Here is a 130,064-nt window from a genome sequence, read left to right as displayed (position 1 = left end):
ATGTACAGACTGACCGGGAGGACATGGAGGGTGGGAACACAGACGACGCGACACAGGCTACATGAAACACAGAGACTAAATACACAAGAGGGATGATCAGGGGAAGTGGCCACACATGGGAGCACAGCTGACACACATGAACCTAACGACAGGACAGGAGAGGTGAAACTAAATACACTGACATTGAATACAGACTTTCAAAGTAAAACAGGAAACATGGAGATTAGACATGACATGAACTAAACATAACCACGCAGACATGACGCATGAACCAGGGAGACTTAGTACAGGGGGAGACAACAAGACTAAACAGCAATCTAGAAATTAACTAGGTGAACTAAGCTAAGGCACAAATCAATACAAAAGATACATAAACTCAAACACTGGGTCGCTCGACCCAGGACCATGACACAAAACAGTGAAGAAGGCGCAGCAGCGCCTCTTCTTTCTCAGGAGACTAAAAAGATTCGGCATGAGCCCCCGCATCCTCAGGACCTTCTATTGCTGTGCCATTGAGAGCAGAGATGGGCAGTAACGCGTTACTTGTAACGCGTTACTGTAATCTGATTACTTTTTTCGAGTAACGCGTAAAGTAAGGGATTACTATTGCAAAATCGGTAATTAGATTACCGTTACTTTCCCGTAGGAACGCTGCGTTACTGCGTTACTAAAACCGTGATTTTTTGCGAGAATGTCTCACACAGTGACGTAAGCGAGTGCGCCGTTAGTGACAACAGCTGTGTGCAGATCAACAATGGATCATATATCCAGTGCAGAGAGAGTATGAGCGTGCAGCGTTTAAAGCGTGGAAGTACTGACCTTACTTTGAGTTTGATTCCATAAAAAGTGACAAAAACATTAGTGTCCGCTGTGCGTGGGAAGAAAACTTCTTTTTACAGCGAAAAAAACCCCCTAAACTTCCAAGGAAGCACCAAGAGCGCAACGAAACTCACAGAGACACTGCCGTATCCTTCCACTGACCGCTGCACACCTGCACCAGGGTAAACCTCCGCCTACTGCAGTCCTGCTTTACAGGTGAAAATAGAGCAACAGGACCGCTGAGTCTTTGACTTTATTTATGTTCTGCTGTGTTTTACTTGCATCTATTTGAAAGAGTGAGTGTAAACACAAAAAATTATTTTATTTTATGTGCTGGAATGTGCAGAAAATAGGTTTAAATGTTAAACTCATTTATTCAACTCAGAGAATGTTGCATATAATTAAATTTTTGCTTGATGCATAAAGTTAAAAGATTAAAAATGATAAAACAAGTTAAAAAAAGAGACTTTTCCATTTGATTACATTTTGTATGATGGATTATGTAGAAAAAGTAGAATTGGGCTGAAAGATCTATCGCTTTATCACCTCTTCAGGTTGTAAATCGTGTTTTTAAAAAGTAACTAAGTAACTAAGTAATTAATTACTTTTGAAAATAAGTAATCAGTAAAGTAACGGGATTACTTTTTTGGGGAAGTAATCAGTAATTAGTTACTGATTACTTTTTTCAAGTAACTTGACCAACACTGATTGAGAGCATCCTCACTGGATGCATCACCACCTGGTACGGCAACAGCAGCACTAACAACCGCAAAGCTCTCCAGAGAGTAGCGCGGTGTGGGGAAAGGATAACTGGAGGTGAGCTTCCCTCCCTCCAGGACATCTACAGGAAGCGGTGCCTGAGGAAAGCGGGGAGGATCATCAAGGACTCCAGTCACCCCAGCCATAAACTGTTCAGACTACTTCCATCGGGAAGGAGGTTCTGCAGCATCGGGTCCCAAACCAGCAGACTGAGAGACAGCTTCTTCCATCAGGCCATCAGACTGCTGAACACTTCATAGACATCTCAGCTTCACTTACCAGAACTTCAACATTATGCACTCCACACTGTATATAAATGCCACTCGTTTTGCACATTTCCAACTGCCGACCTCTGTAGATTTAATTTAATTTAATTTTATATATATGTATATATACACACACACACTTAGATATACATATTTACTATACATATTCAGTAATGCGCATACATACTATCCCATAGCCCCCATCCTTAAAACCTCCTCCCTCACAGAGAGAATTATGACCTTGTTTTCTGCTTGTCCATCATCTAAAACAGGAGTCTCTGTTTAACGTCTCCCATGAACTTACAATGGCCTCACTGTGGCAAGTGTGTGTGGTAGAGCATAAGGCCCATTTGTAGTTCACATGCATACAACTAAGTGAGAAAGTGATATTACTGTTACTAATGTGATATGATTAAAATATGTGAACAATACACAGGATAAAGAAATCTGCCACCACACGGGAAACATGGAATTGTCTTCCATTATTATGCCGATGACTCGAGGATTCATTAAAAAGATAAATGATAAACAGTAGACTCCCTGCTCAGGTGTCTTGATAAATTAAAGGCCTGGATGGCTTTGGGCTTTTTGCATTTTAATGAACAGAAAACAGAAGTGACGGTTTTTGGTGGCTTTTCTGAGACCACGACTATGGATCTTGGTTCTTTGACACAGTTTGTTAAACCAATCATCACTAATCTGGGAGTTAAAATGGAAAACATACATCAGTGTAAGTGGAGATATTAATTCAATGTTTACTTTGATGAAACATCAAGAAAGACATGAAGTTACTGTAAAAAGGTTTTGGACTTCACCATTTAACAACAGTCCACACTGAACCACAGACAAGAACTGTAGTAAAATCAAATAATCCATATGAAACAAGCAAACGACATATCATTAAAATCAGTCTCAGTTATGTCATTAATTATGAAACAAAAACATAATGGAGAATCAATAATCAAAGAAAAAAATCAAAACATTAAAGGCATTTTATTACAATATGCTATTGATTTAATCGATATTAATATATATAAAAAATTAAGTTAATGCTGTAATATTTGTAATTTAATGGTCACAGAGAAAATAGAATGACTTATATGTAAACATTCAATTTCATTCAAGTCATAAAAATCTTTTTTTTTTTTACTGAAAGAAAACCAAACTGTCTCTAATGACCAAAACTAAAGACGTTTTCCTGTCGCCTGTTTATTCATACATTTATGATAAATTGCCTTCTTTACTAATCAAACATATATTTATGAAAATAGTAATGGTTATAAATGAACATATTGTTACTTAACAACTCAGGGACATAAAACTCAGGGAATCCACACGTTCGGCTTTAATAATACAGTATATAATATTAGCCACAAAACAGCAGTTTGTGGGGATAGGTTAATTGGATAATCCAAATTGCCACTAGGTGTGAATGTGCGAGTGAATGTGAGTGTGAATGGTTGTCTGTCCCTGTGTGTTGGCCCTGCGACAGACTGGCGACCTGTCCAGGGTGTACCCCGCCTTTCGCCCTATGACAGCTGGGATAGGCTCCAGCACCCCCCGCGACCCTGAAAAGGAGAAGCGGTAGCGAATGGATGGATGGATGGATAATATTAGCCAGTCTGAGTACAGTCTTACTTGATACACATATACTGTGTTGTGATAACAGCTGTATTATACCACTGTCTTTTCATATTTAGACACAACTATAGTTACATGTCTCATTATTAAGTCTCTATTAACTAGCAGTCGAAGAATATTATGATCACACAAAACTGTATTACAGCTTTCTGCCATATTGTTTACTGTAATAATCAAATAACATGTCGATCCACTGTAATTTTTTTATTGACTGTTTTTACTATTATAATTCATTTTTCCCCTTTTCGGATCATTTTGTGGCCTGGCTGCATCTGACGTCAGAGATTTGTGTTGAACTAATAAATTCTGCTGTGATTGTTCATTGTAATTGGTGACAGAAATAAATTACATAATTATGTGAAGAAGTGCTTGTATAATAACTTGTCTTTAGTGTTTTTGTAAGCTAACAAATGGAGTTCTGTAACATACCCTTATATTGTTAGATTGTTTTTTGTGTATTCATTGGAAATGAATACATGTATTTAGCTTTAGAAAATAATAAATCTCCAGGCAGAAGTGTTTTCTATGTGCTGCAAAATATGGGGAAGTATACAGAACTTTAAAGAAGTACTGATTCATTTTTGTTTGTTTTTACTGACATAAAATGAAGCATCTGAAACTGTTCGTTTCTTATCACATAACGCTGCAGGCTGATGCGTCATTGATCTTTTCTGATAAGATTTCTTGCATAAGCGTCACTAATTCTTTTTCATGTGTTTCCTGGAGTTCCTCTTTTTTATCCTCATCCTTCACTTTCTTCATTTCATTTTCCTGTTTTTCCAGTAATCTCTTGATCCTGTAATAACTAGAATTCCTTTTGATGACATGTTTCAGTAACTCATTCATTTCCTTCTGATATTCTTTCTTCTGATAAGCTAATTCCTCCACAAGTTTCTTTTGGGATTCATTGGCATTTTCAGCTTGCTTTCTGGCTTCTTCTTCATGTTTTTTCTTCATCTCCTCCAGGGTTTTCTTATGTTTCTCCTCCAGCTCTTTTTTCTCTTTTTCCTCCTGTTCTCTTCTGAGGTGATCCTCCTTAAGTTTGTTTTCATATATTTGCTTTTCTTGTTTGTACTTTTCTTCAAGCTCTTTGATTTTTTGCTCTTCCTCTCGTCTCGTCTCTTCTTCTTGTCGTTGTTTCTCCCACCATTCTTTCTGTTCTTTCTCCCACTCTTCTTGTTGTTTTCTCAGCTGTTCTCGGCTTTCTTCCAGCTTTCTGTCGACATTTGTCTTTTCCTCTTTTTCTGACTGAATTTGTTTATCCACAATTTCAATCTGTTTGTTAAAATTCTCTCGATATCTTTCTACTTCCTTTTTCTTATTGATTTCTTCTTCATTTCTAATTTGTTCTTCTTTTCTTCTCCTCTCTTGTTCGAACCTAATTTTCTCCTCCATTTCCTGGAGTTCTTTGGCTTTTTCTTGTCTCTCCTGTTCCATTTGTTTTCTCTCTTTTTCCATTGTTTCCTTAATGGTTTCCATTTCTTGGTTGTATTTTCTCTGAATCTCTTCTTCCTTCTTCTTTAGAATGCTCTCCATTTTCATCTGTATCGCTACTTCAGCCTCTTGCAGCATCTGATTGGTGTAGAAGCTTCCTCCATTGTCCTTCACCATGGTGTCAATCTTTGTTATCAGCTCACTGACTTGTGTGCGGTTTTGTTTCTCAGAGTTATTGAACACATGGTATCTTCCTCCACAGTCAGAGATCAGCTTCTTAAAGGAATCATGACATTTGTTCTTGATGTAATCATCAACAGACTCTCCCTGACGCTCCAGTTCATCACCTCTGGTTAAAAGAACAATGATGAACTTTTCTGAATCCTTCCTAAAGAATTTCTTGATGAGCTTCAGTGTCTCCTTCTCCTCTGCTGTGAACCTGCCGACCTGTATCACCAACAAGAAGACATGCGGTCCTGGAGCCAGAAGACTGACACATTTCACCATCTCCTCTTGAATTTCTTCATTGGACAAACTTGTGTCAAACAGACCAGGAGTGTCGACCACAACAACAGGACGACCGTCCACCTCACTGTGTACTTTCTGACATCGTTGTGTAACTGATATTTGACTTGATGCAGCTGTAAACTCATCTCTTCCTAAAATGGTGTTTCCTGTAGAGCTCTTTCCACAGCCGGTCTTCCCAATCAGCACAATCCTGAGACAGTCTGAGTCCTGTTCTCCACCTTCACCACCTAAAACATAAACATAAAGTTTTATATTCATTGTTGTAGGTTGTTATATCAAGACTGTAGGACATCAGACTAAGAAAAATATTTGTTCTTACCTGTGATCATGTTCATCTTCAATTTCTTAGCTTCATCTTGTTGCCTCTTAATGATTTTCTCTTGTTGTAAGACTTTCTCCATTTGTGCATGTAGCAAGGTTATAGCTGTATAACAGTGTGGTTTGCCCATGCTCTTTTCAGACAGGCTCATTTTATCCACAGTCTGAAGCATGGTCTCCAAACTATCCCTCTGCTGTTTAGCCTTGATATTGAGAACCACATGTCTTTGTCTAAAAGTCTGAAGGAGCTTCTGGATGTCCTGGTTTTCCTTGAAAAAGTTAAGAACAGCTGGATCTGTAGGATCTGAGTCCACGGTGAACAGAATCATGGTGAAGTCATTGACCCGAGAGCTGAATGTTTCCTGGATGGCCTCTAACTCTCCCTTGTCTTCATCAGTGAGGGGAGCCACAGGTAGGACCAGGATGAAGGCATGGATTGCCTGACAGAGGGAGATACACTTGAATGATTCCTCCATCACTGCCTCCTGAGGTTTTCCATACAAGGCAGGCAGCTCCACCAGGGAAACCCAACGTCCACACACCTCTCCCTGATGTTTAACACACTCTGATGAGTTGGAGACTGAATGAAGCTCAGTCTGACCTAAAATGGCCTTGGCTGCTGACGTCTTCACTGCTCCTCTCCTCCCACACAGAACCAGGTTCAGACTGGACTTCACTCTCGTGGGTTTAGCCTCTTCTTTTAACATGAGATATTTTCCCCAGTTTTTACTCACTATTTGATTCATTTTTTCCATAAACTTTGAGTAAGATATGGGAATGTCTTTTTTGTCAAAACTGATATATTCCTGCCTGTGATCACAGTGTTTGATGAGTCTTTCCACTGAGGAACTCTTTCTCTCATTATGTGTCAGGATGACCATGGAGTGCTTAAATGCATCTTGACCAAACACACTGAGGACCAAGTTCAGATTTTTTCTGTCCTCTTCAGAGAAATCAGATCTCACTAACAGCAGCAGAACATTTGGTCCAGGAGGACAGAGACTCACACAGCTCTTCATCACTTCTAACAATTTATCAACAGACAGACTGAAGATGTCGGGAGTTTTGACTACTGTTAACGGTTTCCTGTTCCACTCTCCAGAGGCAGCGTGACATTGCCTTCCTCCAAGGACTTTAGACACAATGGATCTTTTCTTTCCAGTGATGAGGTTTTCCAGGGCTGATTTCTTGTCATCATTTTTTCCAAACAGCATTATTCTGAGTTCATGTGCTGAAAAAAAAAATTTCATAATGAGAACACACATGTCCATCTCACTCCTATTTACCACATTTCATTATGTAGTTTTCAATAACTAAATAGACCAGAAAAATGTTCTTTAAAATATTTCTGACTATATCTTTTAGTTGGTTACAGGTGGATCAGCACAGACAGAAAACTTAATGTTACAGACTCAAGTGACACCTAACAACTGCCATCAAATTTGAATATTATCTCACTGTCGACTGATCCATCCATCTCTCACCATGTTGTCGCAGTGTGTGTGTGTGTGTGAAACTATGGACCGTATTTACTAAATGCAGTCCCCAGTTACAGTTAGGTGTGGGTAGTTTCCTTTTACACTCAGCTGTCTCTACAACACGATGGACTGGTACAGCATCTGTATCACTTCAGCTGCAGCACCAATCCGTCTCTCAATATCCTGCTTCCTTCTCCCGTCACTTGTGAACAACACCTAAAAATACCTAAAATCCTCCACTTGGGACAGGATCTCATCCATGACCCAGAGTGGGCTCTTCAAACTTTTCCGACTGAGGAACATGGTGGAAATTTGAAAATGTTGATTCTCATCCCCACTGCTCACACTAGGCCACGGCCTGTTACAGGCAAACTGGAGGCCATTTCCCACCAGGAGTCTGACTTATTGCCTCAACGTTCCACATGCCACAGCTGTGAGTTGAAGATCTCGTGGACTGGAGCCTCTGCCAGGCATTCGCAGCGCACCTTCACTGTACTTTTAGGTGTGCTTGGTCTGTCCGTGTGATTCGACTCACCACCAGGTGGTGATCAGCTGATATCTCAGCCCAACTCTTTACCAGAGTGTCCAGAACATATGGCTACAGGTCCAGTGATACATTTACAAAATCCATCATCGACCTGTGACCTAGGGCATCCTGGTGCCATGTGCACTTATGGAAACCCCTATGTTCGAACATGGTACTCGTTATGGACAAAATGGGATTTGCCCATAAGTCCGAGAAATAAACGGAGTTATTTACAGCTGTGGTTCAACTCTTGTCCAAGCCATTGACTTCTTGCAGAAAACATTTTCTCCTGTCCAGTACTCATTACTTTAGCTTAAACTAAAGCTTTTATTCGCAACATGCAGTGGCAGGGTGCCCTGCAGTGGAATGAACCCGCCCCCCGACCATACACACACAACACAGACATCACATGGGGATACAAGTCAGAGAACGGTTGCATTACAGAAAAACACTGAAATGTACACTACAATGGGAAAGTACAAGAGGAAAAAAAAGAGACCTCTGCTCATGCTGTGCTATAGGAGGACAGCATGAGAACAGGAAACAAAAAAACTCCTCCGCACAGAAAAGCACATAAATGTCCACAGCACAAAAATATGGAGCACGTGACCAGCAACAGGGTTGGGTAGGGGGTGAGGAGTAATCCCAGGCAACACAGCAGCCATCCTGCCACTGCGCCGTCTCTCCAGCGCGGGCCCAGACCTGCCTCGTGTTCCCCGACCCGCCTCGTGTTCCCCAAGAGGAGTCAAGCATCGAAGGCGTTGGAAGGGGAGGGGGGAGAGTGAGTGCTTATCAGTGTAAGTGTATGTGTGTGTGTGTGTCCATAGTTCAGCTGAGACAGTGTCCTTCGCACTATCAGGCTAAGTAAACAGACTACCAGCCAACCCAGGTGGCCTTGCATGGAATGGGAAGAACAGTCTAAACACAGTCGTTATCAGGGTGTTGTTGTACGGCTCCAGCCTTGAGCCCACAGCTGGCGCCGAAGGGATAGCCGCAATTAGATGGTATTTTTTTCTTTTATACAAACAACTCATGAGAATTTCAAAGTTGTACTTTAACACTCCGACACCGACATTGGTCTCTCAATCTCCCGTTGGAGAGCCGCGAGCTTCTCCATGATGTTATCAAACTTGCTCTCCGTGGTCTTGTCATTCTTGTGCTCAGAGAGCAGATTCTGAGAACTCACGACTGCAGTGAGCTGCTCCACGATGTGGTCCAACTTTCGCTCAGAGGTCTTATTCTGAGTGTTCATGGCAGCCGTAAGCTTCTCCAAGATCTTAACCATGCTGCACTCAGGGAGCCCATTCTGAGAAGTTGCACCTTGTCCCAACATTTCAATCCCAGCGGGCAGCCTTGGGGGGGTTTGCACAGCTGGTTCCGCTGTCTTAATTCTTCGATAAGCCAGGGCCAAGCCAGCTCCGATCAGCAAGAACCCTGTTATCATGGTTCCAAATAGATAGATATCTTTAACGTCCTCGATCGACAGTCCCGCCAGGCACACAACCCTCCAGTTATGCCACCCGTCCATCGTGTGTCCGGCAGGGAAAGTCCTTCCAGGGCACTCGGACTCTCCTGACCCGGGGCTTCTCGTTGAGAAGAGTGTGTCAATTGCATTCAGAGACCAGTTGATCAAATCCATAATTCTCTTTTAGGTTTTAGAAACAGACTGTGAGAGAGTGTTCCAGGGAGAAATAAAAACACGAGACAAGACAAGGACATAAGAAGCTAAGCAGGGAAGATAAGGGAGAGGAGAGGAGAAAAGTGTGACCGCCTTCGCCGAGAGCCAAACGAGCAACTCAACTGTTGTTCAACAACTGTTCTCAATTCAGGCAAAACAAAGCTAGTGTTGTTTTCTAAATCAAGGAAATGGACCCAAACAATTCCATCAGTAACCACTCTTCAGGGTAATATAATAGAGTTTGTTCACACGTAGAAATATCTGGGTTTTTCTTTTAATACAAAGAAGCGGCTTGTTGCTGCAACGTTTTTACCTGTGCTGGATTATGGGGATATTCTATATATGAATGCTTCTGCTGCTCAATTTCTTCAAATGGTTGATCTGATGTTCATCACTAACCGTACATTTCAGACTCACCACTGTGAGTTCTATTCTCAGGTAGGATGGTCTGCTTTGGCAAGTCGGAGGAACTCTCACTTATGCAGTTTTATTTATATGGCAATACTGGGATTGCTGCCTTCTTATATATGTTCCCAGCTTGCAATGAAGCATGCTGGTCGCTATCCTCTTCATCCACAAGGTTATTTGTTGCTTTCTGTTCCATTTGCCCGAACTGAATTTAGAACCCTGTGCTTGGAACAACCTGCAGAACGACTGGAAAATGACTGAATTCTTTTCATTAAGTGCTTTTAAATGTAAACTAAGAATCCATGAAACTGTTTCCATTAGACTGATTGTCATTTTAACAGAATTTGGAATTTTTGTTTAATTATATTTTTATTTTTTTAATTTTTATTTATTTTTGCATGTGTGTTGTTGCTGCTGGCTGTGTTTAATTGAGTAACTTTTGTAACTGTGAGACTCTTCCTGCTGCCTGTCTTGGCCAGGTCGTCCTTGAATAAGAGGTTTTTAATCTCAATGGATCTTCCTGGTTAAATGTGTGGATGACTGAATGTAGTGTAAAGCACTTTGGGGTGCATAGGGGCTAAGTAAAGCACTATACAAATACAGGCCATTTACCATTTAAATAAAGGTTTTTAAAAAAAGAAAGAAAGAAAAAACAAACAAAAAAAACACCACTCGGCTTTTGATCCGGGAGGCTGCTCTACCCAATCACGCCCCTCCAGGTCTCATTGTCGTTGCCCACATGACTATTGAAGTCTCCCAGTAGGACAACAGGTGGAGCACCTTACCCAAGGACTCCAAGAAGGCTGGGTACTCATCATTCAGCGCATATGTGCAGATGACAGTCAGGACCCATTCCCCGACCCGAAGGCGCGGGGAACAAACCCTCTAGTCCACGGGAAAAAAACCCAACATATAGGCAGCAACCTGAGGGGATAGAATACCCACCTCGGCCTGCTACCTCCCACCAAGGGCATCTCCAGCTGGAGACAGAGTCCATCCATTCTCCAGGAGACTGGTTCCAGAGCCCAAGCTGTGTGTTGAGGCCAGTTATATCTATTCAGTGCCTTTTCAACCTCACACACTAACTAACTTCTCACCAGAGAGGAACATTCCATGTCCCAATTTCTTGTCTTGGTAGCAGGGGATTAGTCCGCTAGGGCCTTGTTCCTGGCTGCTGCCCGACACACTGCACCAGACCCCTACGGTGCCTCTGCAATAAAATATTTTCTTCATTTAGTTTCCTGTGTGAGGGGTTATGTATGTTACTCCTCCAAGTTCCCTAGCAGAGGGTGTCACAACATAAGCAGGGGCTCGTCCGGGGCTCCTTTTCCCCCATCAGGAGAGAATTCCATTTGTGAAAAAGTGAGAACCTGTGTTTTGCTACCTTTATTTCCCCTCTGCCCTCCTCCCTGGTTGAGCACCATGTTGGCTGCATTTTGTTTGGATTGGTTCTTAGCTGCTCCATCTGTTGAGCTCCTTGATAGCTGCCACAAGTGTGAATTGCTGCGGATTGCAGGTCACCTTAAGCTTCGTGTCCTTAAAACACTTTGTAAGAGTAAGCTGAAATAACTAGTAGCAGACAAGTTGGTGGAGGCTGGTTTGATCCAAGCCTCTTACCTGCCTGAAGGCTCTGGTGAGCTAAGACGAACTTCCTTGTTTGAGAGCGACCATAAAGATGGTTCTAGTATGGATGGTGTGGGAGATGAGCGGGCGAAGACACCGCGCACGCTCCCTGGCTATGATCACCTCTCCTCTGGAAGTTCAGAAGCATGGATTGGGGCCCGGTTAAAGGTGCGACTGGTACGGCTCCATTTGGAGGCTGAGGAGAAGGCCCAGGTCAGGTGAGCTCAGCTAGAGCTTGAGATCCATTGCTTGGAGACAGAAGCAGATAAAGCAGTGAGGCTGCGTAAGCTGGAGTCTCAGCCACAAGCCTCATCTGTCTCTGCTGTTCTTCCAGGTTCTACCCCGACTTTGCAGTGGCCGAGTGATATATGGCCCCTTTTATTGCAGTGTAAACTGACTGGCAAAACCCAGAAGGTGGTGGCCACACTTCCTTTACAGGACAGTTTGAATTATTCCAGTGTAAAATCGGCTGTTTTTCAGGCCTATGAATTGGTCCCTGAAGCATACAGGCAGAAATTTCGGCAACAGGAAACTTCCCTCCCAAACATATGGGGAGTTTACCAGGGAAAAAGGGATCCTTTTTGACACAAGTAGTACTCTGCGTTAAAAGCCAATGATTATTAATCACTGCGTGAATTGATGTCACTGGAAGACTTTAAAAAGGGCCTTCCAGAGAGTTTAGTTTTACACTTGAATGAGCAGAAAGTAAACACTTTAGCAACTGCAGCTGTTCTCGCTGATGAGTATGTGCTCACCCATAAGTCCTTTTTCACAGTTAATGAGAAGTCATGGCTCAGTGCCGTGCAGCAGGCAGGCATGGCTAAAACTTTAGGTTCAAAAGAGTCATGAATTTCGTGTTGTTATAAACCGGGACATGTCATTGTGAACTGTTTGGACCTGAAGCATTCAATTCTCAGCAAACTAAAGGTATTGCCTTTGTGAAAGTAGCATCCAATCCTGAGTTGCTTGGCTGTGGCGGTAAGGTGCCGTTCATCTTTGATGGTTTGGTCTCACTAAGTAATAGAAAAACTGACCTGAAACCAGTGCGCATATTGAGAGATGCTAGAGGTGCTCAGATTAATTCTTTCTAGTGTTTTGCCTTTCTCAGCAGACTGCATGTGGTTTTAATGTTGTACTGCGTGGAATAAAGATGGCTCTGAGACCAGTTCAATGGGTTTATATAAAATCAGAACTTGTTTCAGGAGTTTTTCCCATCGCAGTATGCCCAACCTTGCTAACCTTGCGTGTTGTTGGGGTGGGTTAGTGCGTCCTAGTCTGGAGGTTCTAGATCAGTGGTTCTTAACCTTGTTGGAGGTACCGAACCCCACCAGTTTCCTATGCGCATTCACTGAACCCCTCTTTAGTGAAAAATAAAATATGATTTTTTTTTTTCAAATTCAAGACATAGATTTTGTTTTACTGGTGCACAAAATGAGCCGTGCATGTCACGGCGGAGCCTCTGCCGAACCCCTGAGACGACTCACCAAACCCCTAGGGTTCGATCGAACTCAGGTTAAGAACCACTGTTCTAGATAATTCCCTCAGTCACAAGGCCCCAGACATTTCGTTGACGCTGAAGCTGTACCCAGCTTGTGTGATTACTTGTGCACAAGCCCGTAAAGATGTTGATATTTAAACTCTTTTTGTCTAAGTGCTTGTGAAATATTTGCAAAGTGTCAGTGCAGTGTGTTATCTCAGTGAAGATGACTGGACTCACCAGATTCTGAAAAGGCCATGATGTCACTCTGCTGAAAACACCATAGACTGGTTGACCTGTAGAGGGGAAAGTGTTTGATGCTATAAACACAACACTGACAAATACACACTCCAAAAGCAAGGCGACTATAGAAAATGAATCCTTCTAACCAAAAAGAATCTTTAACCTTAACTATGATGCCATTTTTAATTATTAGTATTTAAATTAAGTGATAGGTATGGAAGAAGCAGAAGCATGTAATTTATGCATAATCATCATTAATATTAACATAATATTAAAAGTTCAGAGTTAAGAGGTTCTCAGTCATCCAGGTCATCGTAGTCTAAGGAGCTTGGAAAGAAAAGCGTCTGGACTTCTTTAAGTTGCTTGAAAATGTTCATATGGCTGATAACTGTGATTTGGTGTTTAAAAAATATCACCTACGCATTGCCCCTTAGTATTACTTTGTACTATTATTTCATCTAAAATTTTGATATAATACTTAATTTGACAGTTTTGGGTGAGATCAGTGATTTACTTTCTAAATACATTATCGACAAGCTTCATTTATATCTAATTTGGAAGAATTTACTTTCATTCTAGTTCACTCACCTGCTGATGTCTCCAATGTCTCCTTACACCAAGATCAACTTGACAGTTCAAAAGGTATGATTTAAAGTAGAGCTGTGCCTGGATTAATAAAATAAGATAAAAGTGTTTCACATGGCGATATTTCTCCAAATGTAAAGTTTTAATACAAACTGTGAGTGCTACAAAGATCAAAGTGTTTACAGCTGTTTTCTATGTTTGAAACACATTTCCATTGCATATTTACCAATTGCTGAACATATTTTACAAAACGTATTCAAAATTCAAACTATTTAAGAAAAAATATATACAAATGTCACGGCTGCGGCGGCAGACGTGTGGAGTTATGATCGAGGACCCAAAATGGAAGCACTGCTTATGATGCAAGTGAGCTTTATTTAAGGTGCGCAGGATACAGCAGGAGCGGAGAATGGCATACACAGAAACTATTGTTGTAACCAGTAGTGACTGAATGTCATGAAGCATCTGGTTCTGGAGGTGGAATGACATGTTCTCTATAAAAGTATGTAATCATATAAGAATTTCACAAAAATGCTTATATAAATTGCTAGAAGTAATCTGAAGTGTCAGCTGAGATCAAACAAAACAAAAATCACCACTTATTCCCTCACATTGAAAATTGTATTTACGTCAGTAGTTTCCCTTGTTTTCTTTCGGTGAAGCATTTAGGTATCTAGGTATTACTTACCTGCTGAAGTCAGTTGTGTCCTCACACCAAGATGGCTAAAGTGAAAGTAAATAAAACTCCAGTTCTGCCTGTGAAATATGTGGACTGGGTGTGGTTTGGAAAAAAATGTGTCAGGTAACACTAGCTTGTTTTTCAGTTGAGAAACATGGACTCAGACATCAAGATGTTAAATCCCACCATATCTGTGCTCTGATAATGTTTTTCCCCCTAATGGTTAAAGTCCTCTTTGTAAAAAACGCGAAGAAGTCATCAAAAAATGTTTTGCAACAATCAATACACTGAAACAAAGAAATTGGTGAGTTTTGGGGAGTAAAAGCTACTGAGATGTGGTGTTTTGAGTCAATGGGCTTTGATCAGTAATGGTTCCATTGTTAATTCAATGGTGCTAGTTTGGTTGGTTATTATGCAAATGTACAGTTTATAAGGTCGAGGAAACCTGCAGTCAGCTGAGACTGAAGAAGTCACTGAGTGACGAAACGTTTCTCCCACTGAAAACATCCAGATGAACACAATCAACTTTTTGGGATTTACTTACCTGGATGACTGAGCCTGAGCATCAAGACATTTTACCCAAGGATGTTTGGCAAGAAGACTGAAGCAGCCTGGAATCAAAACACCAACATTTCGGTTGAGTAGGTGACTTGCTCTACCACCTGAGCTACAGCCACCCCAGACATATTACAGGGTTTAAAGTCTACAAGAATTAAATATCTTGGAAAGAAGAAAGCAAGAAATAAAAACACCTGGAAGAAACTGTTCTTCTTTCATTTACTCATTGTAACTCACTAGGCCAGAGTTACAGCAAGCACAATTTGTTTGTCGCCACAAATGTATCGCCCATATGAGATCACTAAATGTTTCTCAATCCTAAAAGCTCACACGGCGTCTGTTATGCATGTTTAGTTCTGTAAAGAGAGACCTGCCTGACCTGTTTTGTATCAAAACTGTACCAACCTGTACCTGGTTGGTACAGTTTTCAGTGCTTTTGCATTTTCACTTCAGCCAAACACCAGGTCAGACAAACTTTGTTTCAAAGAATTGTTCCCCAACCAACAAAAAGATGGATTAGTCAAAGCATTCACAGTAGTGATGCGCGAATCATGAATGAATTGTTCAATACTCGAGAATCACTTTACTGACTCATGAATCATGATTCACAAGCCCAACTGACTCATCCCTGTTGCTGTTAGCAGCAATGTATCTAGCTTATAATTAAAATTGTGGAGAAAAACACAACATCCAGTATTGTAACAAAAAATTTCTGCTCTGAACTGGAAGAAAAAACCCTGAATAGAAGCTCACATCAAGAAAATAGCTCCTCGGTTCACAGTAACATCGCTCTGCTAACATGCTAACAGCACATTTGAGCTACTCACCCCCTCCGTCCTGGCTCACAGCTTCTTCTTCTTCTTGGTTGGCAACCAATGTTAAGGCGCATTACCGCCCCCTGGCTCACAGCTCAGTGGACATTTAGATGAAAAAATATATATTTAACACATTTAAGGAAAATACTAATAAAATAAAAAATACAAATATATTAAAATAAAATAAAATAAAATAAATGTTTATTAAGCAATTTTGATAGGAAATTGCTTAATTTTAGAAATGTTTTTGCTCTTTTTTGCTCTATAAAATAGTTGATTTCTTTTAGAATCATTCATCTTAGCAGTAGGATTTACATGAAAAGAGAAACAAATTAGGTTTGAGTGAAAATGTACATTTTTTGCACTCTCTGGTCAACTGACTCAGTGAATCAAATGACTCAAAAAACCGATTCACTTTGGTGAGTGACTCATTAAAACTCGATTCAGTAAAAAGAATCAAATTTACCATCACTAATTCACAGGCAGAGAAAATTTATACTATTTATACTCATAGAAATTAGTGTAAGAGTGATGATGTACTGAGACAATCTCTCCTGAACCAAATTCCACTTTTGGTTTTAAGTGGCCTCCTCCTTTGTAAGCAACCAGAAACCAGACAAACATGATTTCATTCCATAAGCAGTGTAGCTCTTGTAAAGGTCATCTTCCCTTTACATGAGTAGATCACACATTTACCAGCTAAATGTGGTCTGATAATTTATTTGCAGGTATTGCACAGATATAACATGGATATTGATTGAGTTCTCTTAAAAAAAAGAGTTTACCATGAATCATTTCAATAACTGTAAAATGTCATTTGTCATCCAGACTGTGCTAAAATTTACAACATATACAAGACACACTTGAACACAAAGATGCTACACATACAAATAAGCTGAATTGTCCATTAACTACACACTGCTGTCTCTGAATAAAAGTAACCTTCTACAAGTCTTGCAAACATTTGAAACAAATTTTAAAAGAGGAAACAAAAGAGCAGTTTGGGGCAAGTTACTTTCAAAAAGTAATTTATTATAGTTACTTTCTTGAAAAAAGTAACTGAGTTACTAACTGAGTTACAAGATTCTAAAAGTAATTAATTACTTGAAAAGTAACCATTGCGTTACTTTAAAAAAAATGTTTAACCCTCTGGGGTCCAGGGTATAATCGCCCATTTTAACTACTTTTGATGTTTCCTCCACATTTCACCTTTAAAAACTATTTACTTTGTCTTGTTTGGTATCATCAGCACAACCTCACATGTCTGAATTTACAGTTATCTTTTCATTATATTTTTTACTGTAACAACCACAAACATGTTTAATGAATCAAACAAATTATTTGTGCCACTCTAAAAACATAATTTCTGTCCACCATAAAGGAGAACATCACAGCCTGATACCTGCAGGTCTGACATGCTCTTTTTTGACATGCAGCGGCGCTGCACACATTAACCAGGTAAAATACATATTTAGGCAGAATTGTGCAAATATCTATTTTTTTCAGCAGCATAGAGCTTTTTTTCCAATTATTTTTTAAAAGTCAGGTCAAGGCTCTAAAAGCACAAAGGCGATTCGAGGCTGGCGGCTCACAGCAGTTTTTGTTTGCTGGATCCTTTTAGTTCAGCTGGGTGTCTTTCCTTTTGTTATATTTCTTTAAGAGTTCAAAATGTGTTAATTAAATAAATAAAACGTAATTTTCTCTGTAGCACTTCATGGATTTCATAAGCAACACACCTTAGTAGCATAAAGGTAAAAACAATATATACAGTGTTATCTTCATTTTAGATGTCAAAAAGTATTTGCGGCTCCCAGTGGTTTCTTTTGCATGGAAACCAGGTCCAAGTGGCTCTTTGGGTGTTAAAGGTTGCAGAACCCTGGCCTAAGGGAAGCATGTGTAATGTAAACAGAATTGGTCCTAGCACTGAACCCTGTGGAACTCCACAATTAGCCTTAGTGTTTGAAGAGGACTCTCCATTTACATGAACAAATTGGAATCTATTAGATCAGCGTTCCCTAACCCTTTTTTGTGCCACGGACCAGTTTAATGTCAGACAATATTTTCACGGACCGGCCTTTAAGGTGTTGTGGATAAATACAACAAAATAAAATGATACGACCAAGAAAAAAAAACTGTCGTATTTTGTAAATATAATAATAATAATCGTGAATTCACTATGCAATTGTGTAACTTTATTAACAGCGTGCTCCTGAAATGCGCCAACAACATTTAGAGCAGGGGTCAGCAACCTTTAACACCCAAAGAGAAGTGGCACAATTTAGGGGATGTAGAAACTAAGGGGTTTGATCTGCGATGCTCATTAATTCCACTCACCAAGGGGATTGAAGGTCAAGCAACCGGGGAGTCTGGATGAACAGTCTCATAGGTCCAGGCCCGTTACATTCAAGCAAGGACATGGAAGAAAAGTTCCCCTTCATAGAAACTGTCTGAGCACAGGGGACCAGAAATGCTTGCCGCCCCTTACCAGCTAGTCTCCGCTTCCAGAACAGTCTAAGCTTCACCTGGACACCTGCTCTTTTTCCTCTCCTCCTCCGTGATTTGTGTAGATCCAGAAAGGTACCACTGGTGACGCCTGACGAAGATCCTGACACCGGCAGCGGAGGATGGAAAATACCGTCGCAGGAGGATGAGGTATCCAGACCCATCATAGAGGATCGAATAGATAGGAGCGTTAGGCGATCACAGACTAAGGCAGCCAACACATCAGTGACAAAAAGGGAGAGCAAAAGGGCCGAAAAGCCCTTTTCCGTGCCCAGCTGTTCCTAATCATCCTCCATATTGTATGGCCTATTTAATGGCGGTGCTGGGCGACAGTCAGCGTGGGAGTATTGTACCGAGCCTGGTAGTAATTGCTGGCATCGAGCTAAGTAGAGACTAACCTGCTGAAGAGAAGACTTAACTTTTTGTATTAATTTCTCCTAGGATAGAGACGGGAGGCTCAGCTGGAGAGGAATTGAATGCTGGCTCACTAGGGGAGAAGACACAGTACCACACACAATTGGGAAACGGGAAACTCACTCACACGGAGGACTACTTGAACATTGGACTCTTTGTCACCCTTCCTTTTTCACTGTAAATAAAAGCACTGTCTGTTCCTTCAGAAGCTCCACACCCGGGTCCCTCATTCCCCGTGACAACCAGAAGTGATTGAGTGAGTAAGTTTACCAAGTGACGTGAGTTACAGCTACACCAAAGTTTTCTAGATATGTGACTAATCATAGCGACACCCTGGGTGACCTGAAGGGAATGGGAATGGCAGCAGGAGACAATTTAAACTGGAGTTTACTTTTACGATTCTCCGATTATTGTTCACATTAAAGAAATAACAGAGAAGAGAATCACTGGAATTTATTTCAGCGTTAGTTTAATCTTCCTTTAAAATGTGCTTCAAAATATTTAAAAATAATGTGACAACAGCAAATGAAAACAGACAAACAATATTTTATATAATTTGTAATTTTAAAGAATGAACAGTCAGAACAAACATAAGAGGAAAGGTTATTATTTTTTTCTCAGAAATGTTGCACAGTGGTGGCAGCTCATGTAAATGTTATAAGGTATTCTGGGTAAGCCTGGATATCATTGAAGACCACAAACATGGTTGGATTCGACATGTTATCTGTGACGCTGTCATACAGGTCTGAAGCGCTCCCAGATTTGGCTGGAGGGGTGATCATGCCACTGTTTCCTTGAGTGTATTCTCCAACAAGAACCTTGGCCTGGTACATGCGCTTGTGTCCTTTGGCGTCAGGGCTGGCGTAGCCTTGTGCTGAATAGTTTGGGTTCACAGCAAAGTAAGAACCTTTGCCGATTGCTGCACCTACTGACAGAGTGAATAAATAAAAAGATTTAGTCAAAGATGGTCGACAAAAGCTTTTTTTAAGTGAACGCTGCTCCACAGCTGTGGTCTCTGTCAGATATGTATCATGTATGTCATTAGAGTGTTTAACTATCAGTTTGTAGGTGGAGGGTAAAAAAAAGCTGTGGCTTGTTTCTGGTAGCCCAGGTGTAGCCGGGAACATCCGCCCTAAATGTTGGTAAAAAAAAAGGTTTGTGCCTGTTCTTCTAAAGAATATGTAGATAGATCCGACTGAGCAATTTGAAAATCTGTCGTGAAACACGGGATGTTTTATTTCTCCAACAACCAGTGAAAGTGTCATCCATTGATTAATAAACTACTGACTGTAAATAATCAAAATAAAACATGCCAAAAAATAAAACATGGAAATCAGCATAATAACTGCTGAGGAACATCTGTCTGGCCTACAGGGTTGAGCCAGCAAAAGACAAGACAGCAGAAAATGTCTCTCACTGACTCAAGCTATACCTGAGCAGCAGTGGAAGAAAACACAAGGAAAAAAAACAGAAATAGAAATACAACGCGAGTGTTTTTGTTTAACATAATGGAAGAGTCGTTGAAGTGACAAGGAAACAGTAAACGGCTAATAGCAAACATGCATCTCCAGAAATATGATTCATGGCATGTCACGAATTTATCAAATCATCATTTAGCCTGGAGAAATAGTTTGCTGCTTTATAAGAAAGCCGTCCGGAAAGCCAGAACATCTTATTACTCATCACTGATTGAAGAAAATAAGAACAACCCCAGGTTTCTCTTCAGCTCTGTAGCCAGGCTGACAAACAGTCAGAGCTCTTTTGAGCCAACCATCCCTTTAACGTTAACTAGTAATGACTTCATTTAATAACTTAATATTCACTTAGACTCTTTTTCTCTAATTGATCTTTCTGAGTTAACTTCAATAATTACTTCCTCCAAACCATCAACGTGTCTTTTAGACCCCATTCCTACAAAACTGCTCAAAGAAGTCCTGCCATTAATTAATTTTTCGATCTTAAACATGATCAACCTATCTCTAATAATCGGCTATGTACCACAGGCCTTCAAGCTGGCTGTAGTTAAACCTTTACTCAAAAAGCATCTCTAGACCCAGCAGTCTTAGCTAATTATAGGCCAATCTCCAACCTTCCTTTCATATCAAACATCCTTGAAAGAGTAGTTGTCAAACAGCTAACAGATCAACTGCAGAGGAATGGCTTATTTGAAGAGTTTCAGTCAGGTTTCAGAGCTCAGCACAGCACAGAAACAGCTTTAGTGAAGGTTACAAATGATCTTCTTATGGCCTCTGACAGTGGACTCATCTCTGTGCTTGTCCTGCTAGACCTCAGTGCAGCGTTCGATACTGTCGACCATAATATCCTATTAGAGCGATTAGAACATGCTGTAGGTATTACAGGTACTGCACTGCAGTGGTTTGTATCATATCTATCTAATAGACTCCAGTTTGTGCATGTAAATGGAGAGTCCTCTTCACACACTGAGGTTAATTATGGAGTTCCACAGGGTTCAGTGCTAGGACCAATTCTGTTTACATTATACATGCTTCCCTTAGGCAGCATCATTAGAAGACATAGCATACATTTACACTGCTATGCCGATGACACCCAGCTCTATCTGTCCATGAAGCCAGATAACACACACCAATTAGTTAAACTGCAGGAATGTCTTAAAGACATAAAGACCTGGATGGCCGCTAACTTTCTGCTTCTTAATTCAGATCAAACTGAGGTTATTGTACTCGGCCCTGAAAAGCTTAGAAATATGGTATCTAAGCAGATTCTTACTCTGGATGGCATTACCTTGGCCTCCAGTAACACTGTGAGGAACCTTGGAGTCATTTTTGACCAGGACATGTCCTTCAACGCACATATTAAACAAATATGTAAGACTGCGTTCTTCCATTTGCGCAACATCTCTAAAATTAGAAATATCCTGTCTCAGAGTGACGCTGAAAAACTAGTTCATGCATTTATTACTTCCAGGCTGGACGACTGTAATTCATTATTATCAGGATGTCCAAAAAACTCACTGAAAAGCCTTCAGCTACTCCAAAATGCTGCAGCAAGAGTCCTGACAGGGACTAGAAAGAGAGAGCATATTTCTCCTGTTTTGGCTTCCCTTCATTGGCTTCCTGTTAAATCCAGAATTGAATTCAAAATCCTGCTCCTCACATACAAGGTCTTAAATAATCAGGCCCCATCTTATCTTAATGACCTTGTAGTACCATATCACCCTATTAGAGCACTTCGCTCTCGCTCTGCAGGCCTACTTGTTGTTCCTAGAGTATTTAAAAGTAGAATGGGAGGCAGAGCCTTCAGTGATTCTCACGTATTGGGTTCTGTCACTTCTGCAGCTGGTCCGTCACATTATTGCCACCCCAAAAACACTTCCTCTGTCAATTAAGAGTTGATTTCTTTTCTACTTTCACTTTGTTCTATTAAAATTCATTTGTGTTTCATTCAACTGCTGTTATGTTTTGTTTTGTTTTGACTTGCAGTGTTTGACCTTATAGGCCTCCTTATATTTTACTGCAACACACAAACCTCTGTTTTTTTGTTTTCTGTTTTTCTCCTACACAAGCAGGTGTTCAAAGTTAGCAGTCAATATTATTCTACTAGTAATAGATATGACGTCTTCATGTTACCTAGCAACCATCTACCAATCTAACGAAATCTTATGAAAGATTTGCTGAATTTATATTCACAATAATAACATGTAATTTAGCAAATACTGAATATATGGACTTTGATATCTTTGATATCTCCCAATCGTGTTGTCAGTAGTGTCAATATTCCATCATTTCACACATTAACAGCAGAATTTTCTGCAATAACAAACTGAATGAATGAAAAGTTTACATTTTATATTATTGTTTCTCTTTGCACACATTATTTGTTACATATTTGGTAAGGATATTATGGCGTCTGTAATTGATTTTACTGTTCTATAAATGTGCCGTGTATGAGTGTTCAGGTACCGTTTGTTCCTGCGTAGCTGCGGTTGAAGCCTTTGTTGTTGATGAGATCGACAGATGTAGCCCTGGTGCCATGAAAAAGAAGCTTTTCGTTGTTTTTATGTTTATTCTTTGCCTCCATTTGCTTCTTCAGGATCTGGTAGTTCTGCCACAGTGTTGGATTTTGGACCCGTTCAATCTGCCAACACAATCCAAACACATTATTACTTCTCATAGTTCTTACCTTCTTACCTCTGCTTATTTTGTCTAATGATGTGTGTATATAGATATTTATCTTTTTTGCTCAATCATGAAAACATTTCTTCCTTACTCCTTTTTACTAGCAGAAACCTCCACCTGGCTCTCTTTGTACATAGATGAACTTTGAAAGATTTCATCCATATGAAAGAGGTCTGCTGAGGCTGGCTCCAGCAGTTTCAGTCCCCATAGACTCCCATTTTAAATGTCCAAACTTTATAGCACAAATACATACGTTATGGTTGTGTTTTGGTCTCTATAGATAATCACTGCCTTCATACCAACTTTGGGGATGAGGAGGAACTTTTATATAACTTACTTGTTTGATTTATGTGTGTGCTGTTGGAGCCTTTTGGAGCATTGTCCTATTATCTCACAAATAATATGGCTGAAGTTCTGTTAATTATTCTAACAGAGCTCCAGTTTTGGGCCACAGTGAAATTATAGGATTTCACTGTGGACTTAATGATTCCCATGATGCATTAAGTTTTTCCTTTCCAGTCATCTTTCTCACTCAACATGTGTTAACAGACCTCTCTGCACTGAATCATACTTGTTATTAATCCAGTTATAAATGGTGAAGCTAAAACCAAAGCTTTAACCTCACACCAGTGGGTGATTCCATGGTGACTTCATCCATCTTTTATGTACAGCATATGTAAAACCTTCGTTTACTATGGAGACTTTTACTAGTCAATTTTTTTAACCGTCACAGTCATACAGTCTGCTCCGTGTATTTGTGACTGAACATACACTGATGATGTTAACATGAAGTCGATTCTTTGTCAGTTCCTGCTCCACGTCGTTGTATTCCTGAGATCCTCGAGTCAGAGCAAACAACTTCACAAGGTCTCCTTTCATGTCCTCCCAACAAGAAGGCAGAGGCAGAGCAGTGTCATCTGTAAAAATCATTGGAAGAGCTCAGTTCAAACTAACAGTGCATATATACAACATGCTGTGATTAGAGTTTCAGTGGAAGATGTAAAATGTGGTGGCTACAGACTGATCACCTCTTCTGTTTTTCAGCTTGTTTTTTATATTATTATTAAAATTTTTTGTATTTTAAGGGAATAAGTCAGAACTCACCGCTTAGTGTTCATTTAACCTGTTGCATTTTTCTGAGGTAAAACCTCCATAAAAGACAAAGTGCCTAGATGACTCACCCTTCACCTCTTTCCGAAAGAGCTCCATAGGAGGCCTCTTTGCTGTAACTGCTTTTCTAAGTCCTGGATCAGCGGTGTACGTTTCATTGTTGATCTTGATCTTCACCTTTTGTTTCTTCTCTAGCGCCTCCTCCAGTTTGAGGTTGGTGTAAATATCAAACGGCACCATTGAACCACTGTGGTCTGGATACTGCCACTCTACCAGGCTGCTCACTAACAAAGCCTGTCTCTTTGAGTTCTCCGCCCTCTCCACTTTCCGGATGATGTCCCTGATGGTCATCAAATAGAAAAAGCAGTTAGGACCTTGCACTGAACATTCTTGAAAAACATTTACGTCTCTGTTTGCTGACCTAAGTGCAGACTCAGCAGTGAACACGTCTCTGGTCAGACCCTCCAGGTGGATCTCGGGGTCCTGGTCCTCTGCTCCTTTGTCCAGACGGATGCTGACCGTCAGTTTCCTCTGCAGAGCCTTCAGCTCCTCCATGTCAGCCTGTGACATCTGACTAATGAACGGGTCAGAGATGGTTTTCTGTGCCTGCTCAGCAACAATCAGGTCATTAATCCTTTTCTTGGCCTCACTCAAAGCCTGCAGGGTTGGAGAAATCGTGGTACATTTTAGTTACAGGTATCGATACATTTTCTTAAACTCACAGAAATAGATTTATTCAGTGTTCTGGAAACATTTAATGTGCATCAGTCTGTCCAGTAATTCTACACAGGCTCTCTGACAGCAGCCAGATTTGTCTGTGAGCAATGTCGTTCCAGTCTGGAGAGAGAATTTATTTATTTAAGTTCAGCTTGACACATGTCTAAAACTACACATAACATCTCTCTCGCTTACTCACAAAACTTTAAGTATGTGTGGACGAATCACCTGTTATGCACAGATCACGTTGAGTTTGGCTTGTAGCTGCTAACCAGCTGTCTGGTCTGGGTCAACTTATAGCAAAGTGGAGAGAGGCATCGGAAAGTTGCACCAGCAGAACATTATTCCTCTGGAGGCGGTAAACACAGTGATCAGCTGAATCCTAACATTTCGCTCACAGCTGGGCCTGTTCGACTCTCTTTTGGCTGCAGCAGCTGCTACTATAAGCATACTTTTCTTCTTCTCACTCGCTGTAAACTTCGTACTGCAGATGTTACTCTCACTCGCACACACACTGCAGAGAGAGAGGCGGTCCCTGTCTTCACCACAACATTCAACCGTTGGCACAGAATACATTACCCATCAGGTTAGCTACTTAAAGGGAAGGTTATGCCTGAAACATTTAACATTTTCTTAGGTTTATTTTTTCACCAAAGCTTGTGGGAGCTACAGCTGAGGGGAGCCATCTTCTGTTTTAGACCACACAGGCTTTGATTTGTTTTGTTCTCTGATTAGCACAAAGATTTGCAGTTTGACTTTGGGCACGTTGCTCGATCCAGATTGCCTTGCTACAATAGGCAGGATATGTTTGATTGTTTGCTTGTTTTCTATCCATCCATGTGTGTGCAAAAAATTAAATATTGTTGGAATAAAAAATAAATGAATAAATGCGTACCTTGTTGTCGTCGGCACACAGCTGAAACACTGTGGGCTCAAACTCTTCCCTCTCCAGAACTAAGTCAACAGAGCTGGACTGAGCCGACCCGGATACCAGACCTGACATGAACTGGCGGACTGTTGCTGAAACAATAATAATATCCAACGTGAATCCATCTGACAACATTTTATGTTATGATCAGAAGTTTCCAAACACTCATTGTGAGCATGAATGTCAGGGTAATTCTGGCCTTTAAATGATTTCTTTCTTTCAATTTAGTGATGATCATTTTCAAACCAATACACTGAATTTTAACTTGGGCTCATTCAAATTCAGTTTTAAAAAGCATTCAAATTCAAGTTCTGCCCGTACTAAAACCCCAATTACAAAAAACATAGAAAACAGATCCTTACACAAAGACATTTTACAGTTTCATTAACATTATTACTGCTTTTTTAAAAGAACACTGCCTATCAAATGCACCATTGCCTTCACCACAATGACCAGGAGGGAAATTAAAAAACATGTTAAAAACACATCAAGAGAGACTTACATCTTCAGGATCAAACCACAGAGATGTTCAGATAGTTCAAGTTATTCTGAAATGCCTTTTTGATTTTGGTCAATAAAAGAGCAAACGTTGTCTTTTAGGAGAAATTTACTGGTACTTTTTAAGCCACCATGATCAAAATGAAATGGATAAGTAAACAATTTCCCATCTACAGTTGGGTTTCCCTACCAAACAACACCGACGTACCTTTGAATTTGCCAAAGACACTCTTCTCCTCCACCGTCTCTCCCTGTCTCTTCTTCATGCTCATGTGGAAATCGTTCAGCATGGCCGTCTGGAAGATCAGGATCTTCACACTCCGAACAAACCTCGGCTGTTTCTTCCTCACAAACTCCACCACTGCATCCACCATGGCATCAGCCACCGCTGAAGGGCTGGCCCCTCCCTGACCTGACAGGCAGACAAGGATGATGATGGTGATGATGAAAGGATGGAAACAGGATGAAGAGTACACTTTGTGAAACTCAACAGAGCAACAATCTCACATCTGGCTGCAACATTCATTACAGCTCGAAGATGAAAGAGTTGGACAAAACCAACAAACTGATGGTTTTGGTGTAATCTAAGATCTCAAAGACTCTGTAGAAGGGATCTGGTTAGTTGGTGTGTTTCAGCTTAATATTAATTTGGTGTGACACAAACTCTGATGGGACCTTTGCCACAGTTCCTCATGCAGTAATGACCTCTGCACACTGCTGCACAGCAAATCAGTGAATACCATAAATAATATGTACAGACCTGTTCCCAGGGCAGGGAAGGCCACAGAGCTGAACTTGTTCTCCTCGCAGAACTTCAGCACTGAGTAAACCATGTCTTTAATGTTTGCAGGGTCGTTCTGGCCGACGACGTGGACGATGTTCCTGCTGGGCAGCTGCCCGGCTGATGTCAGGATCATTGCATGAGGCTGAGCCATGGAACTCACTGCAGAGTGGAAGCACATGAGGCTTATAACACAGTGTGGCAGAATTGGTATTTTCCAGTCCAAAGCGTTACACGTTTGAAATATTTTAAAAAGTATTCCAATCTGATCCATAACTTTGAAATTCTATTTTTCACATCGGGACCTGAAATTTGGTAAAAGGTAGTAACAGCAAGGTAGTGACTTTACAGTAAAGATATTGATCGATATTGATTGTTAGTCTAAGCGATGGGCCAAACACAGCTGGACAGGGCTGTAGAAGTGCATCAACCCAGTAACAGGACTGGTATATGCGCCTTTGTGTGAGGAAGAAGAGGAGCACTGTCAAAATGACCTCCTGCAGGCTACTTGCACATGTTTCTGTGTGAGTAGCTGTGCAAACTGTGGAAACGTTTCAGTAAATGCAAAATTGCAAAGTGTTTAAGTGTCTTATCATCTACAGTACATAATATCACCAAAAGATTCAGAGACTCTGGATAAATCTCTGTATACAAGGGACAAGGATGAAAACTGAAAAAACATATATCGATCATGAGTTTCAGTATTTAGTTGCAAAGAACCAGATGCAAAATTTAATGCTTTAATCGATTAAATAACTCACTCCATAAACTTCATCCATCCATCCTCTACCGCTTATACTTTTCAGGGTCGCGGGGGGCGCTGGAGCCTATCCCAGCTGTCATAGGGCGAGAGGCGGGGTACACCCTGGACAGGTCGCCAGTCTGTCGCAGGGCCAACACACAGGGACAGACAACCATTCACGCCTATGGGCAATTTAGATGAATCAATTAACCCCACTAACTGCATGCCTTTGGACTGTGGGAGGGGGCCGGAGTACCCAGGGGGAACCCACGCAAACACGGGGAGAACATGCAAACTCCACACAGAAAGACTCGGCCTGATGGTGGAATCGAACTCAGGACCTTCTTGCTGTGAGGCAACAGTGCTAACCACTGTGCACAAACTCCACCATACCTGAAATCATTTTAAAAATAAATAAAAAATGGCTTACTCAGGTATTAAAATTTAGTTTAAAAAAGAACATACTTTATGAATGTTATATTAAAATTCAGGGATGGAAACAAAGAATTATATATAAAATACAGAAATAAGGTGACACTAAGTGTAAGTCAATAGAAACATACAAACCTGTGCTTCCTCTGTGGGATTATAATATTATCTAATGCCATGTTAGACCCCTAATTAAAGATTGTGAAACTATTATGTAGTTTTAGTTTGCAGGATTAAGGAGGTCCTCGAAGTATTCCTTCCACCGCCCGACAATTTTCTCAGTCGACGTCAACAGCGCTCCGCCAGCACTATACACAGTGCAGGTAGAGCACCGCTTTCCCCTCCTGAGACGCCTGACGGTTTGCCAGAATCTCTTCGAGGCAGTCCGAAAGTCTTTTTCCATGGCCTCTCCGAACTCCTCCCACACCCGAGTTTTTGCTTCAGCCACTGCCCGAGCCGCATTCCGCTTGGCCTGTCGATACCTGTCGGCTGCCTCCGGAGTCCCACAGGCTAACCAAGCCCGATAGGCCTCCTTCTTCAGCCTGGTGGCTCCCTTCACCTCTGGTGTCCACCATTTGGTTCGGGGATTACCACCACGGCAGGCACCAACCACCTTGCGGCCGCAGCTCAATGCAGCAGCTTCGGCAATGGAGACGCTGAACATGGTCCATTCGGACTCAATGTCCCCAGTCTCCCTCGGAATGCTGTTGAAGCTCTGCCGGAGGTGTGCGTTGAAGATCTCGCGGACTGGGGCCTCTGCTAGACGTTCCCAGCACACCCTCACTACGCGTTTAGGTGCACCAGGTCTGTCCAGCGTCCTCCCCCGCCACCTGATCCAACTCACCACCAGGTGGTGATCAGTTGACAGCTCAGCCCCTCTCTTTACCCGAGTGTCCAGAACATATGGTCGCAGGTCTGGTGATACGATTACAAAATCGATCATCGACCTACGGCCTAGAGCATCCTGGTGCCACGTGCACTTATGGACACTCTTATGTTCGAACAGGGTGTTCGTTATGGCCAAACTGTGATTAGCACAGAAGTCCAATAACAAAGCACCGCTCGGGTTCAGATCAGGGAGGCCGTTCCTCCCAATCACGCCCCTCCAGGTCTCGCTGTCGTTACCCACGTGAGCATTGAAGTCTCCCAGCAGGACAACAGAGTCTCCAGGTGGAGCACCTTCCAGCACCCCCCCAGGGACTCTAAGAAGGCTGGGTACTCCGAACTGCCACTCGGCGCATAAGCGCAGATGACAGTCAGGACCCGTTCCCCGACCCTAAGGCGCAGGGAACAAACCCTCTCGTCCACCGGGAAAAACCCCAACGTACCGGCAGCAAGCCGAGGGGATATAAGAATACCCACCCCAGCCCGCCGCCTCTCACCAGGGGCAACTCCAGACTGAGACAGAGTCCAGCCCCTCTCCAGGAGACTGGTTCCAGAGCCCAGACAATGCGTAGAGGTGAGCCCAACTATATCTAGCCGGTACCTCTCAACCTCACGCACCAACTCAGGCTCCTTCCCCACCAGAGAGGTGACATTCCATGTCCCTATTGCCAGTCTTGGCAGCCGGGGGTCGGTCCGCCAGGGCCTCCGCTCCTGGCCGCCACCCGGCTCACAATGCACCCGACCCCTATGGCGCCTCCTGCGGGTGGTGGGCCTGCGGGAGGATGGGCCCATGTCTCCTCTTCGGGCTGTGCCCGGCCGGGCCCCATGGACTAAGGCCCGGCCACCAGACGCTCGCCCTCGGGCACCCTCCCCGGGCCTGGCTCCAGGGCGGGGCCCCGGTAACCCTATCCCGGGCAGGGTAAACTGTTCCCTCGATATTCTTTTCATGGGGGTCTTCTGAATCGCTCTTTGTCTGGTCCCTCACCCAGGACCAGTTTGCCATGGGAGACCCTACCAGGGGGCAAAAGCCCCCAGACAACATAGCCCCTGGGATCCCTGGGACACACAAACCCCTCCACCACGATAAGGTAGCGTGGAGATCAGGGGCAGTACCTGTGGACTGGCAGACCGGGGTGGTGGTCCCCATCTTCAAGAAGGGGGACCGGAGGGTGTGTTCCAACTACAGGGGGATCACACTCCTCAGCCTCCCCGGGAAAGTCTATGCCAGGGTGCTGGAGAGGAGGGTTCGTCCGCTAGTCGAACCTCGGATACAGGAGGAACAATGCGGTTTTCGTCCTGGTCGCGGAACACTGGACCAGCTCTTTGTCCTCTCGAGGATACTTGAGGGTGCATGGGAGTTTGCCCAACCAGTCTACATGTGTTTTGTGGACCTGGAGAAGGCATTCGACCGTGTCCCTCGGGGCGTCCTGTGGGAGGTGTTGCGCGAGTATGGGGTGTCTGGCCCATTGCTACGGGCCATTCAATCCCTATACAACCGTTGCAAGAGCTTGGTTCGCATTGCCGGCAATAAGTCGGACTCGTTCCCGGTGGGTGATGGGCTCCGCCAAGGCTGCCCTTTGTCTCCGGTTCTGTTCATAATTTTTATGGACAGGATTTCTAGGCGCAGCCAAGTGGCGGAGGGCTTTCGCTTTGGTGGCCTCAGAATCTCATCTCTGATTTTTGCGGATGATGTGGTTCTGTTGGCTTCATCGGGTGAGGGCCTCCAGCTCGCACTGGAGCGGTTCGCAGCCGAGTGTAACGCAGCGGGAATGAGGATCAGCACCTCCAAATCTGAGGCCATGGTTCTCAGCCGGAAAAGGGTGGAGTGCCCACTCCGGGTCGGGGATGAGTTCCTGCCCCAAGTGGAGGAGTTCAAGTATCTCGGGGTCTTGTTCGCGAGTGATGGGAGAAGGGAGCTGGAGATCGACAGACGGATTGGGGCTGCGGCTGCAGTAATGCGGACGCTGCACCGGTCAGTCGTGGTGAAGAGGGAGCTGAGTGTAAAAGCGAAGCTCTCAATTTACCGGTCGATCTACGTCCCTACCCTCACCTATGGCCACGAGCTGTGGGTAGTGACCGAAAGAACGAGATCGCGGATACAAGCGGCGGAAATGAGCTTCCTCCGAAGGGTGGCTGGCCTCTCCCTTAGAGATAGGGTGAGAAGTTCGGCCATCCGGGAGGGGCTTAGAGTAGAGCAGCTGCTGCTCCACATCGAAAGGAGCCAGTTGAGGTGGTTCGGGCATCTGGCAAGGATGCCCCCTGGGCGCCTCCTGGGCGAGGTGTTCCAGGCATGTCCCACCGGGAGGAGGCCCCGGGGCAGACCCAGGACACGCTGGAGAGATTATATCTCTCGGCTGGCCTGGGAACGCCTTGGTATTCCCCCGGACAAGCTGGAGGAGGTGGCTGGGGAGAGGGAGGTCTGGACCTCTTTGCTTAGGCTGCTACCCCCGCGACCCGACCTCGGATAAGCGGATGAAGATGGATGGATGGATGGATAGTTTGCAGGATTCTCCTGAATTAGAAGAAGGTGAAAACTATTACAGTTATTAAACTGATTTGTATTAAATTGCTGATTCAGTGTGAATGAATGATATGGTTTATGATGCATTATACTGCTGAGTTATAGGAAATACTGTTTTCAGAGAGTCAGGACTTTGCTGACTTTGCTTTTTCTGATAGTGGAGGAGACAGAGAGCACATCACCCCCACCGTTGTTGAAGGCAGACAAAACAGGGAGCCAAGGTCATAAGTCAGGCTCGCTGGGAGTTAGAGAGAATGTGAATGTTTAGGTTTTTACGACTAGGTGGGGGCCACTGGAGGCTAGGAGAGTTTGAGTAACCCTCCACCAGTTTGAGACTTGCTGTGACCCTCTTCATGCATGTCTCCCCATCCGGATGGTTTGTGCTCATAAAGTGTTGAATTGTATGGAATAAAAGATTGTTGATTGAGCATTTATACACCGAGTAGTGTCCTTCCTTCAGCCCAAAGATCGAAAGAATTGGGAGGATTTAACACCTAAAAACAGTTGAGCAAGAAATTGTGCCAGAATTTATTAAATGATGAAAATCTTGCAAATAGTTTTGACCAGTTTATCTCCAAAGGAGACAACCTTCCTAGGGCTATTACTAGTGATGTGACGTTCTGTATCGAGGCTTCGAAGCTTGTGTCGAGTAATGGAGGGGGCGTTTCCGCGATGCGCGTATCGAGGCTTGCTTCATTTATGGGAGGAGCTGAAAATGATGACGTCCGAAGCCTCACTGCCCGGCTGTACCACGTGACTGGTTCATGAAGTGGTTCGAACTTTGCCGCGAGCTATGACAGCGATATAAACCCCTCAGACTTCATTCAAAATGTGGGTGTTTGATGGAGAGTTGCGGTTAGTGAGAGTTTGGAGACAGTTTGGAGGTTTATGAGAGTGAGGAGAGAAAGTCAGGAGAGAATGGAGCCAGCTAAGAAGAGGAGGATGTCCTCCCCTGTGTGGGAACATTTTGATCTTATTCCTCCCAACAAGGTATGTAAATTTCTACAGAAGATGCATTTTCATAATACTGATGGTGCAATACAATTTATGTTAAGCTGTCGTTACTTGTGTACAAGGTGAAGTGTTTGCTCTGTGCCAGGGAGCTGGGCTATAACAACAACACCTCATCCATGCTTAGGCACTACAGAGCTTTGCATGAGAATAAGGGGAACACCGATTGTGGAGCAAGACCAGGTGAGCCATCAAATGCAATGATAATATAGCATGCAGTAATGTTACTAAATGATATAACAATATTATACAACTGTTATAAGTTACGTGTGTGATATTTATATTTGTGCTTTGTCTTTATTGTCTTTCCTCAGGAGAACAATCTCAAATAGATGAAGACCTGGTTACCATGGTGATCGAGGACTCCCAGCTATTTAGCATTGTGGAGGACAAAGGATTCAAAAGATTTGTTAAATCATTAAATCCTAGCTATGTTCTCCCCACTAAAGGTTATAAAAGCAGTGAAAATTTAGTTTTTACTGAATAAAATGTGAACAGGCAGGACTGAGGCCTCAGTGTGTAGCTGTCCATACCTCAACGTTACAAAAGCACAACCACTGTCCACACCCCAACCACACCTCACCTCACAGTAAATGATCGTTTCCATTTCAAGCATTTCCAAATAATCATTTCCCATACTGCCACTATAAATATACACAGTATACTGCCATCACTACAATATAGATGTTTTACACACTCCTTTTGTTGTTGACATTTACAGGCTGTGTGCAAAATGCCACACTCTTCAAATTCATGCCAACTAATATTTTTACGTCCAGTAGGTGTCCTACTAGAGCAAATGAAGCTTCAAGAAGCTTTGCGCTGGGGTGAACCAATTGGATGAAAAGCTTCAGTGCTTCATGAAGCTTTTTCTGCCCATCACTAGCTATTACTCCTCCTGAGTGCCAATATAAACTGCATTTATAAGGCCATGCTCTTTTTTCAGCTGCTCCCTTTAGAGGTCCTCTACCTGCTCACAGTGTCTGCAAACATCACATATCATTTTCTTAATGATATCAGTAAACTTCTCCATTCTTCAGGTGTCCTCTCATATGTCAAACAGTCTCCTAAAAATGTCTCTCTGTCCTAGACCTCTCCATACCTGCCATCTGTACCAATCACCTTTCCAGTCTTTATTCTCTTCATAGCTGGCATCACTTCCTTACTAATTGCCTGCACTTCCTTATTCACTAACTGCTCTTCATCCTACCCTCCTTTCTCTCTCATTTTTTACAAGTTAATTATTTAACTTGGATATCTGTGAAAAAAGAAATTAAAGATGCTGATCACAGAGGTGGAATCTTAACAAAAGAATTTGATGCGATTAATTTCAAAATCCATCAGAGAGACAGCACTCGTTTGGAAGTTATATGTACATTTATAAATAAATGCTATAAAATCAACATTAGCAAAACTATTAAATTTGTGATCTCAAAGTGGTCAATATTAGGACGACGTCTTTTCCTTTCATATTTCAGTGATTCGGTGTCTATTCCTCTAGAATTTTGTAATGTTTGCTGAAATTGGAAAAGTATTGAACATGTCTGTATCCTGATAAATGGTCCAGTTATTGAAAGTTGAAAGTAAAATTCAATAATTTATTAAAGGTTTAAATTGGTAAATATCTGACCTTTACGAGGCATCTTGAAGAATTAATAAAGACATTAAATATGTTAGCTCATTTTTTCCATTCCTTTAATGTGAAGCTCTACTTACCTTGTACCAGTCTTTGTTTGAGCCTTATTTTTATGATTGTAATCTTATATGGTACAAAGCGTCTCCTACTTATCTCAACAGATTACAGACTTTACATAAAGCAGGTATACGAGCCATGACACAGTCCACAGAAGATGATCCTACAAACTTCTGACGTTAACTGTAACACTTTCATAATGTCTGTGTTATGTGTAATGTGACATTAAGACTGAACAGCAGACTCACTCACAACACGAAGGAAAGATAATTTTTGAGTGGAAAGAAATGCAAACGTAAATGTACGAGTTTGTGTTAAGACAAGTAAGAGCTTCGAAACACTTTATAAATGTTAACCACTGTCATCAACCACTATCTTTAACAGGAATTTAATAAACTGCTACTAAAATATGTTTGATTCTGAACCCTGTATAGTAAATATAGCTTTGAACTTTAAACATAGCGCAATATTAAAGTTCATACTTAAATTCACACAACTATTTCCGTGTACGACTGTCTAGATCCATTGGATTTGTATTATTTATTTAGTGATTTAGGTTGGCATTGTACGTACAGTGTATGTTGGGAATGATGTATTTCCTGTATATCATCTGATATCTAGGATTCTGTTTATGAGCTCTGGACAGTTTTCAGGGAACCTATTTCACAAATAACTACTTTACGTTTGATTTCTGAATAAACTGAAACAGACTTCAGGGTTTTGAAATTAATAAATTTTCAGTTTTAACTGCCTGGTGATGCTGAAAAGGGAGTCAAGTGTGCCATTCCATGTAGAATAGAATAGAGTAGAATAGCCCTTCATCATCAGTGTACATGTACAACGAAATTGTAGGCACACACCGAACTGCGCACACTCTCGCTCAACTGTTATTCCAGCGCCGTCCAAGATCGCCTTTGACACTCCTGAGAAAAGATAAGAGGAGAGCAGTAAGTCAGACGGTACATTGACTTTGTACAGTTAAATACAGACTTTGTGTTTTTAGCACTCAGAAACACTCACCTGCTTTAAGGTTAAAGGTCTGATTGGACGAGTTGACAATGACATCACAGGTCTCTTTGGTGATGTCACCTGACGACACCTCTAAAGCGAGCTGACCCATCTGCATCTGGTACACACCGAGGGAGGTGGACAAAACTGGGCCAAAAGTGGCTGAAACAAGCACACGCAGACTTTCAGTGGATGATTTTAGACCTGCGATTTTATCTGGAGGCTCGAAATAACACCAGTGACTAAGATCCTTATCTGTAAATAACGAGTCCTTTTCTGATCACTAATTAAATAGCTCAGCTGATTTGTCTTAAATGTGTTAAAACAAGAATTTTCAACTGAATTGAATTGATGGGGTTTAGTGGTTAGAAATAATTTTTCCCTCTTCTGCCTCATACCACTGGCCATCTGAGTCCGGCTCATAATGTTTTTAACATAAAGCTAAAAAGCGACACTTGTTGCACAACCTTAACCCATCGTCTATTTACATCATAAAGACACGAGTTGTTACTGATGTTCTTATAAAACTGTGACTGCCATCATGTTTCTATGACCTAACTAAACTCTATTAAATCATCATATAGTGGTTTAATATTAAATAATCACTCATTGTAAAGTTTAAAAGGACTGCTTACCTGAGGAGTGTTGTGATTGGCTGACAGGCTGTTGAACTGGTGGCTCATTAAAATCATGCCGTTCACGCTGGACGTTCCTCTGACCGGTGAACTCTCTGGTGAAACACTGACCAACAACAATATAACTTAGATGTTACTGCTATAACTGCAGCTCAATGAATTGATAAGTTAACAGTTAGACTTATGTTCACACATTACATCATTTTAAACCTCACAGCAGTTGTAATTAGATTTTAAGACAACAAAATTCTAAAAGTAACTATTTGATATAGTCTGGTTTTGTCTGTTTCTAGTTCTTATTGCTTCCTGTTGCTATATTTGCAGGCTGAGTTAATTAAACCTTCTCATCCTTCTCGTACCCATTTCATGTGATAAACAGTATGTACTGTGTGTTACTCTGTGCTTTCACTCACTAACAGGGTGGGTTTGCTCGTCTCTAGTGCTCACTGTCAGAACATGATAAGCACTTAAACAGCTCCTATCAGAGTCACAAACTCACATCCACGGTTTGGCTGTCACTGGGGTGAACGACGATGACCACCTCTCTCAGACAGCGAGGGTTTCTGCTGCTGCTGTACGAGCGGATCTCCCTCAGCAGGAGTTTGGACACCAGGGCTCTGGGGAAGCTCAGGTGTCCTGTCCCGATGGCTGGGAAGGACAACGATGTCATCTGACGTTTCTCAGCCTCCACGAGACAGTATCTGATGATGGACGTTAACTCCTGACAAACAGAGATAAGACAAAGTGAAGCTGGACTTTAGTGACGGGTTATAAACAGTACAGTGCATATGTTGTTTTTTTTTTTAAGAATTTTAATCACTTCAAGATCTTGGAGAACATGTTTCCATCACATGCTGCCGTGGCTGAATTTACTTTTTGGTGCCACTAGGTGCCGCTAAAGCATCTAAAACGCTCTAATCAAAGTGCTGCATATTCTCTAAAATTTCTCTAATTGAGTGTGTTTAACTGAAGAATGCTAACTAAAGCAAAACTTTGGACGTGGCTTCATAACAAGCTTAATGCTGCATTACCATAGAAATAGTATCAGACACTATGAATGTGGAGCAGAAGAGGATCGTGGTGCTGTGGGGATATGAGGCCTTCATATAGACGACCACTGTCTTCTGCCGTTCAGCTTCTCTGTATTCTGTCTGATTATTTTCTGTCTCGATATTTGTTATTTGTCCAAAAAGGTCCCGGCCTTATTTTTTTAATATTCAATTAAAAAGAAACATTTCTTCTGAATCATGTAAGTGAGCCTCACGGTTCAGAGGTTCCTTTGACTTTTCTTTGTTTAAAGAGCAGGGCCTCCTCCTGAAGTTGCCTGTGTGGGCGTGTCCTACCAGCTCTCCTGCCTTAGGTGCCACCTTTTTCTTTTGTACAGCATCAGCAATTACAGGTATTTAAGCACAGGGAAAGGTGAGCTCTGGGCCAGAGAGCCATGTTGGTGGTTGCAGCTAGTGATGGTGAGATGAAGCCTCGTGATGAACTGAAGCTTTCCATCCAACTGGTCGACTCATGGTTCGAAGCATTGTGGTGATTCCTTTGTTCTACTGCGCCATCAAGTGGACGATTCAAGTGAAACAGGCTCTGTGATTATAATGACGTGTAAACCTCTAAACTGAATAAGTAAATTGTTTTCATGGTTATTTATCCCGAATATTGTCTCAGTATGTCTGATACAAACGAGAAAGTGGAAACTATCAGGACAGACATGATTGTGTAACTGTGTAATCATGCTTATGTACATCTGGATAATGACACAAACTAGTGTGTGACGCTTCACTTTTTAATAAACTAAAAGACAGAAATCAGATTATAGGATCTGTAGTGTTGTTTATTTATTTATCTCATGGTGCTTATCATTCGTGACATTTATGACTGTGTGCATGCTTTATTAGGAGAGATGAGATAAAAAAAATCTCTTCCTTGCTGGTTCCATCGAAGAAGAAATGCTCAAGTAACTATGTAGCATGTACGTAATCTAATTCCACAACACAGTGATGGCGAAATCAGCTGTGTTTTGCTGCCCATTTTATTTCGAATCTGGCGCAAACCGGCGAGCCAGTTCCTGAATCAGTCACATGGTACGGACTGCCCGCGAGGCCTCGAACGTCACTGCATGCGTAATCAAAGCAAGCCTCGATACGCACTTCACAAAAACTCCCCCGAGATTACCCGACACACGATTCGAAGCTTCGACACACAGAACACATCACTTTGATTGCTTGCTCCTGCTCAGTGGAGAGTGTGTTTGGTTACTAATGTCTGTTTGACTTACTTTTCAGTTTACTGACCGATGCTTGAGTTTTGTTTTGTTTCTTTAAATGGTGATAGCAGCTTGTCCGTCTCTTTTAGTTGAGCTATCAATAGAAACTTTAATAAAACTCTTTAATTTAACACTTTTAAATTAAAGAGTACTTTTTGTTACTTCCCCCTCACCGCCTGGACCCTTTTAGGGGAACGTAACACCTTTAAATATCATCTCCCTGCTTAATCGTATCTACACCCATCTGGACCACAATATGTACGTCTCCCACAGTGTGTGTCTGACAAGGTGATTAGCAACACAGGGGCACCACAGGGGACTGTCCTCTCCCCCTTCCTCTTCACCCTCTACACCACAGACTTCAGCCACTGCACAGAGACCTGCCATCTTCAGAAGTTTCCTGATGACTCTGCGGTGGTTGGATGCATCAGCAGGGATGATGAGACAGAGTACCGGGCTGTGGTCGACTCCTTTGTCACGTGGTGTGAGCAGAATCATCTGCAGCTCAACGTGGCAAAGACCAAGGAACTGATCGTGGACTTCAGGAAGACCAGGAAACACTTGACCCCTGTTTCAATCCAGGGGGTCAGTGTTGACATTGTGGAGGACTATAAATACCTTGGAGTACACATTGACAATAAACTGGACTGGGCTAAAAACACCACAGCACTTTACAGGAAGGGCCAGAGTCGTCTCTATTTTTTGAGGCGACTGAGGTCCTTCAACATCTGCCAGAAAATGCTGAGGATTTTCTATGAGTCTGTTGTGGCCAGTGCGATCCTCTATGCTGTTGCATGCTGGGGGAGCAGGCTGAGGGTCGCAGATGCCAACAGACTTAATAAACTGATCCGTAAGGCCAGCAATGTTGTGGGGATGGAGCTGGACTCCCTCAAGGTGGTGTCGGAGAGGCGGATGCTGTCCAAGATAAAGACAATGTTGGATAACACCTCCCACCCACTCCATGACATGCTGGTCAGTCACAGGAGCTCGTTCAGTGAGAGACTGAGATTACCCATGATGCACCACTGAACGACACAGGAAATCATTCCTGCCTGTGGCTCCCTGTACAACGCATCCACTTAACACACTGTTTACTGCTACAGCTACATGTTTCTTTTTCAGCTATTTATTAATATGTGATTTTATATATACATAAACAGCCTCACCTTCTCTGCCTGGCCGCCTCCGTTGTCCCAGGATGGACAAACAGCATGAAAGACTTTGTGACATGTGAGGTTGTAGCCGTCAGTGATGATGACTTCCCCGTGCCACAGTGTGTCCCTTCTGGCTTCAGAGTAGATGGCGTCCTGCAGACTCCCTCCAGCCGCTGACAGGATGGCTTTGGACACAGCTCCCTGGCTCAGGTTCAAGTCCTGTGAGATGGTGTTGACGATGACGTCAGTCTGTGGAACAAAAGCAAAATGGCACAAAGTTTAAGCTTTAACAATCAACAGTTCACACAAAAATACAAAAATATTTTATGATTTTCATTTTTAAAACAAATTGGCCGAGGAACTAAATGTCTGCACAGTGTGGCAGACGATACCAAACTGCTTACAGCAAAGCAGGCGTCTGTTTAGGCTGGCCAGATTAGATTTTTGTAAAATGCCAACGTTAAAACAGCAAAAACAACCCTGAGCCAAATATTCAGCCCCACAATAAAAGTTTTTCCTTTGATAATTCACATTAAATGATAACAAGGAAATTATTTTTGGATTTTATTGCATTATAACCACTTTGAAAATATGCTTCAGAAGACATTAAACTCCAGAAAACCAGAATCATTCATGATTCCAAACATTTTTTACAAATAAATAACTGAAAAGTGTGCGTGATTATTTGTGATTATTCAGCCCCCTTTGGAATCATGTATGATTTTCGTTCCACTTCTCACGTGTGCACCACTTTGTGTTGATCTTTCACGTGGAATTCCAATAAAATTGATTCATGTTTGTGGCTGTAATGTGACAAAATGTGGGAAAGTTCAAGGGGGTCGAATACTTTTGCAACCACTGTACATCACGTAATTGAGAAATTAGAATATTGTGTTCTACGGTGTCAAAAGCAGCAGCTAGGTCAAGCAAGACAAGAACAACATGGTTACCAGAATCACATGCCAGAAGGTTGTCATTAAAAACCCTTAATAATGCAGATTCTGTGCTATAAATGTCATGCTCCCTGTGCCTCCCCGGCCAGCCCAGTGTGGCCACAAGTGTTTGTTCTTTTTCTCTCTCTCTCTCTCCTACCTGTCTGCCTGGGCGGAGTTCTGATTGGGCTTCCACCCTTGGCCCACGCACCTGCAGCTGATCTCGAGTGAATTGCAGTCGACCTCTGGCTCTTCTTAAGGCTGGGGCTCTGAGCTATTTGTCGCTGGAATATTGAGTGACCCTCGTCAGTATTGCCTGGCTTCTTTGTGAATTAGTTGTTCCCGTACTTGCTGCCGTCTTACCCTCGTCTATGTTTATAGGTTTATCTGGACCCGCCCATTTTGATTCCTGGACCCCGTGAGTGTGAGTGGGTGTGAGGAGTGTTTGGACAAGGAGCGGAGCAAGTGTGAAGACGTGTGTTTCCCCCCTATTGACCCCCGGGACTAGGGATGGGTATCGTTTAGGTTTTACCCGATACCGGTGCCAAACCGGTACTTTTGAAACGGTGCCGGTGCTCAAACGGTGCTTAAAGAATGGAGAACACAAACTTTGTCCAAAAACCTCTCATGTTTAGCTGTTTTCCACTTTTTCTTTGGTCATTTTAGCCTTTTTGGCCAGGGTGAAGGGAGTATCTGCCATCAAACAAGAAGACAGCCGCATGTAGCTATGATGGTGTTTGCTAGTTCACCTTACATGCATTAATGTAATAATGTGGTTAGAGTACACAACGTAAATTACACACGAACAACATTAAGCTCCTCACGCAGAGAAGAACGGCTGCTGCTGCATCATCATCCTCATCATTCCTGCTACACTGGCAGGGCTAGGGGCCAGGACTCTCCTCTTCGGGTTTTTGGGGGATGTTGCATAACAGGCAACCCACGCACAGTAGATGTGCTCGGTGTGAGGTCTCGCAGCAAGCTATCAAATACGGCGCATTTCTGGGCTTTTAAAAAAAACGCTATGCGTCGCCAGGTGTTTCATCGGATTCGAGGTGTTACCTCCTTTGACAGTATCACAGTATCAGCTTAAAGCACTTGTTGCTGCTGAGTTTGCATCTTTTGCTGTGAAGTACAGCCAGACTTTGACCGCTTCGCCTTGGACATTTTTAATCTGTAGCTCTGCTCTAACAGAACGTACGTACCTGGGCCCGCCTACTATCCTCGGAAACGTAAAATTATTGGCTAGAATTCAAAGTGTATCACAGCTCAGGAATAAAAAACAACGAAATAAAGCACCGAAATGTGCGCTGCTTTTCGGTCTGGTTACTACCGTTTATGTCAGAACCGGTACCCATCCCTACCTGGGACCCTGGTGTCTCCCCCCCCACCCCCTTCACGTGTACATAGCGCACCAGAGTGATTAATAAAGTGTTGTTGAACCGTGCTACCTCAGTCTGCGCCTGAGTCCGTTCCACCACCGTGACAATGAAGGCTTTTAAAACCTGACTGAAAAACCTCAAAGACGCCATTATAAACTAGAAAATCTTTCAGCTGACTAAAAACAATTTGTGGAGGAAAAGGATCCCGAGGGGAACATGTGGGCTTTATGTGGCGAACCACATCCTCTAAAGTGGAGAGCGTCACAAGTTCAAACTGAGTGAAAAGAGCAGTGCAAGGGGCAGAGACAGAGGGTCAGAGTCAGGAGCTGTGATAAGAGCCCTGGTGGTGACAACCTTTTCAATAAAAAAGTTCAGAAAATTATTGGAAATATTAGGAGAAACTTCCAAACAGACATTCAACGGAGTATTAAGAACAGTGTCAAAGGTCCTAAATAACACACGTGGGTTATTTAGGCTGAAACTAAACCATAATCTCTGTTACTGTGACACACAGAGGGCTGACACCAAACTGTGAATGTAAATAGTGATCTGTTAGATGTGCTGATCCTGTGTTTTCAGTGTCATAATTCTCTCTCTCTCTTTTTTTTTTGGCTGTTGTATCAGTAACTCGTAAAGATAGTACTGAATATTTTATTTATGGGTATCAGAGTAAAGGTAAATATAAATGCACGCCACACTTTTCAGATTTCTATTCGTAAAAACACCAGGTATAAACACTTCACAATTATGTGCTACTTTGATTGACCAATCTCACAAAAATAGAAATAAAATACATTTATGTTTGGGGCTGAAATGTGACAAAATGTGGAAAAGTTGTGAAGAGTTGTGAATACATTTTCAAGGCACTGTGTTTATCCTAGTAATCTGCAAAGTTTGAGAAGTAAAGACTAATAAAAAGACGTGTGATAAGCAAAGGAATGTGAGTGGTCAGATAGGGGTCAACAGAGAGTGATCAACAATGGACAAAACTATGAAGGTTTTCTACAAATTGTAATAATCTAGAATTCACCTTTAATCTTGGTTTTTCTGTGTATGTGATCTAATTCTATGTTCTCATGTTGTAATTAGCTCTAAACCAGCAGTTTACAGAATCCTCTCAGTCGTGATCCAAACAGCACCACAGGTACTCACAGTCTGGTCCTCAATGTTTCCCTTGCACAGAATGATCTTCAATCCCTCAGCCGTGGTCTGCTCCAACCTACACCCAATCAGATAACAGCACTGATGACATCACACTATGGCAGAGTTTTATACAACCAAAGAAAAGAAGATGAGGAACCTTACCCTCCGTGCTCTCCATGGCTGGTGTGTTGCTTGGGACTTTGGCTTCCTCTGTTACCCTGATGATTTCCCCAAGATTCACCTCTTTCTCCTCGTCCTCCTCCTCGTCCTCCTCCTCTTCCTCCTGTTTCAGACCAACTGGCACCATGTGACTGGCTCTGACCTCGTTCGCCTCGACCTCGGTGATATCCACTGAGAAACAATTTTAAAATATTTAAGTTCACTTTGTTTTAATAAAATGGTGGACATTCAACTTACATGCTGCATGTAAGTTTCTTTGCAAGCACAAACCCTGTGTCAACTATCTTGGTATCAAAATAAAGCTAACACTTGTGAGATTTCATCAGACGTTTAAATATCAGAATCAGAATCATCAGAATCAGAATACTTTATTGATCCCTAGGGGAAATTATTTTTGGTTACAGTGCTCCAGTATAAACAAACGGTAACAAAGACAGACAATACACTAAGTAAGAATAGCACAATACACACACACACACTTTGAAAATATGCTTCAGAAGACATTAAACTCCAGAAAACCAGTAATCAACATGTGAACATGTGAATTACGCACACACTCACATACATTGGGCCTGTTTTGCCTTGTGCCACAGTCAGTTTAAATACCCCTTGTCCCTTTAAACTCTGAGGGGCTGTAACCTTTTGGAATCTATGAGAGCTCAGCTTTTAGAAAATGTATGGTTCACTTGGTTAGTTGTGGTTCCGTGCACATGGGGCTCGGTTGCTTGTTTTGATGGACATTTTGCGAAATGATGTTACTGCTGTTTTAATTGTTTGTTGTGTTTACTGTGTTGGGTGGTTGTAGAAATGGTTTATAGCTTTTAGCTGAGATTCAGAGGTTTCTGTGGATGCCACACATCCCGGGACTTACATAACGACCTCATGTTATAGCAGATAAAATTGAATCTTCCCTCCTTTTTTGTAGCTCTTTGGTACCAGAGATGCTGGGTACCAAAAACAGTAAATCTGAGTGAAGATTTAAAGAAAGTTATATTGTATTTATTTGTTTTAGGGAGAGCGATTACCACCACACTGTCAGTTATGTAGCATGGCAAAGCTAAAGGTTTAGCACAAGAACTGGAAAAAAGCACATGGATGTTGTTACATGTGAGCCAATGCTGCAAGCCAAGCTAGCTGTTTGCCCTGATTCCAGCATTTTTGCTAATCTAATCTAACTACTTGCTCATTGCAGCTTTTGCTTTATGTTTTATTGTTGATGGGCATCAATGTTGAGTTGCATGCAGTAAAAGTTCATTATTAAAAAACTTTAACATTACCCTGAAGCCCCTGTTCGTTTCCCGCCTGCTTGCTGTGGGATGGTCATTGTAGGTCCGAGGTCAGAGAACTCCTTGCTCACAGCTGTGGCCATGACTCTGACGGTCCTATCATTGTTGTCCACCAGGTGAATCTCAGTTAATGATCTCAGACCTTGTGGGCTGTCACAGTACTCCCGAACTGCCTGGGCTATGGTCTCAGCACAGAGGTCAACAGGGAAACCAAAGATGCCTGAGCTGATCGCTGGCAGTGCAATGCTGGAGCAGTTGGCCATCTCTGCTTGTCTCAGACTTTCTCTAACGGCAGTCTTCAGGCGTGACACTGACGTCTTCCTGTCAAAGTCAGAGAATCGTGGACCAACTGCATGGACAACATGTTTGCAAGGCAGGTTGTATGCATCTGTTATGATGGCGTCACCAGGACGTAGACGTCCATTTTTAGCGACGTAGTCGCTGCTTTCTCTCTGTAGCTGTGGTCCTGCAGCCTTTAGCAGTGCCAAAGCCAGGCCACCAATGTGGTCTAAGTCCTCATTAGCTGCATTGACCACAGCGTCCACACCAAAGCTGCAGATGTCCACCTTACTGACAGAAATCAGTACTCCACTGTTGGTCTGCACTCTGCACAGGGTAGTTTCTTCTTCATAATTCTCTACTTCCTCTTCTTCTTCCTCTTCAATCTCTGGACGAAGGAGAATAACACATCTTAACTCATTCATTATTGTAGGCAGGAAAATGCTTCCTTGGGTTTGGAAGTATTTCTTTGCTCCGGGCTTGTCCACAGTTAAGGTGTCAGTGAAGAGAGCACTGGCCAGTTCCATAAAGCAGGATTTGGTTTTCTGGACATGAAGACGAGCTCCAGCAAAGCTGATTCTTGGCCTCTGTACATGAAAACTTACTGAAACATTATTATCTTTGGCAATACTGTACCATTCCTCTGTTCTTTTCTTTTCAATAAACTGAACAGCAGCACAGGATTGGACACGAATGGTTTCTTGAACTCGTGAGTAGTTCTCAACAAATGCCCTCAGACTCTGGCTGACCTCTTTCACTGGATTCACAAAACCAGCCACTGTTATTTTTCTCTCTGGGTGCATCTGAATGGCCACAGTTTTTTTCTTCGATAAGTTGAAGATATCTAGCAGGTTTTGTTTCAGGTCCACCCAGGTAGGGAGTTTTAGAACTTCCGGATCTTCCACATTTACAATCTGATGAGCCAAAGCAGCCTTCATCTTACTTTCTGCATCAGCAAGGATTCTGTCAGAACTCCCAAACAGGAGAAGCCCTTTGTTGTCGATGGTGTAGATTGCACTGATGCCTTGAGATGTGAACAGATCCTGGGATAAGTCCATGGGATCCAATGTTCTGAGAAAGTCTAGAAGACATGGGGGGACATTCTGTTGTTTCTTACTCATATTCACATTCCTCTCCAAGATCCATGACTTAGTCTTGTAGACCTCTGCAGTGAGTCCTGTAATGGTTAACTTCTGGGTGCCTTCATCATAAGAGAGTTTCATCTCAGGAGAAATGTCCAGAGCAGCTTTCTGGAGCCCTTCCTGCTTCAGGATGTAGAACCATGCAGGGGACAAAATCATTTCCTCAGAGATGCTGTTTGTCTGTCGTTCAATGTGACTCATGGCTTTCAGAAGAATGTTCTCCACAGGAGCCCTGATTCGTTTTATATCATCAGCTCGGCCAGCAACAGTCAGAACTCCTTTGGATGCATCCAGCACCAGGATGGCATCTTCCTTCACAACTGAACGTACATCTTTCTCTGCAGCTGTCCATCCCGGTGTATTTGCTTGACATTCGAATGCCATGTACTGAGACATCAGGCGACGGAAGGCATGTTGGGCCTTACTCATCCAGTTTTCTACATGTTCTGCTGTCAGACCTTGCTGCCTCAAAAACTCTGGCACAGGGCTGAGTTTCACTTCAGGGCCATTCAAATCCACTCTGCAGAAGTGTGGACGCATCTGATCATTGATATGTTCTGATAGTTTCTTCTCCACAAGGAATTTCCAGATAACGTGGTGAACACGCTCTGTGAAGGGCTCGGGCATCTTCCATGTTGGGCGTTCTTTGCTGTACAAGGCGGTTCCCAGTGACTTGTAGTATGGATATACCTTCACTGTGATAGATTTCATCTCGAGGTCTTTCTTTACACAAATCTTTTCCACAACTGCAGCAAACAAGGAGCAGAGAAGCAAAGGTTAGGTAAGTGGTGTTAAGGGGATTTTTTTTAATGTTTCTATAAAGATTTATCCAAGTCACAAGGGGTTTTGAACCTTTTTTTTATCTGACATAACCCCACAGACATAAAACATTCTTCTATAACTCCTTTCATATTCAAATTATTTCATCCATCCATCCATTCGCTTCCGCTTATCCTTTCCAGGGTTGCGGGGGGCACTGGAGCCTATCCCAGCTGTCATAGGGTGAGAGGCGGGGTACACCCTGGACAGGTCGCCAGAACACTAACACATAGACGCAGGCAACGATTCGCACTCACATTCACTCACAGATTCACACCTATGGGCAATTTAGATTAATCAATTAACCTATCCGTCAGTCTGCCCCAGGGCAGCTGTGGTTACAACTGTAGCTTGCCTCCACCAGTGTGTGAATAGGGTTAGGGTCAGGACCCTCTTGCTGTGCGGCTACCATGCTAACCACCGTGCTAACCAACATGCCACCGTGCTAAATAAACCTTTAGGGTCGCTGAAAGTGATGATGGCAGCCTGTTCAGTTGGGATCATGACAATTTTGGCCGGCAGAGTCCAGGTCTTCTCAAAATACAGCTCCAGCATGTCTAGAAATAAGACAGAAATACACAATTTTACAGCTGCTTAAAGGATAAATTCAATTTCTAAAGGTTGGTCTCCATGAAATTTGACAATAACGTGAGGTTTGTGTAATGATGAATGAGCTCAGGAACAGCAGAACCCCCTCAGGACATCCAGCATTCATTGTAAATAACATGACATAACTCTTGTTTTAAAACACATATTTATGCCGTAAATAAAAGTCAGCTCAAACTGACAGATATAACTTTTCCAAAACATCACAAAAAACTCTAATAATATAGAATCTACTACGTGTGAGAATCTTTTTTTTACTGCAGGTGTTTTTCTGAAACAGTTTTGGCAAGAAATCCTGAGACATGCTAGGATCTACAATTCTAATAATTCATCCCATATATTGAAAACACACTGTAATATGTGCTGAACCTCACGAAAGAGGAAAAAAACAGATCTGTTTTTTTATTATATTACACACATATTACAGTGTGTTTAAAGAAATTTAAAACCCGGATAATGTGAAATGGTAACAACAAAAAAAGAAAACCAGGAGAAAAGGAATCATCAACAAATATGCAACAAAGCTTTAAAATACACACAAATACACACAATCAGCAAACTCACATGAATCTAGTCCCTGTCAGGACTCTTGCTGCAGCATTTTGGATCAGCTGAAGGCTTTTCAGGGAGTTTTTAGGACTTCCTGATAATAATGAATAGTCGTCCAGCCCGGTTAGAGACCATATTTCTAAGATTTTCAGGGCCAAGTGCAATAACCTCAGTTTGATCTGAATTCCTGCAGTTTAACTCATTGGTGTGTGTTATCTGGCTTCATGGACAGATAGAGCTGGGTGTCATCTGCATAGCAGTGAAAATGTATGCTATGTCTTCTAATGATGCTGCCTAAGGGAAGCATGTATAATGTAAACAGAATTGGTCCTAGCACTGAACCCTGTGGAACTCCATAATTAACCTCAGTGTGTGAAGAGGACTCTCCATTTACATGCACAAACTGGAGTCTCTTAGATAGATATGATAGAAACCACTGCAGTGCAGTACCTGTAATACCTACAGCATGTTCTAATCGCTCTAATAGGATATTATGGTCGACAGTATCGAACGCTGCACTGAGGTCTAGCAGGACAAGCACAGAGATGAGTCCACTGTCAGAGGCCATAAGAAGATCATTTGTAACCTTCACTAAAGCTGTTTCTGTGCTGTGATGAGCTCTGAAACCTGACTGAAACTCTTCAAATAAACCTCTGCAGATGATCTGTTAGCTGTTTGACAACTACTCTTTCAAGGATGTTTGATATGAAAGGAAGGTTGGAGATTGGCCTATAATTAGCTAAGACTGCTGGGTCTAGAGAAGCTTTTTGAGTAAAGGTTTAACTACAGCCAGCTTGAAGGCCTGTGATACATAGCCGATCATTAGAGATAGGTTGATCATATTTAAGATTGAAGAATTAATTAATGGCAGGACTTCTTTGAGCAGTTTTGTAGGAATGGGGTCTAAAAGACACGTTGATGGTTTGGAGGAAGTAATTATTGAAGTTAGACTTTTATATACAGTCTATGGTTTTTAGGAGCATATGTACCTTCAACCACAGTCGGAGGAAGACTCTCCACTCGGATGTTCGTTGCCGCCTCCAGAGGCCGAGCGGTCAGTCCATGCTTCTTCATCTTTGAGCTGGTCTGACTTACAGAGAGGAATCTCTCCACATCTGCAAAATAATCCAGATTAATCCTTTCAGACTTAAACTGTTTCATCAGAGGATGAGAGACAGAGCTGGGCTATAAAATGTCAGATTTATTTATTTTAGTGTTATTTCTAATAGAACTTGTTTCAAGGTTAAAATCAATGTTTAATCTCAAAGACTGAGCCAGCATAAGCTGTCCACTGATATCAGCTCTACAATGTTTGTAAGGACATTTGAAAGACACGGTTTGAAAATATAAACATCTTAAAGCAACATTTCCAAAATGGTAAATGGCCTGTATTTGTATAGCGCTTTTCTAGTCCCTAAGGACCCCAAAGTGCTTTACACAACCAGTCATCCACCCAGTCACACACTGGTGATGGCAGCTACATTGTAGCCACAGCCACACTTGGGCGCACTGACAGAGGCGAGGCTGCCGGACACTGGCGCCACCGGGCCCTCTGACCACCACCAGTAGGCAACGGGTGAAGTGTCTTACCCAAGGACACAACGACCGAGACTGTCCAAGCCGAGGCTCGAACCGGCAACCTTCCGACTACAAGACAAACTGCCAACTCTTGAGCCACGATCGCCCCAAAACATGAGAAATGAGATCTGGGGTTGAATCCAACGTGAACACTGAGCTCAGACGTGGAGTGAAAGGTTATACAGAGGAAAAAAGTAACCCACATGTGTCTGAAACAGCGTACATTAAGATAACAGTTTTTTATATTTCAAGTTTTGTAAAAACGTATATTAAAATAATTATTCAGTTATTATTTTATAGTTTTATTGATTTGCTGTAAATATGGACAAATCTGCACAATTTATCTGAGTGCTGCATAAAGAGAGTTTTAAATGTAAAATCAGAATCAAAGGTTTTAACAAAGTAGATCTGGGATGCCTGCCCTGTAGTGTAGTGTGTGGGAGGAAAAGTCCAGGTGTGTCCTACCTGCAGGGCTTTTGAATGTGACCACGGTGCTGTTGGATTCCCAGATGTTCTCCATGCTGTAGCCGTTCTCATCCAACCCGGAGATGTTCTCCACCAGCATGGAGAGCAGATCTGTGGACATGTTGTCTGTGACGTTTTCCAAAACCACCGCACAGCTCTGAGACGACTCTGAGTCTGAGAGAAACACGAGTCAGAAACAGCCCATCAGTGTTGGAGGAAAATGATTCTTGATTCCAGGCTGGTGTTCCCTAAAACTTTCCTTCATAGATTCAGAGAATTTGAGACTAATCAGATCTGTCTTTGTTCACTTAAGACTGAAATCACGTGTCCGTTTCCATAACACTAGGGTGTAAGTGCTTATTATTTATTTCTAATAAAAATATTTTAATTGTGAGTCATTCACACTGCTGAGTAAACCTCTTTCACACAACGACTACAGGCGTCAACCTGCGACACTGAGAGTCTGTGACGACCAGGTGAGCTGCATGAGTACAGTGCAGGTCCACTGTGTGCAGTAGTGAGCCGACCTCTGAAGAGGGGGATCCACTCCATCAGGACCACATCTTCATGAACAAGAACTCATCAATAAGACCTGAGAGTCTCATGAACACTGACATTACATAATATAGTAACAAAGTCACCCCCCTGTCTCGATGCATTTCTCTATCCCGACTATTATATCTGCACACACAGCACATTTACTCCACACTGTGAACATCGGCACACATGCTGCTGCTCTGTTCACACGTGCTCACAACTGGACTTCACACTGGTTTTAATACATTTACTGTGTCACTCAGACATTTAGCTCATGCTGAAGTTCACTGCAGTGCATGTGTGACCACAGCTTTTAACAGCAGAGGAATCCAGTGGAATTAAAACAAAGTGTCACATACAGAAATATTACATTTGAACCAGCTCCAGCTTTGATGAGGCACTGTGGCACAGTTTTCATAAATTACTGTCACAACATTTGTTCCATCAGTTTGTTTTTACCCTCTTTGTTGGCAGCAGCAGCTCCACTTCCAGGTTCAGCCGGAGGCTTCTTTGAGTCTGTCGATGAGTCTGAGAATCAAGAGGATCCAGTTTGTCCAGTTTAGAGTAATGATCAGCAAACAGGAACACATCGAACCACAGGCGCTCAGAGAAAAGCTCAGATGAAGCTTGAACACATCAAACTGATTTAAAGTTGATCTTATTGTTTTTCTTCATAAAAACGATGAATAATCAGTCAAATCAGAACATGTTTAACAAACGTATCTGACATCATGACAAATCATGATGTGAATGTGCTTCAACTTAAATAAAGTCCAGTAAAATCTCCCTTCAGTACCACAAACAATCATTGCAGCTCATTTTACACAAAGAAGCTAAAAAAACTAAATAAACTCTGTGATGATGAAAACTGAGGAGAGGAGCTGAGGAGGAGGATTTACCTGAGACATCGTCGCTGCTTGTTGGGCTCTGAGAAAAAACAAAAATAAGATTTAATCTAAAAAAAATAATCTGCAATCAGTTTAATGAGTATTTCAAAGAGTTTTGGTCAAGAAAAGAACAACATTAACCAAAATCAACACAAAGTTGACCAAAGCACTGCAAATCAAATGTTTGACCTCCTGCTGGCTCACAAAGTTAGAACATCGATCAGTCCTGCCGATGGTTCGCATGAGAATGACGTCAACTTTGTGATCAAAAGTTTAATCAAAAGTTTTTATCAAGCATCTGTGTAGGACTGGACCTCTTTAGGCTTGTAAAGATGTTTCGCCCTCATCGAGAGGCCTCTGAGAAGAAGGTTTGAGGAGCTGTCTGTGCCCACTGTGGATGGAGCTGCTGAATCAGGACTCCAGCTATCAGCCACCTGCAGTCCAACCCCACACTCACACATTTGTTCAGGTGATCCCAGTAAGTCATATAAAGGTGGGGTTGGTACATCGAGAGTGTGTTAACGACCCTCAGACCATCTCCACTGGAGACAGCCCGCACTAGGGGTTATTTACACTCCACCAGCTGATTTAGAAATGAAGAAGCTTTGTGGATAAGAGGAGAAACGTCTCCACAGACCTGAAGTTTGTGTTGTGAAGTCGCTGTCTTTGTGTGACACACTTTGTGATGTGAAATTATTTTACCTGAGAGATGCAGGAACAAAAGAAATATGAGTGTTTTTGTCTCTTCAGCAGGAAGTGACAGCATTAGCGGATCACCGGCTGAGACTCTGTCACAGTCCTGGCTGTGTCTCAGCACGGCAGTAGCTGTAAGTAATCTGGGCGCTACAGCTTTAAGCAGCTGCGCGCTCCTGCGGACGGTGATCACTTTCTGGCACAACATCTGGAGCTAAGGGGGCAAAACAATCGGTGCTGCTGTTTGACTGAGGAAGAATAAAGTAGTCGTGGTAAACCAATCACATGACCACTTCAAGATGACAAAGCAACAAGGTGACATATACCAGTTTATAAACTGTGCTGATAGGACATGTAAAACCAGAGTCATGATAAACAACTTATGGAGGGTTTTCAAGTCAATAGCTTGATATGAATTATATTATCATCACACTAACCTCAACTGCGTCCTTTCCTCTGATAACTTCCTGCATTGTTCTCCCTGATTTGTAATAACTTTTGGCAGTCTATAAAACTGCAAATGTTTTTCACAGTCTGACCGATTGGTACAGCCCAAAACACGTGCATGTCCGTGCTTTGTTTAACTCCAGTATCTCCAATATGGCGATTTCCGGTTTGATGAGATGCCGTGAAAACCCACTATACGCGTGTTTTTCCCTCAATAGTTTCGTCACGTTTACTGTCTAAGGACAGCGCAGCGAGCACTCTCTGCTTATGAGCAACAAACAAACAAACAAACAAAAAAACAGGCCATTCGTGTTGGTAGAAAAATGCACCATGTCGACCAATCAAAAATGACATTTGTTTGTTTAGGAAGAGAGAGCGAGCAAGACAGCAGAAAGAGAGAGAGAGTGTTTTGAGACGTGAGAGATTTGTGAGGTTTAGTGTGTTCTGAGTGTGTACTTAGTGTGTAGTGTTGTGGATAGTTGTATGTTGTGTGTCAGAACAATGAGGTGACTGCTGTCTCCAGGTATCAGGCTGGGATGTTCTCCTATAAAGTGGACACAAATAATTTGTGTGGCATCTTATTAGATGCAGAACAGCTGATTGTTCTGTAAATAGTTTGAAATTGTTATTAAAGAAAAAGGGTAAAAGTTAAATGGCTGCAAATAACTTTGTTGTTTGCAAAACTTGAGCATATGATTTTAAAATTTATTTAAATTTATATTTGCATTGAAAGTTATGAAATATGATCATTAAACATGTTTGTGGTTGTTACAGTAAAAATATGACTTTTTCTACTCTGATTTTATGTTTTTTGTCTGATTTTAGATCAGTTGTGTTAGTACAGTTTGTCAAAATGAAAACATGACTGTAAATTCAGACACGTGAGGTTGTGCTGATGAGACCAAACAAGACAAATAAACAGTTTTTAAAGGTGAAATGTGGAGGAAACATCAAAGTAGTCAAAAATGGCCGACTATACCCTGGACCCCAGAGGGTTAAACTTTTATTTTAAAGTAACGCAATAGTTACTTTTCAAGTAATTCATTACTTTTAAAATCTTGTAACTCAGTTAGTAACTCAATTACATTTTGAAGAAGTAACTAGTAGCTATAATTATTTACTTTTTCAAAGTAACTTTCCCAACACTGCTTATATATTGTGTGTTCTTTGCTCGTGACTGGTCCGTCTGTGTCACCGCTGCACGTCTTCCCCGTGTTGCCTCAGCGTCGCCTCCGTCAGCTTTCCCCGTGTTTCCCGGTTCCTCATCCCTCAGGTTGTGTTTATGCTTAGCTTTCCTCGGTGGAGGTTTGCTTAGTTTTCTCTGTTCCACCTGTTTGCAGTATTGATCGGCTGTAAAAACTCACTTTCTGTCCAAAACGTTCTCCTGCATCCATGTCTGCATTTGGGTCCTCATTCATCTATAATTCCACATGTCTGACAGAAACATGTCTGATTACGACCATCTGACCTGTGTGACTGTGAAACTTCATTCTTTTATTCCCAGCTTCAGTGTTTTTCACCAGGCTGTCCACCTTTAAAACCTGCATCTGTATCTGAGACTCTCTGGTTTAAATTTGGGAAACTTTGAACACAGCAGATCGTGCTTCTCTTTTAATCCACGACAGCTTTCCTTCACCTCATGTTTCTCCAAAAATCCAGGAAGGTGATTTTAGGAAAAGAAGAAAGGACATTACATCATAACTGTGATTTTTCTTTAAAGAGTCCAGTGTTGACATATTTTAGTCATATTTAGTGACACTGTGGCAGTGAAGGACCCGACGACAGCAGCGTTGAACTTTTTAAACGTCTTTTCTTTTCTAACTTTCCGGCTGCTTCTGCACACACAGCCCTCCCCTCCCAGCAACATCTTTAACAGGTCAGATATGATTGGATGATGAGGTCAGGTGTGTGAGTCAGACTCCCCTGACACCACACCCTGAAGCCACTGCTCCACCCCTCCCCTGCAGCTCGCAAGCCACACCCCACCACAGTGATTGTTATATAACACTTTAGTGCTCAAACACTAACAGCGCTTTATACAGCACGCCTTGTTTATCCTTTCATACTGTCAGAGCTTTCTCTCTGACACTCACAGTCTGACGGAGAACTACGTCAGGTTAGCACCCTGGCCAAGGATATCAGACGGGGATCAAACGGATGTGAGAAGTGTAAACTGGGAGGTTTGGAGGTTAAGCTGTGATTTCACTGCCTTATAAACGTGAAGAGAACGTATCATCATCATGTCAGCCAGGCTGGTTATTGCTGGAGTTCAGAGGAGCCACGCCCGATCACACAGCAGCAAAACACACAAACAGCAACGAGGAGGAGAAGCTGCAAGTGGAAGTCAGGCTCCTGCTGCCGTCACACAGCCAGGAGTTTATTTCCACCCATGAAGAAAACACCTTTACAACCTGCCACACAGACTGAAGCTCACCCTCTCGTAAGGACAGCTGATCCGTCCTCTGTGCTGTTATTAAGACTCTTTGGACTGATCAGCACTGAAACAGGAATCCAGGTTTCTTTAATAAATCACTCGCTGCATCACAAACATGAAGCCACTTCAGTGACTCCATGATTATCGATGCTTCTGGAATAAAAATCTGCCAAATAGTTAACTGAAGTTTCACTTACAAAAATAGGGGAAACTATTTTTGCCCCTAAATGAACCCTAAAATAAATCTGATCAGAGAACCAGTGGAAATATTCACCTTCCTTTAATAACTGCTTCGTCCTTTTCTGCAGGACGTTTGTGTTAAACTATTATTTTCCTGTGAAATGAAACTCTGGAGCTGTTTGTGTCCTGAGCTGATAAGAAGCTCAGCAGCCATAAAACTCCTGCGTGGATTATTTTACAGTCAGTACCTGATGTTTCCAGATCTCTGATCAGCTCAGAATCAGAGGACCGAGACTGATGTCACAGTTTTCTGTTTTTAAAGAACTAACTGTGATATTTGTATAAAGGGAGGCGCTCGGTGATTAGTCATAAAAACCTAAAGGTGCTTGGTCCAAAGAGCTGAACCCAGAGCAGTGACAGTGAGCAGCAAACAGGAAGCTCTGAGTGATGAAAAACATCCACATGAAACATCTAAAACTGGACTTACTGCTTCTGAGCTCAGCCGCAACTGGATGGTTTTACTGTCCAGGATGATCTCATGATTCTTCCTCGCGAGGACTCGCTCTCTCACTGAAATCACACACACACACACACACACACACACACACACACACACACACACACACACACACACACACACACACACTTTTAATGATCAGCTGTTTGTAAGAGAGTAAGAAACTAATCCCTCCCTGCTTCCACTTCCTGTGAATAAAAGCCTGCTTCCTGTCATGTTTTGGTGACAGCTGCTGAGTATCAAAGCCACACAGAGTCCTGGTGTGGAATCATTTTCATGGCTTTAAATACACGTTTCTAAAAGTGATGAAGGCTCCACGCATGAAGCATGGAAATAAAACCCTCCAGGAGCTCCGCACTGAAGACCAGAGGAGCTGTGCCTCAACAACAACAGGAAGGAGTGGCACTGGAGGGTGAAGTGCATGCCGGGAAATCATCGCAGAGGCTCTGGGTGTTTATTAACCAGCTTCAATAACCGGACAGATGTGACAGTATGAAGAATTTCATATTTTAAAGCTGATGTAAGTCAGCTGCTCTCTGAAACTTTCCTCTCTGAGCTGAAAGGTTAAAAACATGAAGTTCTGAGATCCTTCAAAGCTTTGTGGCCAAACTTTCTCTGCAGTCTGTCCGGTCACAGTGAGACTCTCAGACCTGTTTGTTCCATCATTACACTCGCAGGTCTCCGTCTGTCGGTGTTTTTAATTATTAAATGATTTATTTTACTATCTGAACCACGATGAAGCGCACTCACCCTCCGGTGAGCTGAAGTAAACGGCCGCCCTCGGGGCTCCTTCCTCCGCCTCCACCCGGCAGTCTCCTCCGCTCGACTTCTTCTTGCTCTGGAAGTAAATGTGCAGTTTGTTCTTCAGGGCTTTGGTCTGAGCCGGAGTCCAGTCCCCCTCCACGGTCACAGGCGGACACTCGGATCCCTCCATGCTGCCGTCCGCTCACACACACACGGACACACACACACGGACAGCCGAACACACCTCAAACACTAAACTTTACTTTCACTTTCGTTTCTTCACAAAGAGCAAGAACTCCGGAGCCTGACTCACTGTTTATTCTGACACACGAAACTTAACTGTACAAACACGTTTCTTTAACCAGTCGTTCCTTACGTTCAGAATCATTTTACTCTTTTGGGATGAAACTCAAATATTGTTTAAGGCCTTTTGTAATGTTTGAAATCATAAACACGCAGAGAGAAAACCCAGTAAAGAAATGCACGAATACATTTAAGGGTAAAATACTAGAAACCACAGAAAACGCCGCATTTATTGAAGCGAGGCTGTAAATGCAGAGTAAATATTATAAACCTGATAATCAGCGCTGTTAATGTGTAACATGCTTTAAAAGACAAACAAAATCTACAGTAATAATTAAAAAATGATTTTTTTGAGGTGACATAATTAAAAGTGAGCATCAGCAGTTTCAATGTAAACTAACATTTTAGATTTAATTATGTTTCATTATTTTAAATGTGTTGTAAAGGGAAGTTTACGTGTATTGTTTCAAGTACATTTTGTTTTTCTCTATAAACCTGTTAGAGCCAAATACCGCCCCCTGGTGGACACAGCTGCACATTGCGGTGGGTTTTGTTTTGAAATTGCAGAAAGCGAAAGCTGAACATTTAGAAAGATGACCCTCTGTCTCATGACCTTTCGTTCAGCAATCAGCTGATATATTTTCCGTCACCTGACAGAGAGATTACATGTTTGAATTTTACTTCTGACTTTACTTTCTGCAAAATGATCCAAAAACAGGAAGTTAACTAATGACCTATAATAAACATGCATTAGAAGTCTGTCATAGGAGATCATGTGACATTTAGAATAAACAAAATTCATTTCACAACATTAATGACGATGCAGGAAAAGTTATTTTATTGATTTCAAGTCTTTTTGCTGTAAATGAGCTCAAACTGTTGAATGTTTCAGAAATCCACACAAGAACTTTTACAGGTCAGTTCCTGAATCTAAGACGCAAAAATATTTTTCTGACCACATGAGACGATTCAGGCTTCATAGGCCGCTTTGTTTTCACCTGCAGAGGAACCGTGATGAGCATCAGGAGGAGGAAGAACCACTTCAACCAAAACAGATTCAAATATTTGTGCTGCTGTTTAAAATGACTGCTGCCTTGGTGCAGGTGTAGGACACCTGCAGGTACCTGGTCCTTTGAGGCATATTCAGCAAACAGGACCTGACAGACATCTGCTTCCCACAGCTGTACAAAGAGTTCAGTTTGATGATCTGATCTGTGATCAGGTTTATGTTCAGTTGAAATGATTGACACGTCTCTCTGTGACTACACTACCCATGATTCTTAGCTGCTCTTAGCTGCATGATTCTTGTGCTGTGCATTAAGAGGGCAATGAGATATTTGAATCATAACTGAGGGGAAAGAGGAATTTTCATATTTCCTGTTTTATTGGGGGAGTCGTGATGTTTTCCAGAAAGGTGGAGCTGTGTGGAGCTGCCGACCACAAGTGGAGGATGGAGCTGTGGATTTAGTGACATGTTTGTAAGTGCTGCATTTCCACAGTGGAGCAGTCTCATAGCATCACCTCCAGTTACCACACCTGCTGCTGCACATACACACAAATAATGGTTTGGCCCCATTAACTGCTATTCATCGAGGACTGTCTCATTAGCGCCCCCTAGATGAACTGCAGCCAATTTCGTATGAATATTATTGACTGAAGGAAGTGTCCATAAGTCAGAGTGAACAATCTGACTGTTATAAATGTAAACATCTCAAATTTCGAACGTTATTTAAAGTTCAGTGAGGGATGTTTGTTAGGTTGTCGTTTACTCTGCCCTCAGAGGATTTAATGACTTCAAGTAAAAGAATCATCTATAAGTCTAATACTCGGAGAGAGCTCCATCAGTCATGTGACATCATCTACAACAAACACAAGGGCTCTCTGGAGACGACAGAATAAAGTTTCCTTACAGATCCTCCTCCACCTGAGACCAGGGGAGGGCAGCAGGTGCTGGGTCTGTCGCTAACACATCTGCAGAACAAGTGTGACAAAGCAGGACAGAGTTTCATTTCTTAATAATTTGTTGCAATTTAATTTCTTTACTTCAGCTTTGATACAGTAAACTGACAGTAGGGATTAATATGAATTAATGAATATTCGCCTCCGTCAATGCGCCCAGGGTGGCTGTGGCTGCAATGTAGCTGCCATCACCAGGGTGTGAATGTGTGCATGGCTGCATGTGTAAAGCACTTTGGGGTCCTTAGGGACTAGTAAGGCACTATATAAATACAGACCATTTACTAGTTACCAATATTTCTGTTAGTTATGTCACATTTGTTGGTCACATATGCTCCACAGGCATCACTTAAAGGACTGCACTGATCATCAAGTCAAGAGAATGCAGGGTTATTTATAAAATATGAAGTTCCATTTGTTACCTTAGCTCGTGGCTAAGATGGAGGTGATTTATAATGTCTTATTGTCCTGAGACTAAAACACACATTTCCAACCCTGTTATGATGTCTGGCATTACAGTTTCTTTAACCGTCCGATTCTGGGCAACCTCATCCCACTTTAGTGTTCCCATCATAATTCACCAGTTTTAGTAGCATAACAAACTTTGATCACCAAATTCAGTTCAGTGGGTCTTTCAGGGGGTTGTTCAGCCCCATTAACTCATTACATCACTTCCTATAAATGATGTAACAAGGTTGAGTAAAACACTCAAAATCCAATGAAAGAGGTGATCATCACTTTTATATGTTCAAGTGCACCGTGTGCAGGATTTCATAGAAGAGTCATACCTTCAGCATAATAATATTTCAGAGATGCAGAGTACATTCATCCAGACTTACTGTCATTTTCTTCGTACTTTGTGCCTCTCAGCCGCCTGACAAAGTCTCTCCCTCAGAGCTGTGGTGGGGGCTGTCAGGACGTGAGGGCAAGAAGGGCCAATAATCCAGTGCTGAAGTTTTACACGTTCATTTGATTTCATCATTTGATTCATGTTGATCATCTGAACAGGTTTAGATCTCGATCAGGCGAAGCAATGAGTTGATTTAAAATAAGTGTTTTCATACCACAGTCCCACAAATACTCAACACACTGATGTTACCCTGTGGTTGACATAATACAGCTGTTGGTGCAACATATAACAGACAAATTTAGGTTCAACAAAACAGCAAGATTTGATTTACTGTGGTGAAACTGATGTAATTCCACGCTACACCAGAAGGTGACACTGTGTGTTTGTGTCGGCACTAACCTTCTGAGCTTTGGTAGAAGGATATGAAAAAACAAGAGGTACCAGAACACAATCTGATGCATGGCCCTGTTCTACCTGCTAGCCAAGACCAAAGCAACAAAGGCTGAACAACTCATTCTTTAGAGATAATAAGGAGGTAAACATACACTCAATACTTACATTTGTTATGATGAAGACACTCGTAGACAAACACGTCTGGAAACTCCTCAAATATCAAGCAGAACATTTTTTATCTGGCACATCTGAAGGTGACCAGATTTATACCTGCTATGCAGTTTTCCTCTCCATTAAAGCTTAGATAGATATAAATAGATAAGATAGATTAGATTGATACTTTATTGATCCAACACGTGAGAAATTCAAAAGTTAGAACAACATAAGTGTCGAAGAGAAAAACTAAAAAAGCTTAAATTTTAATTCAAAAGCCATTAAATTTCCTTTAGTCTATTTCTGTGAGTGGAAAACATTAAATGATAAAGACTCTGCATCTCAAGCTTATCTCATAATCGTTGCTGTATTTTTATTTCATTATACTCATAAACTGCTGATGCACACTGAGCCTGTCATAACTGCTGATAAATGTCTTGATTTGATGACGTTAGGCTCTCTGGTCAGGTGTCTTCCTCTCCCCTGACACACCCTTTGTCCCTGTTTGCATTCAGCTCTCCTTGGTTACTGTCAGGACTGTGCTTTTGTTCACTGGAGGCAAAAATGATGCAACATTAGTTTCTGGTGAGAACATTTAAGATAAATGTGAGCAAATACTGAATAATAACACTGTACAATAAAATGTGATGTACTTCTTAATTACATACGCTCATGTGTTGGTATAGTTTAATTCAAAGTGGTTTTAACATGTAGTTTGACCCTAATGTAACATTTATGGTGTTATCAGGGCTTTTCTTGATGATCCAGGTCTGGGAATAAAAAACTCTGAACACTACGATGGATCAGCACTCATCTTTGCAGAACTGCTGTAATTCAGCCACACTGCTGGGGTTTCTAACTCGGGCAGCATCTCAGTCTGATTTAAGTCTGGATCTCAACTCGGCCACTCCAAAAGCTTCATGGTTTTTTTTTTGTTTTGTTTATATATTTATTTATTTTTTATTTATTTTTTTAGCCAATCAGAGTTGGGGAATTTTGTTTTGGATCGTTCTCCTGCTGCATAACCCAATTGGTCTTGAGTTTCAGGGCATGAATTGATGGGTGGACATCCTCCCATCTGCTGTCTGGGGGGGTTTAGATGTCATTTATCTGTCTAAAGTCCATAGAAACCAGAACATGAACCAGCTTCCATTTAGAGGCAGAATATTTGGAAGCTGACTATGATCCCAGAGTTGATCCTTGAGATGACAAACTGCCTGGAGAAGCAGCTGATTGTGACTTTATTATATATTTTCACAAAGTATTTCATCCATCTATCCATCGCCACGTCACAGCAGCAGCCTAAGCAGAGAAGCCCAGACCTCCCTAGCAAATCAAATGAACAGCAAGAAGTACATACACAGAACAGCAACACATAAAAGCAAAGCCCTGGGGTGCACAGCCTTAAGCACAGAGAAGAGAGCCACACAGAGAGGGACAGAAAGAAGGAGGGGTGTCCTCTGGTCCCTGAATTTATAGGGACCAGTAACCCTGCCCCGTGCTGCTGGGTAACTTTCCTCTTGTCCTCCAGCCAAAGACAGCAGGTGCACGTCTGTGTCTGCGTGCGCCTGTTTTTCCGTGTCTATATGTCAGCTTGGGTCTTAGACTCCGCCTCCCTGGGAACATCTCAGGCTCTCCGAGGTATGGAGGTCTATCTCCCCTCACCACACTCCCTGCTGGTGGCTGATGCCCTCAGACGTTGGTGTGTTGGTGGTTCTTGGTGTCTGGGCGCTCATGTATGTACCGGCTCACTCCTGGTGGTCGATTGGCGGGGCCTGGATCCTGTGGCCCAGCTGGGCCCCTTCTGGGGGGTGGGGTGCCCTGCGGCCTCTAGGCCCGGTCCTTTCTGGCACAGCTGGCTGCCGGCAGAGCCCGCGGGCACGCCACTGTAACCCCCCTCTGGCCTCTGCTCCGTAGCTGCTGGGTGACCTCTCACTTGGGGCTCTCCTCAGCTCTCCCCAGGAGCGTGGCACGGTTGCCCCCCCTGGTGGTCCTCCTTTGGTCCTCATATTCTGTGGCCTGGATCTCCTCCATACCTGCTTCATGCCCTGGGGGACGGGGCTGTGGCCCCCCACACTCCCTAGCAGATCATTACATGGAGAAACCTTTTGAATACAAGCGTGCTGATCCACACAGGTGTGCACAGACACAAGCTACAGCTTTCTTGGCTGCTGCCTCAAAGCACATTGTGCGCTGTTGATCTTGCGTGCTGCACAATAAAATGTAATATTCAGTATCTACTGTTACCTACTGTGAGCTAGTTTATTGTGATGGTGCTGTTTTTATTATGTTGCTCTTTCTTATTTGTTTTTCTTTTTTTTCCTCCCCCCTTTCTCACCGTCTCTTCTCCCCTCCTCTATTTTTCTTTCTCTCTTTCTTTCATTCTTTCTCCCTGTCCTGTCCCACAGTCATGTCTGTCCTGTCTTTAAAAAACGAAAATAAAATAAATACATAATTATAATAAAGGTCAATCAAATGGACCAACATGGCAGGGCCATGATGATCCACTTGGTAAAATAAATCCACTTGGCATCTTTCTTGGCCTTCAGACAACAATTCTGACGGCTAAAGATCCAAACGGGACAAAAAACCCAAACAAAACAAAAAGACAGCAGGTGCAGGGTTAGATAAAGGTCCTGGCCCGGGGCCAGTCAGGACTGTGGCTACCCTTTGCTTTGCCTTATCACAATAGGTCACGACACGGTCAAACATCGCACATTACCAAATTATTACGTCTTACAACAAGCATTCAGCCAGTGGTCTAATCTTATACTATACATGTGAATAATACTTGACCTAACTACATAGGTTACATGCTTGTCTGTGTATACATGGTTACTTAAGGTGATTTTATTGTCACGTGTTACCGGAGCTGGAGAGTAAGTTATTCAGGAAAACTCTTCCTGGCATTAACAACCCTGTTACTGTAAAACCTTAATAAACAGTAGTGAGGGCAAAACGTCCTGTGCTTAAGAGTTACAGCATATACAGTAAAGTATATGTGTTCAGTGCAGATAGATATATAGTTATATAGATACACTTGTCACCCAAAACTCCACCACAGGATTGTATGGATTTTGGTGTAAAATGAACATTTTATTGTACAGGTTTTTTTTTTTAATTATTTTGATTTATTTTTAGCATTGTTTGCTTATTCCTGCATTCCTCCTCTGGCAAGAAGCTGAATCTGTTTGGACCTGTTTAGTCTGTTTGTGCTGGGTTTCTGATTCTTGCTCCCCCCCTTGTATTTAAAGAACCTCCTAGTAGGACATTTTGGTGCACCAGCTTTAGTGTGTACAAACATATGAGGATTGCCAGAGTGTTTTCAAAATTGTGGTTCATAACACATACTCCCGTATATATATGAGATAGTAAACTGTTACACAGCGTCCAAAAGTAGCAAATATAATAATATCTTCATATTAGATCATCTACTGGAATCAGGAGGTAATTATAAACACTGGCAATTAGATCCTCAATTTCTCACCAGGAAAACATTCTGCAAATACTTAGAAGAACAGATCAAGTTGTTTTTTTGAGATATGACCAAGACGATTTATCATCTCTTTTATTGTGGTAGACGTTTAAAGTGTATGTGAGAGGCTGTCCTTTCAGTCGTCTGAGAAAAAAACGTAATAATGCGAAACATATACAGTTGGAGGTTCAAATACCAAAGTTGGACTCTGCCAAACAACCATCAGTACAGCTACACAGTAAAATATTGACTCTAAAGTACAAACTCAATAAATTGCTCTCAGATAAAATTTCCAGGACCTGTTAAGCAAACCTTGAATTTGGTGATAAGCTGCATAAATTACTGGCCAGGCATCTAAGAAAGAGAGAAAGTGGTCGGGGTCAGACTCAGGGTTGTTGATTAACTCTCATAAGGATATTGAGTCACTTCTGGCACTGCACTTCATCCTTCCTTCTTTTCCTTTCAGTGGGTTCTCGTCACTCATGGAAAACTGGAAGTGAAACTATTCTTACTGTGGTTTTTCCCCACTTGGGTGCTGTGAACTGCTGTATGATCACCTGCTTTTACAGCGACTCTGACACCTTCCAGAAATAAACCGTGCAGAGCAGATTGTGTATCCAGTTTCATTTTTCCTTTTCAAAACCAAAAGCAAATATAGATGCTGGCCCCGCCCACCTGGTGGGTGTCTGGGAGGGGTGCGATCCTAAATGCTGCAACTGTGCATTAGAATAAAGAGACACACAAGCTTGTTTACAGCTCTGACTGCAGGATTTATGAACAACACAAACTTATCAACCACTTCCAATGATAAGCAGCATGGCAGATGTTGATACACTGTCACAAAGGGCATGAACAACCTCAGCAACATGACAACTGAAGCACCACAGAGTGAATCTCATGGTTCACAGTCACCATTATAACAATATCTGTTCTTTGGCCACAGTAAACCACTTGTGCAAACATTTGCATCACCAAACACAATAAACTATAGACTCACAGTGAGTAACTAGTAAATAACCATTGATATAAATGCCATCACTGAAACATGGGAAGATTTCTTTAAAGATGAAAATCTCCCACAAATGTCCAGCAGTTAAAAGTAAGGAATGTTGGATTAATGTGAGTTAAAATTCACATTAGAAATAAAAAAATAGTGATTGATAAAAGATGTTTTTGTATGTTTTAACAACGTTAACAACGATGCATAACAAAAATAAAGGTTCACTGTGTGGATGATGTGCTGCATGAGTTGCTCATCAGGAAAACATGAGAAACACATTAAGTGCACAGGTATGTCTTTCAGTTTTGTTCTGCTGCACACTTTTATTTTCACTTTTACACTGACTGTGAGGATGGGCTGGGCCACATGTATATATAGCGCTTCACTCTGAGGACTCACAGCACTTCTCTCTGCAGCACTGACTTCAGCAGGTGAGTGGAAAGAAACTCAGACATCTCTCTGCACATCACACAAACACAGCTTTATATTTGGTTTTACTTCAGATCAGCAACTTTCAAGTTTCAAGTCAAAGTTATAAGATTTCGCTGCTTAAATATAAAACATTACCAGGAACATGATAACTCATAAAGTTATTATAAAACACAGTAAAAGTGTGTTTGTTTTCAGGAGTTTCACAGTGATGATAAATGCTTTTAGAAAGATTTACATTAAGTCTTAATAAGCTTTTTTGATAGTGGACATTAGTGGAGTTCAGGAACAGCCACCAATGTTTCATTCTCATATAAAATCTGCCGTAAGCTCATCTCCATCTCTGCATGTCGCTCCAGCTTCATCAGCTACTCTTCTTCTTATTTTGCTCTCAGTGGTTCTTGAGTAAGAAAACTTTGTTCTGTGGGAGGGGAAACTTTCTTTCCCTGCTTTTAAACTTTAGAATGATTAACTTCCTGTTTCATTCTTGAATGCATCAGTTTTGACTTCAGGATTTCAGCTGGTGAATAAATGAAGCCCACACTGAATTATTTGTCCCTAAATCACAGTGTGATGAAGCAGACGTTTGAGATGTTTCCACTGCCAGGGAGGCTAATGAAGTGTGTGTAATGTAATGTACACGTCATTAATCCCTGTAGGGGAATTAGTCCTCTGCATTTGACCCATTCACTCAGTGAAGCAGTGGGCAGCCACTGAGGTAGCACCCGGGGAGCAGTGAGTAGGGACGGTACCTTGCTCAGAGGTACCTCAGAGTAGCCTTTCAGTGGATTCGAACCCCCAACCTTCTCATTATGGTGTGACCACTCTACGTACTGAGCTATGAAATTGTGTTTTTGTGTGCGAATGTGTGTAAAAGTGTTTCAGTTAAACTCAAAATGTTCTTTGTTTCACCAGGTCCATCAAACAGTTCAGTCCATCGTTTGTTTCTAAGTTCGGAGACATCATGGGATCATCATCGTCGTCTTGTGAGTCTGTAACTATTTCTTAGTTTTCTCAGGATGTTGTCATTTCTCATTTGCCACAATTTACTTTGGGGTGGCTGTGGCTCAGGTGGCAGAGCAGGTCAGCCACAAATCAGAAGGTCGGGGGTTCGATCCCAGGCTGCCTCCTGGCTGCATGCCGAATATCCTTGGGCAAGATACTAACCCCATGTTTGCCTACTAGTGGTGGTCAGAGGGCCCGGTGGCGCCAGTGTCCGGCAGCCTCACCTCTGTCAGTGCGCCTGTTGAGAGAGTTTCAGTTATGTTTATTTGTAGCTTCATTTAAAGGAAGGAGAGTTTGTGAATTAGACAATTGCAGGAAAAGGGAGTGAGCTGTGACAGCCAAAAAGCTAACGGTCTCTCCTTTTAAGGAGATGTTATCGAGCTCTGCACATGCCAAGCTACCTCCTGTTTCAACAGATAAGCTAATGGTCTCTGCTTTTAAGGAGATGTTATCGAGCTCTATACATGCCACACCTATTGCTGTGAAAGCCTGTTTGAGTATAAATAAAGGATGTACTGAGAGCCCGGCGCGATTCCTCTGTGACACACACAGTGCACATGTTGGTGCAGTGTCGGGGCATCGCCCATGTACATGTAAAATCTTTGAGTCTGTGTTTGTTTGCCGCCTAATAGTTTCTCCTCACAGCGCCCCAGGGTGGCTGTGGCTACAATGTAGCTGCCATCACCAGTGTGTGAATGGGTGGATGACTGAATGTAGTGTAAAACGCTTTGGGGTCCTTAGGGACTAGAAAAGCGCTATACAAATACAGGCCATTTACCATTTTACTTTCATCATTTCTGAAAAAGACAGAGGAAACTACTTATGGCCAAAATATGGTTCAATTAATCCAATAAAATAAAAAGCAAAGCTTTTCTCTCTTTCTGATGATCTGTACTAAAATGTTTTTTTGCTTTTGCAGATGCTGGAGGGGATCAGGTAAGTAGACCAGTCAGACATGAAGGCTGTGACATTTTACTGAGACTGGTTTTAAAAACAATTTAATTATTTAATTGAGGAATTAAATTTGTTTTCTTTTTTTTCCAATCCCAGGATGAGAAGGAGCCAGAGCTCGGGGACTTGATTGAGATCTCCCGTGAGAACTATAAGCACTGGGCTGTATACGTCGGTGCGGGCTTTGTTGTTCACTTTGTAAATCACTGTGAGTTTCAGTCCTGACCTGCTACCAAATATCAGCAGATCTAACAGCCCACATTCATTCAGTGTAGTTTTCAGACCACAAACAATATGTTTGTAGACTAGACTGTCACAATGATCCACTTACCAGAAATGAATAGGTTTGCATTCAGTGTAGAAACTCTTTATGAGCCGTTTTTATTTTCCTCTGTTTCGCCCTGAAAGATGGAGTCTCCAGCGGCGCTTCTGTCAAAGCTGCAAACGGCATTGTGCGGAAGGAGAAGATGTGGGATGTGGTGGGAAAAGACGACTGGAAAATCAACAACAGCATGGACAGGCAATACAAGCCACGCCCAGCTAATGCTATTGTGGAGGATGCTAAAGCGTTGGTGGGCAAAGAACTGCGATACGACCTTGTCTCATTTAACTGTGAGCACTTTGTCACAAAGCTGCGGTACGGTGTGGCCGAATCACGGCAGGTGGGTTAAACCGTGTTGCTGCTTTCAGGAAACAGTCTTTATGGAGCTGCTGTGAAAAAAATGAGATAAAAAGGCACCGATGTTAGTCTGCTGCTCATGGAAGAAGCAGCTTTACATTATTATTTCATTATTAGGACAAGTAACAAAACCAATAACAATCATTGCGGTGTGTGACATTCTGTCAACTAAAACCAGATCATACATGACACTGACGGCAATTAGTTATAATATTTAGACACACGAGGGTGAAGCACACAGAGAAATGGATTTACTGCAGTTAGAAGCTGATAACCAGCAGAGCTGTGAGGGGCTGCTGCTCAGATTTCAGCTGAGATTTTGAATTAAAACGTTTCTGACTGCTGACCAGAATTATTGATGCCATAATAATTTAAAGAAATAAAAATGCCCATAATCATAGTAATGACCAACAGCTGACAATGCTCGTGTACGTGTTCGTGTGTTTTTACTGATATCTCAGAGTTGTTGAAACTTTCAGCGGTGACTGACGACAATAATCTGCTCATAATGTTCCTGCAGAAAAACTAAACGACGTTTTTCCTCCTGCAGGTGGAAGAAGCAGCAGTCGGAGTCGTGGTTGGTGCAGGCGCCATCGCTCTGGCTGCATGTGCCGCTGTGGCACATAGAAATTGACCTAGCTCATTTTGAATTCACCTGCTGATCCTGATTCCTGCTGTTCATTCATTTTAAACAAATCATTTTGAACAGTCTGGAGCTGCTGTTTTACACAAACACACACACATAGCTGTTAGCTGTTCCCAGGACTGCACTCTTCTGATCTCCGCTGTTGTTCCCGGGATCTGCTGGAGCCACTCGCCTAGCTTGGGAGTCACCGCACCGAGTGCTCCGATCAACACGGGGACCACCGTTACCTCCACCCTCCACATCCTCTCGAGCTCTTCTCTGAGCCCTTGTTACTTCTCCAGCTTCTCGTGTTCCTTCTTCCTGATGTTGCTGTCATTCAGAACCGCTACATTGATCACTACGGCCGTCTGCTTCTGCTTGTCTACCAAAAGAAGAAGATGACGAATTAAATAGTTGAAGCGTGTAGAGCATAGGTGTCAAACTCTGGCCCGCGGGCCAAATTTGGCCCGCAGCCTAATTACATTTGGCCCGCGAAGCCATACCAAATGACTATCAGAGCTGGCCTTCTGGTGTTATACAGCTAATATATATATTGTTTAGTATTAAGCTTTGCTTGTTCTATATTCAGTTTTTCAGCAAACTTGTTTGAGTCCATAAGAAAAGATTCATTCTTATATCTGGAGTAAGATTTTTTTTTTTCTGTAAATATTAACGTTAGCCCGCGACTTTGTTCCAGTTTTGAATTTTGGCCCACTCTGTATTAGAGTTTGACACCCCTGGTGTAGAATGAAATGCTGTATCGATGTATGATTAAAACATGACTTGTTAGTGTTTTGAGGTCAGTGAGACTAAGTGTCAAAATCAAGGCTGTAAACAAATGTTTGAACTTAAATCAAAGAGAAATGAGGCTGAGTGCAGCTGCACCACAATAACTGATGATCAGGTACATCATTCCCCAAATGCTTTATCTTAAATTTAAAAGAACTTGTCATCAAAATGTAATATTGACATGTGTCAGAATAGGATACACCTGTGTATAAAAGCTTTCAGTGATTTATGAATAAATACTGTCTGATAATAATTCACTGTTTTTTGTGTGACTATTGAAATACAGAGAAACCGACAAATGATTAACACAGATTTGTTTTCTTCAGATTTTCTATTTGCATAGAAGACAAAGAAGAGAGAAAACACACAGCCAGAGCTGAAGGTCTGTGAGCATCAATATTTCTGCACAGAACTGAGCCATGAGTCCATTTTCCAACAAAGAAATCCAGCGAGAGAGCGATGGCCAGCTAGCAGATGATCTCTGAGACTGAGGAAAAGACAACAAAGTCCAACTGAGGGAAGAACATGAGAAACAGAGGCAACAATCAGGCAGCGAGTTGGAGCCAGAGTTTTATTGCTGCATTACTGATTGAAAATGTGGGAAACCACCATCTCCAAAATAAAAATAAACCAGGAGGAAACCAAAACTCACAAAAGTAGACAAACACACACAGACAGGAGGCAAAATATAGAGGTGTTGTTCAGCACTGGAGGGAGGGCGACCACGGCAGATGACATCACACGCTCTGCACTGAATTTTGTTCTTTTGGAGATGAAATAAATATTTTATAACACAGTGGGTTCATTCTGCGGCAGGAAAAAGCTTTTATTTGTGTACAAACCTTCAGTGATCCGTGAATGAAACTGTGAGAATAATAAAGTTTGTTTTATGGATGATTTTAGTTTCAAGTGTACGGACAGTAAGAGAGCTCACACAAGGGCAGCACACCATCCATCCATTTTCTTCCGCCGAGGGCGTAGATTTAGCATGGACAGAAGGGACATGTCCCCACCAATAATTTGATCTCTTCGAGTAAAGAAAAACAAAACGATCTGTCAACGTCTCATTCACCCAGCGGTGCAGAAAGAGTGAAATTACTTCTCTACTGGAGTCCTACCTCATGTGACAAATATGGCCAATGTGATTGGCTGAGCCTTTCAGGGAGCTCTGTTTAGTTTTAGCAGCTGCAAGCCTGCGCTGCCAGGAGGAGAGGAGGACGGCAGCAAAGAGGAAGAAGCTGGATATAAGAAAGTGTTTTTCAAAGAAACCTGTCAGTCACTTAAAGCCAAGTTCACTCATATAATGTGTCATAGTAACGTTACAGGCTGTGCTAGGCTTTGGCCCACATCAGTCTAAAATCGTATGTAACCATGAATAACCTGTTTTGGAAACTAACTGCACAGCAGGCAGCACTGTTAGTTCTCTCAGTCAGACCGCTGACCTTATTTATTTCTCTAGGGATCCACATAAAGACCTAATGATATTGAGCCTTCTGTGCATTCTGTGATGTCCTTATGATAATCTTTCATGCTATCTGTTTCTATCCATGCGTAATCTGGTATGGTGTTCTCTGTAATGCTGAACGTGAGAGATGCTGAACCTTATCACCAGGGAACAGTACAGAATCACATTTCAGAGATAATGGACTAGTGTGTCCGCTATATCCGCTATAACAGCTGGGCTTGGTGGAGCAGGCCGAACCGCTCCCCTTTGATTCCTGGCAGCAGCAGTCCACGAAGGCTGCACATGCTGGCACCATCTTGCCAGTATAATCAGGGAAAACAGAGATGGTCATATTGTTCACGTTAATCCACTGAAACCCCCTTAAACTCCCTGAAGTCCTTGCGGAGAGCCAAAAGCAGCTCTATTTTGAGAGCGCAGACATCGTCACTAGTGATGGCCTGGCCCGCAGTCCCCGACTCAGAACAGGTCAAGGGCTCATTAGGAGATCAGGCCGCAGGTGAGGCAGGATTGAGTTTCCTCCTTTAGTCAGCTTTGATGGCATTTTAGTGACCAAAACCAAAAAGTATACTGTGACACAGGACCTCAGAACACACATACGCACAAACTGGCCTTATGTTTGGGCAGCAGCTCTTTTATTTATGGCAACACAAACTGCGGTTTTGTTAGCCTTTCAGCTCAGGACGCAGACACTCCTGGTTCATTGCCACCTTACTTCTGCCCAGCCGCCAATGGGACAGAAAACACAGACTCATCGTCAATCGACTTGCCCAAGCACACCTGTTCCCACCACGCCTCCATGCCTCCCCTATGAGCTCACAGCGTCACCCCTCCTCTGCAGCAGACCTGAGACCACACCTCCGCCACATATACTATTCTAAGGACTTAGATATCGCCTGGAATCGAATCAGAGAAAAAGTGCCCAATAATAATTGAAAAAAAAACCCCAGCCAATTCTGCAGGAGCTCACCAAAACACTACTCACACCAAACTGAAGATATAATAATGAAATATGTAAGCAGTAACTACAACTGTCAGCTAGTTGTCCGTCTATCCTGCTCACATCTCCAATGGTTGTACACGTCATTAACGTGGCTTCACTCCACATCAGCCATGCCATTATGCCAGCTTAAACTCCGGTGTCGGCACATAAGGACGCTGTCATAGCCTGTCAGCAACGTTGATTGGCTGCGTATATACGAATGAGAATCGCATCATTGGATGGACTATGGGATAAGGCGGCATCGTTCTAATCCCACACGGGAGCAGCCTGTCACTGACTAACACTGCAAAACAGAATTGTTAAAGTATTAATTTTAATTTCAACTCAGGTTAGATTTTTTTTTGTGCACAATGCAGATTTTCTGTGCGCAGAGACCGTGCCAGCTTAGAGGGAACATTGCTGATGAGCCTGATGCTCCTGCTCATTGCTAGTGTGCTTCTGGGCAATCTTGGCAGCCTCAGACAAGTATGAGAGAAGAAGCTTGGAGTAGCTGTTAAAGTCCACCATTATAGAGATCGACAGACCACGTGACTTTCGCGCATTGCTTTGTGGGTACCCGTGGCAACAAAACGTTAGCGTGCTGCCCAACTTTCATCACGCACATATTTATTATTATATGGTCCTAAGTTTTAGTGCATATGTTTAGTAACTTCAGATCCCTGCAAACCCAGGTCCAGTTTCCTTTGGTGATTTGGACTATTCCATTTCACAGCTGTTGTTAGAGTTTTTCCTTTATCTCCTCTACAGGCAAACGCATCTATTTTTTGTTTCAGGTTGTAGTGTTACACAACATTTTTAGATCTAATAGAAATAAAATGAGCATTTCATAATTCATTCATTTTATTGTCTTCATTTATAACTGGCTGTCACGGTCGGACGGCTCTTTGCGGACGACCCTGCTTGTGTTTATGTTTTCTGTGTGTGTGTGTTTGCTTCTCCCTCCCAGGGGCCCGTTCTTCGTACCGCGCTAAGTAAGTTAGCTGGATTTGATTGTTGACGATTTCACGTGATCTTGGATCGTTCGGTTCCCCGAAGCTCATCCGGGACTTGCTGTCATAGCAACAGAGCCGTAAGCGTAAACCTGCTCCCGAGCAGGTTTACTTTATGTAAACAGGATTAGATCGCGGCCACTCAGGTATGTCCGCTTCATGTATACGAAAGCAACAGCGATATTTTACCACTGTTTGTCCATAAATAAATAACATCAATGTAACTAAAGATAATGCAGCACTTGATCCTTTTATTGATGTCACACAGATACATACAGGTCATTTCCTAAAAAAGGGAAATGAACTATTAACATTCTATTACATGTATGTGATTATTACAGATGTAATTCATATTTCAGAGTAGTAATTGTAAATTACTTCGTGTAATCAAGATGAGAGCCCACGGCTATAAAAGCGAAGGTGGATTTGGGAAGCCTGTCGCAGCCATGTCCTGTCCGTATACGCGAGCCACCCATTGCGGAAGGTGCAAGATTGATAAGGAGAGTTTTCAGAATTCAGCGTATATTGCGGGACAGACAGGATCCTTTAGCTCAGCGCGACAGTGTGCTCATAGAGAGATATCGATTTTCCCGTGAGGGTATTATTCACTTAACCAACTTGTTGACGAGGGGGTGCAGGACCACCACCTGTCTTTTTTTTTTGCTCTGCCCTTTTCTTGGTTGCTGTTATAAACAAACAAACAGATTATTTCAGGGTCTCTTTCCAAGAGACTAAAAGCAATATAAGTGATAAATATTACCATTCTGTAGAATATTCTTATATTTCACTTTTACTTGTTCCCATGTTCTAGTGGGTCCTGTTGTGGCTCTAATGTGAAAGAGGATATAATGTAATATGATATCATGTAATATAATATAATATAATATAATAAATTTACCCTACCGCCTACTGGTGTTGGCCAGAGGGGCCGATGGCGCGATATGGCAGCCTGGCTACAACCGTAGCTGCCTCCACCAGTGTGTGAATGTGAGAGTGAATGAATAGTGGCATTGTAAAGCGCTTTGGGTGCCTTGAAAAGCGCTATATAAATCCAATCCATTATTATTATTATTATTAAATTACTTACGAGTTTAATTTGTCAGCAACTTCCTGCCAGCCCTCTCTCCTTGCTTTTGCAGCCTTTGCAGTGTTCCCTTGCGTTTTATTTAAACTCTGAAACTCCTGAAATCCCTCACTCAGGAGTTCTTGCTCTGCTGCCGAATAACACTGAGCGCGCTCCTTCGACATTTTTGCCGACCAATCAAAGGGTTGCCGATCAATGTTTCTACTATCGATGCGTAGCCCCTGTTAAGCCACCCAGTGATCTCACATTACTTCATCCAGCTGTACTAATCGTCAACAACAGGTGTGTTCGGGGAACCGGAATAGCGAGCTCAAAGTTAGCGCGATGATTTGGTCTTGGATGTAGTAAGCGAGGTACGAAGAACGGTACTCGGTATGACTCAGGTTGATAGAGGGGCCCAGCCTGGATCATATTCCAGCATTTTGTTTCTGGTTTTCCTACGAAACACAACAAACATTAGCTCGCAAAGCCACAGTGAACAAAGCAGCATAGCACAACGAATTCAATTCAAATCAATATAAGACTTCTTTGTAACCTACATCAACAATTATGTTACAATAAATTACGTAATAGCTACAACAGCAGACTGACCTTTGTGGAAATGCTTGGAGCAGACTCACATGTGAGCTGGAGTGTTCTGGGACGTTATATTTGGTCTTCGAATGGCTGCATTCCAGACCATCCGTCGGCTCTTTGTTACTTCGGAAACATGGCTCGAACAATTTCTCTTCCACGACGTAATCCGATAACAAACGATCTCTTTACCCGTCGGCTTCCCGTGGCTGTCATGCGACCGGCTATTGCAGTTAATAATACAACGGCTTCTTGCCTTTTTTTGTGTTTCTTTTTGTTGCTGTGTGGCTGTTTTCATGTGAAAAGCCTGCGTGTGCTAGTACCACTTGCCATTATTGCCCATAGGGTGATAAGCAGTAGTGTGAGACTTGTCAACGGCCGAAATCTGCAGAAGCTCAGACAACAATTCACTCTCAAAACTTGGACCTTGGTCTGAATGAATACGCTCAGGGAAACCATATACACAAAAAACAAAGTCCCACAACTTTCTGGCAACCTGCTTGGCAGTCTGATTCTTGCACGGGAAAGCAAAGGCCATTTTCGTGAAGTGGTCAGTCGCCACAAGCACATCAACAGAGCGCTTCTTTCTGTCTTCTGCTGACACAGCTCACACACACGAACGCACACAGACTCAGATCACACAGGTAGGAGATTGAAATGCAAAACGAAATATTTAATTTAAAAAAAGGGGTGTTTTGGGTGAAATTCACAAGTATTTAACACATATGTTACATATTAGAGCTGGACCGATCCGATATTACGTATCGGTATCGGTCCGATACTGACCTAAATTACTGGATCTGATATCGGAGAAAAATAAAAAATGTAATCCGATCCATTAAATATCACGAAAGCACCTCACAAAACTTGCAACACGCCGTAACTCACCTCAGAACGTTAGCACGTCGGAGCAGTACGCATCACGTGATAGAGCAGCTGTGGCATGCGGGACCTGTGGTCTGGATAGCATTTGGAGCTTCGCTAGCAACCCGGCATTTCATCTCCGACAAAGTTATCCCCGAGAGAAGTAAAGCAAGTGTGTAAGTCCATCTCTGAATGTTTGTAAAGCATTCCTGCGTTAAGCTTAACAAGCGATATATGGAGCGACTGCCTCTTCTTGCTGCTACTTCAATCATGAAACTGCTTAACGATCAGCTGATCGTCTCTCTTGTTTGTTTTTGTCTCACTTTGCACCAGAAAGAGGAAACCAGCGGCTGAACAACAGCAGCACGTTTAAGCTTGATAAGCTGTTGTTAGAATTTATTTAATATTACTTTCTACTCGAGGATCTTTTTCTACGCAGCTGACGCTGGTAACTGTGCAGGGGCGGATCTAGCAAAGTTTAGCCAGGGGGGCCGATAGGGCATTAACAGGGAAAAGGGGGCACAAAGACATACTTTTCTTTCTTATTCTCATTTAAAATGTCTAGCTTTAAATAAATAATTATCTGACACCCAAAGTTTTAATTTGATGTAAAATGAATAGAAGTCAATTACTGTATATAGTAACTATTAAGTCTAATATATATACCCTAGTAAGCTATAGTACTTTTTCCTTTGGGAAGGTACCATCTGTGCAGTCTGCAATTTTGTTGAAGAAAGATGTTGAATCTATTTAATATTTCTTGAAAAATAATTGATTTCTGTGCATTTTTTTTCACACTGCATCAAATTAAGGTTGATTACGTCGATTAAGCATCATGAGGTGGAGCGTGAGGGGTGGTTCCCTATTTTTTATTTATTTATTTTTGTTGTTGCTGGGAGTTGGAACCCTATTAGTTAGGTTGCTTAATATTTATGCTAAGTACTCTTTAAAATACCAGAATAGGGAGGATGGTGTAGGTCTAAGTTTATTAGATTGATCAGTATTGCTGCATATACTATTATATATTGTACATATATTTATTAGTTTCAGATGTAGCCATTCTTGTATTTTGCTTGTTTACATTATTGTATTTTGCACAACTCTGTTGCTTGTGAAGCTCGCACACAAGAATTTCACTCACATGTGCTGTACCAATGTACCTGCACATGTGATGTGACAATAAAAGTGATTTGATTTGATTTGATTTGATTTGAACTATGAAATATTTTTTTTTGCATACAGGTATAACAGAATAGCTTTAGTGTAGTTGTTGTTTTAAACTTGAGTATGAACTTATACAAAATGCAGCAAGATATTTAAAAAACAGTTTTGTTGATTAAAAAACACTATATCGGATTCATATCGGTATCGGCAGATATCCAAATTTATGATATCGGTATCGGTATCGGACATAAAAAAGTGGTATCGTCCCATCTCTATTACATATGTCTTTGAATGTATAATCATAACACCATAATAATGCAAGATCTACACACTTTCAATTGACAAACTAACATCTAATTCTTAAAATATTTAGATCATTGAAATTAGGTATCAAAATATTAGATACCTTAAAAACTTGAATAAATAGTACATTTTCTAACAAATAGAAAACAATGTTATTTAATGACATTTATTGTGTTGTTATTATTATATTTTATTTTTGTAATTTTTTATGTAAATATAATGGCAGATATATTGCATCATCAACAATTATTGAGGTTATGTACATATGTTGTGCGATAAGTCGATATATCGATTATTGTGACAGGCCTACTGTTTTGGTGTCATAACACGCTTGCCAAACATGCATGACCATCAAGCGATGTCTAGTAGTACTGGTCTGAATGACAACAAACATGTGTTTGGGAAAATCTGTTAAGAAAACAGTTATTATTTCAATATTTATGCTTAGCATGTGACACAGACACTGCATAAAAACTACAACAACAAATACTTACTTTAGGAGGATGGGGAAGGGCAGCGTGAGGTTGAGACTTTGACATCTGTAAGAAAAAAATTCATGTATTACAAACAAGTCATTTAAAAATACATTAATGTGGCAGACTGTTCCCTGTTCAGATGCAGTGTATAAGTACAATCAGAGCTGTCACAACAATGTGGCGGGAGGGGGGGCAAGTGGCTGCAACCCTAGGTGCAATGTGCAGGTATATATAATTACATATAATATATGTGAATAAAGCAAGAATCTGTTTAGGTTAGTCACTGTGCTGACTGATGCTTACTAGGTTTATATGATTGCAAACTGCACAAAAACAACAACAACAACAAAATTAATGATAGCGACAAACAAAATTACTTAGATTTATGTAAATCTCACATCAGGAAGATCTGCATTTGATTTCATGGGCTGAAATAAATAGGCAGAAACATTACTGCTAAACAACCAAAAAAACTCTAAAAAGCCTAAAAATGACTAAAAAAGCGAGGAAATGTGGAACATTGTAATTAGTGAATATTACCAAGGTGCTAACCTTGGTAAGTAAGTACTCTGTAGCCACAAGGAGAGGTAGGATTTCTGTGAAAGTCAAATTAAATGTGAATAGGTTTTGATAGTTATTGTATATAACATCTGTAAACAGTTTTATTTGTATTTTTTTTATAATAAGAAAAGGCTAAACGGCTTTCATTTTGACAGCCCCCTTGATTTCCATCCCACCCTAAGAAAATTTCTCTAGATCCGCACCTGGATCCAGGATAGTTCTACTTGCATAAGGAGCACCAGCTGGGCTCTCCAAGTCACGGACAAACAGTGTCCCCTCATTCTTGGAGATGAATGAGGAATAATCTGGCTATGGCACTTAGCCACAGGGGGCGCTAGTTGACTCGACTCCATTTTAATGCACACAGTTTAAACTGCACGCTCTGGTTGTGGGGCGAAAAAGCTGAAATCGGAGTAATAAAAAGCGAGGAACGATAACGAAGACGAGATTCTCCAGATCGCCGACTTGTCCTGTAAACAGCATCGGTGTGGTGACGTAAATTTGTTTTGCCATTTTCGCGGTCGTCTCGTGCAGGTAACAAGAGTAACAAGACTGACGGGTCTAAATCAACCTCACAAATGTCACAGTTGAAATGTTTAGTGTTTATTTGCTGCTTTACCAGTTACGATAAAAAACAGAAAAGCATGATTGCAGCGCAAGCTCGTATTAGTCAAGCGTTAAGCTTGTTGAATACTTTAACTTTTCTTGCGGAGAAAGTTGGTGGCGAACATTAAAATATAAAAATAAAAACAAAGGGAGAAACATGCTGATAAACCGATCATTGAACCACACAAGCTTCTTTATTGACCTCACTAACTGAAAATCCATCACTGATTGTACAGCTCGAGTCTGCTCAGATTAAATCGAAAGTTTCTTATTTGTCACAGTAACGACTCTGACTGAGCTGAAACTCACTTCTGCTCTGCACAAACTGTCATATCAGGTAACAACTGACGCGACTTCAGATACATGGGTGAAATTAAAAAGTATTTTTTACTTCAAAAAGTGTTTAAAAGGAAACAAGGACATCACTTCTCAAACAGACGCGATGTCTGCGGTTTATTAATGTGTGATCTAATGTTCAGTTCGTGTTTAACCCTTGTGTGGTGTTCGTATTTTTGTTACTCAGCCAGTGTTCATGGGTCTGGTGGACCCGCTAGAGTTTTGGCTTTCCAAATTAACACTATCAAACAATTTTATGTTAAATTACTAAACAGATGTTTACTTCATCCCAATTACAAGACATATGAACAGCAAACAGTTAATTTTTTCCCTTTACCTTTGTTAGATCACATTTATGAATTAATGTGCTCGGTTTTTGTTTTGTTTTTTGTTTTGTTTTTTAAATAAAATGTTATAATAAAAAAAATAAATCAGTTATAATCAAGTGGAGTGAGTGGAAAGACACAACACATTTACACGTGAAACAATATGTTTCACAACTAAATGGGATCAGCTGCTCATCAATGGTGACATTAGGCCCAGGGAGCAGCAGGCAGTTGTAACACTCAGTTACTCAAAGCAAACAGAAGGTAGATGGCTATACTTACTCTGTCCATGTTAATTAAGACGCTCTTTCTGAAAAAGTAGAGTGACTTCATTTGTACAGAAATTCGGACGGACAAAACTTTATTTGAGAGAATGTTTGTGGAACTACAGTCCTTTCCTTCTGCTGCGCCGATTTGAGAAAAACGTCATTTAAAGCATACTCAGTTTTATTTGTAAGATATTTGTTAAGAATTAATATAAATGAATTAACTATGGTTACAGCTAGAAGACAAGATTGTAGCATACTTGAGATGTTTTACAGCAAGGAGAGCAATTATAAAAGAATTGTTTGTTTAAGGTAATGACATGGTAGAAAATTGGGATATTTTACCAGAATTAAATGTAAAATCTAGTGTAAATACATCTTACATAAAATAGTGCTTTATATGTTTTAAAGTAATATTATCCAATATTGATTAAAGGAATGTCAGTTTGCATGGATTTATAATGAATTATATTATACAGATAACTTCTAGCACTGTCAAAAATGTATATAAATATGGTCTTGGCATAATTTTACTGCATTATTCTGTACAGATCTGTTATATCTGTATATCTGTTAGCTGTATATATGTTAACGCTGCTCAACATCGATTGTTTATATTAAGATAAATTAGGTTAGAAACTGTTTTTGAATAATATAGTTAAAGTGCATATAGAATCTATTTACAGCTCTTCACTTACAGCAGATCATCTCTATCTCATCCCGCTGCCAGAATCCTCCTTCTGTCACACCAACCCTTTGTCCTCCTTCACTCACTGCTCCTTTGTAGTCTTCCTCTTCTTTTCTTTCCTGGCAGCTCCATCTTCAGTGTCCTTTGTCCAGTATATCCACTATGCCCGCTTTGCATGTCAAAACTATCTCAACTTATAACTTATATAATAATATAACTTACAAAATCCTTAAACCTATGTACATACATACATAAGAGTTGGCAAAGTGGTAACAACATCTGGAAAGTATTTACAACAGTTCAATTGTCCCATATTTTGTCATGTTACAGTCTTATTCCAAAATTATTAAATTTGTTTTTCACCTAATAATTCTGCACACAATACCCCAAATGGGGAAAAAAGTTTACTTTAAATTCTTGCAGATTTATTTTTAAAAAGAAACATCCACAGCCTGTGCAGTGACACTCAAAATAGAGCTTGGGCGCATCCTGTTCCCACTGATCTAGTGTCAGATGTTTCTACAATTTGACTTACGTCCACCTGTGGCAAATTACGATGATTTTACATCACTGTGTAGGTTTTCAGGGGCCTATTTCTCCCTGCCACTTTCCCTGCCATGGGCTGATGCCCCCACCTGCTGGTGGTTCTTGGTGATTCTTGCCATCCAGGGCTGGGTGCTAGGGCGTGTACTGGCTCACTCCTGGGCCTGCTTGGTGGGGCCTGGTCCCCTTGACTCTGTTAGGCCCCTGCTGGGGGGTGAGAGGAGGTGTGTGTGTGTGGGGGGGGCATTTATTATTATTTTTTATTTATGGTCATTTATGCATATGATGGTGTTTACTGTGTTTTCTCTGCTGTGTTGTTGTTTTTCCAGCAGGTGTTGAAGCAGATTCTCAGTGTTTTTTTTCTCTCCCCCTCTCCTTCTGTCTTTCTTTTTCTTTTCTGCCCCCCATCTTGTCCATTGTGACTTCGAGTTATTAAAGTTTTAATAAAATATGCCCATTAATTGGATCATTATAGCAAATGCCATAAAACAAACACATGCACACATCTGAAGTCCAGAAAAGTTCTGATGTTATTTAAACCTGAACAAAACAAAAACTAAAAGACTTTAAAATTAGATAAGCCAATATTTTTTTCACAACAAATTAAACATGAATCTTGCTATAGACGGGGCAAGAGCATGTTTACCATGGTGTAGCTCCTCCTCTTCTTTTCAAAACAGTTTGAAGACATCTGGCCATCGAGGTTACGAGTTTCTGAAGTTTTGGTGTTGGGATTTGGTCCCATTCTGGTCTAGCATAGGTTTCCAGCTACTGAAAAGATTGTGGTTGCCTTTGGCATATGTTTTTCATTTAATGATGCACCAAATGCTCTCTGTAGGTGAAAGATCTGGACTGTGGGCAGAACAATTTAGCACCCAGACTCTTCTCCAGCAAAGCCATGCCTTTGTATTATTCTGCTGAAATTCACAATGCCTTCCCTGCAATAGACATCATCTGTAGGGGAGCTCATGTTGCCACAAAACCTCTCCCTCCGGCGGAGAGTCGTGGAGGTAACAGCCTAAGCAGAGAAGCCCAGACCTCCCTCTCCCTGAACACCACCTCCTTAGCTTATCCAGTGGAACAACAAGGTGTTCCCAGCCAAGAGATTTAATCTCTCCACCAGCAGCGGCTCTACTCTGAGCCCCTCCCGGATGTCTGAACTTCTCACCCTATCTCTAAGGGAGAGGCCAGCCACCCTTCGGAGGAAGCTCATTTCTGCCGCTCGTATCCGCGATCTCGTTCTTTCGGTCACTACCCACAGCTCGTGGCCATAGGTGAGGGTAGGGACGTAGATCGACCGGTAAATTGAGAGCTTCGCTTTTACACTCAGCTCCCTCTTCACCACGACGGACCGGTGCAGCGTCCGCATTACTGCAGCCGCTGCACCGGTCCATCTCCGGCTCCCTTCTCCCATCACTCGTGAACAAGACCCCGAGATACTTAAACTCCTCCACATGGGGCAGGAACTCATCCCCGACCCAACAAAGTTCTTATATTTTACTTTTTTTTTTTTTTTGTACTCATGTTTTTAATCACAACCTGACTATTGTACTGCCCTTTAGGTTGGTATAAATCAGGTCCCCCTTTCACGTCTTCGTTGTTGTTGTTTTTATTATCATTAATCTTCTGGTTTTACCAACATTGCTGTGAACTGTGTTTAAGTCACTGGTACCAAAAAATTATAGTAAAGAGCCCCACCTAGTGGTGAAGCCTGAAAACTGACTGCCTGTGCCACAGTGAGGCCAGGGTCATGAAAGTAAAATGTTCATGATTTTTGATCAATGGTCATGAGAATTTGCATAATTATGATGAAGGAACTGACCTCCCAGTCCATTGCTCCTTCAGTGGGCTGGTTTCAGTCATTATGCAAATGTCTTGTTTATAAGATTGAAACCTGCAGTCAGCTGAGACTGGAAACGTTTCTCCCCCTGAAAATGTCCAGATGAACAGAATCGACTTTTGGAGATGTTCATGACGTATTCTAAATGCCATAAAAACATAAAGAAGATGACATTTTGAAAGCGTTGTAGAACAAACAATGAAAGACAGCAGCCTGTTTTATTTCTGTCTCTGGTTTTATGAGATCATAGAAGATATTTTTGTTTTTATGTTTCTGTTACGGCCTGAGCTGTATGGAGCAGACTGGACCCAAAACCTCATTTCTGCTGCTTGTGTCCGCGACCTTTCTTTGATTTTTTAACCACAGGTGAGGGTAGGGACGTAGATCAGCCGGCAGGTAAACCGAGAGCTTTGCTCTCTTTTTACCACAATGGAGCAGTGCAATATCTGCATCACTGCAGCTGAAGCACCAATCCGTGTGTCGATCTCCCGCTCCCTCCTCCCATCACTTGTGAACTAGACCCTGAAATACTTAAACTCCTCCACCTCCTCCTCACCCGATGAAGCCAACAGAAACACATCATCTGACTAGAGACGAGATTCTGAAACCACCAAATTGGAGGCCTTCGAGGCTACGCTTAGAAATTCTGTTCATAAGAATTATACAGAGAATCTGTGACAAATTCCAGCCCTGCAGAGTCCGACATCCATCGCGAACAAGTTTGAATTATTGCTGGCTCTGCGGACCAAGCGCTTGCACCTGTCCTATAAGGATTGAATGGGCCGTAGCAGTGGGCCAGACACCCCAAACTCCCGGAGCACACTGCACAGGACACTCTGTACTTGTTTTCAGAAAAAAAATACTCGAGTAGAGTACAAATACCTGAAAATTCTACTGAAGTACAGCAACAAAGCATTTGGTGTTTCCCGCGTTTGATTATAGCAGCTAAACTCTGGAACAGCCTTCCTCAGATTGGCTGAATCTTTGTTTGTTAAAATAACTATAGAAAAGTAATTTTTAAAAATTAGCTTTCGCGTAATCTCTCTCCCATTCTTTTTGGCTGTAAATTTTCATCTAATGAGTGCATGTTAGAATGAATGTAAGACTGTTTGTATGTGTCTGTGTGCTGGAAATATTTTAGTTGCAGTAATCCAAGCTGAAGCTTTGCAACTGTGTTTAAATAATCTGTCAATCGGTAACTCACTTTTGTGTTGCTTTGCTTTGACAAAAAAATGTAGTTTCTATAAACCTGACTGATGATGTCTTTGTCTCACCTAAATCTGCATTCTTCATCTAGGTGTTAGAAGCAGCTGTTCTTCAGTTGAATTACTCTGATGTGACAGTTGATATTATGGAAGCTGCAACACCTGGTGAGTTAAAGGAGGCTGTAATCATCTAGATCTTTTTTTTTGCTCATTCTGGTGGTGAATAGATTAGAATAGCCTTTTATTGTCATTGCAAATTGTGCTCCACACAAACTGTGTATGGAATTAAAAATTTAAATAGGACAGCAAGAGGAAATAACAGATGATATACAAACTACAGAAATATGTACAAAACAGGAGGAAGACACACATAGAGGACAGGTTGCTTGTAAAGTCCTTTGCAATGTAATGCACTGCATTCATTGTGTAAATAAAATCACACTTGCAATACTTACTAGCCTGCAAATGCAATCATAAACAAAGACTTTTTTAAAGTGTCATTTCTCTTTTTGTTCATTTCAGCTTTTTGAAGCGGAATCGTAATCTGTGTTCCCTGTTGTGTCAAACACATTTGTTTATGTTGGGTTTTTTGTTTTTTATTTTTCACATTGAGTATTTATTATTATTATTATTATTATTATTAATAATAATAATAATAATAATAATAATAATAATAATAATAATTATATAGCGTTTTTCGAGACCCTCTAAGTGCTTTACAATTCCACTATTCATTCACTCTCACATTCACACACTGATGGAGGCACTGATGGAGTTGTAGCCACAGGGGCAGACTGACAGAAGCGAGGCTGCCATATCGCGCCATCGGCCCCTCTGGCCATCACCAGTAGGCGGTAGGGTGAAGTGTCTTGCCCAAGGACACAACGACCAGGACAGAGAGAGCAGGGGGATCGAACCGGCGACCTTCCGGTTGCAGATGAGCTGCCCAATCGCCTGAGCCCATTGTGTAGCAAAGTGAGAGTTGACCAGCAGAGATAAGAAAGGAGATGGAAACGCGATTTAAAATAGAGGATGAGCACAATTGGTCTCCAACTGTTGCATCTGTAATAAAATACAGTAAGAAAGAGAAAAGACAAACATAGATTGTTGCTGTGCGTATGTGTGTCATGAAACATACTTGATAAAGACTGAAAAGCCGCAACAACACCCCTGGGAGCCAGTAGAAAACATAGGAAGGCCCAGGACGGAGGCGGTCGCACTTTTCTTCCTCTCCCTTATCTTTCCTGCTTGGCTTCTTATGTCTTTTGTATAGTCTCGCTTATCTCTAACCCTCAAAGAGTTTCTCAGACTTGTTCTCTGAAACCTAAAGAATTATGGATTTGATCAACTGGTCCTGTAACAGAATTGACACCCTGCTGGGCTTGGGAGAGCCCGAGTGTCCTGTGGAGACGTTTGCTGCCGGATACTCGATGGTCGGTTGCGTCGTGTGTCTGGCGACACTCTCGATGGAGGACATTGGAGGACATCTATCAATTCGGAACCATCATAACAGAGTTCTGGCTGACTGGAGTTGGCTCGGTCCTGGCTTATTGAAGTACAAGAAGCAGCTACAGCTGTTCAAAATCCCACAAGGCTGGCCGACATGATAGACGATGGGCAGGGCTGTGAGTACTCAGACTGTGTTTATTGAACGCTATATGGATAGGATCTTAGGGAAGAACAATGGGAATTGAGAGAATTTGTGACCAGTGACAGACATTAGACCAACTGTAAAAACTGGATGCAGTTGTTCGCACTAAACGCAAACATTCACCATCTTCACTCATGCAGCTATCCCAAAGGCGCCAGCTGAAGGCTGCCAAGGTGGAAGCTGACTGGAACAGCAAACATTCTCCATGATTTGAATGTATTTATTTAAAAGGGACAGTGCAGTTTAACATAGTTCAAGTACAAAACATGAAACTGATGTAAGGCACATAAGTTTATAGCTATTGCTAATTTTGCAACAGGATTGTTGTCGAACTCTTTGTTCCTCCTTCAAGGCCATCCGCGTTGATCGAAGATTGTTGACTTTTGCTTAACCAGGTGACGGGACACTATCTCTCGGTTGACACGAAAACACACACACGCACACATACACATGTACACTCACCCCTCCAAACGCCTTCGAAGGTTAGGTCTTCTGTGTTGTGAGATGTGATGATTCATGTGCAGAGGTGTTTTTTTCTGTTCTCAAACTGATCTCTCTGTTGGAGCTCAGTCTGGGGGGAGTTCTCTTTTCCTCATGTTGTGCTTTTTCCATGTTATACCTCTCTGACCTGTCTTCCCCATGTGATGTTTGTGTAATGTATGTATGGTCGGAAGGGTCAGATGGCGCTGGCACGGCTGGCAGACTTAACCCAATTACCCTCGGGATGAAAAAAGTATGATCGATCAGTCAGTCACACCTCAGCTGTTAGCCCCCCAAAGAGTACTGAAGACCTGCAGAAGGAGCTGAAATTATCAGAACTGGTTATAATAGAAAAATGTGCATTTTAAAGAAACAAGAGAATAACTCTTTTGGTCTGTGTGACTGCTCTGTCACTCTTGCAGTCATCTGTTATTGTACATGATTTGGATGTTTGTGTTCACTTGCATGTCTGCAGGTCTCCTGAAAAAGACATGTTAATCTCAATAAGGCTGGAAAAATACTAAAATGGTGTCTGTATTTTTTTCAGGCCCAGATGTGCAGCCGCTGACGCGCAGTTCGAGCTTTGAATTCCAGCCACCAGACAGTAAGAACTGAGTTTAGAATGTTGAACATACTGTAGTTATGCAGCAAGAGAACTTTGTTATGTATTTTATTTTTATTTTTTCGGTTTACTCAGCCTCACCTGCCGGGGCCCACTTCTCAATATAAGTACATGTAGACATTGAGGTTCTCGGGAGGGGCCTTGCTGACACCAGCTACTGTCTGGCAGAGAGTCGTTGGTACTATGCCCCTCCCAAGTTTTAAATGCACTTTAGAACAGCACGCAGCAACACCACATATGAGCGAGCAGAGTTAGGTATGGGGTCTTCACACAGCTGGTCTCTATTCACTATCTGCGACCGGGGGCCAGGAGGAGGAGCTGGCGATCTGTTTGTTGGGCTTCCGTGCTGCTGCAGGACCAGGGGCGGTCTGCTTGTTTCCACCCTAGAGTAAAGGGAACCATCTCCTGGGTCTGGGGGTGGATTGCCTTTTGTAGTAAGAAAAATACAAAGCTAAAAATCTCAGTCCAACACCCAGATTGTACATTATTTAAGCATTATCTAATGTTTAATAATCAATAATATCTCATCTGTGGTCACTTCCCTCAATTACATGTACAGCATATAAATTGACATGTGTTTTATTTTGCCATTTCAGTGTCTGAGCTGAGGGTTATTCTGCTGGGGGGCAGATGGCCTGACAGATATTCACTGGGAGACTTAATACTGGGCGAGGATGTGTTCAGTCAATCTAACTATTACCATCTCAGAATGAGTGGAACAGTGGAAGGCAAGAAAATTGCTGTTATCAACACTACAGATCTGGTCTTTCTCAACATGGACCAACTGACAGCATTTGTACAAAACTGTGCAAAAAACTCAGATCCTGGACCTCATGTGTTCCTGTTAGTTCTACAACCTGAAGACTTCAATGAACAACAAAAACAGATACTCTGCAAAGTCCTTGAAAACTACAGCGAACGATCATTTGATCATTCATTGATAGTCATATTAACACCAAAAGAGAAAAGCTCAACCTGGTCGGACAGTTGTATGCAAACTGAACCAATAAAAAGCCTGATCAAGAAATGTAGGTATAGATACTTATGGCAGAGCAACCTTGGGAGTAGAGAGCTATTAACACGTCTGGGTCAAATTGTAAAGGAGCACAATGGAGAGCATGTTATCCATGAACCATTTCAAGAAACAACACAGACTTTGCCAGAAAATCCTAAAAAACCTTGTAAGTGGATAAAGAAAAAAAAATCTTCACTCAAGATCACCTTTTATTGAACTGAAATAATGAGCTGTAAATTACTTTCGCAGGGACTCCTGGAGTGACTTCAACATTCCCTCTCTTAGGGAAAATCCCTTCTCTTCATAGTAAGTAAATGCAACTGAGATGATATACACATATACAGCAGGTAAAATAAGCATTGAACATGTCACCACATTTCTTAGTAAATACATTTCTAAAGGTGCTATGTACATGAAATTGGTAGCAACCCATCCAATTCAAGAGCATTGTCATTCCCAACACATAACATACTGATGATTTTTCATGGCCTGAGACGCTCTGGACTGTCAATTGAATCTAATAGAATTCCACTTGTGGCGGTAAGACACGCTTAGAGCCGAGGCTCCAGCCATCCATTCCAGCCCCAACTATAACCTTAACCCTATCACATAGTGTTTTTCAGAGTGATTCATGATCAGAACGTGAAACACATTTACATGTATAGATTAATTCCAGCTGGCTCTCATGCCTCCAAACGCATAATATACAGAAGATTGGTCACATAGCATTGGTATGTTACATGTTGGGATGAGAACGTGTTGCCAATTCACACATGCAAAGAAATCAAAACATAGATGTCTACAAATTAATGTATATGTAATATTATGAAATGACACGAAGGAAATGTGCAAGACAGGGAGGTGCAAAAGGGCAGTGGAAGTCAAGACAACAGCTGAAATCTATCAGTAATTAGAAACCCTCCGGCCACTTGTGCAAATTAATATTATCTGACCAAATGATGACCGTAAAAAGGTGTGTCATCACCAAGGTGTCACACAAGAAACACCTCATAATGGGTAAAACCAATGAGCTCTGTCAAGACCTTCAAAACTTTATTCTTGCAAAACATACTGATGGCACTGTTTAAAGAAGATTTTCTAAACTTCTGAAGGTTCCAGCCAGCACTATTTCGGCCATTATCTGCAAGTGGAAAGAAAATCATCATCAACATCCGCACAAGATTTCAGACAGAGGGAAAAGAATTATATGAGGAGTTGTCCAGGAGCCAGCGACCCCTTGCTACAGAAAGACCTGGAATCAACAGGTACAATTTTTTTTTAAAAGAAAACAAGCTGTCATCACCAACAACACACACTCGGTCACAGTTTCCTTCCACATAAAGCTTTGCAAAAACTGCATAAAAAGCGCTTGCAGGAACAAAAACATAATATTCCAGAAACACGCTTTGCCAATCCGATCAGCTGTTCATAACACTTCCTACGTTGGAATAGACGACAGCGCGAACTTTTGCATGTCCGCCATTACCCTGCCCGAAACCGGAAGTGACGTCATTTTCGCGGAAATGTAGTCTTTTTTACCATCAGGGCCTCAGGGCCTGTACTGGTCTTTTTAAAAGTTATCTTTGACTTTATGACTTTCTGTGTCGTTTCTGGGATGCTGAGGACTCATATTGCACTGCTGGAAATAGTTTATTTTGATGCACATGCTGCTTTTTTGCAAATTTGCATTATAATATTTATTTTTGTTTTTCCTGCAGTGTATAAAAATTGGTGTATTTCAGAAATAAAACTATGAAGACACTCAAAATAAATTTCCTGTGGTAGGAAACTATTTTGTGCAACTTTTTTGTATTTACAGTTTTGAGGGATAAGCCTCTTAAATTTCTCTAACTAGAAATATATGTTAAAAAAGCAAAAACGATTTTCAATTTTTTTGTAGTTTATTGCACTTTTTTGCTATTTATGTAATTACTATGCACTTAATGAATACATATTATTAAAATCTGGGCTATAATTGTTGTATTGATGTATAGCAACTTGAAATGCTCCCAAAAATGGCTCCACAGCATGTAAAAATATAATATAAGCGCTGGCGGACTTGGTTCTATGGTAGGTCTTAAAGGGTTAATATATTGCAACAACATGGGAATAGAGCAGCTGCCAGAGAATTCAGCATTAATGAATCAATGGTACAGAAGTGGAGGAAGCAAGAAGAATGAGTTGAGTAAAGTTTGACTTATTTGACTCTTTTGTTTCGCTTAATGCTTAATCTGGTGCACCTTATGGTCAGAAAAATACGTTTTTTTTTTTTTTCCAAGAATGGTGCGTGTTGCTCATTATTTCTAAAATTAAAATGGGTATGTGGTATTGTATAACAGGTTAATTGGGCAGTAGTACATCCCCTTCAGAACCTTTTTTTGAATCCTCTAGTTTTAAAGATTTTTTTCAGCAGAAAAGTAATCCAGTGACAGTTGTCAGTATTTCCACAGTTACACAGCAAACAATAACTCCTGATAAATAATTTGGCAAACTTTATTTTCCAAATTGTAAACAAATACGCTGTGGCAGCAACATGAGGGCTACTTTAATCTGTAACTCTGTTTAAGGCAGGAATCTGAATTGTCCATATAACTGACCAATTTCATTAGGTCTTCTATTCTTTTGGACCCTGCCCTCCAAACTGGCAAAAGCCAGCTGATTCAACCAAGTAGGATTCAGCTTAGACACAGCGCATAAAACTGACACTCATATTTACTTACCTCTCTCTCTCTCTCTCTCTCTCTCTCTCTCTCTCTCTCGCTCTCTCTCATAAGCTGCTAACAGGCTGCATTTATTAAAAGTATAGTTATTATTTAAGGAGGCTGAAGAGGAGCAAAACATGTGACACAATGACCAGAAAAGTGCCAGTGGGGCAGATGACAAAGATGAAGAGCTAAGCTAATAGCTACGCAAAACTGTGGAACGATCTGCCTTTAGAGATTAGACAGGCTTCTTCTCTGCCTGATTTTAGATTACACAATAATTACACAAGCTACACAGGTTAAACTATACAAAAAATCAGTGTGGTTAGCAATAGGAACAGAAGGTTATACATACTGCAATGACCAAATAAGAAGCCACAAACAGATAAGCCTAAAATTCGCTTTGTTTGTCATCAGTTTCTCATTATTATAACGACTGTACCAAAACTGAACAAATTGAAAGGGTAGACAATATTTTCTGTAGTGTGTGTGTGTGTGTGTGTGTGTGTGTGTGTGTGTGTGTGTGTGTGTGTGTGTGTGTGTGAACGTACAGATACGTCACACCTGATTTAACCATGTGCTTGTAACATTGCATTTCTCTCTGTTGTATCAGTGTCTGCATTCAGGATTGTGCTGCTGGGCAAAAGTGAAGATAAGAAGACAAAACTCGGTAACTTGATCATTGAGCACCAAGGATTTCACTGCCAGAAACAATCACCCATCACGCACTGTGTGGCCTCCTGTGGAGAGTGGAGAGGAAAACTACTGACAGTAGTCAAAACTCCAGACTTGTTCAATCTGTCTGAGGAGGACATGAGAAGAGAAGTGAAGAGCTGTGTGAGTCTCTGTCATCCTGGACCAAACGTTCTGCTGCTGTTGGTGAAACCATCAAAATTCAGTGAGGAGAACAGAACAACTCTGAAGTCCATCCTGAGCCTGTTTGGTCACAATGCCTTTAAACACTCGATGGTCGTCATCACACATGAGAATGCAATGAGTTCCACTGTGAATGAAGTCCTTATAGAATGTGGAGGAAGGCACTACAACATGTCTGAAGATAACTATGGATCGTTAATGGAGAAGATTCAGGAAATGACAAACCAATACAATCACCTGATCAAACCATCTTTAAACCTGGTTCTGTGTGGGAGGAGAGGAGCAGGGAAGACGTCAGCAGCCAAGGCCATTTTAGGTCAGACTGAGCTTCATTCAGCCTCCAACTCATCAGAGTGTGTTAAACATCAGGGAGAGGTGTGTGGACGTTGGGTTTCCCTGGTGGAGCTGCCTGCCTTGTATGGAAAACCTCAGGAGGCAGTGATGGAGGAATCACTCAGGTGTATCTCCCTCTGTGATCCTGAGGGTGTCCATGCCTTCATCCTGGTCCTACCTGTGGCTCCCCTCACTGATGAAGACAAGGGAGAGTTAGAGACCATCCAGGACACATTCAGCTCTCGAGTCAATGACTTCACCATGATTCTGTTCACTGTGGACTCAGATCCTACAGATCCAGCTTTTGTTAACTTCATAAAGCTAAGCAGGAACATCCAGGAGCTCTATGAGAGATTTGGAGGAAGATCAGTTGTTCTCAACATGAAGGACAAACAGCAGATCCCACAGCTGTTAGATACTGTGGAAAAAAACTGCTGTTACACAAAAGACACATTGATATATGGCAAAATGGATGAGATATCATGTCAGCAGAAAAAATTAACTACTCTACAGGAACAGCTTCATGTGATGGAGACAAAGCTCACAGTAACTGGTAAGCACATCTGTGATTTCATTTAAGTTTGACTACTATACAGGTGAAACTCAAAAAATTAGAATATTGTGGAAAAGTTCATTTATTTCAGTAATTTAACTTAAAAGGTGAAACAAATATATGATATATTTAAAGCCTTTGTCTTATAATTTTGATGATTATTGCTTACAGCTTATTCAAAAGCTCAGAAAATTAGAATATTGTTAAAGGTCCAATATTTTAGGTTTAAAGTGTCACACTATAATCAGCAAATTGATCCAAAACACCTGCAAAGGGTTCCTGAGCCTTTAAGTGGTCTCTCAGTCTGGTTCAGTAGGAATCCCGATCATGGGGAAGACTGCCGACCTGACAGTTGTGCAGAAAACCATCAGAGACACCCTCCATGAGGGAAAGCCTCGGAAGTTAATTGCAAAAGAGCTTGGATGTTCCCAAAGTGCTGTATCAAAGCACATTAATAGAAAGTTATGTGGAAGGGAAAAGTGTGGAAGAAAAAGATGCACAAGTACCGGTAGCAGGGATGACTGCAGCCTGGAGAGGATTATTGGGAAAAGGCCATTCAAAAGTGTGGGGACCTTCACAAGGAGTGGACTGAGGCTGGAGTTAGTGCATCAAGAGCCACCACACACAGGTGCACATGGGCGTCAAATTGTCGTATTCCTCTTATCAAGCAACCCCTGACCAACAAACAAAGTGAGAAGCTTCTTACCTGGCCTGAAGGAAAAAAAGAACTGATCTGTTGCTCAGTGGTCCAAAGTCCTCTGTAAGAGTCCTCTCATGAGACAGAACCATGCAGAAGAGCTGAAGGTTGCTACTGAAGTATCCTGATCTTCCACAACACCTCAGCAGTGCCACAGGCTGATCCATGCCACGCCGCATTGAGGCAGTAATTCATGCAAAAGGGGCCCAAACCAAGTACTGAGCACATATGCATGATTATACTTTTCAGAGGTCTGACATGTCTCTATTTAAAATCCTTGTTTGATTGATTTCATGTAATATTCTAATTTTCTGAGATTTTGAATTTGGGCTTTTCCATAAGCTGAAAGCCACGATCAACAAAATTATAGCAAATAAAGGCTTGAAATATCTTGTTTTGCACATAATGAGTCAATATCATATATTTGTTTCACCATTTAAGTTGAAATAAATGAACTTTTGCACAATATTCTAATTTTTTGAGTCTCACCTGTATAGTGTTCTCTCACAGTGCGTAATTATTATCAAGTAAATTTGGCATTATTTAATTCTCTACATGCTTCTTTTACAGGTGATCCTGAGGAGCAGAATATACAGTCTCTCAGGATCGTGCTGATTGGGAAGACTGGCAGTGGAAAGAGCTCTTCAGGAAACACAATACTAGGAAGAAAAGAATTTAAAGCTGCATCAAATCACACATCAGTCACACAGTGTTGTCAAAAAGCACATGGTGAGGTGGACGGTCGTCCTGTTGCTGTGGTCGACACTCCTGGACTGTTTGACACAACTCTGTCAAACGAGAACGTTCAAGAGGAGTTGGTAAAATGCATCAGTCTTCTGGCTCCAGGTCCACATGTCTTCCTGTTGGTGTTACAGATTGGTCGACTCACAGAAGAGGAGAAAGAGACTTTAAGGCTCATCAAGGAAGTCTTTGGCAAGAATTCAGAAATGTTCACCATTGTTCTTTTTACAAGAGGAGATGCACTGCAAAATGATGAAACGTCCATTGAAGAGTACATTGAAAAGGGATCTAATGCTTCCTTTAGAAAACTTATTTCTGACTGTGGAGGAAGATACCATGTGTTTAATAACTATGATAAACAAAATCAAAAACAAGTCAGTGACCTGATGACAAAGATTGACGCCATGGTGAAGCACAACAGAGACAGCTACTTCACCAATGAGATGCTGCAAGAGGCTGAAGCTGCAATACAGAAAGAAATGAAGAGAATCCTGAAAGAAAAGGAAGAAGAGATGAAGAAACAGAAGGAGGAGCTTGAAAATACGTATGAGGAGAAAATTCAGTCTATGAAAAAAAGAATGGAAGAACAGAGAGCAGAAATTGAACAAGAGAGAGAACTCAGGGTCAGACAGCTTAATGAAAAGGAGGAAAACATACGAAAGGAGCGAGAGCAGAGGAAGAGAGAACAAGAAATTAGAAATGATGAAGAAAAGAAAAGAAAAATGCAGGAAGAACGTCAACAACAGGAGTGGGAAAAAGAACGAGAAGCTCTGGAGAAAAAAATCAAGTCAGAATCAAAGGAAAAGGAAACAATTGACAGAAAACTGGAACAGAGTAGAAAAGAGATGGAAGAAAAACGAGAGGCCTGGGAGAAGGAAAAAAACAAATGGTGGGAAAAGCGACACCAAGAAGACGACAAGAGACGTCAGGAGGAGCGAGAAAAACTAAAAAAGCTCCAGGAAGAGTATGAAGAGGAAAAAAGAAAATATGACCATCAACGAAAGGAAGAAGACCGAAAGAGAAGTGCACAAGAAGAGAAGGAACGAAAAGAACTGGAGGATAACTATAAGCAAAAAATGGAAGACATGAAAAAGAGTTATGAGGAGGAGGCCAGAAAACAAGCTGAAGAGTTCAATGAGTTCAAAGAAAAATACACCAAAGACCTTCAAGCTCTGATGTTAAAACATGCGACAGAACTGAAGGATTTAATGCAACAGCATGAAACAGAGGTACAACAGAAAGAAACAGAAATGCAGCAGAAAGAGAAAGAACACAGCGAACAGTACAGGGCCTTAGAAGAACTGTCAAAACGCAAAGAAACCACACTCAGAGATGATTTGGAGAAAAAAGATGAAGCACTAAAAGGAGAAAAGGATGACAAAAAGAAAATTGTAGATGATAAAAAGGCAAGAGAAGAAGAAATAAAAAAACTGAAGGAACAACAACAAAAAGAAATAGATGATTTTTATATCATACATGTCATGAAGATCAAGAAGTGCACAATCTGTTGATCGTCCATCCTAACAACAAATATTTTATTTATTCAGCACCCACCAGTATCTATAACTCTCTGTAACTCAGTAACAGTAAGTCATGTAGTTGTATTTACATCCTTTTTTCTCCAGTGTATTTGGAAATTTTTGTTTATTGGAGTAAGTAAAAAAAACAACTTTAATTAAAAGAAAGCTTTGTATATAACATTTGTCTTTCATTGTATACCACTTTAATGTTACAGTTTTAAGTGTCTTTTAAAAACGTTACTTTTTTTTAGTTATTGGAGAAACTATATGAACTAACATTAACAGTCACATGACCTTTTTCTTTTTTTAATTTGTTTTAGGGAAATTTAAACAAAGTTTGTGAGGCAAGCTGCCTCGACCGGATGGGACAAAAAGACATTTTGTGGAAGAGAACCAGAGATTAATGATATTTTGTAGTTGTAGTAATAATGATGATAATAATAATGATAGTAATAATAATAATAGGTTAATAAGAACTGATAATTAAATGCATAGTGAGAGAAAAAGATGACAGAAGAAGAAATACTCATTGCATCATGGGAATCCCGCAGCAGCCTACACCTATTGCAGCATAACTAAGGGAGGATTCAGGGTCACCTGGTCCAGCCCTAACTATATGCTTTAGCAAAAAGGAAAGTTTGAAGCCTAATCTAGGAATCCTCTAGGATCAACAAGTAAGCCTGCAGTCTGAGTGAAGCGCTCTCAGACCTGTCATGTCAAAAACTAGAGTAGAATGAATTTTACTTGTCAGTTATGAGAATGTAAAAAGTGCATCTTCTTTGACATTCTCATCCTCTTTAGCTGATAATGATTTCAGCATGTTATCCACAAGCTCAACATAATTTTCTGCTGTGTGATTTCCAAGAAAATTCTAGAAAACCTACACAATGCTTCCAAAAAATGCTGCTTATTCAGTTTGCTTTATACTTTATTAATCCCTGAGGAAATTATGTGGATTACAGTTGCTCCAAGAAGAAATGGTAAAAATAGCAACAGTAACAGACTAAACTCCAAACAATACATTATGTTACAGATTTTAATATTAATTAGTCATTGTCAATTTGTCCTGTTCTCATTGTATGATGAATTATGATGGCTGTTTGCATACTATGCATACTCTCTCTCTTCATATGTGTGTGTGTGTGTTTCTCTGCTGAAATTCAGTGTGGTTCCGACAACAGTTTTATGTTAATGTACAATCCTTACTGCATTTCGTTGCCCTGTACCTGTGCATGTGCAATGACAATAAAGTTGAATTCTATTCTATTCTATTAATATGTTTTATTTGTGTGGGTAGGCGCCAGAGGGAGTGTTCACCCGGGGCGCCAAACAGGCTAGGACCGCCACTGCATCCACACACCCATTCACACACACATTCACACACTGGTGATGGCAGCTACATTGTAGCCACAGCCGCCCTGGGGCGCACTGACAGAGGCGAGGCTGCTGGACACTGGCGCCACCGGGCCCTCTGACCACCACCAGTAGGCAACGGGTGAAGTGTCTCGCCCAAGGACACAACGACCGAGACTGTCCAAGCCGGGGCTCAAACCGGCAACCTTCCGATTACAAGACGAACTCCCAACTCTTGATTGCCCAGCATTTAAATAAACAAAATGGTCTAAATACAAACTTCATATAAGGTTATTTTTTACGATCACATCTTAATGCCAAAAGGACAATAAAGTGTTTTACAATTATCTTCTATAATTGTTGCTGGCAACAGGAAAAAAACCCCAGCTCAAAATAAACAAACAAACAACACTCATTAATATACTTGAATAAAGACCACTGATCAGTGGTCATGACAATTTGCTTATTAATGAGCAAGGAACTGACCTCTTCTATACAGACAGAATAATCGCACAGGAAAGTTATTAGTTATTATTGATATGTAAACAACACTTTTAAAATAAAAAAAAGTATTGGCCAAGACAACATTGGTTTGGAAAAAGTTTGAAAGAGAAGAGCAATAGCAGTAACACACTGCCCAGGGTGTACTTGCAGATGGAAATGTATACTTTCAGACACAGATACTCATCCCAATTTCCCTTTTAGACATTTTCTGCATCAATGTTAGTCAAATTTCCTTGAAATCGTAAAATACCAACTTTAAACATTTGATAACAAAATATAGGTCTGTGATATTTGCAGATCATTGCATTGAGTTTTTATTCACATTCTACTCATTGTTTTAAGTTTTTTGAAATTGGGATTGTCTCATATAGTTAGTGTAAGTTAAGCAACCTTTGCCTTCTAATAACTGCTGCACATCACAAACCACTTTCCAACCCTCCCCCATTAATCTCATATATGTTGTCAGTAATGTTTCTTCCTTGTGTGGCAGCACGAGGTGGGAATGGAATAAATATTCTTCACAATTTAAAATGCCACCCTGGGAATTTCACCCAGAGAATACTGGATTGAGAGGATACTAATCATCAAGAAGGTACTTAGGTTCGTTATACTCAGTACAGATATGTGGTTCAACAATTCTAAAAAGTATTCAGAGCCTAGTGATGTGCGAATCATGAACGAATCCTTCAATACTCGAGAATCACTTTACTGACTCATGAATCATGCATCACAAGCCCAACTGACTCACTGACTCATCCCTGTTGCTGTTAGCAAACTAATTTCATTAGTAGAAATATATCCAGCTTATAATTAAAATTGTGGGGGAAAAAACAACAGCCAGTTTCTTAACAGAAACATTTCTGCTCTGAACTGAAAGAGAAAACCCTGAGTAGAAGCTCACATCAAGACAACAGTTCCTCAGTTCACAGTAGCATCGCTCTGCTAACATGCTAACACCACATTTGAGTTACTCACCCCCTCCCTTCCCGTGCTGAGTCGTAGCATAAACGAATCACTCACTAGTTGTGTCCGAATTCAGGGGAAGGATGCTTCAATGCCATATTTGGAGGCAATTACGTCACGGCGACGCAACGAAGGCTGTCCGAATTCAAAGAGTGCTCAAAATGTGGCGACAAATGCGTCCTACTTTGCCCCGAATTTTAAGGATGGGTCCGATGTATCCTTCGTGTCCTACTATATCCCAGGATTCATTGCGGGTCATACAGGAGATTTGTTTCTGATAACGATGGTGGTCGAAGCAGGAGAGGAAAACACTTTCAAATGTAAGTATATGAAAATCTGGTTGTACAAAAGTTAAATTGTTATAGCGGCCGTGTTGTTAAGCTTTGGGCATCTGCATAGACATGTTTCTTTTGTATTTAAATAACCGTAAACCAGCTTGTATCGCGGGTCCCGTAGTTTTTATGTATTGCCGCTTACATACAGCTAATTTTGATTTTTTTCGAATTAAAACGAGGAGAAAACGATCACCTCTTCACTGGGGTGAAGAATTAGGCCGCTACCGCGTGGAGGTACAAGAATAAATGAGTTTACACATCATATTCATATGAGTGCGGTTCTAAAACAAAACAAACAAACAAACAAACAAACAAACAAAATCAACAAGCTTAGTTACCAAATTTTCTTCACATTACTATTATGTCTTTGGTATTTACATTTATCAAAGTTAATACTAATATTTAATTCTAATAGTTTCTTAAGATGAATATCTGAAATAAGTTAAACAGAAGGAGAGGGGGGGGGAGAGAATGAGAGAACAATTCTCTCATCCTCCCCCCTCCCTCTCCTGTTGCTACTTCAATCATGAAACTGATCAATGATCAGCTGATCGGCTTTTCTCTCTTGTTTGTTTATCACTCACTTTGCGCCAGAAACAGGAAACCAGCGGATGTCGCGCTAAACAACAGCAGCACGTTTAAGCTTGATCAGCTGTTGTTAGAATTTATTTAATATTAATTTCTAGTATCAGCTGATGTTTGCTGGAGCCACAGCTGTAAAAGCTGCTGGTCATGATGTCGGTTTGGATATGTGGTGAGAGGGAAACATGAAGATGAAACCAGGAGATGTCCTTACTGAATCATCAGAGCTGTGATGGAGAAACAGGTTTACCTTTTAGGTGACATGAATGAGTTGAAGTTATGAACTGTTTCTGAGAGACAAATAACACCAGGATCCTTTTCTAAGTAGCTGACAGCTGGTAACTGTGCAGGGGCGGGTCTAGCAAAGTGTTGCCAGGGGGCCAGGTAGGGCATTAACAGGGAGAGGGGGGCACAAAGAAATACTTTTCTTTCTTATTCTCATTTTAAATGTCTGGCTTTTAATAAATAATTATCTGAATCTTACAACCAAAGTGGTGATCTGATACAAAATGTATAGATATCGTACATATACCAACAAGACTGCACATCACTGTCACAACAGTGTTTGTTTTCATTCAAAGGCTTTATGGTTTTTCCTGTAACACCTGGGGGGCCGGTCTGTAGTCAAAATGCCCGGGACGATTTTTTGTCCCAGTCCAGCCCTGACTCAGAAAGAAACTGGAAAAAAAAAGTAAGAATGAACTACTTTAATTAAAATCAGATGAATACAAAAACAAATGCTCGATGCTCTGATAATGCTCTTCTGTTCCACTCATTATGATTCAGCTCAGTTCTTTGCTTTCCTGTAAACTTCAGAGGTTTATTTTTATAAGATATACTGAGAAGAGTGTGGGATTTAATTAACTTACATATTACATGACTTTATGTGTAAATGTAATCCTACACAAGGAGAAACTGTAAACCTCTGAGAAAATGATCCACCTGGTAGTTAGTTACATTTATCAGCCACGGCTTTTAATGCAAATAATATAAATGTTTAACAGGATTCTTTGTATAATACAGACTGACAGACACGGAGTTTCACAGAAACCCTGTGAGCATCCTCCTTGTTTGGTTAATGTTTGATTCAGTTTAACAAGTTCTTACTAACAAATCCACCATCACGGGGAAATCTGATCATATTATTGGTTACAGGAAACAGTGACGGCTGTTTCCAGCAGACCGCAGACCGACTGCAGCACTTCTTCCTCCTGTCATCACCTCTGATCGTCTCTGCTGTAACTCTCACTGCGTCGCCTTCACTCTGACTCGACTCTCCTTCTTCAACCTGGAAAGAAAATTGAGCAGCAACAATCTCAGGTGAGTAAACCAACGCTCAGCACCACTGTGTTCCAAACTCATGATTTAATATTTCTGCTCTGGCACAAATTCTGCATTATGAACTTTATAATGTTCATAATGAGTCCGAGTCCTGCAAATGGTCACCAGATAAATTTACAGTCTTTCTTTATTCTTGGCTGGAATAAACAGCAAAAGTGGTGATGAATTAATCAATGATTAGATTTATTTGTTTTTGCAAATAAAGCCGTCGACTTTAAGAGAATCTTCATCAATATTTAATATTTAATAATCTCACCATGTAGGTTTTGTTTCCATAATTTATTTTCCTAACTTATCATCCATGTTGGCGTTGCTCCTTCGTGCACACAGTGTCTGCTGCCCTCTTCCCCAGGAAACCTTCAAAAATGAGGTTTTTTTTGTTCGTTATTTGATGTTTCTCATATTATTTGGTGTAAATAATACAGTGTTAACTTTATAATGTTCAGTTTTTGTAGCTTTGGAAATATGTAACATTGCTGTATATATAATGTTTATTACTGACATCATTAGAGTTTTTTATTTTGCTGTTATTTGGGTTTTTATGCACAAAGAGGTCAGAATATTAGAAACAGAAACAGGATTAATTTTGAGTACATGCATACACCAACAGCTGGTTAAGATCCAGACTAAATGAATAACATAATCAAACAATGAATACATTAAAAAACATTAAAACCACCAAGCAGGCACATCATTTGATTATTTAGAGGAGATCATTTAAAGCAGAAGATGCGCGTGAAGCTGTTCCTTCTGTGCTTAAGTTCAAGTTAAAGAAACACCGGACATGGTAAAGTCTGTGTCCACGTTTAGAGATAAATTTGGGAGTTATAACTGAGGACGTCTGTTCAGCATTAACTACTGAAAACACGAAACATCATTTCATTATTATTTGTAAGACAATAGAAAAAACGGCACTGATAACGTTGCGCTGAGTAAACCCACTTCCTGCCTCCCTCAGTTATTACTGAGGGCTGTAACTTAACCAGCATGCAGGTCATGCTTTTCATGTCAGCTGAAGAACAACGACTCACAATGTTTGCTGTAAGGTCACCTTTGCACAGGTGAGTCAGGAAGTGGAACAAACACCTGTGAAGAGCGTAAACTTGGAGTCCTAAAAATCTGTGTGTGTGCGCGTGCGTGCGTGCGTGCGCGTGCGTGCGTGTGCGTGCGTGTGTGTGTGTGTGTGTGTGTGCGTGCGTGTGTGTGTTGGGTGTGGGGTTTCTAACTTTAAGTACTAACCACACATTAATATCCTCGCGTGTGCTGAATGCTCAGGTGTGATCGTGTCCTTGAACCACACACCAACACGTGATGTTTCAGGAGACACGTGAGAGCCTCACACAGAAGAAACACACAACAGTGATGACACACCGACCTCTGGTGAGTGCTGCCGCCCAGGACGGGAACAGACTCTTGGTTTGGACGTGCTCATGTTTAAGCACTTCCTGTTTGGAAACCTTTCCTTGTGGTTAATGCCTCAGCGAATCAGAACTCCAGAGTCCAACATGAAAGTGAGCATATGAGGAAAAAACACTCCAGTGATGAATAATCCAGGCAGAAAACAGGGCCATGCATTAACTGCTGCACCCTCTGCCCACTACACCTGCACCACAGTGTGATGCTGAATGTGATGCAGGACAAAACAGAAGCTCATAGGATGTTAATGCCACATTTATTTTTATGTTATATCATTTTTATCTTTTATCATCTTTTTACTTTCTTGTTTCAGTAGAAGTTATCCTTGATGCTGAGCTAAGTTTATATCTGTTTTCTCCACATTTTTATAAAATCACTGTAAAGAATATCTGTTTATGGTGAGCGTGTTTAAAACAAATTTGTACTTTTTTTCCTTTTTTTAAATTAACGATGAAACATCAGGAAAGAACACATGTTTGGGACAATGTGTACAGTCAGCAGAAATCACAGAACCATCGAGAAGATCAGACAAATGTTTTTAAGTCTTTTTTTCCTGCACATCAACATTTAGTGACTGTGTTTAAAGGGCATCTGTTTCTGCAGCACCTGTTTCACCTGTGAAAACTGTGTGACCACGGAAATATCTCCAGATGTAAATGAGATACATTTAAGACAGAAAGCTCATTAAAAATAAAAAAGTTTTCTCTTTTTCAGCCATGAACTTCTGACTTTTCAAGGTCAAACAAAAATAGATTCACAGATACTTCTATGCAAAACGAAGCAGAACATCAAATTTGTGACTGATTCAAAAGTTTTTTTTATAATTAATTAATTAAAATATAATTCATGTAATTAAATGTAATAAATTACATCTTTAAAACCCAGCTGCCCAGCTCTTTATTTCTTTACTTTTACCTGCAGTGACTCTGTTACTCTGTAATGTTTGTCTAAATTAAATTAATAACCGTCAGCTGGTTTTATTAATTTGATCTGTATTTTCTAAACAGCCAGAAATTCCTCTGTTATGTCTCCCGCTGAGGGACAGTGCAGCTGAAACATCTGGTGAGTCCATCAGGCTTCATGTCACAGATGTTAAATACAAATTACTGCAATTATATTTCTGTCTGTTTCACAGACACATGTGATGCTGAACCTCCAAACAGCAGCAGCTATGACCAAAGGCCTCCTGACAGTGAGTTTAACTAATTTGAGAGAAAGTTCATGTGAGAAAAAGTGTGGAGTCGTCTTTCTGCAACACGAGTCAGACTCCACACCTCGAGTTTCAACCTGCAGGATGATGATGATAAAGGAAAAATGATACTGGAGGCAAACAGAGAGTGTTAGCCTCAGCACTCAGAGGCTCACGTACGCATTTCCCACAAGACAATCTGACATAGTTTAAACTTTAAAGCAACGCAGTAACAGGGAGACTGAGAACAAACACACAATGATTCTGTGCTGAAGCAGCTAAGACAACTTCATCATCACAGAATAAATAAATCAGGTTTTTGTTTATTTTTCAAATTGAAGTTGAAATGAAACCGAAAAATATTCAAGAACAAAAATGAATGATTCATCATTTTCTTTTCCTTCATGTGTTTCAGCTGTCATGTTCAGGCTGGTTGAAGCTTGTCAGCTTTGTTTCTTATCTGAAATCTGAACATATTGTTTTCCTGCTGAGTGCAACGATGAGTATCAAACATGTTGGTTTATGCTTATTTTTGTGTTTTATGTGGGAGAAATTCTTTGTAAGAAGTTTCTGTGGGACATCAGTAATATCATCCAGGATCTTTACATTAAAACATGTCAGTAAACCATGTCTGTCCTTCTGTGGCTCATATCTCAGTGTTACATTAAACACTCAGAGTTATCATCTCTACTCTCTGTGAAATACACTCAGAATAAGGTGCAGCGTCAAATCACAGAATTCATGAACAAATGAAGTAAATGAATTTCTGTCTGTTTGCAGATGACGAGCATCACTGCAGCCACAGATATGAAGTGATGCCGCATCACAGTGAGTAAAACTGAATTTTTCTTTTTCTTTCATTGTTGCAGTTTATTCATAGCTGCACAGTGAATCTGCTGAACTACAAACACAAATCCAAACACTGTACTTACACGAACTCAGCTCTAAAGTTCTGCATAGTGAAAAAATCACTTTAGTTTTGGGTCAAATTAAAGTAAATTTTATGTGCTGTATATTCTGTAATAAATACTTATAAACAACGTTCCCTCTAAGCTGCGCGTGCGCAATTGCACACAAAAAAAAACTAACCTGAATTGAAATTAAAATAAACACGTTAATAATCCTGTTCTGCAGTGTTAGTAAGTCACTGGCTGCTCCCGTATGGGATCAGAACCATGCCGCCTTATCCCACAGTCCAGCCAATGATGCGATTCACATTCGTATATACGCAGCTAATCACCGTGGTTGACAGGCTATGACAGCGTCCTTATGTGCCGGTGTTTTAGCAAAGCGGCTGATGTGGAGTGAAGCCACGTTAATGACAACGTGTACAACCATTGGAGACGTGAGCAGGACAGACAATAGCTTCTTCTTCTTCTTGGTTGGCGACCGATGTTAAGGCGCATTACCGCCCCCTGGCTCACAGCTCAGTGGACATTTAGATGAGAAAATATATATTTGACACATTTAAGGAAAATACTAATAAAATAAAATAAAAATAAATAAAATAAATGTTCCCTTTAGAATTTTTTTTGCTCTTTTTTGCTCTGTAAAATAGTTGTTTTTCTTTTTCAATCACTCATCTTAGCAGCAGGATATACATGAAAAGAGAAACAATTTAAGTTTGAGTGAAAATGTACATTTTTTGCACTCTCTGGTCAACTGACTCAGTGACTCAAATGACTCAAGAAAACCGATTCACTTTGGTGAGTGACTCATTAAAACTCGATTCAGTAAAAAGAATCGAATTTACCATCACTACAAAGCACTCTCCACCTGTGAGCAAAAACAACCCCCCCGCGCCTCTCGCCTTTGCTATTGGTGGAAAAATGTACCACGTGGACCAATCAAAAAATGATATGGCAACATGGCATTTAGTTGTTTAGGAAGGGGGAAGTTTTAGGAGTGACGGCGTGTTTGAGATGTGAGAGATTTGAGACGTTTAGCGCAAATCTTGTGTAGTTAGTGTGTAGTCAGTGTGTAGTTAGGGTGTAGTCAGTGTGTAGTCAGCGTGTAGTCAGTGTGTAGTCAGTGTGTAGTTAGTGTGTAGTCAGTGTGTAGTCAGCGTGTAGTCAGTGTGTAGTTAGTGTGTAGTCAGTGTGTAGTCAGTGTGTAGTTAGTGTGTAGTCAGTGTGTAGTCAGCGTGTAGTAGTGTAGTTAGTGTGTAGTCAGTGTGTAGTCAGTGTGTAGTCAGTGTGTAGTCAGTGTGTAGTCAGTGTGTAGTCAGTGTGTAGTTAGCGTGTAGTCAGTGTGTAGTCAGTGTGTAGTCAGTGTGTAGTTAGTGTGTAGTTAGTGTGTAGTCAGCGTGTAGTCAGTGTGTAGTTAGTGTGTAGTCAGTGTGTAGTCAGTGTGTAGTTAGTGTGTAGTTAGTGTGTAGTTAGTGTGTAGTTAGTGTGTAGTCAGTGTGTAGTCAGTGTGTAGTTAGTGTGTAGTTAGTGTGTAGTCAGCGTGTAGTCAGTGTGTAGTTAGTGTGTAGTCAGTGTGTAGTCAGTGTGTAGTTAGTGTGTAGTCAGTGTGTAGTCAGCGTGTAGTCAGTGTGTAGTTAGTGTGTAGTTAGTGTGTAGTCAGTGTGTAGTTAGTGTGTAGTCAGCGTGTAGTCTAGTTAGTGTGTTTAGTTGTAGTAGGTGTAGTGTGTGTAGTCAGTGTGTAGTTAGTGTGTAGTCAGTGTGTAGTTAGTGTGTAGTCAGTGTGTAGTCAGTGTGTAGTTAGTGTGTAGTCAGTGTGTAGTCAGTGTGTAGTCAGTGTGTAGTCAGTGTGTAGTTAGTGTGTAGTCAGTGTGTAGTTAGTGTGTAGTCAGCGTGTAGTCAGTGTGTAGTTAGTGTGTAGTTAGTGTGTAGTTAGTGTGTAGTTAGTGTGTAGTCAGTGTGTAGTTAGTGTGTAGTCAGTGTGTAGTTAGTGTGTAGTCAGCGTGTAGTCAGTGTGTAGTCAGTGTGTAGTCAGTGTGTAGTTAGTGTGTAGTCAGTGTGTAGTCAGTGTGTAGTCAGTGTGTAGTTAGTGTGTAGTCAGTGTGTAGTCAGTGTGTAGTCAGTGTGTAGTTAGTGTGTAGTCAGTGTGTAGTTAGTGTGTAGTCAGTGTGTAGTTAGTGTGTAGTTAGTGTGTAGTTAGTGTGTAGTCAGTGTGTAGTCAGCGTGTAGTCAGTGTGTAGTCAGTGTGTAGTTAGGGTGTAGTTAGTGTGTAGTTGTGTGTAGTCAGTGTGTAGTTAGTGTGTAGTCAGCGTGTAGTCAGTGTGTAGTCAGTGTGTAGTTAATGTGTAGTTAGTGTGTAGTGAGTGTGTAGTTAGTGTGTAGTCAGCGTGTAGTCAGTGTGTAGTCAGCGTGTAGTCAGTGTGTAGTCAGCGTGTAGTCAGTGTGTAGTCAGCGTGTAGTCAGCGTGTAGTCAGTGTGTAGTCAGCGTGTAGTCAGTGTGTAGTTAGTGGTGTAGTCAGTGTGTAGTTAGTGTGTAGTCAGTGTGTAGTCAGTGTGTAGTCAGTGTGTAGTCAGCGTGTAGTCAGTGTGTAGTTAGTGTGTAGTCAGTGTGTAGTTAGTGTGTAGTTAGTGTGTAGTCAGTGTAGTCAGTGTGTAGTCAGTGTGTAGTCAGCGTGTAGTCAGTGTGTAGTCAGTGTAGTCAGTGTGTAGTCAGTGTGTAGTCAGTGTGTAGTCAGCGTGTAGTCAGTGTGTAGTCAGCGTGTAGTCAGTGTGTAGTCAGTGTGTAGTCAGCGTGTAGTCAGTGTGTAGTCAGCGTGTAGTCAGTGTGTAGTTAGTGTGTAGTCAGTGTGTAGTTAGTGTGTAGTTAGTGTGTAGTCAGTGTGTAGTCAGTGTGTAGTCAGTGTGTAGTCAGTGTGTAGTTAGTGTGTAGTCAGTGTGTAGTCAGCGTGTAGTCAGTGTGTAGTCAGTGTGTAGTTAGTGTGTAGTTAGTGTGTAGTCAGCGTGTAGTCAGTGTGTAGTCAGTGTGTAGTTAGTGTGTAGTTAGTGTGTAGTCAGCGTGTAGTCAGCGTGTAGTTAGTGTGTAGTGTAGTCAGTAGTGTTGTTGTGTGTCAGAACAATGAGGCGACTGCTGAGTGTTACAGGTGTTACAGCAGTGAAACATCTGCTGCTGTCAGGCCTGCAGGTATCAGGCTGTTGTTCTCCTTCATCTCATAGTGGACAGAAATTATTTTTTGGAGCGACACAAATAATCTGTGTGGCATCAGATTTGATGCAGAACAGCTGATTGTTCTGTAAATAGTTTGAAATGTTTATTTAAAAAATGCCTTGGCTGCATTTTTACGTAAAGACTGAGGCAAAACTCAGTTACTTTTTTGAATCAGAATCAGAATCAGAAAGGGGTTTATTGCCAAATGTTGAGCAGGTTTACAACATTAGGAAATTGCTGCGGTGAAGAAGTAACTATATAATTAACTGCCCAACATTGGTCATTATATACAGTATTTTGCAGGCAGAGAGTTACAGACTCTCTCCCAGACTACAGACTCAGTGTGTTTTGGGGTTTAAAAGCCACAGAGACACAGTGTTTAGAAAAAATGCGTCTCAGCTGCTCCGATACTCCTGACACATATGGGATCACTACAGGTTTTTGCTTAGGCAGCGGTTGTCCTTCTCTCCTGGATCGGCTGGAACTTTCTTTAGGTGCCTTTGACAAAAGTCCAGCTGTGATAACCGCATTTACTCAGGGCCTTCTTGATGTGCCGTTCTTCTGCCTCCCTGGCTGCTGTGTCAGTGGGGATGGTGTTCGCTCTGTGTTAACACAGAGCGATGGTTCGCTCTGTCTCTGTGGCTTTTAAAGCCCAAAACACGCTGCACCAAAAATTGGTCCACCCCAAGGATCAGCACCCCCAAAGCTCTGATCCTAGAATCGCCCCTGCTCATAATGCAAGTCAGAGCTTTATAAAAACAGAACAAAACAAAGTTGTACCACTTTGTTTTTGTTTTGTTTAAAAAACACATGTTTTCAAACTTGGAGTTCAAGTTATTTTTACTTCCAATAGTGTTAACATACTACAGGTCATGAACAAGATTTCTTTTAAATTTTCATTGTAAGTGGACTAAAGCAGTTAATTAAAAGTTGTCTAACATAAATGCTGTGATTTGATTATTTTAATAAACATGTAACTTGGATGGATTCGATGCTGGCGTGACCACAGTGCACACGTCTGCTGTTGCTCACAGTGGTCCAGGGACGCTCAGGGAGTTTGTGTGTTCGCTCAGACACGTGAAACATTAGAGGGAACGTTGATTATAAATCCTCATCTTTTTGATTTTGTTTTACATTTTTAATCACTAATTTAATTCTTTCTTTATGTAGAATGAATATTTAATGTGGAAAGTTTGAGCTTCCATTAAATGGGCAGTTATTACAAGTATCTTTGTGCTCTAATGGGTGTGTGTGTGTGTGTGTGTGTGTGTGTGTGTGTGTGTGTGTGTGTGTGTGTGTCTGTCTACCTGGTGAATGTGAGCACATCCAGGACAAACATGTTTTCTGATGATGACGCTCTGAGGTGATCTTTGTGTTTTCACAGATGATCTGCAGCTGCTGAACAGCAGCGACGATCTGCAGCCACCAGACAGTGAGTCAGACTGAAGTCTGAGTTTCTATAAGAACACTCAGTGCAGTCAGCTGAAACAGTCACAGACAAATAGACAATAAATCTTTACCTGAATCTTCTACACTTGGTTGTATTCATTGCTTTCTTTACGGTTTTCTTTGCAGTGTCTGAGATCAGGGTCGTTCTGCTGGGGAACATTCAGTCTGAGAGGACCGCTGTGGTGAACTTCATACTGGAGGTTCCTGTGTTTAGCCCCGAGGAAGAGCCAGACTATCAGCCGGTCAGAGGACTTCTGAGGGACAAAGAAATCATCCTAATCAACACTCCAGATCTGCTGCTTCCAAACATCTCTGAAGATGATCTGAGAGAACATGTAGAAAACTGTGTGAGGCTCACAGCTCCTGGACCTCATGTGTTCCTGCTGGTCCTGCAGCCTGAAACCTTCACAGAGGGTCACAAGCAGAGACTCTGCAAAGTCCTGAAACTCTTCGAAAAACGAGTGTTTGATCATTCGCTGGTTCTGCTGTCAGCATCCAAAGAGAGGGGCTCGAGTTTCATGGAAGAGCTCGGGCTCCATCGTCCCTTAAAAGATTTGATCAAAATGTGCAGTTACAGATATTTGTGGAGGAAAAACCTCGAACCTCGAGAGCTTTTCACACGCCTGGTTCAGATTTTTAAGGAGAACAATGGAGAGTGTGTGAGATATAAAGCACATAGCTAGGAAACGTTTACTGAAGCGTCCGATCTCAAAATGCAGAGTATAACTGCACTGTTTAAGTCACAGAGGACTGCATGCCTTTTAAAACCAGACCAAAAGTTTGTTTGGTGAGTGTCAACCAACAGCAAGGGGTAAAATCAGCTTTTTGTTTTTTAAAGGCACCAAAATAGTAGAAATAAAAGATGTATAAGAATTCTTGGTTATCTGGATGTGTGTGTTTGTTGTTCTTTAGTCTGTTTGTCCGGGTGTTATTGGTTCGGTCTCTCTTCCCTGAAGCGTGCGTTGTCTCTGTTTGCGTTTGAGGCGTCAGCACACACAGTGACTCACTGACAGGATGCTCGCTATTTAGTATTTGCTTGTATTTTAGTATTTATTTATTTATTGTCATTGTCAAGAACAATGAAATTGCGTTTGGGGCTTCCATACAACCCAAAAAAAAGAAGAAAATAATAAATACCCCTTAAAACCCAAGTGTACATATTTAACCCAGTGTGACTCCAATGCAATAAGACAATCCTTAGCAATAATGTTCGTAGAAATTCAGACAAAGACCTGAGAAACATGACAAAATACAACAATGCAACCCATTCAATATTATTGTACTGTGAGATATGATATCAGATATGATAGTTATCTATTTAAGAAAGAGGGGGGGGGGGCAGGAGGGGGAAGAGAATAAAGATATGATGCACCAATGCAGACCAGTTCATTGCTATTAAGAAGTTGGATATGGTTATTGTCCGTGAGAGGGGGGCAGAGAGTTCAGGAGCCTCACAGCCTGTGGATACAGGCTGTTGGCCAGTCTGGATGTTCTGGCCTGTATAGACCTGTACCTTCTCCCTGAGGGCAGCAGATGGAAAAGGTGGCGCGCAGGGTGATGTTGGTCCCGCAGGATACTGTGCACCCTCCTCAGACAGCGAGTGGGGAAGATATTACTGATCTCTGGCAGACTTGTTCCAATAATTCTGCCAGCTTCTTTCACCACCCGCTGGAGTGCTTGCTGATCGGCCTTGGTGCAGCTGGGGAACCACACTAGAAATCCATACGTCAGAACGCTGCTGATGGCACAGTTGTAGAAGTTCAACATCAGAGATCTGGGAATGTGTGCGCTCCGCAGTCTCCTCAGGTAGTAGAGGCGCTGTTGGGCCTTCCGTACAACTGAGGTGATATGGTTGCCCCAGGACAGGTCCTCGGTCACAGTTACCCCCAAGAATTTAAAACTGCTCACCCTCTCCACCACCTCACTGCCAATGAAGAGAGGCAGATGGTTGTTATGACCCCTCTTCCGGAAATCTACAATGATCTCCTTGGTCTTTTTGGTGTTTAAGACCAAGTTATTGTCGTGGCACCATGACTCTAGTTGTTGCACCTCTGTCCTATAGTTTGTCTCATCATTGTTGGATATAAGTCCGAGCACTGTAGTGTCATCGGCAAACTTAACAATGAGATTGGACGCGCAGGAGGAAATACAGTCATGGGTGAAGAGAGTGTATAGCAGAGGGCTCAGAACACACCCCTGAGGGGCACCGGTGTTGACCACAAGGGTGGAAGAGGTGTTCTTACCCACTCTGACACTCTGTCTACTGTTAGTGAGGAAGTCCACAATCCAGTTGCACAGAGAGGAGTTGAGTCCCAGTTGGTGGAGTTTGGGACGGAGTTTGTATGGCCGGATGGTATTAAAAGCCGAGCTGTAGTCTACAAAGAGGAGCCGTGCATAGGTGTTCCTGTGTTCCAAGTGCTTCAGTAATGTGTGCAGCACTGTGGCGATCGCATCCTCGGTTGACCGGTTCTCCCTGTATGCAAACTGGTGCGAGTCCAGGGATGGTGGAAAAGCAGCTCTGATGTGTTTAATGACCAGTCTCTCCAGGCATTTGGCGGGAATGGGGGTGAGTGCCACAGGTCTGAAATCGTTCAGACATGTGACATTTGACTGTTTTGGGATGGGAACGATGGTTGCTGCTTTGAAACAGGATGGTACCAGTGAACAGGACAACGAGGTGTTATATATAGAGGTGAAGACGTCCGCCAGGTCCGCAGCACAGTCTTTTAGCACCCGGCCCAGCACTCCATCTGGCCCGGCCGCCTTCCTGGTGTTAATGCTCCGGAACACACGCCTCAGCTCATGAGTGCTCAGGACCGGAGCAGGGTCGGTTGAGGGGAGAGGGGACAGGACAGGGTCGGTGTTCTCCCTATCAAAACAGGCATAAAAGAGATTTAGATCCTCAGCCAGAGTAGAACTGTCGGCTGAGGGTGATGGTGTTCTTCTTTTGTAGTCCGTGATAGCCCTGATGCCCTCCCAGACCTGCCTTGGGTTTGTGTTGTTCTCAAACCTGGCCTCGATACGCCTCCTGTGCTGCTGCTTGGCAGTCTTGATGCCTCTTCTCAGGTTGGCCCTGGCAGCACTGTATGCCTCCTGGTCCCCGGATTTGAAAGCGTTGTTCCTCGTTCGAATAAGTTGTTGAACTCCGTGTGTCATCCAGGGTGGATTATTAGGGAACACACGGAATCGTTTCCAAGTTGTTACATTGTCCACACAGAAACAGATGTAGTCCAAGACAGTGGAGGTGTAACTGTCCAATGCGACACATTTGTCAGTGTCCTGCACCTTGAATACATCCCAGTCTGTGCAGTGGAAACAGTCCTGAAGCATCGGAATAGCATCCTGCGGCCATGTTCTCACGGTTTTGGTTGTAATCCCAGTGCTCTTGATCTTTTGTGTGTATATTGGGTGTAGCAGAAGGGAGAGATGGTCTGACAGACCCAGGTGGGGATAAGCCTGGGCTCTGTACGCATTCGCCATGTTGGTGTACACCTGGTCCAACGTTCTATCTCCTCTGGTAGCACACTTCACATTACGGTGGAAATTGTGAAGTACAGATTTCAGGTCCGCGTGGTTAAAATCCCCAGCCGCAATAAAGACACTGTCCGGGTGTGCTACCAGGCTGTTATTGATGCTGCTGCTCAATTGTGCTAACGCTAGCTTAGCATTAGCATCTGGTGTAATGTAAACAGCGCAGATGTAAACGGCAGAAAATTCCCGAGGGAGATAGAATGGACGGCACTTTAACACCAACAGTTCTACCTCTGTACTGCACAGTTTTTCCGTTACCGTGACGTTCGTGCACCAAAGGTTGTTAATATAGATGCACAGCCCCCCGCCAGTCTTCTTACCCGAGTCCGCAGACCTGTCGGCTCGATAGGCGGTGCGGCCTGCTAGATCGATAGCCGCATCGGGAATGGCGCTGTCCAGCCAGGTTTCAGTGAAAATCATGCACGAACAGTTATTAAAAGTCCGTCTAGTGGCGATCTGCAGTCGTATTTCATCCAGTTTGTAACGGATTGAACGGGCGTTGGAGAGGAATATGATCGGGAGTGGTGGTTTAAACGGACTAGTCTTTAGCCGTGCCCACAGGCCTCCCCGCTTGCCTCTCTTCTGCCTCCGCTCGCAACGTCTCCTCCTGCGGCTTGCTGTTGCGGGTAGCCCCGGGGGTTGCTTAACGATCTCCGGGGGGATGAGATACTCGGATGTTAGTTGAAGATATTATGCTTCACCTGGAGCTGAGAGCACAGTCGGGCCAGCTTCAGCTTCCTCAGGAAGAACAGTCGCTGCTGTGCTTCCTCACCAGCTGTGATATGTTCACTGACCATGTGAGATTGTTGGTAATGTGAACACCCAGATATTTGATGTTCTTCATAGTCTCCACCTCTTCACCATTTATAGGAAGTGAGGATTTTTATCATCACTAGTGATCAGTCCCACTGTAGTGGTGTCATCAGCAAACTTCACTGTATCCCAAATCCCTGCAGGGCTGTCCTCAGGACCAGGGTTCACGAGATTTTGGTGCCGGTTCTGACATGTGATGGTCTGTGGGCACTGGATAGTCCCAGGGTCCTAAGTTTGTGTCCCAGTTTGTGAGTGATCATAGTGATAAAGATGCAGCTGAAATGAACAAAAAGCTTCCTTAAATGTGTTTGGATGCTCCTGCAGGGACTGGGGTGTGTGAAGTGCAGGTAAGCCTTCATCCTTCAAAGATCTGTTCTCCTGATAGGTGAATTCATGGTTGTCAAGATCTTTGGAGAAAATGTGAGATAAAATAATGCCCTCAAAGCACTTAATGACCAGGTGAAGGTCACTGAGAGACATAACTACAAATGTTTCTAACATTTTTCACTTTATCCATCCTTGGCCCTGTAGGAATACTGTTGATTATTACTTAGCAGAAACCAAAAGAGCTCTGCCCCTCAGGGGAATCGAGCCAAAGCTGATGACACAACAGCAGCAGAGACAGATTGGAGCTGTATTTACAGACTTGGAGCTTTTTATTGTCATTGTGCAGTTTCTTGCACAGCGAAATTGGGTAGCTGGACCGAAAAGGTGCAAAAGTAAAGAAGAGAAAACAATATACAATGAGGGGGAAAAAAGCAATATATGTATACAGATGTGTGAATGAATTATATACATGGTGTATGTGTAAGAAACATTGAAACAGAAACATTGTGGGTCTGCATACAATGGCAGTTATATAATAAATAAATAAATAAGGGTCGAGGGGCAATGGTCATTTAGGGTGGGGATGGTGATTCCACTGAGACCAAAGTATTGCATAAAACATGGAAAGACTGAGATATTGCACATAGATGATCAGTGTTGGGGAGTAACGGAATACATGTGCCGCCGTTACGTATTTAAAATACAAAATATGAGTAACTGTATTCCGTTACAGTTACCGTTTAAAAAGGTGGTATTCAGAATACAGTTACTTTGTTGAAATAAATGGATTACACTGCGGTACTTTCCTGTTTCATATTGTCGCGGGTCAGGACTGTTTGGGTTTTGTTTGACAGCTACGTTCTGTTGATCCAGGCGGCAGCGTTATGGTTACAGGGCGACGCTCTCTCTCTCTCTCTCTCTGCGACTGTGTGTTTCCTGGGTGAGAGAGCGCCTTTTCGTTGTTGTTGTTGTGCTAAGCTAACAGGCAGAATGCTACAAGCATAGCTCTAAAGAATGTAGCATCATGGGCAGTGTAGTCCGTGTTGCAGGGAGAATGCACTGCCATACACGTTATGTGTCTGTGAGCGCGAGGAGGGAGAAAAAGGAGAGTGGAAAAGTACGAGTTATCATTGAGGAAAAACGGGAGCTGGAAGCATGTAAATATAATAATAACCACTGCAGCCAAGAAGAGTGCCTGACGAGCCCAGTTGTAAGTAAGCTATTAAGACTCGACTGTACACCGTGTTCGTGTTTTCCTCCGAAACAACAAGTTCCGTTGGAGCAGCCTTTCAACGCCTCTCTCTGTCTCTTGCAAGAAAAGTTGACCCACACAACAAAGTAAAGCTATTTTTCGGCTACGAGCCGACAGGGACCCCGCCGTATTAGTCAGAGGTCCCTTTACTACAGTTCGGAGTCGCGGACCTTCAGTAATAGTAATAAATCAGAATCAGAATCAGAAAGGGGTTTATTGCCAAATGTTGAGAAGGTTTACAACATTAGGAAATTGCTGCGGTGCTTCAGTGCAAACATAGTGTCATAAATAGCACTTAAATAGACATGAAAAATAAAAGTAGGAATAAGAATTAAAAGTGCTACCTAGAAAGATATATACATGAGTGCAGGTGGTGATCAATGCCAAACATGGAATGATGCAGTGACACAGCGTAGGGTCATGTGTTAGTGGTGGGAACAGTCATATGGTTATTGTTCATGTGTCCAACAGCAGAGGGGAAGAAACTGTTCTTGTGGCGAGAGGTTCTGGTGCGAATGGACCGGAGCCTCCTGCCTGAGGGGAGCAGGTCAAACAGACTGTGTCCAGGGTGAGAAGGGTCAGCTGAGATCCGGGCTGCACGCCGCAATGTCCTGGAGGTGTACAGGTCCTGCAGAGATGGGAGTCTGCAGCCAATCACCTTCTCAGCAGAGCGCACAACACGCTGCAGTCTCTGTTTGTCCCTGATAGTGGCTCCAGCGTACCACACGGTGATGGAGGAGGTGAGGATGGACTCGATGATTGCGGTGTAGAATTGCATCATCGTCCGTGTTGGCAGGTTGAATTTCTTCAGCTGCCTCAGGAAGTACATCCTCTGCTGGGCTTTCTTGATGACTTATTTTGATATCTTGGAAAGTTTCTATACAATCTATTTCCTTTTTACAGGCATTTTACAATCTTTTTTTTTACATTCACAACACTTGTTTGGCTGGACAATTTTTGTCATTTTTTAAAAACTACTTAAAGAACTGTATCATGTGCTTTATTAACATTGTTTTTAGTCCTGTTCCAAAAGTAATTTCAATCCATCCATTCACAGAAGATCTGCGTCGCCAGACAGGAAGCTGCTTTGAAGTCTTGCCAGAAAACAGTGAGTCACACTGAACTGTGTCAGCCTGAACTTAAAATATATGTAAATTTATAATAGTATGTTTGTGCACTCTGTTAGAACTAAAACCTCTGGATTTAAGCCTCACTGAAACAAAAGGAGTCACTCTTCAGTATGCTCCATGTCTGTGTTTTGCGGCCTTTTCTAAATCTGTGTTTCCCGTAGTGTCTGAGCTGAGGGTTGTTCTGCTGGGGAGCAACTGGACTGAGAAAAGTGAAGTGGGAAATCTGTTACTGGGAAATACTGTGTTCAGCAGTAAAACTAAAGCGTTTGTGAGAATTAGTGGTACACTGGAGGGCAAAAAAATTGCTGTCATCAACACCCCCTACCTGCCTCCTCTCAACACCTCCCACCATGATCTGACAGAGTTTATAAAAGACTTTGCAAAACGCTCTGATCCTGGACCTCATGTGTTCCTGCTGCTTGTACAGCCTGAAAACTTTACAGAAGAGCACAAACTGAGACTCTGCAGAGTCCTTCAAGGTTACAGTGTTCGATCATTTGATCATTCACTGATACTGACCTCAGCACCCAGAGAGGAGAGCTCAGGTTCTGTTGAAGACTTCATGAAGAGTCCAGCATTAAATAAAATAATCAAAAAATGTAAATGCAGATACTTGAAGAGGCTCAAAGTTGAACTTCCAGAGCTGTTAACACATTTGGGTGAGATGACAAAGGACAACAATGGAGAGCATGTCAGCTATGAAGCTTTTGAGGACACAGAACAGAATTTATCAGAAGATCAACAACCCCCCCCAAAAAAGGAGACGAAGACTCCTATTACTGACGCTGTTAAAGCTGCAGGTAAGATGAGAAACTCTTCTGACAAGGATGAAATACACAGAATATACAACATCTATGATTCAATAATCAGCATAACAATTTCTTATTTTCACAGGATTGCCCAATAAATTAAAACGAATCAATCCTCAAGTTTCTGGAAAAACACCTTTGACCAACAGTGAGTAAAATTTTCTCAGGGCTCATCCTGTTTTTGAAAACGGACATTTCTTTTGTCCTTTTTTGGTCTGAACATCCAACAGTTTTAATTATGCTAGGATAGGCTCCAGTGTCCCCGCGAGGCTGAAAAGGATAAGAAGAAGAAAATGGATGAATAATATATTTTAGTAGGCTTGTGCAGAACTTCGGTGAGCTGAGGTTGTTTAAACTTAACTTAATAATTCTAACTTTGACATTAAACAAACAGTTGTGTAAATAGCTTAAATGTTTAACACATTCACACACAATGACGAACTGTGTTGGTGTTTGGATTTTAATCTTTAAGTGTGACTCACATCACATCACATTTGACCAAGTCAATCGATGAGTGTCATGGTCCTGGGCCATGTGGGCCCAGTATTCGCAGTTTTGTGTGTTTTGTATTTCATTCCCTAGTCATGCCTTGGATTATTTAGTTAAGATGGTCCTTATTTGATTACCTCCTGTGTGCCCCTGTGTATCTGTGAGCCCTCGTCTCTCCTTGTGTTTATTTCTATGTTTTCCCAGCCCGTTATGTCTGTGTTCTCCCCGTGCTCTCTCTCCTCCTGTTTGAACCTCTGTACTTCCTGTTTTATTTTGACAGTCTCCCGTCAGTGTTGTTTACTCCTGCCATGTCTTGTTATGTTCATCTGTGTCAGCTGTGTTCCCATGTGTGGCCACTTCCCCTGATCATCCCTCTTGTGTATTTAGTCTCTGTGTTTCATGTAGTCTGTGTCGCGTCGTCTGTGTTACCACCCCCTGTGTTCCAGATCTCCAGCCATAGCTTTTCCTTAGTTTATGTCCAGTTTAGGTTTCTGTTTGAACTATTACTCTTATGCTGCCCTCACTCTGTTTTGTTCCTTTCATCAGCCAGAATAAAAGGCTCGCTTTTGTTTTACTCCACTCCTGCATCCTCGCTTGTGTTCGCTCCTGGGTCCACCACACACATTTCCGCACGGTCTGCCTCCGCAGACCGTGACAATGAGTAGACTAAAGATTCTCTGAGCATACTGAGGACTGAAGAGATCTCCTCGTACAAGCCAAGTGTTGTGATTTTAGATTAATTTGTGTTATTGTGTCCTGTCTGTTGTATCACAGTGTCTGCGTTCAGGATTGTGCTGCTGGGCAAAAGTGAAGATAAGAAGACAAAACTTGGTAACTTCATCATTGAGCACCAAGGATTTCACTGCCATAAACAATCACCCATCACACACTGCGTGGCCTCCTGTGGAGAGTGGAGAGGAAAACTAGTAACAGTGGTGAAAACTCCAAACTTGTTCAGTCTGTCTGAGGAGGACATGAGAAGAGAAGTGAAGAGCTGTGTGAGTCTCTGTCATCCTGGACCAAATGTTCTGCTGCTGTTGGTGAAACCATCAAAATTCAGTGAGGAGAACAGAACAACTCTGAAGTTCATCCTGAGTCTGTTTGGTCACAATGCCTTTAAACACTCGATGGTCGTCATCACACGTGAGAATGAAATGAGTTCCACTGTGAAAGAAGTCCTTATAGAATGTGGAGGAAGGCACTACAACATGTCTGAAGACAACTATGGATCGTTAATGGCGAAGATTCAGGAAATGACAAACCAATACAATCACCTGATCAAACGGTCTTTAAACCTGGTTCTGTGTGGGAGGAGACGAGCAGAGAAGACGTCAGCAGCCAAGGTCATTTTAGGTCAGACTGAGCTTCATTCAGCCTCCAACTCATCAGAGTGTGTTAAACATCAGGGAGAGGTGTGTGGACGTTGGGTTTCCCTGGTGGAGCTGCCTGCCTTGTATGGAAAACCTCAGGAGGCAGTGATGGAGGAATCACTCAGGTGTATCTCCCTCTGTGATCCTGAGGGTGTCCATGCCTTCATCCTGGTCCTACCTGTGGCTCCCCTCACTGATAAAGACAAGGGAGAGTTAGAGATCATCCAGGATGCATTCAGCTCTCGAGTCAGTGACTTCACCATGATTCTGTTCACTGTGGACTCAGATCCTACAGATCCAGCTTTTGTTAACTTTGTAAAGAAAAACCAGGACATCCAGGAGCTCTATGAGAGCTGTGGAGGAAGATCTTTTGTCCTTAACATTAAAGACAAACAGCAGATTCCACAGCTGTTGGAAACTGTGGAAAAAATCAGTGTCCACAAAGACAAATCATACTGCTACACAATGTACACATTTGGACAAGCCCAACTAGAGAAGATGTTACAACAAGAGAAATTCATCACCCAACTTGCACAGAACAGAAGCACTGCTGCTTGTAAGTACTTTCTTCTTCTTCTTTCTCCCTCTAACCCATGTTTGATGTAGACTGGTAGACTGTACTGACTGTTGACATTGTATGCAGGTCATGAAGAGATGCAGAGCCCAGAGTGTCTCAGGATTGTGCTGATAGGTAAGACTGGCTGTGGAAAGAGCTCTTCAGGAAACACCATTCTAGGATGAGATATATTTTTATCTAAACCTTTCCAAAAGTCAGTCACCAAGCGCTGTCAGAAAGAACAGGGTGATGTCACCGGCCGTCCTGTTGTTGTGGTCGACACTCCTGGACTGTTTGACAACAGTTTATCACATGATGAGATCAATGAGGAGATGGTGAAATGCATCAGCCTCCTGGCTCCAGGACCACATGTCTTCCTGTTGGTGTTAGAGATTGGCAGACTCACCCCAGAGGAGAAGGAGACACTGGAACTGATCAGGAAAGGTTTTGGGAAGAATTCAGAAAAGTTCACCATCATTCTCTTAACAAAAGGAGATACGTTGGAACATACAAAGGTGTCTGTTGAAGAATACATTGAAAACTCAGAAGATTCCTTTAAGAAGCTGATCTCTGACTGTGGAGGAAGATACCATGTGTTCAATAACTTTGATAAGCAAAGCCGCTCACAGGTCAGTGAGTTGATAAGAAAGATTGACACCATAGTGAAGGACAATGGAGGACGCTGCTACACCAATGAGATGCTGGAAGAGGCTGAAGCTGCGATACAGAAAGAAGTAGAGAGAATCCTGAAGGAGAAGGAAGAAGAGATGAAGAGAGAGAGAGAGGAGCTAGAAAGAAAACATGAGGAAGAAATGAAAGCAATGACAAAAAGATTGGAAGAAGAGAAGAAAAAACTTCAGCAGGAAAGAGACCAGAAACTCAAGGAGATGGAGGAAAACATAAAGAAGGAGCGTGAGGAGAGGAAGAAAGAAAAGGAAATGAGAGAAGAAGAGAACAGGAAGTGGAAAAATGAGGAAGAATTACACAGACAGAATTTGAAAACACAACTTGAAATGTTGGACAAACAAATTCACTCAGAAAAAGAGGAAAAGAAAAGTGTGAACAAAGAGCTGGAAGAGAGCAGAGAAGAGATGAAGAGAAAACAAGAAGCCTGGGAGAAAGAACGAAGTGAATGGTGGGAGAAACAAAGACAAGAAGATGAACAGAAGCAAGAAAAACAGCAAATAAAACTTGAAAACCTTGAAGAAATGTACAAGCAGGAAATAGAAAAACATGAAAAGAAAAGAAAAGAAGAAGATCAAAAGAGGAGAGAAGAGGAGAAGAAAGAACGAAATCAGCTGGAGGAAAACTATAAAATACGTGTGGAAAAACTGAAGAAGATGCATGAAGATGAGGCCAGAAAGAGAGCTGAAGAGTTCAATGATTTCAAAGTGAACAAAAACAAAGAGTTCGCAGCTCAGAAGGAGGAGCACGAGAAGAAGATTAAAGACAAAGATGAGAAGTATGACCTGTTAAAGGCTCTGGCTGAGCACACTGAAAAACAAAAGAGAGAAAAGCATCAAGCAGAAATCAAAGATGTGATCAAATGTCTTTCCAAGAAGAGAGGAAACGTGAAAAAAATCCAAGAGTTGCTGACAAAACATGAGGATCAAATGAAGATTGCAAAAAACCAGGAGGAAAAGGAAAACCTGCAGAAAATCCATGAAACAGAAATAAGTGAACTAATACAAAAACTTCTGGATGAAGTTGAAACATCTTCCTGCAGCATTTTATGAGGGCATTTTTTTTGTGTTTTTGTGACAGAGTTCCATGAATAAAAGATTTTCTGTACATTTAGTTAAATGTTGAGATGAGAATGCCAGTGTGTGTGCTGATGCTTATAGATCTGAATGTACTTAATCGAGCGCAACAGAATCCAGATTAAACTGCTTATGATCTTCTAACTGATCAGATACAAATTCATAGATTTTATGGTCAATTTGTGACCATTTTACAGTTACAGATCACAGACAGAATTCTTAATTGATCTTATAAATTCTTACTTTCAGGATTGCGTTCCATTTTGTTTCTTTTGTGAGTCATTGACTTGTGTAGTATGAATTGCTGCCATGTAACTCTTCAGGTTATAGAAAATTTTGAAGCAGTTAAATTTTTTGGTATATTTTATGTTGATTATTTTCATGCAGTACCATATTAAACAATAGAAGAAGCTTCAGCTGGTTATTAGATTTTTGGACATTTGTTGTAATTTTATAAATATTCAATAGTAAATAAATATGAATATCCTTTATGCTGTTCTTCTTGATGATTAAAAAAACTGTGGAAATTTATTTTTCCATGTGTTCTTGTTGTTCTATCTAGGCAATTGAAAATGATCATCCTTTCTATCCCTTATCTTTATAAAAGAAGTATTTGTCAGCCAAGAGAGGACGAACCTGATGCTGGAGGAATAAAGTCTCAACAAATAAAATGAGCTTTAAAGGCTGATAAACACTGAGTGTAATGACATAGTTATCTACCAGTTTGAGGTTGTCACAGCAGAGCATTTGTCTCGACACATGCAATGAAATGAAATGACCAAAAGCAACAAAAGATGTCCACTGTTTCAAATATGATTTAATATTTCTTTCAGGTAAATAAACTCAGAATTGACAAACTCCAAATGATTCAATCCATAACACAGCAGGTGAAAAATCTTTGGCTCTTTCTCTCCAACCCGTTCTCACTCCCAAAGCGTAACATTTTACGCTAGGTGACAAATCGTCACCATATTACGTTTTCGGCTACCCACCACGTTCCTAAATGACGACCTCGGAAAACAGAGGAAATATGAGAACCCTCTGGACTGAATCTACACATGTTCGCTCTTTTCCTTCAAATCGCTTAGAAACACGCTATTTAACATCATTAAAGTCCTGGTTAAGGTCAGGAATAAGGTTATGGTCAGGGCTAGGGATAAGGTTAGGTTTAGGGCTGGAATACAGGGCTGGAACGTCTACTACCGCGGGAGCGTCATTGCACTGGATTCCAGCCATAACCTGCCGCGTACCATAACAAGTTACACTTGGCCCCATAATTATAAAGTCACATACACATGCAAATGCAAATTTTGTGTTTTTATTTAGTATTTCTTGTAGGTTAATAAAGCAGAAGAGTTTGTATCACATTTATATTGCTAAAAAAAATATAGAACATCAATTGTTCGTTCTAAGATAATGAATATTAAATAAATATGTAATAAGGTAAGATTAATTACCTCCATAATACTACCTGTGTCATGAAAAGTACAGAATAATTATGTAATCTGTACGATGGATGAATATGCAGTATTATATACTGTAACATTCTGACATTGATTTAACACACTAACACAGACCCATTTAGCTGCATTATGATGGACTTATGTAATACCACCTATCAAAGAAAATGAGAAAAACACATGAAGGTTGCTCTGTGTGCACAATGCTGAGACAAGACAAGTAGACCTCTGTTATCAAATCCGATTCTTTTATTCTTTTACTAGACAGAGAAAACACGACTCAGTATGGTCAATTATTTATAATTATTTTATTCAATCATTACTTTCCGGAAAGGGATGTGCAGGAGGCTAGGCTAAACCCTCTGCAGATCTGAAGCATTAAGCCGGGTGTGGATGATATATTCTGTTAATGTCACACATAGTTTCGAACAAAACAACTTCTTCTGGCCTGACTTGATGTGTGTGTGTTACTTAGTTCTACTTTTCTCTCTACATGTGTCATGTCCTCTGCACAGTTTCCTGTTTTTGCACAGTATTTCAGTCTTGCTCATCACTTGTGACCTTTCACACACTTTTTAACTGAAAAGTAGCGTCTTTAATCTGCTGACCTACATAAATGAATATAAACAGAAAATAAGCACTAAGAATATATATTTATTCCGTAACACTGTGTGGACATATGACCAAAAACCTGAAACCATGATACCTGCTCTGCTAACTGAAGACAAAATCTTTTTTTACTTTTCTTTTTAATAAATAAAAATAAATAAAGAAAACACAATATATGGGAACACAATATGTGACCCTGAAAGACTAAACATCATTTTTAGGGATTTCTATGAAACTTCATATTCACCACAAATAAACCCGTCTAAAAGTGAAATTGATCAGTTTCTTGACAATGTAACTCTTCCAAAATTACTAGACAGTCAAGCAATGGCACTGGATTCACCACTGATGCCAGGTGAACTCCAGGAAGCCCTGATAAGTATGCCCAATAATAAGGCTCCAGGTCCAGACGGCTTTCTGCAGAATTCTACAAAGAATTTTGGACAACTCTGGCATGAGTATTTCACAGAATGTTGAAGGAAATCAAGGAAAATGGCAGACTACCATCAAATATGAATTCTGCCAACATTAGTCTCCTGCTAAAACCAGGCAAAGACCCTTTATTTCCCTCAAGCTATCGTCCAATATCCCTTAGAAATGTAGACCTTAAAATAATCTGCAAAATTCTCTCAAAGAGACTGGAGAAAATAACCCCCCTCTTAATTAATCCTGACCAAACTTGTTTTATAAAAGGTCGGCACTCATCAACAAATACAGTTATATTTTTGGTCTTGGTTATATCTTTAACTGTTGATTCAGGATTTTCCCATTACACCTTACATCTTCCATGGCATTCCTTAAAAATACCACTAGGTGGCGCATAGCGCTCAGGAGGAGCGTAAACCCCCCTGGGAGGCAAATCTGCAGAATAAATCCTGCAGTTGAATCGTAAACAAGTTCATGATCTGTGCCTCTTTATTTCAATACACAGCCGCTGAATCTAGGCTCGCACCCTTCCCAGGTACCTGTCACACCAGGGGGGGCAACATACACAATTCCCCAACAGCTTGTGTCAGAACAAATGACCAAACATCCTCCAGCTTCTGTCTCCTGAGGGGCACCAGGCAGGGATGCCCACTCTCCCCTTCACTGTTTGCAATTTTTATTGAACCACTAGCAGCAGCAATTAGACAGAATACAGTAATTAAGGGCATAAAATGCAAGAACGTGGAACATAAATTCAGCCTTTATGCGGATGATGTGTTACTTTTTCTCCAAAACTCACAAACCAATCTCTCTGGGGTAATTGCATTGATAAATTCGTTTTCAAGAGTTTCAGATTACTCAATTAACTGGTCAAAATCTACAGTCCTTCCGATTAATTGCTCCTTCCATAATTCTTCTTCTACCCCACTACAATCTGGAAATATTAAATATTTAGGTATTAATGTCTCTCCCAAGCTTGCAGATTTAACTAAATGACACCACATCCCACTTCTAAAGAAAGTGGAAGGCGATCTGGCTAGATGTAAATCTCTACCAATATCACTCATGGGAAGGGTCGCCGCTATAAAAATGATGACGGTAGAGAGTATGTTTGGGGAGTATGATTGTGTGTCAGTGTCCCTTTGTGTCTCCAGGTTCGGTGAGTTGCGAGTATTTGTATATATATATATATGCATGAAAGTGGGAATGCTGTGGGCTCAGCCCACTTGGTCTACTCTGGCACAGCTGGCAGAGCCTTCGGGCACGTCACTGCAGCCCCCTCTGGCTTCTGCTCCGTGGCTTCTGGGTGACCCCTCATCTGGGGCTCTCCTCAGCTCTTCCCAGGAGGTTGGCACGGTTGCTCCTCCGATGGTCCTCCTTGGGCTCTCGTGCTCTGGGGGCCTCTGAATGTCTGGAGCCTGGATCTCCTCCATGCCTGCTTCATGCCCTGCGGGACGGGGCTATGGCTCCCCACACCCTCTAGCAGATCATTACATGAAGGAACCTTTTGAATACAAGTGCGCTGATCCACACGGGTGTTCACAGACACAAACTACACCTTTCTTGGCTGCTACCTGAAAGCACATTGTGCGCTGTCAGTCTTGTGTGCTGCACAATAACATTCAGAATTTAGTATTTACTGTTATTTACACTTAGCTAGATTATTGCGATGGTGTTGTTTATTATGTTGCTCTCTTTGTTGCTTGTTTTTTTTCTCTTTTTCTTCTCTCAGCAGGTGATCCAGGAGATTGTTTTTTTTTTGTTTTGTTTTTTAAGTGCCCTTTCTCACTGTCCCTCTTCCCCTCTGTTTTTATTTCCCTCCCTCTCTTTCTTTCTCCCTTTCCTATCCCCCAGCCATGTATCTGTAACAACTGAAAATAAAATAAATAAATAATATTAACAAAGGTCAATCAAATGGACCAATATAGCAAGGCCTTGATGATCCACTTGATAAAGTAAATCCGTTGGGCATCTTTCTTGGCCTTAAGACAATAGTTCTCATGGCTAAAGAACCAAACGGGACAGGCAGCAAAAAAAAAAAGAAAAAAAATATGTAACATTTGACGTCTGAGGTTTGATTCAAGATCAATACATTGATCTGAAATTCAATATGTATTTTAAAACTATGTCTCTTACAGCTTTTTTTGTGGTGACAACATATGAACAGAAGCTTTGCAGCCATGTGACCGTTTACCACGTCGTTTTAACTTGTTGGCTATTTTAGACATGTAATAATCCTGAAACAAAGTGAAACACCTACAAAATATTATGTAGATGAGATAAACTATGGCAACTTTGAGTAAAAAACAAGGATATATTCTCTCTCAGAGGAAATAAAAAAAAATTCATGGCAAGCATTTTGCTCATTATGTGGAGAAACTGGGCAAGGGAGAGTTGACAATGGATGTTATCTTGTGCCCTCCAACAGTGTTTACTGATGTTGTGAAGTGTAACCCTGCATTTCTCACTGACTTCAAACAACATGATTTATATCGTTATGTTAACAACAACTCCTGAATTTATACTGGAAAAGATCTGAAGACCTACAAAGGTTTGGATGCCTATAAATTTTTGTGTCAACATGGGTAACAAACCACAGTCACTGCTCAGGTACTTACCTGATTTTTGTTACATTTTGATATTGACACATCTCTGTGTATCATCCCTTACACTATCAACAAGTTAACGTAGCTCATTTGTGATTAATGACAGTGATACCTAGGTGAGTTGTTGAGGCTATCTGTAATTTTCCATCAGCAAGCGCTGCTTTTTTTGCCTCTGTTAGCTGCTGTTAGCTCCTGGTCCTGCTATTTGCTGTCATGGTCTGGGTGGGTACCTGCAGGTCTCCAACAGCGGCCCCTCCTCCTTTAGGCGGAGTTCGGTTGCTCCTCCCTGGCTGACCACCTGTGAGCAATTATTCCAGCAGTATATCAGACCTGCGCTCTCAACCGTTCATCGCCTGAGTATCTGCTATCCCCATGTTAGTCAAGTGGAGCATCATAACGCTGTCCAGAATCCGTGTGATGACTTACTTGTTCTCCTTGTTCTCAGAGGTAGCACCTGGAGTGGAGGTCTTGTCTCCCTCACTCCCGCCTTCCTGGACCTGGGCCGCTTGCTGCTGATACGACGTGGCCTGCCGGCCCACCACTCACTTGCCTGCCTCCCCACGTCTCGACCGCTTCCGGGCCTTCCGTCCCACCTGTCCCCTCCACCTGGAACCAATGCCCCGGCCCCTGCCTAGTCCTGTTTCCGCCTCCCCGCTGCCTCTGCTGTTCAGCCGTCTCCTAGAGGTGTCTAGGTCACCCTCCGTTATCTTAGATTTTCCTACGCGCCACTAGTGTGGTGGCGTCGTTTTGTTTTTTGCTTGTGTTTGCCTGTGGGCGGAAATAAATCCTTTGTTCCTTATCGTCTCGCTTCCGGGTTGGTTTCTGCACCTGTGTCCATCTCTGTTCCCTCGTGCCGCTGGGCCGTGACATTCGCAGCTGTTACTGAAACTTTTTTTGAAGTGGATCTAAGGTTGGCAGACTTGAACTTAGCAAATAAACTGTTGATATATTAGAATGTAATCAAACTGTTGATCAGAGGAAAAGAAGTTTAAAAGTTTGGGATGCCAGCATCTAATCTTACCTGGCAGAATGTTTTCTTTTTTTGTTGTTGTTTAGCCGTCTCTTCTCAACATGTCTGATTTGCTGATCATAACTATTTGCAATAATATCAAGATTAAATTAAATATGTTCATGTAGGATTTATTATGTTAGAACCTTAACTTCAGTTCAGAAGTGAGGCTTAAGGTGAGGAGGAAGAGGATGAGATGAAGATGAGAAGGTGAGAGTAGTTGATGCTTCTCTGTCAACTAGATGAAGAAGATGAGAAAGAAAAAAGTAGAACGCAATAATGAAAAAAAAATGTAAAAAATGATTGGTTTTAAAATTTTAAGTAACTTATAATTGTTATACTATTTATCTGATCCCCGTTAATCTGTTACTTGGGTTCTTTTCGTATTCTTTTGAAACAACAGGAAAGTGATAAAAAAATATTCTTTCCATCATGGATGATTGCTGCACCCAACCACACAGCAGAATGTAGGCATTGTGAGGAAAAAAAAAGTAGTGATGATTTCTATGTAAAGTATGTATGTCTAAGGAGCTTGGAAACAAGGCGACTGGACTTCTTTTCTTTCTTGAAGATGTTTCACTTTGAGAGTTTTCTTCAGTTCTAAAACCAAATGGTGAAGAATTCATTTAAATCCCACTGGGAATTGTCCCTTAAGAAGGTCATAGACCCACTATTGTGCCTCATCACATGAGCCAAGGTGTGAAGAAAGGTGTGGGTCATTATCAGCAGAGGTTTTGGGTGAAACCATTGTGAGACCCTCCCTCACCCCATCATATGACCTATTGAGGTCACTTGACGCAAGATGTGAGTGGGGGTTTTTGGGGTCTGGTAAGGATCTCAAAACTGGATTGTAGGTGGCAGATAGTTGGTATTGTAAGCCACCCCCTCTGTTCAAGGATGGCCGTTCACAGTGCACATAGGTGGAGCATTTTTGACCAAAAAGATGGGTGGTGTTAAAGAGGAGGCCTTCTAGTATGTCCACTGTGCCATGTCCACTCTGAATGACCATTGGGTGATTCTTTGAACTAGAGATTTAAACAATTAATTAATTAGCAAAGGACTACACTTCTCAGAAGTTGGACAATATTCTTTTTTTTTTCTATTTTAGGCAAAATGTTATTGAGAAGGTGTGTACCAGAGGTGTGGACTCGAGTCACATGACTTGGACTCGAGTCAGACTCGAGTCATTAATTTTATGACTTTAGACTTGACTTGAAAAAATGTTCTAAGACTTGTGACTTGACTTGGACTTTTACACCAATGACTTGGGACTTGAATTGGACTTGAACCGGTTTACTTGAAAAGACTTGATATTTTACCCCAAATATAAAATTTAACATGCATATTATATAGAGATTGAAAATGTGACGTCATTCACGGGTAGAACCGCAAAGGATTCTGGGAACTCGTGGCAAGCGGTACTAGCGCACGCAGGCTTTCAATTAAAATCAGTTATACAGCGATAAAAAGAAACACAAAAATGTCAAGAAGCTGTTGTATTATTAACTGCAATAGCCGGTCGCATGACAGCCACGGGAAGCCGACGGGTAAAGAGATCGGTTGTTATCGGATTACGTCGTTGAAGAGAAATTGTTCGAGCCATGTTTCCGAAGTAACAAAGAGGCGACGGATGGCCTGGATTGCAGCCATTCACAGACCAAATATAACGTCCCAGAACCCTCCAGCTCACAGGTTAGTCTGCTCCAAGCATTTACACGAAGGTCAGTCTTCTGTTGTAGTTAATGCGTCATTTTCATAACATAATTGGTGATATAGGTTACAAGCAAGTCTGGCGCTGAACAGAAATGGTCGCGCTATGCTCCTTTGTTTATTGTGCATAAATAGTGAATTGTCCTGACACAATATTGCGTTTCGCTTCTGTTATTATGGTACACTGACAAAAACATATACTTTTATTCACAGGATAAAACAGTTGTTTTGTATCACTAATTGTCCAGTACGATTACAGCATACAGTATTATTGTCACTGCTACATTTCTGTAATGAACCAGAAATCATTTCCACTACTAATTAATTACCGTTGAGCTCAAAGGTCCTATTAATAAACGGTTAAGGAATGTGTATTTATGACGACAATTTGTGAGACTGGTAAACTTATGATACGTACGATGGTCTTTCGTTCTACACGGTGCATTTCAAGGTCCTGCACCCATCCGTCGGTAAACTGTACCTGGGCTTGTTGCAGTGACCTGAAGTTACTAAACTTCATGAGTGTGTGCACTCACTCCAAGAACCGTATGATTATAAATATGCATATAAATATGCTAAGATGAGATAGCTGACTTCATCTAACTAGCAAATGTTTTCCAGGCTACGTTGGTGATGCAGTTTTTTTTTAAATGATATTTTAAAAAAAAAATCATTTATTTATGTATGATATTTTTGTCATGCGATTTTAAAGCCGGTCCTACAACCGCATCCAAGAATAACATGCAGCTTATCTCAGAACTGTCGGTGAAAATTATTCTTGGAGCTAGGTTTAATTGAGCTGCATTTTAAAGAGGTGCAATTTCACAATTTGTGTATATTTTCTACGTTCACTATTTTGTCATGTGTTGAGAAAAACACAGATTTTAAAATTACATGGTCTAATATTTACATTTAGCATAACTGCAACATTATTTTTTCGTTTTTTTTTTTTTTTAAAGACTCGAAAGGACTTGAAATTCAAAATGTCAGACTTGTGACTTGACTCGGACTTTTACACCAGTGACTTGAGACTCGACTCGGACTTGCCTGACATTACTTGAGACTTGACTTGAGACTTGAGGATAAAGACTTGAGACTTACTTGAGACTTGCAAAACAATGACTTGGTCCCACCTCTGGTGTGTACATGCAGACAACTTGAAGTATATGATTTTGTATCTCATATGTGATGATCTTGTGATGATTTAAGGGCCACAGGCTAAACTGTTCATGTTTTCATGATAAAAGAAAGGTCATCTAAGTTTTACACCTTCCACATACCTGAGGGAAGTGACTGTGTCCATGCTGTGGGGTTATTTTGTCCAATCAGGTTCTTTACTTTCTCCTGACACACCTTCTTTCTTTTACATGCATGAACTCTGTTCTCAGTGAGTCAGTGATCCCTGTGAAGTTTGAACTTTCCTTCTGAGTGTGGAGGTAAATAATAAACAAGGTAATAACAGTGGCAAGGTAATAACAGTGGATTGCATTTATATGGCGCTTTTCAAGGAACCCAAAGCGCTTTACAATTCCACTATTCATTCTCACACTGGTGGAGGCAGCTACAGTTGTAGCGACAGTCATGATCCCTGGGACAGACTGACAGAAGAGAGGCTGCCATATCGCACCATCGGCCCCTCTGGCCAACACCAGTAGGCGGTAGGGTAAAGTGTCTTGCCCAAGGACACAACGACCAAGACAGAGAGCCCGGGGATCAAACCGGCGACCTTCCGGTTACAGATGCGCTTCCCAAGCCCCTGAGCCACGGTCGCCCAATGTCAGGTAGGCAGACTCAACCGAAAATGCATTGAAAGAAAAATGACTTTGTCAGAATGACACGACAGTCATGATCCCTTCTTTAATGTTAAGTTTTTGATGATTTTGTTTGCTTACATAATTCTGTGTTTGTGCTATCAGCGGTGTTTCAAATATTTTCATAATATATAACAGAAAATATTGCTCAGTTGTAAGGACAAAACCACAAAGTCTAACACAAAAGAAACGGATTTGTAGGTTTATAAGGGAACGTTTTATTGTGATTATTGTGCTACATATTTAAACTATGATTATTTTATATTATTCTGAAAGCTTCAACCCTTCAATCCTCTAGTGCATGGGGTCAAACTCCAGTCCTCGATGGGCGGTGTCCTAAACTTTTCCATGTGTCCCTGCTGCAACACACCTGAATAACATCAGTAGGTCATTAGCAAGACTCTATAGAACTTGACTGCATGCTGAGGTGGCAGTTCAACCATTTGATTCATGTTACAGCAGCTCGTGAGTGAATGAACATGGTGCAATAAAAGTACTTTTGGAAGTACTTTTTTCCAAACACTCACATTTATTTAAATTTACTTGAGTAGGGTTAGGGGTTCCCACCTCAGCATGCAGACAAGTTCTACAGAGTCTTGCTAATGACCTACTAATGAATCAGTTTGATATGATCAATAATTTCACTGTTCCAAAGTCTAAAGTATTTATAAAGATGTATTGTGATCAGGACCAAGTGGTACAAATTACATGTAACCACAGTTTCTCTACTTGAAGCTGCTGACTTTGATGTGCCCACAGAATATGTTGAAATCTTTGTGGTAAAATGGAAAAAAAAAACTTCCCCTTCTTCTAGGGGCCTCTACCACAGCACCTTGGATTTAAGCACTGAACATTGTATCATACTTAAATTACTAAAGGATTTTAAATCTAGATCGTGTGGATCTCTGGTTATATTATGAGTAAATAATTGACGATAACAACAGTTTTTATACGATACGTCAGTATCACAATAAAAAA

The 130,064-nt window shown here is 41.6% G+C and overlaps 4 protein-coding genes and 1 pseudogene across 9 annotated transcripts; 3 read left to right on the top strand and 2 right to left on the bottom strand.

The window, feature by feature from the left end:
• Positions 1-3,407: 3,407 nt before the first annotated feature.
• On the bottom strand, positions 3,408-15,869 carry LOC113034390 (GTPase IMAP family member 8-like). Of its 5 annotated transcripts, none has more exons than XM_026188907.1 (6): positions 15,848-15,869; positions 15,007-15,073; positions 13,787-13,864; positions 13,196-13,251; positions 5,767-6,996; positions 3,408-5,674 (listed from the first exon to the last, which is right to left on the bottom strand). In XM_026188907.1, the coding sequence occupies exons 4-6, from the start codon at positions 13,212-13,214 to the stop codon at positions 4,119-4,121; spliced, it is 2,805 nt and encodes a 934-aa protein (XP_026044692.1). In that variant the 5' UTR covers positions 13,215-13,251; positions 13,787-13,864; positions 15,007-15,073; positions 15,848-15,869; the 3' UTR covers positions 3,408-4,118. The 5 variants fall into 5 exon arrangements, with proteins under 5 accessions (XP_026044692.1, XP_026044693.1, XP_026044694.1 ...); XM_026188908.1 differs by lacking the exon at positions 15,848-15,869 and adding an exon at positions 15,774-15,800; XM_026188909.1 differs by lacking the exons at positions 15,007-15,073; positions 15,848-15,869 and adding an exon at positions 14,395-14,897 and having other exon boundaries at positions 13,787-14,254.
• A 3,347-nt stretch (positions 15,870-19,216) lies between these two features.
• Positions 19,217-56,704, bottom strand: LOC113034388 (poly [ADP-ribose] polymerase 14-like). 2 transcript variants are annotated; one of them, XM_026188906.1, is made up of 23 exons: positions 56,096-56,704; positions 55,316-55,398; positions 51,087-51,114; positions 50,647-50,715; positions 49,651-49,824; positions 48,597-48,722; positions 46,908-47,009; positions 44,204-46,379; positions 42,909-43,097; positions 42,756-42,822; positions 39,302-39,538; positions 36,366-36,587; positions 35,867-35,972; positions 35,244-35,393; positions 35,084-35,146; positions 26,922-27,104; positions 26,370-26,573; positions 25,631-25,755; positions 24,440-24,675; positions 24,090-24,358; positions 23,680-23,825; positions 22,693-22,867; positions 19,217-19,676 (listed from the first exon to the last, which is right to left on the bottom strand). In XM_026188906.1, the coding sequence occupies exons 1-23, from the start codon at positions 56,277-56,279 to the stop codon at positions 19,396-19,398; spliced, it is 5,595 nt and encodes a 1,864-aa protein (XP_026044691.1). In that variant the 5' UTR covers positions 56,280-56,704; the 3' UTR covers positions 19,217-19,395. The 2 variants fall into 2 exon arrangements, with proteins under 2 accessions (XP_026044691.1, XP_026044690.1); XM_026188905.1 differs by having other exon boundaries at positions 19,217-19,679; positions 56,096-56,703.
• A 7,919-nt stretch (positions 56,705-64,623) lies between these two features.
• Positions 64,624-68,057, top strand: LOC113034395 (retinoic acid receptor responder protein 3-like). The gene is made up of 6 exons (XM_026188918.1): positions 64,624-64,650; positions 65,564-65,634; positions 66,573-66,589; positions 66,704-66,812; positions 67,013-67,266; positions 67,834-68,057. Exons 2-6 carry the CDS (start codon positions 65,613-65,615, stop codon positions 67,915-67,917), a joined length of 486 nt encoding a protein of 161 aa, XP_026044703.1. The 5' UTR covers positions 64,624-64,650; positions 65,564-65,612; the 3' UTR covers positions 67,918-68,057.
• A 9,457-nt stretch (positions 68,058-77,514) lies between these two features.
• LOC113033376 (GTPase IMAP family member 8-like) lies at positions 77,515-96,544 on the top strand. Its single transcript, XM_026187113.1, has 9 exons — positions 77,515-77,710; positions 83,079-83,151; positions 85,665-85,721; positions 86,336-86,920; positions 87,004-87,060; positions 87,867-88,019; positions 90,070-91,218; positions 92,486-94,062; positions 96,524-96,544. Exons 2-9 carry the CDS (start codon positions 83,133-83,135, stop codon positions 96,542-96,544), a joined length of 3,618 nt encoding a protein of 1,205 aa, XP_026042898.1. The 5' UTR covers positions 77,515-77,710; positions 83,079-83,132.
• Positions 96,545-100,458: 3,914 nt separating this feature from the next.
• On the top strand, positions 100,459-119,663 carry LOC113033375 (uncharacterized; annotated as a pseudogene).
• Positions 119,664-130,064: the final 10,401 nt, after the last annotated feature.

Source organism: Astatotilapia calliptera, chromosome 12 (assembly GCF_900246225.1).
Source record: "Astatotilapia calliptera chromosome 12, fAstCal1.2, whole genome shotgun sequence".
Classification (NCBI taxonomy): domain Eukaryota; kingdom Metazoa; phylum Chordata; class Actinopteri; order Cichliformes; family Cichlidae; genus Astatotilapia; species Astatotilapia calliptera.
This window is presented reverse-complemented; position numbering and strand designations above follow the sequence as displayed.

What these genes read in the sequence shown, in the direction of transcription:
- LOC113034390 (XM_026188907.1), bottom strand. An exon ending in GAAGATGAACATGATCACAG is followed by an intron (nt 5,675 to 5,766) that starts GTAAGAACAAAT and finishes TTTATGTTTTAG; the next exon opens with GTGGTGAAGGTGGAGAACAG.
- LOC113034388 (XM_026188905.1), bottom strand. Translation starts at nt 56,279, where the DNA reads ATGGAGGGATCCGAGTGTCCGCCTGTGACCGTGGAGGGGGACTGGACT. An exon ending in TGCTGCTGCCAACAAAGAGG is followed by an intron (nt 49,825 to 50,646) that starts GTAAAAACAAAC and finishes TGTTTCTCTCAG; the next exon opens with ACTCAGAGTCGTCTCAGAGC. An exon ending in ACTGCTGAGTCTGCACTTAG is followed by an intron (nt 24,359 to 24,439) that starts GTCAGCAAACAG and finishes GATGACCATCAG; the next exon opens with GGACATCATCCGGAAAGTGG.
- LOC113034395 (XM_026188918.1), top strand. Translation starts at nt 65,613, where the DNA reads ATGGGATCATCATCGTCGTCTT. An exon ending in TGTTCACTTTGTAAATCACT is followed by an intron (nt 66,813 to 67,012) that starts GTGAGTTTCAGT and finishes TCGCCCTGAAAG; the next exon opens with ATGGAGTCTCCAGCGGCGCT. An exon ending in GTGTGGCCGAATCACGGCAG is followed by an intron (nt 67,267 to 67,833) that starts GTGGGTTAAACC and finishes TTCCTCCTGCAG; the next exon opens with GTGGAAGAAGCAGCAGTCGG.
- LOC113033376 (XM_026187113.1), top strand. An exon ending in AGAAAATCCTAAAAAACCTT is followed by an intron (nt 86,921 to 87,003) that starts GTAAGTGGATAA and finishes TTACTTTCGCAG; the next exon opens with GGACTCCTGGAGTGACTTCA. An exon ending in GACAAAGCTCACAGTAACTG is followed by an intron (nt 91,219 to 92,485) that starts GTAAGCACATCT and finishes CTTCTTTTACAG; the next exon opens with GTGATCCTGAGGAGCAGAAT.